Source organism: Canis lupus, chromosome 28, assembly GCF_003254725.2.
Source record: "Canis lupus dingo isolate Sandy chromosome 28, ASM325472v2, whole genome shotgun sequence".
Taxonomy (NCBI): domain Eukaryota; kingdom Metazoa; phylum Chordata; class Mammalia; order Carnivora; family Canidae; genus Canis; species Canis lupus.
The window spans coordinates 40,123,813-40,245,708 of NC_064270.1; the positions used below are offsets into that span (position 1 = coordinate 40,123,813).

General features: G+C 54.4%; 2 protein-coding genes and 1 long non-coding RNA gene across 8 annotated transcripts; 2 read left to right on the forward strand and 1 right to left on the reverse strand.

Annotated features, from left to right (window-relative positions):
* The first annotated feature begins 54,585 nt into the window (after positions 1 to 54,585).
* PPP2R2D (protein phosphatase 2 regulatory subunit Bdelta) lies at positions 54,586 to 102,704 on the forward strand. 4 transcript variants are annotated; one of them, XR_007406732.1, is made up of 11 exons: positions 54,588 to 54,723; positions 54,808 to 54,900; positions 83,228 to 83,325; positions 87,094 to 87,259; positions 87,662 to 87,774; positions 91,037 to 91,214; positions 94,722 to 94,886; positions 95,960 to 96,129; positions 96,200 to 96,291; positions 97,832 to 97,979; positions 98,505 to 98,644. XR_007406732.1 is itself a non-coding variant. In XM_025467670.3 (10 exons), the coding sequence occupies exons 1-10, from the start codon at positions 54,717 to 54,719 to the stop codon at positions 98,782 to 98,784; spliced, it is 1,362 nt and encodes a 453-aa protein (XP_025323455.1). In that variant the 5' UTR covers positions 54,586 to 54,716; the 3' UTR covers positions 98,785 to 99,303. The 4 variants fall into 4 exon arrangements, 3 of the variants coding, with proteins under 3 accessions (XP_025323455.1, XP_025323457.1, XP_025323456.1); XM_025467670.3 differs by lacking the exon at positions 97,832 to 97,979 and having other exon boundaries at positions 54,586 to 54,723; positions 98,505 to 99,303; XM_025467672.3 differs by lacking the exons at positions 97,832 to 97,979; positions 98,505 to 98,644 and adding an exon at positions 102,665 to 102,704.
* A 3,477-nt stretch (positions 102,705 to 106,181) lies between these two features.
* On the reverse strand, positions 106,182 to 119,126 carry BNIP3 (BCL2 interacting protein 3). 3 transcript variants are annotated; one of them, XM_025467674.3, is made up of 6 exons: positions 119,057 to 119,126; positions 110,703 to 110,853; positions 110,158 to 110,242; positions 108,802 to 108,908; positions 108,582 to 108,731; positions 106,182 to 107,206 (listed from the first exon to the last, which is right to left on the reverse strand). In XM_025467674.3, exons 1-6 carry the CDS (start codon positions 119,109 to 119,111, stop codon positions 107,161 to 107,163), a joined length of 594 nt encoding a protein of 197 aa, XP_025323459.1. In that variant the 5' UTR covers positions 119,112 to 119,126; the 3' UTR covers positions 106,182 to 107,160. The 3 variants fall into 3 exon arrangements, with proteins under 3 accessions (XP_025323459.1, XP_025323461.1, XP_035563850.1); XM_025467676.3 differs by lacking the exon at positions 119,057 to 119,126 and adding an exon at positions 117,905 to 118,062; XM_035707957.2 differs by lacking the exon at positions 119,057 to 119,126 and adding an exon at positions 112,009 to 112,135.
* LOC125753911 (uncharacterized) lies at positions 112,254 to 117,836 on the forward strand. The gene is made up of 3 exons (XR_007406737.1): positions 112,254 to 117,300; positions 117,375 to 117,436; positions 117,494 to 117,836. It is a non-coding gene; the product is annotated as an uncharacterized LOC125753911 (long non-coding RNA).
* Positions 119,127 to 121,896: the final 2,770 nt, after the last annotated feature.

The following is a 121,896-nucleotide window of genomic DNA, read 5'->3' on the forward strand; positions in this document are numbered from 1 at the left end:
CCTGGAAGAGAGGAATCGAGGCCCTGCTGGCTCCTGCCCGTGACCCACCACCACCTGCACCCTGACTGCCCCACGCCACGAGTTTCAGCCAAGAAGTGACTCAGATCCATCTGGAAGATTTAAGCGCTTACCTTTGGAAAAGTTTGAATTATATATGATTTGAGAATGGCCATCTTTCCTAAATAAAATATTAATTTGATTCTTCTAAAACAAACAAAATCCAGGCAGGTGGTTGCTGGGAAAGGCCAGCCGTGGTGCAGACAGAGCTCCCAGGACGCGATCGGCCACGGCAGAGCAGCCAGCAACCACGGCCATCGGCGTGGATTTCACGCACACAGACCACGCCTTACGCACCAGCTTCGCGCCATCGGACAGTGGGAGCCATTGGTTCCCTCTTTCTGAGATGGTTCCTTGAGCGTCGAAACCCATCAAAAGTACATGGAGTCAGTCCATGACTCGGAGCTGGACCCCCCGCGAGGACGGGCCCCCGTGCTGACCTCTGGGCCCCCGTGATGGGAGACGGACCCCCGCGAGGACGGGCCCCCGTGCTGGCCCCCTGCCCCATGCAGGAGGTGAATCAGGGGACATGCCCGAGGGAGAAACAGGAAGGGAGGCCGGGAGGCCGGGAGGCCGGGCAGATGGACGGCGGACAGGGCTGGCGCTCAGGAGCCGGACAAGGGGAAGAAGGCGGCGGGGGCAGGAGCATGAGACCTGGGTGCAGAGGAGCCCCGTGCCCACCGCGGCCCCCACGCCCTGGAGGGAGGGGAGGCGCCCCCGTGGGGAGGACGGGGCAGGGAGGGTAGACAGCTCTTTTCCAGGGGCCTGACGGACACCAGCCGCCTCTCGTGCACCGAGCGCACCCCATTTGCACAGTTAACTCCTCAAAGCCCCCTGGGCGGGAGAAAGCACCCGAGGAGCCCGAGTCGCCTGGTCCTCGAGGGCTCTGCAGGCTGCCCCCGACGGGCGGCCAGCAGGGACCTGCCGGGTCACTGCCACGTGGGCGGTGGCTTCAGGGGCCCTTGCGGGGCCAGCTGTGTGGACGCGGCGTGAGGGTCTCCCCGAGGCCCCGGGCGCCCTGTGAGGCCCACCCGCCTCCCCTCCTGCCCACACGGCCCCCGGGGAAGGCTGAGCAGACGGCGCTTCCAGCACCCCGAACGCTTCCTCCCACCTTTTCCAAAGCAGAGTCCCGCCGTCCACGCAGCGGGGTGGGAATCAGAAAGCGGAGAGCAGCAGTGGGGGGGGGGGGCGTGCTGCAGATCTGCCCCCCGCTCCCCGGCACCAGGCGGCCTCTGCATGGGCGCATTCACGAGGCACCTCCAGGGCCTTGGGACAAAGACGGCAGAACCACCGCGGGCCTCCACTGCCTAGAACCCCCCACCCCGGACGCCTCCGCGCCGGGGCACCACGTAGGGATTACGGGCTCCCGGGGCGGGCCTCTCGCTCAGGTGCTTCTGTCCCCCATTCCCAGCCAGCAGCCACCAGGAGACCACAAAGAAATGCGGGAGGAGGGGGCCAAGGCACCGCGTCACCTCCCACGTCACCTCCCACAGGCCGTCTGCCCCACAGCTGACCCCCGCCCCGTGACCCCCACTCTCCTGGACCTGCTCAGCCGGGGTCCCTGTGACCTGGGGCGGGGGCGGGGTCCGGGGTGGCTTCTCGGAGCTCAGAAGGAACCGGGACCAGCGGCCTCCAGCGCGGGCGTCCACGCCTCTCTCAGGCAGCCGCCGACCTCATCGGCCTCGGCCCCCCGCAAGGGTGTGGGCACGGGGGTGCCGTGACCTTGGGCACCCACCCGCACTGCTGAGTCTTGCTCTAGGAGCGCGTGGCTCGCATCGTACCCCACAAACCACTGAGTTCACATTTAACGAGCACATCCATGGCGCATCCGCGTCCGTGCGCCCCCATGAACCCCGAGCAAGCGTCCCCCTCACTCACTACTGCGGGGCCTCCGGGAACGGCCTCCCCGAGAGTGCAGGGCTGGGGCGTGCCGGGCCACCCCCTGAGCCACCTGGAGACTGTGCCCGTGCCCTCCCCGTGCCGGGTGAACACTCGGCTCCCCAGGGGCACCACGGGCCGGCCACGGCCCAACCTGCCCACCCGCGGAGAGGTGACGCCCAGGCATCAGGGCTCCCGCAGGCGCGGGGTGCGGGGATGCCCCACACGTGGACACGCCGTCCACCCCGAGCGCTGCCAGCCCGGGACCGGGGGCGCTAACGGGCAGCTGCACGTTTTCCATGTGGCTCTGGGAGCTCGTCGGCTTCCGTCCTGCTCACTGCTCCCCTCAGAACGGAAGGACCCCCAACACTCAGCAGGTGGAACCCGGCGAACCAGGGGCCACAGCGTCAGCACAAAACACTGAAGAACGTCCTTTCTGGAACTCCCTCGGTGACCTGCGGCTGAAACACAGTAAGTCCGTTGTATTTGGGGCACGATTCTGCAAATTCGACAAACACGTGACAGTACGTCACCGACAGCACAGGATACAGGACGGGTCGACCATCCCCCAGAACGTCACCCCCCGGGGCCTTTGGTCGACCCCATCTGCACACCAGTCCCCGCGTCACTCACCTGCTCTCCGTCCCTACGGTTTTGTCTTTTCTAGAATATGAAATAAATCAAATTTATTATCACAGATTATGTAGCTGCACCTAGAGGGGTGCCTGTGGAGCCGTTCACGCGTGCGCCTCGGCGTTTCTCTCTGTTGCCATCGCGAGGAGGATCCCGCTGTCTGTTGTCCATTTGCCGGCCGCGGGATGGACACCTGTGTTGATCCCCGTTTGGAGCAGGTGTGAACCCGCTGCTACAGACACCCACACAGGTATCTGTGTTCACGTGAGTTCTCCCGCCCTCGGGAAAACGCCCAAGTGGGATCATGGACCGGGTGAGCGTGTTTTGCTGCCCGAGCCCCCCGCCCGCCCCCGCCGGGCTGGTTTCCGGGCGTCCACGCCGCTTGCGCTCCCGCCGGCAGGCCCGTGGGCTTGTCCACTGGAGGTCGCCATCCCGACGGGAGAGGCGAGGTCCCCCTGGGGCTGCACCTCGCGTGGCCCTGCTGCCCATCGGGGCTGAGCGAGGCTTCCGCGCGGGCGAACGCGCCGTGGCGTCTGTTCTAGTTTCTCGCCCGTCTCGTAAACTGGGTTTCCGTGTTCCTTACACATTCCGCCCACGGAGCCTTCGACGCGTGGATATGTGATTTGTATTCTCCTGGCACCCCGTTTGGGAGAGCCGACGCCTCAATTTTGATGAGACTTCGTTTATTAATTCCTGTGCCTCTTCGCTGTAGGATCACATCGAAGACCCCTCGCCTACCCCAACCTCACAAAAATCCTCCCCATCGCCCCCCGCCCGCCATCCCGCTGGAAGCGCTCGCTCGGGCTGCGGCTTCACATCTGGGTCTGTGGGGCCTTCGAGTAGACTCTGGTTGGTGTGTGTAGACCGAGTAAAGCTGCTGCTGTTTTCTTCCTTCTGTGAGTCTGGATATCACTCCTTTCCGCTGTGACGGCCTTTGCCCCTAGAGGCACCGTTATTACCGAGCGACTCATTGTGCGCAAATGTTTGCAGCGCCTGGGACCGGTCAGAGCAAGTGCTCAGTAAAACGCCCACCTCCTCGCGGCCCGGAAGTTTCCACGACCGGCAGGATGTGTCCCATCTCACAAGAGCTCGGGAAGCGTCACGGGTTCGCGGGAGAAGGAGGAAGACCTCGTCCGCCTGGTCTTGACGCAGGGCCGAGGGCCCCGAAGGGCTGCCGGGGGGGTGCAAGGAGAGGTCAGCACGGGGTTTGTGCCTCCAGAGCCCCCTCCCTATGAGCACCCAGGAGGCCCTGCAACCCTCAGACCCCGTGGTTAGGACCGAGACAGCCACGTTTGGAGAATGTTTACTTGGAAAATGTTTATGAATAATTGATGGGGTGATTACTTCTCACTTTGCCCACTCAGGACGTTATTTGCTTGGTGTAGAGCACAATTGGTCTTATAAACAGAGCATATTTAAACATAATGTGACAACCGTGACAGTTTATTTGATGTTATCCTTTAAAATTATATTTATCAAGCCTCTATCTCTGGCGTGTGTAGCAGCCACACCGCACACAGTCACCGCGAGTCAGGCCCCGCGTCGCACCTCCGACGGCGGGGAGTTCAGTACGGGGGACTGTGGGCGGAAGACCGGTCCCGGCGCGCACCCACCCTGTCCCGTCTGGCCCCGGGGTGGACCCTGCACACCCGTGGGGGGATGGCCCGCTGCCCCCAGTCACCCTGAGGCCGCGCGGGGGAGCAGGAGCCAGCAGCCCTGTTCCAGGGAAAGTGCCCGTCCGGATGGATGAGCCAAGCCGCTGTCAGCGGCTCCCGCGTCCCCCGCCCCACCCCCGCCCCGGCTCCGAGGATGGGGCCCCAGGCTTCTCACCGCCTGCCCCGGGCTGCCCCGCACCTCATGCTCCCTGAACCCCCTGGCAGAAAGGCAGGTGCTCTCTCTGGTCCCGGTGGGCGCCCCGGGTACCCCCAGACTCCACACGGAACCCCATCACTGCCCTCAAACCCCCGCCTGGGCCACCAGCACTCAGGCCCCGGCTGCCTCTCCCACCACAGTCCACTCTCCACTGAGCGGCCCAAGCAAGTCTCCAAAAGCACAGCCGGATTGAGTCCTAAATGCGCTCCTCTTGCAACCACTTGCTGCCTGACCTCCACCTGCTCTTTCTCTCGGGCCTTGGCGAGCAGCAGCCTCCGCTGCCTCGGGGCCTTTGCACGAGCCTCCTCCGCCCGAGGATGCGTCCTGCCGTCACTGTGCCCCTGGCGCCTGACTTCAGATCGCGCCTTAAATCTCCCCTCCTGGAAAATTCTTCCCACCGCCTTATCTCATAGAGGAAGACGTTCCCTCTGGTTCCCTCTGGCACTTGCCACATTCTGAAACCACCTCCTGTATTTGTTTACTGGCAGATTTTAAGCTGCACGAGGGCGGGCGCCTGGTGGTGCCAGGTACAGGCTTGTCACCCAGTGGGCTGTCTGCAAACACGCGCTGGGTGAAGCCTGCTGCCCCGGGAGCCACAGCAACGACACTCAGATCCGTGTGTTTGCTTTGAATTCATAAAGCGCTTTCCCTTCCTCTCGCTAACGGATTTCTGCGGCTAAGGGACCTCATCTCCCCAAAAGGGCAGCAGCAGCTGAGCCCGGCTCTTTATGGCAGGACGTCCATCTTCACCCCGCTGGGGCCCTGGGTACAACTGTCCGGTTGCCGAGTGGCCCGTGTCGGGCAGTCCCGGGAGCACAGCTCTGCAGGTGCAGGGAGCGACCCTGGAGTGGTGCCCCAAGCTCGGGCAGCTGAAGAGGCCGTGCCGTGCGGAGCTTCTCAGGGCCCTGACTGCACGCTGCGGTCTCCTGGAGCAGAGCTGGCCCAGGTCCTCGGTGTGGGGCTCCGTGGGCTGTGAAACCCACCATCACGTAACAGCTCGTGGGAAGAGTAGACAATCGCATTGAGCAGGGCTGCAGGCCATCCGGGTGACCCACGGCATTGCCAGGGGGCTGGGACCCCCGAGCTAAAGCCGGGGACCCCCAGAGCCGACCAGCACCCCAGCAGCAGGCCCCATGAGAACGTCGAAGGGCAGGGGGATGGGGGGGGGCAGAGCTGGAATTTGCAGCGTTTCCCAAAGAGGCACCAACCGTTTGAAGAGCACCCACAGGTGCCCACAGCACACTCCTCAGGAACTCAGGACACGCGCTTCGGCCCGTCCTCGGCCTGACCCAGGCCCTGAGGCCCCCGCCCCGCACGACGCTGACAAGCTTCTCCCTGAGCTCATCCCGACCCGAGGCTGCTGGGGCCACACAGACCCTGTCACCTGCCGGGTGAGAGCTTTCCCGTGCTGCGAGCTGAGAAGCCCGGGCCTGGGGGCGGCACACGGGGGCAAGAGGTCGCGCATGCAGCCACACACGGTCCCCTGGCAGGTGCAAGCCTCATGCCCTCAGGACATCTTCGCCGTCATTAACCTTCCTGGGAGCCCAGACCAAGCCCAGCGGTCCCGGTTGAACCATCCCCATTTTATCGAAAACACAAATTGCTGGGAAATCGGTGTGATGAGTCCGTTTAGCCCTCATAAGAGATCAAAACTGGGTCGAGGAGAAAACACTCGCGTGCGTAATATTATGACCCAAGCATGAGGCAAAGTGCGAACATTTGACCCATTTTAATAACCAGAATATTTTAACGACTGAACGATCCTGGAGCTTCCGTGGGAAGAGGCCGTCCCATCGTGTCAGGGGACTGAGCTGAAGGCAGCGGGCGCGGGGGACACAGAGCCCCAGCTGGGGGAAGGCCAGGCCGCTGCCACGGGCGGGGAGACAGATGCCCCAAGGACCTGCGGAGTCTAAAATCTACCGGCGGCAAAGGACCTGACACCCGAAGCAATGCTGGAAATGAAGCACAGAGCTCCAGGCCCGGCACGTTCCGCTTTCGGGACGTGACACCACGCACGACCCAGGTGGGGTCACGCGGGCACAAGGGCGGGCACGTAGATCAACGGAACAGAGCAGACTCCCGAAAGAGCCCCACGCGTGTATGGGCCATTGAGCGTCAAGAGAAAACCAAAGTCATTTAATGAGGGAAATATGACGTTTGCAATAAATGGCCCCGGCACCGTGGGAGAGCCCTGGGCCAAAAACACGGTCCTCGCCCCGTATCGCACGCCACACGCGAAACTCCCCTCTCCACGAGTCTCCATGAACCACAAAGCTCCTAGAAGGAAACACAGGGGATAAAATCCTTGTGCCCTTGGACTGACCAACGATTTCTCAGAAAAAACATAAAAAGCACAAACCATCTAAGAATTGATTAAGAGGATTTCATCCAACCTGAAACCTTCTGCTCTTTGAAAGATTCTGTTAAGGAAATAAACAGACAAGACAGACGGAGGCGAATATTTCCAAGACACACAACTGATGGAGGACTTACACCCGAAACACTTAAAGAACTTTCATCGAAAAAAAAGAAAAACTTTCATCGGCTCAGTGTTAAGAAGATAAACAACGGGGTTTTTCCCGTGGGCAAAACCCTTGAACAGATAATTTATGAAAGAAAGACGTTGGAGGCAAACAGGCCCGTGAAAGATGCTGACACGAATCATAAGGGATACGACTCCGAAGCCACGACATGCTCCCGATAAACACGCGGGAACAGCCGAAGCGAAGCAGACTCCCCGCGCCCGTGGGGTGGAGAAGCACGTGTGGCAGCAGGCACCTGACGCCTGGCCGGGCGTGCGAGGTGGCAGCCACCCTGGGAACGTCGCTAACTGAAGCCCCGGGAGGACAGGGGACCGAGGGCGGCTGCGGTGATACTCACAGCCAAGCGATGAGAACCCTGGAAGCCGTGTAGACGGATGCAGAGTCAAAGCCAAACCGGTTCCAACCCGGATAAGCCTGGCAAAGCTCACACCTAGACACACGGCCGCGAGCAGACAAGGTCCCGAAGCGGAGACAGAGAAGACCATGTGCCTCCGTCGGCGTCGGCTGCAGAAACAAAGCCCGCGTGCTGTCCCGCCCACCGGGGACAAGGCCGAGCCATTCACGAGGCCTCGTCCCCACCGGCCGTGTCCCCTCTGCTCCCGACGCGGGCACCGCCTCTGTACACCCTGGCCTCCCCGGCCCCGGCCCCGTATCTGCCAAGCAGACTCCTCCGCGCCCCTCAAAGCCCTCTGAGGCCACACCCCCCGTGACGGGCGAGTTCGCGCTGCCCCACTGCCTCTGCATCGCCGCGGAGCCCCCGTGCGTCCTCCGTTCCGGGCCGGCTTCGCCACCTTGGGCCTCAACACCGTGGGCGACTTCGGATCGAAGCTTATCTGCTCTCAGACAGGAGGGGCCTTGAGAACGGAGTCCTGTCCCCACAGAGTGGCATCTGCCTAGCAGGCCCCGCGTGTGAATGCACAGCACTGAGCGGCAGGGCTCCACCAGGAAAGGGCCACTCAAGCATGTCCCCCCACCCGACTAAGGGCCAGGTGCTCACCCTCCCGATAGAAAAGGTGGGGCGCATCTCAGTCCTGGGTAGACAGAGGGGCCAGCCCCCCGCAGCCCTGAGGACCCCGGAGGGCGACGATGCACTGGGCAGGCGAGCCCTGCAGGTGCACCCGGGGAAGCCAGCTCCCCCCGGCCTGGGGCCACCTGTGCGATGCCTCCTTGTCGCTCCCAGCAGGTGGGGGCTCCTCATCCCATGAGATCCAAGCTCACTGGGGACATGTGGGGAGTCCCAGCACCAGCGAGGACCACAGCGTGAGCAACTCAGGTGAGACGGGCGAGCATGGGGAGGTGTGCGGCTTGAACAGTCACGTCATGGTGAGAAGACTCGTGCCCGTGGCCAGGAATTGCATCAGTCCCCCGTCACCAGGAAAATCGGGTCTGGGGAATTCAGTGAAACCTGCTTCTAAACGTGCACCTTGCACCGCTGCACGGAGCCTGACCCCAGAGCCCGACACTGCGTGTTGCCCCAGCGGGTGTGACATCTGCCGCCAACGCCACCGTGTGCAGGAGCACTGGGACCCTGTGTCCACCCTCCCGCTGCCTTTGCTGCACCACGGAGCCGGAGCCACGGCCACCACCACCAGTCCCACGGGGGCCCCTCCTCTGTCTGCCCTGGGGGGCCCAGACTTTGCCCCAAAGAGTTTAAAAAGTATGGGGGACCCCACGGAGCTTTTGTGTACAGACTTCGCTCTCTCTGTTGTAAAACACAGTATGGATTAAAGCTCAGAAATATTTCTTTTTTCTTTCTTTTTGTAGACCGAGAGCTCAAGCAGGGGGAGCTGCAAGAAGAGGGAGAAGCAGACACCCCGCTGAGCAGGGAGCCCCATGCAGGACCCGATCCCAGGACCCCGGGATCACGACACGAGCTGAGGGCAGAGCCTCCCAGGTGCCCCAGAGCTGAGGACATTTAAATAGTTAGGGATTGACTGATTTAAAAATAATGATTATAAACCCATTATTTGTTAACATAAGTAATGCATTTTAATGAAAAATGTAGATTTTCCAAATAAAAAAAATTAGTGAAAAGGTCAATGCTTCAGTAGACGTGTGTGCGTGTGATGTCTGGCCAACGGAAGACAGATTCTCATGACTGCCCTGTATTCAATCTTTATGTCTATGATATTTTAAGGAAACGCAGCCTCACCACGAGGATGAGGGGAGGAGAGAGGGGCGCTGCCTCAGAGATCCGCGGCCACTCCTCCTTGGAGCCGCACCAGCGCTCAAGCCGTGGGTGTTCGTGAGGGGCCCAGTTGCAGCAGCTGAGCCCACATCAGTGACCTTCCCGCGTGCACCTGCCCTGAAGGTCGGTGGCTCCTCTGCTCGGGTGTGTGACTTGATAACAACGCGCCCTGGCCGTTCGGAAATACCGGCTCGAGGAGTCGTGTGGACACATTTCTTGTTCGATACCAAAAAGTCACACCTGTTCAAATCACCACTAATCCCACGGGAAACGTCGATAAATACTGAGAAGCTGTCAGACTCACCGTGACAGACAACAGTTCTCCAAAATGCTAAGTTTTGCCTGAAAGCCCAAATTTCATCATTAGCAGCAAATACTGTCCGTCCTCGTGCAAGTGGCCAGCGCACGCGCCGCGCTCATTCTGGAGGACACCCCGCCAGAGGGGGAGCCTGAGTCGCTGGGGCTTGTCAGCAGCCGTTCTTTCAAGTATAAAAGGCATCTCATGGAGAGAAAGGCAAGCCCGTGGCTCAGCCCGGCCCTCGCGGCACCGCACATCCTCGGGCCCTGGTGCCGCGTGTCCCACGCTGCCCACCACGCGGCAGAGCAGCTGCACGGCGGCGTGTCCCCAAGGCACAGACTGCAAGGACTAATCACACTTTCACCGCGTTGTCTCTGCGGAGAAGCTGCTGTGTCCGTCCTGTGGAGCCGAGGACTGCCACCATCCCCAGCACGGCGGCCGCTGCGTGGTCCCCGCTGAGCCGCGCGTCCGCCCATCTGCGCAACAGGAACCCCCCGAGACCGCAGACGGCACCCCAGGGTGGTTAGGAACGGGGTTTTTACGGTGCAGACCCGCCCGGGAGGACCTCAGGGCCCCACGGTCTGTGACCATGACCCCGTCCTCCGGGCGCTGGCCCCCAGCTGGCCGATCGAGGAGGCGGGTGTCCGGGCGGGGGGGAGTCAGGACACACCGCCTGCCGCGCGAAGAGGCCCACCTGCTTCATGACTGCAAAGAAGGATGCTGGCCCCACCGGGCTCTCCGTCCGACCCCAGGGACACGTGCGTCCTGCGGGAAGCCAGAGCCCGTGACCCACAGCTGGACCTGGGTGGGGGTCGGCGCTGGCCTCAGGGGCTTCCAGCCTCCCTCAGCCTGGGGCCGCGGGCGCCTCCTCTAGACGACACCTGCAGCCCAAGCAGCCCGCCTGGCCGGTTCGCCGCCTTCTGTCCCCTGCTCGGCCGTGTGTCCCTTGCTCCAAACGCCCCCTGCGGCTGCGCTGCGAATCCCAGCTTCCCGCGGCCCCCGGGCACAGGTCCCCCGAGGCCCTCGGACGGCCCCCACGCCTGTGCTGCCTCGGAAGCACCCTGGACCCCCGACTGCCCCGCGAGGGGCCCTAGGGTGCCGCGCCGCGAGCTGAGCGCGCAGAAATGCAAGCTCGGGCGCCCCTGCCCGCCCTCGCTCGGGTGGCGCCGGGTCAGGAAGCAGCACGGCTGTCCCCAAAGAACGGCTCCGGGCCGTGGCAGCCGGACGGCAGGAAAGCCCCGCCGGGCGTGGACGCCGTGCCCAAATTTACTCAGACTAACCCTGCATATGTGAAAACAGTAAAGGTCGCGAACGTTACTCTAAGGAAGGATGTGCCTCATTTAAATGTGTCAGCGTAACAAGTCCACGCGTCGGCAAGGTGGGGGCTTTGGAATCCGCGATCCCAGCCCGGGACACTGGACAGGTGTGGGGGAGCGCCTCACGCCCCATCCTTGGCCTGCCCCGAGGTGGGGGGCCCGTCAGAGCCAGCCTCCAGCCGCTTGCTCTGTACCAGCTCAACCCCTTCCCAACTCATGCTGCCCTCAGATGAGAAGTGGGAGAAGTGGTGTGTGATGGCTCGTGGCTCCTGCAGCCCCCGGGGCGTCTCCTGTCCTCCCCTCTCCCTGGGTGCCCTGCACGGACTCAGCCTCCTGCATAGCTGCGGACAGAGAGGCTTTCCTGGGCATTTGAACCACAGTAAAGACTGATTTTCTGAGCAGGATCAGTAAGCCCCTCTCATCCCTGTTTGGGCAAAGTTAGTGACAGAGGAGTAGACAGGTGTGTGAGCCCAGCAGGAGCCTTGCTGGTGGGACAGGAGGAGTCTCACAGGCTGGCCGCTGCCCGGCCACCTCCATCTGCCCGTTCTCCCCCACGGCCCCAGCCCACGAAGATTCCACAGCAGCAGGGGTGACTGGGTGGGGAGGGCCCAGAGGGCGTTCCAGAGCAGGCGGGAGCCCTCAGGCCAGGTGACGTTGTGTAAACACCTGCTTGGTGCAGGAGTGCTCCTTTGACTGACTCAAAAGGGATCACCGTCAATGCGCTTATCATCAGCAAGACCACCGCTGCTGCGAGAGGTTTGTCTGGGAAGACTGGTCATCCGGACACCTTGCACCTCTGGTTTCCCACGCTGGGTGTCCACCCCGCTAAAGAGGAAAGCGTCCATGTGGCAGCTAGTGTGGGGATGGAGCATCCTTCTGCAGCCGCACAGATGCACTGGGATCCAAGATCTGCCCCCTGCTAGTTGGGGATCTCCCTGCACCCCCATCACCTTTTCCGTAAAATAGAGACAATAGCCATGCCGTGGACATTTATGAAGGGCTCAGAGCAGTCCTGGCTCACAGGAGGCACTATTTATCTGCTGCTAAGATAGATGCATGCTATCCTGGTCCAGCCACTGGGCAGCTGAGTGCCAGTCTCCAGCCTGAGTCTGTGCCTGCAATCATCATGACACCGCAGCAGAGGACTCCGTCTACTTCCATACTGAGGGAGCCTGTGTCTGCTACTTTGGGCTCGTTCTCCCTCCACAGTGGTGGAACAAGCCAGGTCCAGAGCAGCAGGTGTATTCTCTACAGCCATGGCAGGTAAATAAGGGGAAGCCAGAGGCCCCCTCCTTTAGGTTATTTCTACTTCACAAGCGCAGAGATAAGCAAGAGGGGAAAGTCTCCAGCTAGAAGGTAAATAAGCCAACTGAGATTATGAGCCAGAAAGCAGAGCCGCCCATAGTACTCTGCTAGACACACATCAGATGCCTGGAGAGACGTGGTCACAGACACAGATGGCCCACATCCATCCCAAAATCCAGGTAGTGCTTCCACTGCCTCATGAATTTCAGTGCAAAATCACCTTCTAGTAAACAGATCTGTGAATGCAAATCAAATGTCTGGCTGCGCCATTGCAAGTCTCTGGATGTATGGGGAGAAACAATGGACTTGTCACCTCCCACTCTGGAACCTTCTGCATCCAGGCCCCCAGCCCATTGTCATACACGGTCCCCAAGCCTGGTCATTAGCTCTGTGATGGGCCGTCCCCAGCAGATGGACAAGGCAGCAGACTGGCCATCTCAGGCGATGGTACGGGGCTTTTAGCCAGGTAGCTTTATTCTTTGCTTCTGTTTGTGCCCATCACACACTCCACCATGTCTTCTCTGCCTCTGCATCTTCTGAGCAGCAGACCCCAAGACAGAGCAGAGAATGTCTTAGGAAAAAATGCCAAGAGAGCAGGGAAGCTGACTAACTGTCAGACTGTGTGGGGCCTGACCCTCAAGAAAGAGGGAGAGGAGGAAAGAAGACCAGTGTTCAGATCTAGGGAGTTTGGACAAAGTCACCACCAGAGGCATCCACATCTCCAGGAATGCCCACCCTGCCTGCCTCGGCATCCCTGCCACACTCTGACACTGTTGTAGGAAGTGGGACCCCATGCAGAGAGATGATGTAAAAATAAATAAGTTAAAATTAAATATAAATGAATGCTCAACCCAAAAGAAGGCAGAAAAATGGAAACAGACAAAATAAAAGCAGTGGAAAGAAACAGAACACAAATAATAAAATAGTAGAGCTAAATCCAATCATGTCAATAATTATAGTAAATGCAAATGGTCAAAAAATACAAATTAAAAGGCAGAGATTGTCAGAGTGGATTTTTTAAAAGATCTGAATATATACTATCTAAAAGCCCCCTTCAAATGTAATGATATGCATGAATCAAAATAGAAGGATGGACCATACACACACACACGGCTAAAACAAATCCAACAAAGGTTAAAGTGTCTACATCAATGACATACAAAAAAGAATTCAGAACAAGAAAAATTACCAAGCAAATAGGGGACATGACATGATCATAAAAGACTCACCAAGAACACATAACATCATAAACATATATGCGCCTGATAACAGTGCTATAAAAGATATGAGGCAAAAAACTGATTGAACTGAGAAGGAAAAAAAAAAAGAGTTAGAGATTTCAACACTTCTCTCTCTGTGACCAATAAAAAATAAGTAAAGTCAGCAAAGATATAGAAAACCTAAGCTCTTCAAACAACTGGACAGAACTGATGTTTATAGAGCACTCCATTCCAAAGCAGCAGAAAGCACATTCTGTTAAAGTGCACAGGTAACATTTGCCAAGGCAAACAAGATCCATATCCTGGGTCATAAAATGAGCCCGCACCCATTTAAAAGAATAGAAAGCATAAAATGTATGTTCATCGACAGGAATGGAATTAAACTAGAAATTGATATTTGGAAAATCTCTTTATAGTTAGAATTCATACAAAATAATTCTCTCTTTTTTAAAGATTTTATTTATTTATTCATGAGAGACACACAGAGAGAGAGAGAGAGAGGCAGAGACACAGGCAGAGGGAGAAGCGGGCTCCCTGTGGGGAGACCAATGCAAGACTCGATCCCAGGACCCCAGGATCATGCCCTGAGGCAAAGGCAGACGCTCAACCGCTGAGCCACCCAGGTGTCCCATATGCAAAATAATCCTAAGTAGCCCATGGGTCAAAGAGGAAGTCTCAAAGAACATTAGAAAGCATTATAAAATTAAATGAAGTGAGGGGATGGGGTGACTGGGTGACAGGCACTGTGGGGGGCATTGGACAGGATGAACACTGGGTGTTATAATATATGTTGGCAAATTGAACTGCAATAAAATAATTTACAAAAATAATAAATGAACATTAAAATAGATTAAAATTTATGGGATGGAGCTGAAGCAATGCTTACAGGAAATTTATGCCATTAAATGCATGTATTTGAAAAGAAGAAAGCACTCAAATCAAGAATCAATGTTTCCACCTTAAGAAACTAGAAAAACAAAGAGCAAAATAAACACAGAGCAAGAAGACATAAGGAAAAAATTCAGATAAGAGCAGAAATCAGTTATCTTGAAAACAGAAAAACAATACCAAAAATAACCCAAGGACACCAAAAGCTGCTCCTTTGAAAAGAGTTCAGTAAAATTGATAAATTTCTAGCCAATATGACCAAGAGGAAAAAAAGACAAAGATACAAAATACCATTATTAGGAAGGATGAGGAAATATTGCTATGGGCCTCACGGATATTATAGAATCATAAGGTAATGCTCAGCACAACTTTAAGCACACAAATCCAACAACTTACACGACATGGACCAATTCCTTCAAACACACAAATTACCAAAACTGACCCAAGGAGAAATAGATCATGTGAGTCCTCCTATTAAAGGAATTTGTTTGTAAGAAAGAGAAAGAGATGGGGAGGGGCTCTCAGAAAAGTAACCTTCAGGACCATTTGACTTCACTGATGAATTGTACCAAACACCCAGAAGAAATAATATTATAATTCACAGTCTTTCCAGAAAACAGAAGGACAGTTAACCCTTCCCACCTTATTTTTATGAGACCAGCATTACCTTGATATCAAAACTAGACAAAACAGTACAAGAAAACTACAGGTCAATATTACTCACGAAGACAAACACAAAATGTGCGACATAATATTGGCAAACTGGATCCAGCAATATATTAAAAGAACAATACATCGCAAGCAACTGGGGTTTGTACCGTGAATGTCAGGTTGATGCAGAACTTGTAAATCAATTAATGGAACCCACTACAGTAACAGACTAAAAAATAAAACCACATAACCCTATAGATTAAAGCAGAAAACACATTTGACAAAATACTCTCAGGAAAGAGAGAAAAGCACTTCCTTATCTTTTTTTTAAGATTTTATTTATTTATTTGAGAGAGGGAGAGAGATCACAGAGGCAGACGGGGAGGGAGAAGCAGATGCTTAACCAACTAAGCCCCCAGGCATCTACCTTATCTTGATAAAGCACGTTGACAAAAAAAAAAAATCTATGCATAGCAGCTTATTTAATGTTGCTATAATATTGGTGACAAGGCATTGATGTCTCCTCTTTCTTTTGCCATCTCTATCAACATTGTACTAGCGATAGCCAATGCAATAACACGAGAAAAAAATAAAAGGGCACACAGATGAAAGAGGAAGAACTAAAACTGTCTCTATACACACATAATATGATTACAGAAAATCCCAAGGAATCTACTCCCCCCAAAAAAGGTCCTAGAACCAATATACAAATTATACTTCTTCTCACAAAATATAAGGTCAACATACGAAAATCAACTATTTTTCTACACACCAGCAATGAATGATTAGAAAAGAAAAATTTAAAAACAATTCCATTTACTTTAGCTCCAAAAAATGAAATACGTAGGCATGAATCTAACAAAGTAAGTGAGAGATCTACAGGCTGAAAACTACAAACTGCTGGTGAGAGGAATCAAAGAAGGAACGATAAGTGGAAAGACAAACCATGTTCATGGATTGAAACATTCAGTCTAGTTAGGATGTCAGTTTTCCCCAAAATGATCTATACATTTAACACATTCCCAAATTCTCAGTAGGATTTTTATAGATATGCAGATGCTTATTCTAGAATTCCTATGGAAAGGCAAAAAGATAAGTATTTTTTAAAATAACAAAGTTGGAAGCCTCATGTCCCCAGGTTTTGACTTACTCTAAAGCCCTGGTGATTACGATAGTATAATATTGGTGAAAGAAGAGGCACATCTATCAATGGAACAGAATCGAGACTCCAGAATAGACCCACTCAAATATGATCGATTGATCTTTGACAAAACTGTGAAAGTAATTCAATGGGGAAAGGGTTATCTTTTCAACAAATATTCCTGGAGCAATTGGACATCCATAGGTTAAAAAAAATGAGCTTAACATATATCATACATATTATACAAAAATTAACACAAAATAGATCATAGGCTCAAATGTAACATGAAAAATTATAATACTCCTGGGTGCCTGGGTGGCTCAGTCGGTTAAGCGACTGCCTTTGTCTTGGGTCGTGATCTCAGGTCCTGGGATCGAGCTCCGTGTCAGGCTCCCTGCTCAGTGTGGGGTCTGCTTCTCCCTCTCCCTTTGCCCTTCCCCCTGCTCATGTTCCCCCCTCAAATAAAGAATCTTTTTTTTTAAGTAAAAAGAAAAATCATAATACTCCTAAAAGTAAACATGGTAGAAAATATAACTCTTTGGATTAGCCAAAGTGTTCTTGAATGGACGCCAAAGCCATGATCCACACAAAACAGTCAATAAATTGGACTTCATCAAAATTAAGAATAGCTACTCCTTGAAAGACACTGTTATGAGAAGAAAAGATAAGTCACAGAGAGGGGGGAAATATTTCCAATCATAATGTTAATCAAGGACTTGTATCTAGAATATATAAATAATTGTCTAACCATAAGAAATCTAAAAACTCAGGTTTTCTAACGGCAAAAGATTTGAACAGATACTTTTCCAAAGAAGATATGTGGATGACAAGCAGATGGGCAATGACGGTTTTCATGCTCTCGCACTGGAAACTGCTGTCCGGAGCCACGTGGCCCGTGGGTACCCGCACCGGTGCAGCGTGTCCGTGCCCTGGGTCCCCCAGCTTCCATCTCTGCACAGCAGTGCTGGTCACGACGCTCCGGGCAGCGGTCATAAGGGGGGAGAACGACAGTCAGTCAAGCGTGTGGCACGCAAGCTAAGCAGACTCACTTAAATGACTGAAATGGCATTTTCTTCCTTGGCCTTTTCTCAGATGACCTGGATTTATGAGCTTTGGGAAAGTGCATCTGCGAGAAGGCCAAGTTTGTAAAACACGGTCCTCCGGTTGAAGGACGCCGGCTGTCCGGACTCCTAGCTCTCCAGACTTCACACTAATGCCTCTTTGCCTGCACACGCTGTAGAGGTCAAGGCACCCCTGGGGAACAGCCCCCCGCGGAGCCCCACACCCCACACTCCGATCCGGGTGCAGCTTCCTCATGCGCCCCACCCCCCCCCATCTCCCGGCCTCCAGCCCACGGCGGCCTGATGGCCCAGGGACAACCTGCAGCAGACAAGAGGCCTAAATCATATTTGCGCCCAACACGGCATCACCCCGGCTCCATGAAAGAAAACATCTACATTAGCAGACAGACTTGAGAACAGAGTCCCCGACAGGCGGGCGAGAACGCATTTCCCAGAAGCCCCTTCCCCCGTGTGGCTCCTGCGTTTGGCCGCAGGAGAAATGCGTGCGAGTTATGGAAGGCACGAGTGGCCCAGGTGACGTCTGTCTTGCCCCCTGGAACTCTCAAGCTTCACCTGGAGCCACCTCAGGCCGCCATCGTAAGCCCGGTCAGCAAGAGCAGCCCCGGTTTCCAGCCCTCCCAGGCCAGGCTCCAAGAGTGGGTGACCACGCCTCTGGATGATTCCAGCGCCCAGCTGTCCCATCACCCCCAGCCTCCGAGCCTTCCCAGCTAAGGTCCCAGATGCTGTGGGTTAGAGACCAGCCATCTCCGCTGTTTCCTGTCCAGTCCGGGAGCATAATAAGATGACAACTAAGTTCCAGGGCAATTTGTTACGCTGCAGTAGCACCTGGGACGCTGCCTGCGACAGCCCGCTTGACGTCGGCACCACGTGCAAGAGACCCGAAGCCCTGTGCAAGGCCGAGAAGTGCGGAGCAGTAATCCTACAAGGCCTGCTTTGCTTTCTTGTGCTCGTCAGGACATGGTTTGCTAGTCTGAGCCAAATGTTCCGTGGCATCTTCTTCCCTTCTGCAAAAGGGAAGCGCCGATGGCACTTGCGGTCCTCGGGTGAGTGGCCATCCTGCTAGCCGAGCAGGCGAGCGGCCCTGCATAACCGTCTCAGGTGAGGGCTGTCAGGACTGTGATTGGTCGCAGGCTGCTGGGCGACCACGAAGCCCTTCTGTGGGTTTCCTCGCATTTCTGTCTCTGCCACCCTTGTGTCCTGCGGGAGCCTCAGCCAGTTGTACGACAGCAGCCCGGGCTGCTCCTGAGCATCACTCGGAGCCGCTTCGTGGCCATACACGCGCCGAGATACGCTTCTTCCAGGGGTTTGACCACCAATCTCTGGAGGCCATCGTCCCACATCATTTTTCTAGCAAAAACATGGTATTTATTCTTTACCCTGGAAGGAGACATACCTGACCTCGGAGGCCTCCTGATCTTGGGGGGCTCCTGCGCGGGAGTCACAGTTGGCGCCCGAAGCACCACCCTTGGGAGGGCGCCTGCTCTGCCGGCTTGAGATTCACCGCAGGGAGGCTTCGGAACATCTGCGAAACTTGAGAGCCGCGTGTTTTTACAGCCTTAAGGCTACCAGCAATCCGATAAGCATAAGATATGGATAATTTAGATGTTTAAGCATTTAATTACTGGCAAATGGGAGATGTTTTGTTTTATGTTCTGTAGCTTATTATTTCATATGTTTTCCTGTAAGCATCCGAGAGCAGGAGCCAACTTTCTGTCGACAAGTGCGCACCACGTGGCCTGGGGAGCCCGGTCCGCAGCAGGTGCGGCCCCCCGCTGCCGGCACCGCACCCCAGACCTGCTTCCCGGGGCCACAAGTGAGCGCCGGAGCAGCCCCGATGCAGCACAGGGGGCGCCGCCAGGGCTCCACGGAGACCCAGGGCGGGGGGAGGACGGGACCCACCATTCCCCGTCCACCGGGACATGACATCCTGACGGCAGGGAGCGCGTGGGGGACCCTGCGCACACGACCGCAGATGCACCCCCAATGCTGCGTGCAAGGCCGCGCTGCTTCCTCCCCACTCCCGCCCCATGAGCATCGGCTCTCCCGCCCCCCAGGAGCCCCGCGTGCTGAGAGCGTCCTAGGAACGCGTTTGCACTTTTCTCCTCGCACGTGCAGCCACTCAGGCAAGGAGGCAGTTTTTCCAGGGGCTTTTGCTTTGTTTGTTCTACAAAAACAAGAACATGATACCCTCTGTGACTCCGCGATCCGCTTTTCTCTCCACACGAACTCGCACAAGGGCTACAGCTGCGCTTCCTTCTTGGTGTCAGCTGGCTCAGTCCTGCGCCCGGGCGTCCTGGGCCGGGGACCCTCGGGGCTCGGCCTCCATGAGCGAGGCTCCAGCTGTGTCCCGGATGGCCAGTCCCTCTGGAATCACGGCTTCCTGGCCTGAGGCTGACTCTCTGAGGTGACGAGTTTCCTAGAGCAGCAGTGAGGGAAGAGCCCACGTGCAAACCCCATCACGGGTGGAGGCCGGAGCCCAGAGCAGGGGCGGCCGCAGAGCCACTGCCCCGCACCCCACCAGCCGAGCACTCAGCCTGACACTGATTCTCCGCGTGGGAGGGGGGACAACGAAGGTCTCACACTCAGCCCTGGCCACAGGGTACGCGCCCTCGGTTACTCCAGAGCCAGCGTAGACCCACTAGCGCCAGCCAAGCCACCACGCAGCTTCCAATTCCAGCTCTTGCAATGTGTGGTCGGCTTCGCTGTCCGCCACGCGCACGCCAGCCACGTGGCTTCCCTCCCCCGCATCGACGCCAAACCGGCTCTCCCAGCCTTGCTGGACGGAGAGGCCCCACGGGGCAGGCTCCCTCCGGCCCTGGTACACCTGGCCTCACCGGTCCCCTGGGGGACGCCCCGCTGCACCAGCCACCTGAGCCAGACGCTGGGCCTCGGGGAGGTCAGACCCAGACACGTCACACTCCAAGAGCGGGAAGGGGCCGACGATAGCCCTCGAAGGGAGGGGGACGGGCTGGGGTCAGGCTTCCCAGCGGAGGGTGAGAAGGGGAGTAGACCATGTCCTGCGACGTCTCCAGGTGTGGGGGGCGACCAGCACGTGAGAGGACTGGACAGAAGCAGCCCCGGGTGACCGAGCTCAGATCAAAGAGGCCGGGGCAGCGAACGTGGGGCCAGACCCAGTGAGACAGGGTCCCCGAGACGGCCAGGTGCCAGCCCTGAAATAGGTGGCAAATCGCGGCATGGCCAGCGCACCGTCACGGCGTAGCCAGGCAGCAGCGGGCGGGCCCCGGGCCAGGGGCCACAGCATCTCCGCGGTCCCACCGGCCTGCGGGCTCGTGCAGCTCACGCTTTATGTGCACGACTTCAAGCGCTGCGCTGACTTTAAATCTGGCCACCTCAGCAGAATGACGGTGGGGAGGGAGCGCGGATGCTGAGCAAGGAGGCCTCGCAGAGGCAGCGCTGGTGGGGCAGCCACGCCCCACATCTGAGTCCCCCTCCCCCCCATCTCTGCGGCTTCATGTCAGAGAGTGGTTTCGGGTTATTTACAGCAACGCATAATCCTCCAAAAAAAAAACCCTGGAGAAGCAGCTAAGCAACAGATGATGGAGCAAATCCTCATGATGTAGGCCACGGGGGGAAAGGCTGGTCTTAATTCAGACCCCAGGTAATTGGCGCAGGACACTAACTAGAGGCCGATTCGCGGCACTTAGTAACACGGCCGGCTAAGCTGCTCATTAGCGGCATGAATAGGAAATGTGAAATCCCGCAGTTGTGCATAAATTCTTTTAAACACTGCAGTTTTGCTGGTACTGAACCACGGGAGGGCCCGGCGACAGCAGCATCCAGAAGGCTCCTCCCAGTATGACCGGGCCCCGGGGGCACCCCTTGCCCGGACCGTGCAGACAGCCCAGGGAGGCCAAGGGGAGCAGCCACCCGCGGCAGTGAGGTCCGGGGTGCAGCCGGCGAGTGCCCCCTCCCCGTGGCACCCCCACGGGGTCCCTGCCACCCACCTCCCAGACACCCAACCGCCTAAGCCACCCTCGCTGCAAGGTGCACACCGGGGCTGCCTGGTTTTTGACTGTTCGGCTTCCGTGCAGCGTAAGGCATCGCCTGATCCCGCCCGAAGGTGCGTTCGGTGACTCTTTGGCAGCTTCATGAAAACAGAGTCTGAATTAAAATCAAGATTGTGAAGGCAGGAAAACCTGAGGGAAATATTTATCCCATCCAGGTGGCTGGTTCCCGCCAAAGCGGGAAAAACACCAAAGGTGGTATTTAGTTTGGATTGGGGATCGTAAGACAAAGTCAACGGCTTCCCCTCATTTTATACCTCATGCTATTCCCACCGTAACAAACCCCGTGCGAGCTGCAATAGTAGCCCTAAATAATTAATGCCCAGGCGAGATGCCCAGGCCCCCGGTGAAGACATTGTGTCTTTAGACGCGGGTGTTGCGTGGATCAACTACAATTCACCAGATCCAGAAACGACTGGGCAGTGGCAGGGGCGGGGGGTGGGGGGGCAGGCCTCTTTCAAAGCCGTCGGCCTCCGCAGGACAGGCAGGAGTGGCCCATTCCCCCCAGGCACCCACCGCAGCGCCAACCACTCTCCCAGACGCGCAGGGAAGCCAGGTGGAGAAAGGGGAACGGGCAGATGGGAGGCTGCTGGGGAGCCCCAACCCCAGAACCAGCCCCGCTGCAGCACGAGCCGGCCCCACAGCTGTCCCCCCGCCCTGCACCCTGACTGGCCAGTACGGGGTCTGCGGACGATCCCATGAGGCTTGTGTGGTCCCCACAGCACAGGCAAGAAGCAGAGCCCCCAAGCCTGCCTGACCCCATCAGGCCCCTCTCTGTTCCCTAAAACACTCCTAAAAACCAAACACCCTAAAACCGCCGTGTGCCCCCTCCCCGGGGGCCTCTCCAGTCCTCTCTACTCCCTGAGTTTCCAGGGCCAAGCCCGCGGGATGCATCTCCCCTAGGCCAACGCTCCCCTGGGTGCAAAAGGATGTAAGTCGTTTGCTTTCAAAGCACATCCTCAGAAGTCCCAGAGGGCTGGGGAATTAGTCCCGCTGCCTCTTCCCCTGCTTTTAGGAGTGGGGTGCACACTGGTACGTGCACGGTCGAGTCCACGTCCCGCCTCAGGTGCAGGGAGGTAACCGTGGACCAAAGCAAGGTTGTCTTGCTGCACCTGGACGGGGTGGGGTTGAGGCGAGGGGGAGAAGGGCTGCCCTCCCTGAGCCTCTGGGGACAGCGCACAGGTCCCCCCGGCCGTGTCCACCCCTCCTGGGGCAGCTGGCACCTTCCTTCCCCAGCTGGTGCCTGAGACGTTTTGGAGGCAGGTCTACTTAAAGCAGAAAATACAAGTCCCAGCGTCAGGAGCACATGCTACACACAAATGCATGCATCCCCCGTTAGGGCAGGATGGATTAGGGACGTGTCTGGTGCTGAGAAGACAAGGCGGGGACAGGGTGTCGGGGAGTGTCGCTCTCGTTTCAGGATGAGTGACGCCAGGGACAGGGAGGAGGCGGGAGGCCGAGCCCAGCCGGCGCCCTGGCTCCCTTGTGGGGTCAGGCTACTCGGCCCCCAGCCCCAGAGGTGGGGCTCAGGGTCAGGGCCCCAGAACTGGGGTGGCAGGTGGGTCCACGGGAAGTCACACGGAGCCAGCTGCCCCTCCGCTGTGCGCCTGACCAGAGGCAGCGACAGGAGGTCCACCCAAGCCAGCTCACTGGTAAGGCCAAGGTCAAGCCCCTCTGCTGGTGGCGACTGCAGATCCCAAGCAGGTGGCTCCGGATGCGGGTGGCCTCGGGGACCCCAGAGCAGGGGCCTGGCACCCTCACCCCCTGAGAGCTGCCCGGCGGCCTCGGTCCCTCGGTCTCATTCCTACTCAGGTCTCTGCCCCCAGAACTCCCGGCTAAGCGGCCAGTGCTCCCCGCTTCTGTCCCGTCGAAGCCGTGAGATGGACAGTCTGGTTGACCAGCTAGCCTGCTGACGCTGGGCCAGAGGCCAGATGGCGCTGGTCAGCCTGAGGCTGGCACCCACGTCCGAGCCCAAGGGACCCAGTGTGGCGGCCGTTCCCAGCAGGACCTGGGGGAGACGAGGGGGGCTGATGGTTTCCTGAGCTCACCTGAGAAGGTGAAAGGAGAGGAAGTCTTCCTGGGGCCCCTGAGCCGGGCGCCGTCTAGTGGGGCTGCACCCTCGCCACTGCCCCCACCCCACAGTCACGGGAACCATCCAGGGGGACCCCGGGGGCCCAGCCGGTGCCACCATCCACCCCTCCTCCTGTGCTGCGCACACCAGAAACACCCACTGAGGACCCAGAAAAAGCCCCAGCCGGCTCCCGAGAGCCCGGCTGTTGCCCCCGAGGCCCCTGGGGTCTGGGGCTGGACTTCAGGACCCTCCAGAGTGGTCCGAGGGCCTTGAGGGTCGCACACGGTTCTGCAAGACCAGAGCAGAGAGGAAGATGAGCCCTTGACTCTACCGGCCCAGCTCTGAGCGCGGCGGCCCCTCTGGAGATTGCGGCTCCGCCAATCCCAGAACAAAGGTAAACCAGAAGAAACGGAGAGGTGCCAAAGTGGAAAAGCTGCACCCCGCTGGGGTTGGGGGCCAGCGGGGCCATGATGGGGAGGTCCCCACACATCAGAACAGGAGCCCCAGGCCCCGAAAGTGGAGGTCCGGGCGGTTTGTGCTGCCGCAGACCCGCAGGGCCCACACGGCCAGCCCAGAGCAGGACGGGGTGTCCTTCCTGGGAGACGTGCGGGCCCCACACCCCATGTGCTGGGACGCAGCAGCCGGGCTTGTGCCCCAGGCAGGAGGCCTGCAGACCCTCCGTGAGGACCCAGCCGTCCACCTGTGCACCGTCAGGGCCCTGCTCCCAGCAAGCCCCGGGCACGTGACTTCCAGTCCCTTGACACCTGCCTCATCCCCTGACCCGTGGGAACGGCCAAAGACCCAAGACAGGTGGGGAGAAGCCTCCGTCCTGAGGAGGGGGCAGGGGCTTGGAGGGGCAGACGATGGTGGGGGGTAGGGGGCGGGGAGCAAAAATGCAGGGCTCGGAAGAAACCTCTTAAAAACTATGGCTAATCACCAAATACTGATAAGAGATTTCCTCTATGGAGAAGAAACAGGTTCCTATTTTTCAAAGTTAGAAAATAACTTAAATGTGAGAGCTGGGTCGGGGGATGAATGAGCAGGAAAGGAAGAAGGTGCCGGTGACAAGCTGTCCTGGACGCAGAGGAAAAGACGGGTACGTGGAGGATGGGAGAAATGGGAACGGGAGCTCGTGGGGAGGTCACGCTTAGGACTAGTGACCGTTCCAGAAATTGGAAGCAGGGAAAGAAAAAAGAAGAGAGAGAGAGAGAGAGAGGAGGAGGAGGAGGAGGAGGAGGAGGAGGAGGAGGAGGAGGAGGAGGTCAGCAAAGAAATACTGCAAGGAGGTTTCCCAGAGGGGGAGGTTCTAAATGGAATCAATCCACCGACAGCCCGGCGTGGACCCGGAAACGGGCTTATTTCGAGAAGAACAGGGAGCGAAACCTTCCGGAAACAGCAGAAGGGGTGCAGGGAGCTGGAACGGCGCCGGGTCCTCAGAGCCAGCCGTGGCCTCGGACGGACAAAGAGCGAGAGCCTCCCAGTTCTGAGGGAAACCACGGCAGCCTGGAGCCCGGACTGCAGGACCCACCCCCCAGCGTGGCCGCACGGCGGCAGGGGTGACCCCACACCTGCCGGGACGCTGCTGGGGACGCGCTCGGTCAAGACCCAGGAGGGCAGCCCGGACCGGGTGGCCACGGACCCCACCCCGACCTGCACCCCGCGTGTGGAGCCTGAGCCTGAGCGGGTCGGGGCTGGGTGGGAGGCGCGGGAGGGAGGCCCACGGACGCCGCCCGACAGCCCCAGGGCACTCGGGGGACGAGGCCGGCCTTGGGGTCAGGGTGTTGGCCGCCACGTGGACCCCCGCGTCTTCGTGCAGCTCTGATTACAACAGAAACGGTGTAGAAACCGCGGGCGGGCGTTCACGGGGCTCGCCACAGGCCAGGGTCGCCGGCAGCTTTCAAACGCGGCCCAAGTGTCCCGCACAGACGCAGCCCCACGGGCGCCCCGCAGCCTGGGGCAGAGGAGGGGCCCCCAGAACCCCCGTGTCTGAAACCTCTATGTTGCCTGTGAGGCGGGTTCAGAGCAGTTCGGTCACGTGGGTGGAGGCCGGTCCTCGGAGGCCAGCAGGAGGCGACCCTTCCTGTCCCTCATCCCCATCAGACCACCTGCTCCCCGCCGCCCCCGGGTGGCTTTCGTCCAGGCTGAGCGGCCGGGCCGGCATGCATGTCCCTGCCCGTGGCCCGCAGGGAGACACCGGGTCGGGAAGATGCTCCCACAGGGGCCGCACACGGCCCGCGTGTCCCAGGCCAGCCCGGGGCCACCTCTGCACACAGGTGCGCCCAAGGCCCCCAGGAGGGAAAATTAGGGTGGCTTTCCTGGAAGGCAGCTCTCCTGGCTTCTGGGGACCTCAGGGCTCTGGGACTGGCTTCCTGGGAACGGGGGAGGGAGCCATGATTAACACTTTTTTTCAATCTTTTTTTTTAAAAATTATTTATTAGAGACACAGAGAGAGAGACAGAGACACAGGCAGAGGGAGAAGCAGGCTCCATGCAGGGACCCCGACGCGGGACTTGATCCTGGGACCCCCGGGGTCACGCCCTGGGCTGGAGGCAGCACTAACCTGCTGAGCCCCCCGGGCTGCCCTTTTTTTCACTATTTAATAAATGTACGTACAGTACAGTTCACCCCGCGCACCGTTCTGCTGCTGCAGCACGGGGCCCTCCCGCCGCCCCAGAGTTCCCTCCCGACCCCTTCACCCCCCTCAGCGCTGGTGGGGGAGGCGCTCGCCGCTCCCCTAATCTCGCCCCTTCGGCAGCGTCATCCTGGCTCCGGCACCTGCAGCCTGGTTCTCAGAGCGCACGGGGCGCCCACGATCTCACGCGCCCGGGCCCGGCCTGCCCCCCAGTCCCCCACCGAAGGCATCGGCCGGTTCCCGCGGGCGCCCCTGCAGACCCGGGGTTACTGCGTCTGTGTGTAAACGCCGTGGGCCGTGTCCTGGGCTCCCGCACGCCCTCCCTGCCCTCCAGCGCTGGCTCTCCTGCCCGGGGCGCGGCCCACGCGGCGCGTCTTCTGGTTCCTCCTCCTGGTTTCTCGGCGGTTCCGACAGTGGGACCTCCTGAGGGGGACCCCACACCCTGCCCGCCACCTGGAGTCTGTCCAGACCTCAGGCCCGCGTGTTAAACGTCGTCCTGTGCTCTCCCCCTCGGAATTTGATTCGTTTATATCTACCCAAGACAAGTCTCTTCAGGAATGTGATTCGCCGGACGCCCAGGTGGCTCAGTGCTTGAGCGTCTGCCTTCAGCTCAGGGCGTGAGCCCGGGGTCTCGGGTTCGAGTCCCACGTCGGGCTCCCTGCATGGAGCCTGCTTCTCCCTCTGCCTGTGTCTCTGCCTCTCTCTGTGTGTCTCTCATGAACAAATAAATAAAATCTTAAAAAAAGGAAAGTGATTTGCCCCGGCCTGTGCGTGGCTTCTCCCTAAACACCGTGTTCCAAGAGCAGCCTTCCGCGTAGGTGAGGTTCGCTTGCTCCGGGGTTGGCGATCTTGGTGTCCTACCTGAGAAGTCTTTACCAGGCCCGACGTCACAAAGATCTTCTCCTGTTTTCAACCAGAAGTTTCTGAAATTATTCCCACAGGCAATTTAATGTTAAATTGGAGAGTTCGTCAGGATGAAGGGAGCTGCGACAGCCAGAACCGGGGAAAACCAACATTCATGTCAGACAGGAAACCACCGCGTCCACAGCGCACCGGCTTTTGCTTTAGGTACCGGGCGGCCGGGGAAGGCGCAAGAGGATCTCTGCCCGCCGGATGCCCACGGAGCCAAGTGGCCATATAGGCCTGCGGAGCACCTGCCATCCACGTCGGGACACTGCCCTCTGCTGCCCACGGAGCGAACGGCGTTGCTGTCCCCACAGCCTGCGGGGGACACGGTTCCCGGAGCTCAGCACCCGCCCCCAGACCGGATCTGCTGCACCCTTGCTCCCTCCCCCGCCCCCGGCTCGGCTCCCACATTGCCCCCCCCTACACGGGAGCCCACGGGCTGCCCCCCCCCATAAGGCCACACGAGCGTGGGATGAATGCACACGTGCACATCTGAGTCTGCGGAGGATGAGAAGCGACGCCCCCGGGGGAGCCCCTCCCCCAGGACCCATCACTGGAGAAGAGTTGAGCTTCACATTCAAACAAGATTTAAGAAACTGGCAACAACAGCCCTTGACCCATTTCTGGCACTTCTCATCATGAAATCTAAAGAAGCAGCGCTGAATATTTGCAACACTTCTGCAGAAAATACTCCCTATACTCCTGTGTGATGGGGGCACCGAGACGCAGCTCCGAGGCCCTCCCATGCTGGGGGGGGTGATTATTAGGCTGTCACTGGAAACAATGATATAGAAGATTTTTAAATAAGGGGAAAGCAGGATACAATGTTGTATCTATGATTTAATCAAAGTCTATGAAAATTACACGTGAGCATAAGCTGACCTGATTATTGTAGCAGGTGGCAAGTGGCATCTTTCCTCTGGTCTCCCCACGGCTGTGGTGACCCATGTGTGCAGGCAAGTAATGGGGCTGCTAAGAAAATGCCTGCAAGACGTATGGGCCCAGGCAGGTCACAGCCTGGACTGAGCCTGGACTGAGCCTGTCACCACAAGCCCAGGGGGCCTCGCTTATTCCAGGGAGGGGCGGAGGGACCATCCTCCGTGTCCCCAAGAGACTGAGCCGCCTCTGAGTCCTGGAGGCTGGTGGTCGCTCAATGCACACACACGGGACAGTCACTGTGACCCTGTGTCCTGAGGCTGGAAAGGACCCGGAGGCCATGCCCTGGCCCCCGTGGGTCAGGACGGTGCATGCAGTCAGCTCTGTGCCGCTGGCAGGACGAAGCTCTGGAGGCTTCCATGCAGCTGGCCCAGGCGCCCTGCCTGGGACCCCGGGTGGACGGAGAGGGGACCATGCCCCGCCAGCCCCTGCAGGCCACGGCTCACCTGCCAGGTGCAGAGGCCAGAGCAGAGGGAAGGCTCCCGGGCTGCAGGAGCTCCAGCCACATCCGGAGGGACTCGCCTGCAAACGGGCCGATGCGGGCGGGGAGGAGGACCGCGGGCTGCATTGGTCTCCCCGACCCCACCCAAAGCACTGATGTGTGCTCATTCCTGCTCAACAGTCACCAGAAGCCGCTGATAAGATCCAGTCTTTTCAAAAATAAACTTCCTGATCGAAGCCGCCCCGTTGGAAAAGCACCCGGAGGTCTGGGCTGCTGTGAGCGCCTTCCATGGGGACCCCCGCCCACCCCGCGGCTGGAACCGCTCCTGGCCACCCGTGACTCGAGGGGGCTCCCTTCACCCTTGCTCTCTGGGAGGAAAAGGCACCTGTTTTATCCTGGTGGAAATAACTCTACAGGCTTGCGGGGCGCGTGTGCAGGGTCGGGAGCCTCCAGCTTGCGTCTTGGAGAGGCGGGCACTTGGTGGGAGGTGTCTGAGATGTTGCCGGAGGGACAGGCAGGAGCAGTGTCCCTCCCTTAATGGCAGCAGGCTCGGGCCCTCCCCGTTGCCTCCTCAGCCACGGGCACCACGATCTGCGACGCAGCGAGGAGGGGCAGCCAGCCAAGGCGCCACTGTGGCACCTGCAAACGGGAACAAGGACTAAAGTTCCCGGCCTTCGATCATCCCCAGGCAACGGATGCAGGGTTTACACGGATGCACCAAGGAGGAGGAAGACAAAGTCGTCTCTACTGACGAGACACTGCTCGTCGTGACCTGCGTCGGCTGCGTGATGGGAGAAGACACTGAGCCCAGCTCTCCTTCCCCGGGACTGACCGCCCCACAGAATCAGAGGGGAAAAGCTACAAAACTCAGAGGGCGTTACTATGGCCATTCAAGGCAAGGAATAATGACCAATCTCTACATCGCAAATTTCTCTCTTTTTTTTAAAGATTTTACTTATTTATTCATGGGAGACAGAGAGGCAGAGACACAGGCAGAGGGAGAAGCAGGCTCCCTGCAGGGAGACCGATGCAAGACTCGATCCCAGGACCCCGGGGTCACGGCCTGAGCTGAAGGCAGACGCTCAACGGCTGAGCCACCCAGGAGTCCCAACATCGCAAATTTCTTAAAACAATGTTTCTGAAGCGCGTGGACTCTGTGCAACCACCCACGAGGGCTTACAGGAGGCACCACAGCTCTAACGCTGCGTCTGACACGCGTGCAGAACCCACAGCTGCTCGGCGGGGCGGCCGTTCCAGGCGGGAGGAGCTGAGCGAGAAATCCAGGCTGCGCGCGCGGAGGGCCTCATGCACCAGCTGACTCCGGGGGCCGGGGGACCCCCTCCGGGGGGAGGCTGCAGCCGGGCACTCCCCGGGAAAGCAGACCAGTGGGCCCTAAGGCGTTGGCTGCCTTCCCGCCTTGAGACAGTGGGCCGTACTGGTCCAGGGTTGTCCAGAGAAGCAGAACCAGAAACAGGGCTCGAGGGACGTACATGTGGGTCATGTGCTCACATATATGTGCAGAGACACACAGATTTTAAGGGATTGACCCGGGCGGGACTGGAGGCCGGCAAATCCAAAATCTACGCAGCGCACGGGCAGGTTACAGACCCAGGAAGAGCCGATGCTGCAGCTGGAGCTCAAAGGCCCCTTCCTCAGAGGACGTCAGTCTTTCTCTCGAGGCCTTCACCTGATTGGACGAGGCCCACCACGCGAGGGAGGGGAATCTGCTTTCCTCAAAATCCGCTGACTTAAACGTTAATCTCACCCAAAAAGCACCTTCACAGCAGCATCTAGAATAATGTGTCACCAAATGCTGGGTGCTGTGGCCCAGCCACACTGACCCACGACAGTGACCGCCGTGAAGGCCTGGAGAGAGATGGGCCCCCCGCAGAGGACAGAGCCACAGGGGAACGCACAGGGGAACAAACTCTTCCACCGGAAACCTGGGTATGTGCGGCTCCCAGGAAGGAGGAGGAAACAGAGGCCCAACTCCCGGCGAAAAAGACCCTCCGGCAGGCGGTGTGCACACGGCGAGCAGGACCTAGGTGGGCGGCACCGCGATCCTTGGGGAATTAGCTCACGTGGCTAAACACACCAGCACTTTGAACCAGAGTCCTAAGGAGGCCTTGTCCGTTCTCCTCCCTGAAATAAGCAAAACGGTGTCTGAATTCACGTGGAGATTAACCGTCTGTGAATAGTCAAGAACGTTCTTTAAACAGTGAGATGGGGGGACACCTGGGGGGGCTCAGTGGTTGAGTATCTGCCTTCAGCCCAGGTTATAACCCCAGGGTCCCAGAATCGAGTCCCCCATTGGGCTCCCCGCAGGGAGCCTGCTTCTCCCTCTGCCTGTGTCTCTGCCTCTCTCTCTCTGTCTCTCATGGATGAATAAATAAAGTCTTTAAAAAAAAATAAAAACAGTGAGATGGGGAGGACACCTGCCACATATGAAAGCCCACATCACCAGCGGGATCCTGACCACGTGGCCCTGGGCCCAGTGAGATGCAGGAAGGTCAAGCACCCGCCAGGGCGCCTGGAGCCGGTCACATCCCGAGGGCACTGTGGGCGCGTCGGTGACAGCGCGACATGGGTGGCGTGGGGTGCTGGTGGGCGTACTTGGCTGTGAAAAGAGAAATCCAGGACGCTGCGTGCATACCCTGCATAAAAATAAACTCCGTGTGCAGTGACGTGCGGATGGGAAGCATTTCAAAAGGTGCGAAAAGCCGTCTGCATCCTTGGGAGGGGAGCGGCTCCTCCGCGGGGTGAGGAGTGCGGAAGCCACAGGGAAGGAGAGCTGCGAGCCTCCCGTCCCCCAGGACGGCGCATGGCCCCATACTGAAGGGTCCCTACCCATTGACAGAGTGTACGACCGACACGGGGATGTGAGGGGCCCGGGGACGGTCCTCTGCCTGCAGGCAGGAGGTGCCCGGGGCATGGAGGCCGCACACGAAGCCAGCCCAGGTGACCGGGAGTTTTGGGGAGGGGAGGCCCTGAGCAGAGACGTGACAGGTGGTCAGAGTCGGGGACCCCTGATGGAAGGGCTCCAGCAGCCCCCCGGACGGCACAGGGCCTGTGGCCACCCTCGGGCTCTGCCCACCGGAGGGGACAGGCTGGGGACCAAAGGGGAAGTGTCCTGGTCCATGAGGTGTTCACTGCAAGGGGCCCGGGCCCAGGAGGGGGCTGTTCCTGGAACCCGTCGCCAAGACAGTCACACCAAGAGAGAAAGAAGTTCCCCTGAAACGCCGGTGCCGAGGAGCCCGGGCCGCCCCGTCAGGCCTGCTGGCGGTGACGGCTGACGGTCGCTCGGTCCTCCCCCACGTGCGATCAGCCGTCCACGGTGGAAACGCTTCTGACCGGCGGTTCCAGCCCAAGAGCCCGGCCCGCTCCCAATATGGGCAGATTTTTTTTTTTTTTAAGCTAAACCAGAGGATGGAGCCAACATCCACACGGTCGGCCCGACAATCTGCGACACATCGTCTTTCCTGCCGGCGGATTCCTCCTCGTGTCCAATAGTCCCCGATCGGAGCAGCAAACTCTCCGTGGCTTCCTTCAAAACAAAGCCGCCTCCGCTTAATTATCAGATATCCTTGTCAGAATCTTGATAAATGACATTTTACCCGATACCACGCTCACGAGGCCCCCGAGGAACACAGCTCCGCGGAAGGAGGGGAAGACAGACGGCGTTTGAGCAGCGATTCCTGAGGACGCTGCCTCCCGGCCGGCCCTCGCCCCCACCTGGCGAGCAGGACACGGGTGGCCCCGGGTGACACCCGGGTTGGGGGCCGTGTCGGGGACCAACACCCACGGGCACCACGAGCCCCGGCGTGAGTTTCCAAGACATTTTCGTCTCTGCCTTAAGCCCTCCTGTTGCCAACCTAAAAACCATTCATAACATGCTGGGTGTTTAATGTCCAATTAACGCATTTTGGAATAAGCAAACTTGAGGTGAAAATGTGATTTCAAGTCCCTCTTGTCACAAAGCGTCACCCTGTTTCATCCTGAGCACGAGCCTCATGAACCGTCTCTATCTGGCCTCGTGTCCTGCCAACCTGAGGCGGATCCAGGCCGAGCCCCGGGCGCCCCCCATCCCAGTGACGCCCCGCGCAGCAACGGCCGTCACTGTGGAACAGGAGGGGGCCCTGCCCGCCGCGGCGCCAGGCGTCCGTCCTCACCACGGCCACACCCGGGGCGGCTCCAGGCGGCGACGAGGAGGGCAGGACCCCTGAACGCAGCTGACGTCCTCTGGAGCCGTGGCCCCGGGGACGGGCTGTTTGCAGCCCAGCGGGGCCTGTGGGAGCCTGCGTCCCCTGCTCTTGTGCCCTGTCTGGAGACTTCCAAGCCTGGTTGTCTTTTTTTTTTTTTTTTTTAAGATTTATTTATTTGAGAGAAAGAGAGAGAGTGCAGGGGGAGGGGCAGAGGGAGAGGGAGAGGAAGAGAGGCAGACTCCTCGCTGAGCAGGGAGCCCGACGCCGGGCTCGATCTCGTGACCCTGAGATCATGACCTGAGCCGAAATCAAGAGTCAGGCGCTTACCCGACTTTTCCACCCAGTGGTCTGCTGGGTGCCTCACTGCGCCTCTGCCTTTGCTGCCGGGGTGGGGACAGTGGCCCTCTCCCCCGTCCCCTGTTGTTAGCGGGGCTCTGCGTTAAGTACCCGGTTAAACCTCAAATGGCAGAGCCGTTCCCATGGTTCTTCAAGCGGCTTCGCTCGGCTGTGATGTGCCCCAGAAGCTGTCATCAGGGCCCCTGGGACACGGGGATGGCTTCGCCCCCACGCTGTGCCCAAGTGAGCGCCAGGCTCAGGTGGGGCGGGGGCAGGCCCGTGAGCCCCGCGTGGCCTCCTCCTGCGCCGGCACCCGGTCCCCCACACCGGGCTGCACCCATTGGCACAGGGGCTGTCAGATGCGGGGTTAACATCCGCAAGTGTACGTCCTTCGGAAGATTTTCTAGAAGGCATTTCTAAGTCCTGTGGCCTGGAGCAGCCTGCAGGTTTCTGGCAGCGCCGTCTCCACGAGACCACATGTCCCCGTGACACGTGCTTTCCTCATCAAGGAGATCTCTGGTGTCTGGGTCTCCTCCTACTTGCCAAGGGCCTCCAGAGGCTGGGGACAGCACAGGAACCCCAAACTGGAGGTCGGGTTCGTGAATAGATGTCTAATATTCCCCAAGTGTGGACAGAGGGAAGCCTGTTTAGGTGAGTCGGAGTGAAACATTGAGTGTCCAGCTTCTTCTTGGGCAACGCGGGGCCGCCATGGGGGTGGGGGCAAAGGGCAGGCAGGTCAAGGCACTCAATGCCCCGTCCAAGCTGGGGGTTGCTCTAGGCAAGAGGCGGGGGCCCCGCAGCAGGGCTGGCGTCAGAGCACCTGGACCCAGGCAGCCGGAGCTCAGTGTCGCCTCCAACTGCCTGAGCTCCTGGCTGTCTGCCTGCTGGGCCGGGACCTTCCAGGCCGGGGCTGTCCCCAGCTATGAGCACGGACCACCTGTGGGGACAGCTCGGGTCGGCACACACTTGCTGGCTGGGGTGAGGTCATGCCCCGTCCTTGGCTGCAGTCGTAGTTGGGAGCTCGGGACACACTCCAGGCCTACCTGCCGGGCCTTGGCCTGAGGCTGAGACATCACTGTCCCCAGGCCCTGAAAGGGGACGACCCACTGTCAGCCCTGGGCCGGAAAGGACATGGCAACGCGGCGGAGTAAGCCCGACCACTCCGTGGCAGGCGACCCGGGGACATGGGTGCCGGGGGAGACCCGAGCAGAGCCCGCAGCCCTGTCCCTCACTCCGGGGGTGGCCCGCGTGTTGCACTGGGTCCCGCAAGGCCTGGGGACCCATACGGGAAGGATCCTGAGGATCCAACAGGGTGCGCCGATGAGGATTTTGTAAAAGGCCAAGAACTAAATAAATGTTGGGGTTATTATTATTATTATTATTATCAAATAATCACCCATATTCCGTGATTGCAAAGTGCTTCTGAGCAGAGCAGATCGGGACACCAGCGCTCATTAAAAATGCCGAGCGACTCCACCTCATTCTGCTGACCTTTGCATTAATTCTTGCCTTTTCTAAATAAATAAAAATTTAAAAAAAAAAAAAAAAAGGGATCCCTGGGTGGCGCAGCGGTTTGGCGCCTGCCTTTGGCCCAGGGCGCGATCCTGGAGACCCGGGATCGAGTCCCATATCAGGCTCCCGGTGCATGGAGCCTGCTTCTCCCTCTGCCTGTGTCTCTGCCTCTCTCTCTCTCTCTGTGACTATCATAAATAAATAAAAATTTAAAAAAAAAAAAAAAAAAAAAAAAAAAAAAAAAAAAAAAAAAAAAAAAAAAAAATTCTTGCCTTTTCTCTCCTCATTAAATCCTATTCCTGGAGCTGTCATTAGCTCCCCGGTCTCTCCCCTGATGAGCTAATGACCCAGGATCACTCACGTCGGTGTTTCCCGTTCCCATTACACCCGCAGCCCGAGGCACCCCCACTTTGGAAGTGTCTGCTTTGCCGCTGGTGCTGACTGATGAGGCCGCTCCGCTAAGTCGCCCCCCTCTGTGTGCACGGAGTGTGCCCCTCACACCAATTATTTGAAAGCTCGCGATTTTCGGGGGGGGGGGGATTTCACTTTTACAAATAATTAGGTTGGGATTTGATCTTCCCTGCAGTGAAAGGACACTAATGACTCCCGTTCTATCAGCCAAATTCTTATCGTGAGGCCTGAGGGCGGACGGGCAGCGACTCTCTGGCCGCAGATGGGAGGCCCCCCTCCCGGTGGCTCCGGTGCCCGGGGAGGCCTCCTCTGAGCCTCTAGCGCAGCCTCTGCCCCGCACGGCGCCCGACCCCACACCGGGGCAGGGACCGCAGCGTAGGCAGAACGAGGCTTTGAAGTCCAAGGTGGGTCAGGAACGAGAACATAAACAAACCGGTTCAACCATGAGCCAAGCCAGGCCTCCAGCAGACATCCCTCCGAGACAGACAGACCAGTGGCCCCTGAGCCCGTGGAAGGATGTTCAGCACCACCGACGTCAGGGAAACGCACACCAAACCCGCTGTGAGAGCCCACCCGACGTCCGCGAGGTGACTGTTACTAAAGCCACACGACAACCAGAAAACCAGTGTTGGTGAGGACGTGGGGACCCTGAAGCCGCGCGCGCTGCTGCAAGGGGACAATGGTCCAGCCACGAGTAGGAGCGTGCCGGTTCCTCCCAACACGAAACACAGTACCGTCCACATGCTCCCATCCCACGGCCGGCCCCCCGGGACAGGGCAGGGCTGCGTCACACGGGCCCAGGCGCCCAGAGGGGGTGGGGACCCGCGTGTCCCACATGGACAGGCAGAGAGACGGAGGAGCACGGTGGCTCCCACACGGAGCGTCTCAGCCGCGAGAGGAGTTGCAGACGCACCCCAAGGGCACGAGGCCGAGGGAGAGAAGCCGGATGCGGAAGGATGCGCCGCGTGATGCCACCTGCACGAGGTCCCCATGGGGTCGCCTTCCCAGAGACGGAGGTGCAGGGCACGGGGGCGGGGATAGAGCCTCAGCCTGGGGTGGGGTTGGGGGTGGGGGGCTGCTCTGCAGGGAACATGCTGGGTGACACGGGGCTGGATGCGTGAAATGGTTAACACGGGGGAGCCTGGGTGGCGCAGTGGGCTAAGTGTCCGTCTCCGAGTTCTGGCTCCGGTGGTGACTTCAGCCCCGGGATCGAGCCCCACGTTGGACTCCACGCTCAGCACCGCGTGTGCTTGAGATCTCTCTCCCCCTGCCCTCTCCCTACTCACGCCCGCACGGTCTCTCCCAAATAAATAAGCAAGTCTTTACAGCGGATAAAAGATACACGCACAATGGAGTCCACTCAGCCATCAGGAAGGGCGAAGTCTTGCCATTCCCCACGGCAGGGGTGGAACTGGAGGGCGCGGTGCCGAGCCAAGTCAGCCAGAGAGAGACAACTCTCGGACGGTTTCCTCACATGTGGAATTGAAGAAACAAAACGGAGGATCATGGGGGGAGGGGAAAGTAAACCAAGATGAAGTCAGAGGGAGACAAACATGAGAGACTCTTGATCACAGGAAACAAACGGGATTGATGGAGGGGAGGGGGGAGGGGAGGGGGGAGGGGGCAGGGGCATGAAGGAGGCGCGTGCTGTCAGGAGCACTGGGTGTGCACACAACTGACGACTCACTGGTCCCTCCCTCTGAAACTAGTGGTTCACTATATGTTAATTAACTGATTTTAAATAAAATAAAATGGTTAACAAAGGTTTTTTTTTTTTTAAGACTTTATTTATTCATGAGAGACACAGAGAGAGAGAGAGGCAGAGACACAGGCAGAGGGAGACGCAGGCTCCATGCAGGAAGCCCGACGCGGGACTCGATCCCAGGACCCCGGGGTCACACCCAAAAAGGCAGGCACTAAACCGCTGAGCCACCCAGGGATCCCCTTATGTATTTTAAATCGAAATATATACAACGAGTAATTAAAAAGTAAAGTACAAATAAAATGTACCGGAAGAAAGGTCTAGGTGGGTTCCTTGGTCGCCCCAGCAGGACTCGTCGGGGGAGGCACCACGGCCCCCGCCGCCCGCAGCGGCGCGCGTGGGCATCGCCCTCCCTGCCCAGCCCTCTGCGCCCCGACAGCACTTTGCAGGCTGACGGCAGAGGAGAAGGAGCCCCGGGAAGCTGTCGGCCTATTCGCCTAAGATCTCCAAATGTGTTGGGATCATAAATATGGGGCCGCTTCAGTTCAATCGACTTAAAATTTTAGTTTATTATTGTCGGAATATAAAGGAACGTTCCTTCTTAGGGGTAAAACTCTGATCCTGGCCTCGGGGCCCCATTCCCCCAGCCTGGGTGCTGAGGTCACTTCAAGGCCAGTGGCTTCACTGGGTGTTACACTATATGCCTGAGGAGGGGCGTGTGCAGGGAGTCCCCGGCGGGCGGCACCGAAAACGCCGTCCCCTTAATGAGCATCGGTCCGTGCAGTCCGTGTGCATGGGGGGCTGAGGGACCCCAGGGTAACCCCTGTGGGGCCCGAGGGTCTCTGGGACATGGTGCACCGGGCTCTTTCCACAGCGTGGCTCATTGTCCGCGATCCTGCTTCCCTCTGTCCCCCACGGGACGGGGGTGACGGGGACACCGTCTTTAAAAGGTGAGAGTGCGCCCTGAGACTAAAATCTAGGTCAGTTCCCCGCACGAAGTTCTTACCCACGCAGACGGCGCGTCCTCGGTAAACACAACTGGGTTTAGATTGGAGGCCTGAGTGGCTCCACTGAGGATGCTCCAGCCTGGGGGGAGGGATGCGGGCGGGAGGGGGCCGGCCTGCCCAGGGCGATCCCACATCCATCTGTGTGTGGGGGGGGGGGAAGCTGAGGCTCCCGGACGCTGAGCTACTCACCCTGAAGACCCCGAAGGCCGCGGCGAGGGGTTGGCACCTAACCCAGGCCCGCTGGAGCCTCCTCGGGGAGGCTCCCCGGAGCCCGGCCAGCAGACTGCACCCTGCCCGCTCTGTGAATCCCAACACCTCGCTCTACCTGCAACGCGCCCATTCGTTCTAACATAGAAAGTGATGTCCAATGAGTCGCCGGGAAGACGCACTGCCTCCCTGCGGACGCGCCTTCTGGGACACGAGGGAGGGAAGCGTCCCCTGAGAGGGGACCCTGCAGCCCAGACCAGCAGGAGGAGCCTGAGCCCCAGAGCCGCCTGCCGTCCACGTACCCGCGCCAGGGCCCGAGCGGGGCGCAGAGCACGGCGCTCACTCAGGCTCCCGCCTTCGGAGGCAGAGGTGCGCGGGCAGGTGGCCGGACGGGCCAGGCCCCAGCCTCGCAGCGTGTCCAGCTAAGGACGACGACGGGGCGCCGTTCCGAGCCAGCGTTCAAGGGCTCCGTATCCTGCAAATGCACCCAAATTACTCGGGTATCGTTACTCGTAGAATTCACGGGGGCTCATTTTTCCAAGTCAATGATTCTCTCCACGACTCCGAGATCCTGGCCTAAAATGACACGCATTCAAATGTTGAGCAGGACGTGAACTTCGAACTAAAGAGACGAGGATCTTCAGGCCTGCGACAGACGTTTCTGGAAACCTACTTGACGTCCACGCATTTGGAAGATCAAACTATCGGGAGACGTTAGAGAACGGAAGCGAAACTGAGGGAGCGATCACTCACGGTCCCTAGGATAGTGTCCTCCCTGGGAGCCCTGGTGACCTGACGTGTTTATGGGCGGGAGGCTCACTCCCTCGGCGACAGGCCAAAACTCCTCACCTGCCACATGCAAACACCGGCAACCAGGTGGACCGGCCGGCGAGCCGGGAGCACGGCTCACGCAGGGACCGCTCCTGTCCCGCACAGGAGCTCCGACAGCTCTGAGTGCTCGTCCTGGGACACGGTGTCTTAGTTGTCCAAATGTCTGTCCTGAAGCTCAGCATCCACCTGGGGGCCTCTGACCCCACACTCAATGACCGCTGGAGAACCTCAGAGGCCATCTGCCCTGGTGGCCTCCCCGGCTGGTGCCCCATGTCACAGTGGGGATAAGTCCCGGAGGCCCTGTCTTGCCCTCTGTGGCCCCGGCGGCCAGAAGCCCAGGGCTCTGCAAGTGCATGGGGTCCCTGGTCCCCACTCTCCGGGGCACTGACTGCCAGCCACTCCTCCAGGGCACCCCGTGCCACCAGTGTGCCCAGAACAGCCATTCCCCTGACAGAGGCCAGGCACCTGCCATCTTCCTGCCTGGTGATGTAATCGGGGACCCTCCCGGTCCATCAGAGAGGCTCCCCAATGCTCAGCGTCACGAGGGAGGGGCTCCAGCCTGACCCCATCCTCCCAACAGGCTCCTGGCCTCTAGGAGCAGGTGGCTGTGCTGCCATGGGACCCAGGGTCAGCTTGCTCAGCCTGGGGGTGCAGGGGGCTACCCCACCCCATACTCCATTTGTGAGGAGGGGGGCTGGTAGTGGGACCCCTCCCAGAGTGTGACGCTGGATGTCATCAACCAGGACGGGGCGAGCGAGCCCCTGGGCTCATGCCACTCCGTGGCGGGAAGCAAGCCAGCCAGCCCACGCAGGACAGACCAAGCAGGTGCAGTCCCGGGCACCTGGCTGCTGGGACGTCTGCTGGGGACTCTGTCCTGAGCAAAGATTGACCCGCACCTGCCCGGAGGGTCCTCTGACCCGGCGACAGAACAATCCTAGAGACTGGCCTTGGACACAGGCGCGTGGCCTCCAGGGGTGCCCATGATGCCCTCAGGCCGGGGCCTCAGCTGCACCCAGAAGAGGCCCAGAGGGTCAGGCCCAACCATCCTCCCCCCTGCCCCTGACCACCTGCCCTCCTGCCCTGACCACCTCCCCATTGCCCCCTGACCACCTGCCCCCTGCCCACCTCCCGGCTATGCCCCTGCACCCTGACCATCCCCCAATACCCCCTGACCACCTGCCCCCTGCTCTCTATCTGCCCAGGCAGGCCCAGAGTGGCAGCAGAGAGATCTCAGAGGCCCTGGCCCCGTCCTCCAGGTGAGGGCAGAGGAGCATGGGGCCCTAACCCCCAGCCATACCCTCTGCAGAGGGGAGCACCTCACCAGCTCCCCATCTTCTTCTGTGTGTGTGCTCTGCCCTAGGAAGTGGCTCTGCTCCCCTCGGGTGCTGGAAATCTAACTAAACTCAACCAAATGCAATTTTCCCTAGAACACGGGGGTCCAGCGGCTGGTCAGGCCGCGGGGTCCACAGCCCCTCCCCGGGGCTCCTAGTTCACGGGGTCGTGCCCGCCCCTCTGACACTGCTGCGAAGCTGGGAGTCCCACGAGGGCGTGGGGGTGGTGCCCGGCCTCCCGGGGCAGCGTCATCGGTGATGTGACAAACCTTCCTGTCCCCGTTTCCCGGGACTGTCCTGCGACACGGAGACGAAGATGTCCCGAAGCTGCTGTCACAGACCTTCGAGGTCACCAAGTGTGTGTCCCCGGAGCTCTGTGGGTAAATCAAGGCAGCGAGGGTGCTTGAGAGCGTGTCCTCCAGAGACCGAGCACTGTGCCCGGTGGCCGCCCCGCAGGAAGAGCACTGCCCACCGCACTCCTGAGATGGGCGCCGTCCTCGTTCTCCTCCCAGGGAGGACGGCGCAGCCCTGAGAAGGCACTGGGCGCTCCCAAGACAACACTGGCAGGTGACGGGACCCCGGGAAACGGAGCCGAGGGTCGGGATGGACTTCAGCACTGCGGCTCCTTCCACGGCTCCTTCCACGCGGTGTCGTTCCTTGGACGGGCTGACAGAAGGCCACAGAGCGGGGTTGCCATGGCCAGGGCCCGAGCCAGCCCCCGACTCGGGACAGGAGCACCGCCCTAGGGCACGTCCCACCCCGGGCGTCCGCACTCACGCCGCACTGATCGTCCCGCGTGGATGACGTGCCCCTTGCATCTTCTGTGTCATCTATTTGAAGGCCCAGGAGGCCCACACCCCCCACCTTTGGGGGGCAGCCCCCGGCCCAACGACAGATGCGAGGCTCTGCGTCCAATCCCGGGCCGTGGACATGACCCGAACCCCAGGCCTCCAGAACTGCATGGTCACCTCCAGGCCCCGCAGCCCCTTCATCCTGTGGGACAGCCTTGGCATGAAGCCTTGAGCAGAAGCTCTGCGTGTGGCTCCTGCGGGGCCTTGGTCCACGACGCTGTCCCTCCCCCCAGCCCCAGGGTCAGCAGTGGGGGACTCCCTCCTGGCTGGCTTTGAGGACCCAGGAAAGGAGGCAGAGCCTTCAGAAAGGGGTTCTGGGTGAAGATCTGAGCCCCAGGCCAGAGGGTGGGGCTGAAGGAGGTGAGAAGCGGGTCCCTGCCAGCAGTGGCAGGCAGGGCACTCCCCAGCCCCCTCTTTCTTCTCTGCTGTCCCAGGGGCTTCGAGAAGGTGCGGTCTGCACACCCGGCCCCACCATCTCTTCCCACTGACCAGTGTCCTCCCCTGGAGGGGCAGAGAGGGAAGGGGTTCAGCTTGGAGGGGAGAGCAGGGTTGCAGGCCTCAGGCTCAGAGTGGGAGGCATCCTGTTCGCCCTGTGACCTGCTGAAGCAAGAAAGAGAGTGTGAGATCTCACGGGTGGACTGCGTGCACAGGTGTCCCCGTCCTGCCAGGAGCCCAGCTCAGCACCCGGGTCAGCACCCTGGGCCCACCCATCCCTGCCTTCTGTGCTTCGGCCATACGAGCCCAGCAGCTCTTCCTTTCTCAGCCCACTGGCAGAGGGGCTCCACTCCAGAGGGTCCTGGCCAGGGCGCACCTGTGTCCTCATTCATTATTTTGCAAGTGGACGTCCAGCTGCTCCAGCACCACCTGCCGAAGAGAGCGTTTTGCTCCTGTCCAACATCCATCGACTGTATTTACGTGGCCTGCTGCTCTGATCCATGGACGTTGGTCTACTTTGTCACCAACACCACACCGTCTGGACGCCGCAGCTCCACAGAGAGTTGGGCAGTGCCTGGCGTCCAACCTTGTCCTTCTTCTTCAGTATTTGTGGGCAATTCTGGGCCTGTGCCTCCTCCCTGTCTGAACTTTGGCATCAGGTTGTCCACACCCACAGAACAACTTGCTGGGATTGGGATGGGGATCGTGCTGACTCTCTAGACCAAGCTGGAAAGGACGGACGTCTTGACGATAGGAGTCTTCCTATCCATGAACATGGGATTCCTCTCCATGCATTTAGGTCTTGTTTGATTTTGCTCGTCACAGTTTGGTTTTTCTCTTATAAATCCTGTACGTATTGTGTTAGGTGTGTACCTAAGTATTTATTTTCTTTTTCTTTTTTGGTGCTAATGTAAATAGTGTTTTTACACTCAAATCCTATTTGTTCTTGGATAAGAACAGCAACTGACCTTTGTACATTAACCTCGTATCCTGCAATGTTGCCAAAATTGCGTATCCGTTCCAGGAGTTTTTGTGTCAATTTTTTGGATTATTTACTTGGACGATCTTGCTGTCTGTGAACAAAGACCATTTTGTTTTCTTCCTTCCTGATCTGTATGCCTTTGTCTCCTTTCCTTGGCTTGTCGCATCCACTAGGCCTCCCAGCACGATGTTGAAAGGTGGTGGTCAGAGGGGACGTCCTTCTAGTTCCTGACTCAGGGAAAGCATCCCGTTTCTCACAATTGAGCATGATGCAGCCACAGGGTCTCTGGAGACCTTCATCAAGTGGGGGAAGTTCCACTCATTAAACATTTACTAATAATAGCTACTATTAAAAATTCCTCTCTTTTAAGTCAATTTAAAAGATATTTTCTAGAGTTAGTGGTGGAGGCGATTTTCAGGGAGCATCTCTCCCCAGTTACTGCCCTGAAGATGTCCCTGTTCTGACCTCTCTTCTCCAAACTCCTCATTCCAGACAGACCCCCCTCAGCTCTGGCCCATAGGACCCTCCCCAAACCCTCCATCCACCCAGACCCTTACCTGCTCCTTCATCACCACCCCCCACCCTCACTGCCCCCTCACCGTTAGTCCCCTCCTCATCCTCTGTCCCCCCTCCCTCTGTCTCCTCTCCCTCTGTCCCCCCCCCACCCTTTCTCATCTCTCCTCTCGTCTGCCTCTTGAGCCTTTCCTTTATTTTTTCTTGATTTTTTGTTTAAATTAATTAACATATACTATTGGTTTCAGAGGTAGAAGTCAGTGATTCATCAATCTTACATAACACCCAGTGCTCACCCCATCACGTGCCCTCCTTCATGCCGGCCCCCAGTGACCCCACCCCCCACTCCCTCCCCTCCAGCAACTCTCAGTTTCCTATGATTAAGAGTCTCTTATAGTTTGACTCTCTCTCTGATTTCACCTTGTTTTATTTTTTCCTCCCTTCCCCTATGATCCTGTTTTCTTTCTCAAATTCCACATATGATTGAAATCATATGATATTTGTCTTTCTCTTACTGACTTACTTCACTTAGTGTAATCCCCTCCAGTTCCATCCACGTCGAAGCACATGGTGGGTATTTGTTGTGTCTAACGGCCGAGGAATATCCCACTGTCCACATAGACCACAGCTTCTTGATCCATCATCTGTCGATGGGCACCGAGCCTCCTCCCACAGTGTAGCTATTGTGGACGTTGCTGCTGTGAACATTGGGGTGCAGGTGTCCCGGCGTTTCACTGCATCTGTATCTTTGGGGTAAATCCCCAACAGTGCAATTGCTGGGTCGTAGGGCAGGTCTATTTTTAACTCTTTGAGGACCCTCCCCCCAGTTTCCCAGCGTGGCTGCCCCAGGTCACGTTCCCACCAGCAGTGCAGGAGGCTCCCCTTTCCCCACATCCTCACCAACATGTGGTTTCCCGTCTTGTTAAATTTTCCCCGTTCTCACTGGGGTGAGGTGGGATCTCAGTGTGGTTTTGATTTGTATTTCCCTGGTGGCCAGGGATGCGGAGCACGTTCACATGTGCTTGGTGGCCGTGTCTGTGTCTTCCTCTGTGAGATTTCTGTTCATGTCTTCTGCCCATTTCATGACTGGATTGTTTGTTTCTTGGCTGTTGAGTTTGATAAGTTCTTTATGGATCTTGGATCCTAGCCTTTATCTGATAGGTCATTTGTAAATCTCTTCTCCCATCCCTAGGTTGCCTTCTGTCCACTGTTTCCTTTGCTGTGCAGAAGCTTTTTAACCCAATGAAGTCCCAATAGTTCATTTTTGCCTTTGTTTCCCTTGCCTTTGGAGACATGTCTAGCAAGAAGTTGCTGTGGACAAGGTCACAGAGGTCGCTGCTTGTGTTCTCCTCTAGGATTTTGATGGACCCCTGTCTCACATTTAGATCTTCCATCTATTTTGAGTTTATCTTTGTGTGTGGTGTAAGAGAGTGGTCCAGGGATGCCCGAGTGACTCCATGATTGAGCAACTGCCTTTGGCTCAGGTCATGATCCCAGGATCCTGGGATGGAGTCCCATGTCGGGTTCCCTGCAGGGAGCCTGCTTCTCCCTCTGCCTGTGTCTCTGCTTCTTTCTTTGTGTCTCTCATGAATAAATAAATATAATCTTTTTGAAAGAAAGAAAGAAAGAAAGAAAGAAAGAAAGAAAGAAAGAAAGAAAGAAAGAAAGGAAAAACGGTCCAGTTTCATCCTCCTGCCCCTGGCTGGCCAGTGTTCCCAGCACCATTTGTTGAAGAGACCGTCCCTTCTTCCAGGGGAGAGTCTTTCCTGCTTTGTTGAAGACGAGTTGACCACAGAGTTGAGGGTCCACGTCTGGGTTCTCTGTTCTGTTCCATTGATCTCTGTGTCTGTTCTTGTGCCAGGACCACACTGTCTTGATGACCACGGCTTCGTAGTACACCCTGAAGTCCGGCTTTGTGATGCCCCCGGCTCTGGCTTTCTTTTTCAACATTCCTTTGTGAGCTTTTCCTTCAATCTGGAAAATTCACCAGGCCATTGTTAAAGCAAGTTGGATTTACTCAAACCATTGTTTTCTAAAGGGAGAATGGGCTTTCTAAGTTACATTTTTATTTTTATTTTTTTTTAATTTTTATTTATTTATGATAGTCACAGAGAGAGAGAGAGAGGCAGAGACACAGGCAGAGGGAGAAGCAGGCTCCATGCACCGGGAGCCCGATGTGGGATTCGATCCCGGGTCTCCAGGATCGCGCCCTGGGCCAAAGGCAGGCGCCAAACCGCTGCGCCACCCAGGGATCCCTCTAAGTTACATTTTTAAAATAAATCCTACAAACAAGGCAGTGCTGTTTGTGGGGCTCCTTTAAGTGCCCCTAAGGACCTGTGTCTGGCCAGGACTCAGGGACACCCCTGCCCCGAGGGAGCCCCATGCCCACCAGGGGTCTTGAGGCCATGCAAGGTGGGCCTCCTGGCTGCCCCTGCAACAACTCTATGGGGTCCTCAGGACACCCCTACTTCAGACTCCCCTGACCTCCTTCCTTCCAGGGAACTTCTGGGGTGGTTAGCACCCACGTGGATGGCAGATTGGCACCAGACTCCATCCTCGGCAGGGGATGTGGTGTTCTCAGGACACTCAACCTCTGTCTTCATTGTTTTATAGGCTCCCTCATACTTTCTCTGTCTTGGATCTGGGGCGTCCTGCTTCCTTCTGGGGGGAGCTGTTATTTGGAACCTAAAATTCAGGCACAGAGATGCTCAAGCCACTCAGGAGTCACTGCTTCTGGGTGGTTCTGTGGACAGTCAGGAAGTGTGTGTGTGTGTGTGTGTGTGTGTGTGTGTGTGTGTGTGTAAGGCCACAGGCATATTGACATGACTTACAGGTTTCCATTCAACTTCTATGGCTTATATTTGTATCTCTTGTGTCAAAAACATTCATTGTTATCAACACCCCCACGTGGCTCATTCTCTTTGTCCCACGAGGAGGTGCGGAGTTCCAGCTGTGCTCCCTGCAGGGTGACCAGGAGTGGCCTGGAGTGTCTTCCCAGAGGGCCACTGGGGAAGGCCCTGCCCCAACCCCCTGGAAGCCAGTAATGCCGGCTGTTCCCTTGCCCAGAAGGCCGTTCCTGGCGCTATGTCCAGGGGTCTCTGGGCAGAGGCTGTATTTCAAGAGCCACACCCTTGAAACCAGTGACCAGAGGACATGCTATGCCTCCCAAAGGCAGCCACGAGCACTGTCCACAGAGACCCGTGATGAAAGAGGTCCTGTGTCTGCTTTGCTACGATGGTTGGGCACAGGGCACAGGGCACAGGGCACAGGGCACAGGGCACAGGGCAGCTGTTAGGGACACACAGAGGAGCTGTTCGCCTCCACGCCAGGCCCGGTCCTCCAAGGCCCGCGGGTTCTAGAGCAACTCTGGCTAACACGTAGGCTGATGGTCATCTCTCCTCCGTTTCAGATGCAGGGACAAAGTGCTCTGAATTTGAATGTGCCCCACGCAGCCTCGTCACCCCAAGGGTCCCGTAAATGACCCCCCACCGGGGCGGGAGCTGGGGGCACTGACCGCAGGGCCTTCCGTCGCGGTGCCCAGCGCGGCCAGCAGAGGGCAGCAGCTGCCAGGGAACGCACCAGGCCCCGCTCCGCAGCCCTGCACCTGCCGCCCCCGATGGGAAGGGCTGGGCCCAGACCCGATTCCCGCCCCTGCAAAGCTCAAGGACTGAAACGAGTCACATGTGTTCAGACTCGCGTGACAGTTTTCCGAGCTGTGTCCCTCTCGTGGCCTCCTAAGCCCTGGTCCAGGCACAGCCGGGACGGCGGTTCCCATCTTTCGGGGAAGAAGAGCCAACCTGGGGCTGGGGACGCCGGGAGGTCCTCAGGCTGGGTGGGCAGCGGGGGCTGGGACCCTGCGATGAGTGCCCCCCGGTGCCCTGGCCGCAGCACCCACGCAGGCTGAGCACGGCCGCCACCAAGTCCCAACGCGGGGGCATCGCCTGGGACACCGTGCGGCCAGCGGTGGGCGCCCAGGAGCTGCCACCACGGGCTGCAGCCGCGCAGGACCCCCGCTGCCACCTGTTCTGATGGCTCAGGCCTGAGTTGCCCTCCCGGGGACTGAGCACCGGCCAACCTGGGGGGGACGGGGAAGGCCCCTTTGTGCACATCGTGCTTCGGCTGATTCTGGAACCGCACTGTGTGACTGTCGCCGTGAGGCCCCCGCATGGCCCCAAAACGGAGCGCTGGTGTAGTGGGTGCTTCGTGCGGGGGTCGCATCTCCGCAGCCGCACTGGTAACACAGGGGCTTGTCAGGACAGACCTGGTCGGCGACACACGACACACACAGAGGTGCGCGGCCTGGGCGAGGCCCGTGGGTCCATCAGGATGACACCCTCTCCCACGAGGAGGCGGGAAGACTCACACTGTCAAGGAGGCTTTGAAGCACAAAGACTTTTTTCAAGATGCAGAATCTCTACGTTGCTGAGACAAATGGGGGAAGATTTAACATTTATTGTGCATAATTTAAATTCAAATTGGCTCCCCGTGAAGGAGAATTAGCAGATATTCTGAACTGTGGGCCTTTTTGGTTCAGATCCTTTCGCTGACAGGAGAGGACCAAACTGCTTCCGAGCTGCCTTGATTTTTATGACTTAGAGGGAGAAAAAAAACATATTGTGGAATATCGTGAAGCTAACATTTTTATTTTTGCAATGAAGTTATGCCCATCTGTGAATTATTTCTTTTAAAAAAAGAACACTTAAATCGGGCGAGTGTTTTCCCACTTTTAAATACCTGACTTAAAAATAAACACCAAGTGGTTGACAGTGATTAAAACCACAGAGAAATACACAGGAGCGGGGGAATGTGGACTTGGAGAGGAAGAGCCCACGGGCATGCGCAGATTTCTTGCCGTCCCCGCTGCTCAGGGCCCCGGAGCCCTCGGCCTCACTCTGCTGCTTCAGGACGCACAGGAGCCCCGAGGATTTCTGCTCAGGGCAGCGGTGGGAGGTCCCTCTGCCAACCCTGAGCCGGGACGTGGACGTGGAGGGGCCACGCAGGCCTGTGGGGAGTGCCAGGCACAGCCCGCTTCCCGCTCTGCCGCCCCCTCCCGCAGCAGGAACAGGAGAGGGAAGCGAGATCCTCCCCAGGTTCACCGGAGCTCAGGAGGACGTGGTGGGCGGCAAATCCTACCCCAGCTGATCCTACCCCAGGGCTCATCCTACCCCAGGGCTCATCCTACCCCAGAGCTCATCCTACCCCAGTGCTGATTCTACCTCAGGGCTGATCCTATCCAGGTGACCTACCCAGGTGATCCTACCCAGACTGATCCTACCCAGGTGATCCTACCCAGGCTGATCCTACCCCAGAGCTTATCTGACCCAGTTCCCTGCCTCTGCTCATTGGAGTGCCCCAAACCCACCTGACATGAGAGGCACCGAGGCCATGAGAGTTAGTGACCACACAGGGAGGCAGGTGGGGTTGGGGAGCCAAAGATTCCAGATGAGCTGCTCAGATGCCCCCAGGAAGGGCCCATAGTTGGTAGCTCCCTCTGGTCAGCCGAGTTTCCAGAAGAGAGGCACTGACTGAGGTGGGCGGGCAGGGCCCCACAGGTCATCCCAACGAGGACTCCTCCACCCCTGGGCCCAACCAGGGCTGGACACACACCCGTCCAGCTTCCCACCGTCTCTCCCCAAGGGCCACAGCTCCAGAAACTCCTGCACTCCACCTCAGGGCCTCGGCCTTGGCTTTGCAGGGACCACGACCAGGCCCATCGGTTTCCTGTTGCTCATCATATTCAAGTCCAAACGTCTCAGCCTCACAGCAAAAGGGGTGGGTGTAAGCAGCACAGGCTCTCAGTGCAGCTGGAAGGGAGAAATGAGCAGACTGCTCACAGAGACGTGTCTCCTGGAGCACGAGAGGACAGCCAGGGAGTCACCAGAGACTGCTCCGGCTCTGCTGTCCACCCTCAGCCCCCATTAGAGCTTAGGGCCTGGAGGGGGCCCCTGGGACTGGGGTGCCTTTCACAGTGACCCATGGCCCTAGTTTGGTGACAGGGACCATGTGCCTACGGCTCTGTCACAGCCTGAGACCACTCAGAAGCAGGGGACTTGGCCGTGAGCCCTCGGGAGGACGCTCCTGACCTCTGACAGCCCTCCCCGCTCACAACACTCACAGCCAGAGAGAAGTGGAGAGAAGTTTCCTTTGGCTACCATAACAAATTGCCACGAACGTGATCGCTTAGAACCTCACCGACGGGGCGCCTGGGGGGCTCAGTCGTGAAGCATCTGCCTTCAGCTCAGGTCGTGACCCGGGGTCCTGGGATCGAGTCCCGCATCGGGCTCCCTGCTCAGCGGCGAACCGGCTTCTCCCTCCCCTTCTGCTCCTGCTGTCTCTTGCTATCTCTGTGCTGTCTCTCTCAAATAAATAAACAAAACCCTTAAAATAAAAAATAAAAGCCACACCCATGAGATCTCCCACCTCTGGAGGCCGAAAGTCAGCCCTGGGCGGGTCAGCGGGCTCTGGGCTGAGGCCCTTGTGGCTGAGCGGCGCTGCCTGCCGGAGTGTCTGGGGAGGCAACGACTTCCAAGCCCCTTCAAGCAGCTGGCTGAATTCAGTTCCCGGGGCTTGCGGTAGCACCAGGGTCCCACCTGCCTGTGGGCTCTCAGCCGGGACTGCTCTTTGCTCTGGCAGGCTGCTTGCACTCCTTCTAGCATCTTCCATGTGGCCCCTGCCGGCAAGGGCCAATCACGTCCCTCACACGCTCTGTCCCTGACTCCAGCTGGAGAACGCTCCCCACTCTTTTAAGGGCTCCTGTGATTAGATTGAGCTCGCACAGATAATTTCGGGTAATCTCCCCACGGTGAAGTCTGGAACATCAACTACTCCTGCAGAGGCCTTTTCACCCTGTAATGTATGCGTCCTTTGTTTATTCCTCCCTTCCCTTCATCATTTGGAGAAAAATTCTGGGAAGAGTAGAGGAAAAGAATGGGATGTAGTTTAATGCCTGGCCGAGCTCCAGCAGGAAGGAAGCAGCAGGTTATGGAGGCAGGGATGTTTATAGCAGCTTTATTCATAGTTTCCAAAACTTGGAAGTGACCAAAACGTCTTTCAGTAGGTGAATGGATAAATACACTGAGGTCCTTCCAGACCATGGAATATTATTAATGATAGGAAGAAGTGGAAAACCCTAAGTGCATGCTACTAAGTGAAAAAAACATTCTGGAAAGGATAAAATTATGTAGACAGTAAACAGATCGATGTTTGCAGGGGTGAGAGGGGGAGAGGCCGAGGCCGAGCACAGGGGATGTTTAGGGCAGAGAAACTACTCCGTGTGATACCATCATGATAGACACATATCATACATTTGTCCAAACCCATGGAATGTACATGAAGAGTGAACCCTTACGGGCTTCGGGTATTAATGATGCGCCAACGCAGGTTCATTGTTGGTAAAACACACACCATTCTGACAAGTGCCGTCGACAGTGGGGGCGCTGCGCAGGTGCTGGGGCAAGGGGCATGTGGAAATCTCTGTACCTTCCTTCCCATTTTAGTGGTAAAACTGAAAAACCTAGGGGTGCCTGGGTGGCTCAGTCGGTTAAGGGTCTGCCTGGGTCCCGTACCAGGCCCGTCAGCTGGTGGGGAGGGCTCCCGCTCAGTGGGGAGCCTGCTTCTCCCTCTCCCTCTGACCCTCCTCTCTGCTCATGTTCTCTCTCTCTCTCAAATACATAATAAAATCTTTTTTTTTTACATAAATAACATCTTAAAAAAAAATCGAAGCTACTTTAGGTTAAAAAAAAAAAAAAGGAGGAAAAGCCTGCCCTAAAAAAGGTAGATCTTTTTAAAAAAAAGAATCAGAGATGCAATTGCAGCCCTTGCACTGTCAACAACACAGCTGGGCATCGAATGAGGAGGGTGAGCGGCTGTGGGACATACTCACTGTGGCTTCCTCTGGCCACTCCCTCCAGCTCACTGGCCACCCCAGCAGCCCAGAGGGTGTGGACCGGGACTCCCTGCACTGAACAAGTCTCTAAATTCAGGTCTCTAAATCCAGCGCGTTGTAGAACAGAAGACTGTCCGCTCTGCTACTAGGGCACATCTGCGAGGACTCTGAGCTACCTACTGAATCTGAACTGGGAAACAATCCATTCAGTACCCGAAATGGTAGGTAGTCACTGAAATCCAAATAAATCAAAGACATTTTAACAAATAAAGATATTCAGGGGACACCTGGGTGGCTCAGTGGTTGAGCATCTGCCTTCAGCTCAGGGCGTGACCCCGGGGCCTGGGATCGAGTCCCGCATCGGGCTCCCCGCAGGAAGCCTGCTTCTCCCTCTGCCTGTGTCTCTGCCTCTCTGTCTCTCATGAATAAATAAATAAAATCTTTAAAAAAAAATAAATGAAGGTATTCAGGAAAGAACAATGAACAGGGTACCTTCCTCTGTGATTTCTTTCAAACTATTAAGATATATAGTCCTCATTAGGCTTGGTGGAGAATTAGGGATATGTTAAGTTAGATTTAAACATCAATTTATTGAGACATAACTCCGTAAAATAAAACATATCAACTTTCAGAGTAAAGTTCGACGGCTCGTCCAGCAGCCATATACACCTGTGTAGCCAGCCATCCCTCTAACGAGATATGGAACATTTCCATCACCCCAGAAAGCTCCCTGGCTTTCTCCCACTTGATTCCTTCCCTATCCCACAGCCACGCTTGCCCCCACCACTGCAGAGCCAGCTGGCCTCTCCTAGAACTTCGGAGTTCCCCAGAGAAATCAGACTCAATTGAATACATGAGGATATATTAGGAGACTCATTTTGAGGAATGGGCTCACGTGATCGTGGGTGCTGGCAAGTGTGATATCTGCGTGGGAGGCCGAACGTTCAGGCAACAGTTGATGTCGCAGCCTTGAGGCAGGATTTCTTCCCCAGGAAACCTCAGTTATGTGTCTGTGCTGCCTTCAACTGACTGGACAAGGCCCACCCGTACTATGAAGGGTAATCTCTTAACCAAAGTCAACGGACTGTAGGTGTTAACCGCGTCTACAAAGTATTTTCATGGCAACATCTAGACTCACATTTCATTACATAACCGGGTACTCTACCCCGGTCAAGCTGACGTAAGACTATCGACCATGATAATAAAAGCAGAATTACACATCACGCATGACGTTGTCTGGCTCCTTTCATTCGGCGTGACATTTCTGAGGGTCACCCCTGTTTGGATCAGTACCTCATTCCTTTACTGAATCGTGTCTCTTGCATGAATACTAGAGTCTGATACGCACCAGGCATTTCACAACGTGGCCATGAGATCTAAAAATAATAAAACAAGAAAGTTGCCGGATGCCAAGTAGAATCCAGAGTAACTCACTGAGATATTTAAACTTCTTCAGATCACAGAAAGGCGTAGCTGCAAACCCCCGGCCGCTCAGCTGACGCATAGTGGGACACAAGGCAGCGCGCCACTGGTGGGACTATGGTACCGCTGCGTGGCTTCGGAGGCCTTTTTAATTCTAATCTAACGCAAACTAGTTAATCAAAGAACACAGCCTGACCTGCAGCCAATCGTCGTGCTGTCACTTGGAAGACCCGTCCGTCACACACATTAGAGCACCCGCACGTGAGGGAGCCCGATGGTTAACGGGCCTTCCGACGGCTCAGAGGCAGACGGGCTAAATCTGTAGGAAGGGAGACGACGGCCCCGTGTCTCCGCTCCTCGTCACAGCAGTGTCGTCACTGCCTGCAACCGTTCTCCTCTCACTGTCTCCGAAACTCTCCCACGACAGGCTGGCACCGTGCGCTCCACAGCAGCTGCTCTTGCGCAGCTGTCCAGGGCCACTGTGACGCGGCAATGCCACGACCACGTGGCCCACGCTCAGTTCACCACGCAGCGTTTGGGAGCCAGCTGCTCCCGTCCTGGCTTCCCCAGGCTTGGGACTCCGTGTGCTTCCGAGCTCATGGTTACTCCTCCCCAGCCTCCCTCCGGGGTCTGCCCGGGTCCTCTTCTCCACCCGCCCTCCCTTCCGGGCTGAGCTGGCCCAGTCTCTCCAAATGCTCTCATCCTCTGTACCTCCAGGCCCCAACTTCCCTGTATGTGCCAGACTTTTCTACGCAACTGCCTTTGCAACCGCTCTGCAAGTTCACAACCAACCTCTGCCCTTGCTCAGCTGCTCCTCCTGCAGCCCTTCCCACCTCTGTGCCCGGAACCTCTCCTACCAGGTGCTCAGCCCTCCGGGGCACAGCCACCCCCGATTCCCTCCTTTCTCTCCCACGGCAGCTACCTCGTCTGTAAATCCCAGGGGCTCTGCTCTCCAGATGCTCATCTCCGAAATCTGACCTGGTCTCACCCCCACCAGCACCTCCATAAGCACCCGACTCTCATCGCTTTGCCTGGATGACCCAACGACCTCTCAGCAGGCTCCCTGACCTCAACCTTGGGCCCCTACTGAGCCTAATCTCAGCAAAGCAGCCACAGTGGCCCTAAGGCCTGAGTCAGCGCCAGGGTCCTCCACCCACAGCCCCTTGGCCTCCTGTTCTGCAGGGAGCCCAGCCTTCTGCACATGCCCCTCGGCTTGCTCCCTCATCTCCGCCGTCTTCTCCCACCACCTACGGCTACGCTCCATTCCCTCCTTCCTGCTTCATTTTTCTATCCAGCCCCTTCTGACTTACTACATATTTGGGGGCTTTCCTCCATTATCGTCAGTACCCGAGGTGTACACTTTGTTCGCTCTGCGTGCCGACAGACCCTGCAGACGGGAGCTGACCAGTGAGAGGTGTTTGCGGATTGGCAACGACCATCTAGCGGTGTGACACGGTCACGGCCGGATTCACCGTCACTGAACCAGTTATGAGCTCAGGTCCATGAGCCCACGAATAATAGCCCCTCCAGATGCCGCAGAAAAGATATGAACGAAAAGAGGGTGGGTCACAGCTGCACGGAGTCACCGGACGTCCCCCCAGGGCTGTACCTGGGGCTCAAGGCGCCTCTGAACTGACCACTCCGTAGAGCACGTGAGCTCTGGGCGGGGCTGCCCGGTGTGGGGGGGCACGGGATTCCCGGGGTCTCGGCGCTGCAGGATTTACAGTCCCGCCCGCAGCGGGAGCGCCCGGGAGACGCGCCCAGGTGCGGCGGGGGGGCCAGATGCGGCGGGAGCCCAGGTGCGGCGGGGGGGGCCAGGTGTGGCGGGGGCGCCAGGTGCGGCGGGGGCGCCAGATGCGGCGGGGAGCCCAGGTGCGGCGGGGGGGGGCAGGTGCGGCGGGGGCGCCAGGTGCGGCGGGGGACTCAGCTGCGGCAGGGGGTGCCAGGTGCGGCGGGGTGGCCAGGTGCGGCGGGGGCGCCAGGTGCGGCGGGGGACTCAGCTGCGGCGGGGGGGGGCCAGGTGCGGCGGGGTGGCCAGGTGCGGCGGGGGCGCCCAGGTGCGGCGGGGACCGCCAGGTGCGGCGGGGGCGGCCAGGTGAGGCGGGGGCGCCCAGGTGCGGCGGGGGACCCAGGTGCGGCGGGGAGGCCAGATGCGGCGGGGGGGGGCAGGTTCGGCGGGGGGGGGGGCCAGGTGCGGCGGGGGCGCCCAGGTCGGCGGGGGTGCCCAGGTGCGGCGGGGGTGCCCAGGTGCGGCGAGGGCGCCCAGGTGCGGCGGGGTGGCCAGGTGCGGCGGGGGCGCCCAGGTGAGGCGGGGGGACCAGATGCGGAGGGGCGGGGCCAGGTGCGGCGGGGTGGCCAGGTGCGGCGGGGGCGCCCAGGCCGGAGCCGACGAGCGCCCGCATTGGCTGCCCTGCCCGTGGACCGCGCTGCCATTGGCCGCGGCCGTCTGGGGGCGGGCCCGGCTCGCGCGGGGGACCGCGGCCGCCTCGAGCCCTCCCGGGACCCGGAGGGAGGCGGGCTGCGAGCCGCAGCTTCGCCGCGGGGGGCCAAGGGCGCGCCCACCCGGGGCCCCGCAGCCGCGCGCCCTGGACGCCCCCTTCCGGCTCGGGCCCGGGGGGCTGGGCTCGGGCCGGGGGGCGGGGCTCGGGCCCGGGGGGCGGGGCCCGGCGGCAGGAGGCTCGCGCAGGCGCGGTCGGCGCTCCCCAGCCCCCGGCAGCCCCCGCGGCCGCGCCCCGCCCCGCCCACGCAGGGGAGCCTCCCGGCGGCCCCGCCCCGTCCGGGCCTGCGGAGGAGGCGGAGGGGGATGACGTCATCGAGCGGGGCGACGGGCATTGGGCGCCATTTTGAAAAGGGAAAAAAAAAATCCCTCCCCGGCAGCCGCGGCGGCGGCGGCGGCGGCGCGGCGGCGGCCGGGCTGAGGTGCTCGGGCGGCAGCAGCGCGGCGGCCGCCTCCTTCGTGCGCCGCCGCCTCGGCGCCCGTCCGTCCGCCCGCCCGCCCGCCGGCCATGGCAGGTGAGGGGCCCGCGCGGGGCGGGGCGGGGCGGGGGTCCCGGGCGGGGGCGGCGCGGGGCCCTGACGCGCCCGGTGTGTCCGCAGGAGCCGGAGGCGGCGGCTGCCCCGCGGGCGGCAACGACTTGCAGTGGTGCTTCTCGCAGGTCAAGGGGGCCATCGACGAGGACGTGGCCGAAGGTGAGGCCGCGCACCTGGCGGGGGGCGGGGCGGGGCGGGGCGGGGCTCCCGGGGGGCGGGGCGGGGTCACGGCCTCCCGGGGCGGGGTCACGACCTCCCGGGTCCCCCTGCCCGGCGGGCGCGGGGGGGGCGCGGGGCTCGGGCCCTGGGCGGGCGGCGGCGCCGCGCTGGTGTTCGGGCGCCAAGGTCACGGGGGTCCTCGGGCGGCTGCGGTCCCGGGGGCGGGGCCCTTGGGCGGGCTCGGGGCGCCGGGCCTGCGGGGGGCGGGGGGCGGGGGGCCGGGCCCGGGACGCAGGGACCGCCCTGCCCGCGCGCACCTGCCGCCGCTCCCGCCTCCCGCCTCCCGCCTGCCCCCTCCCGGGCCGGGCTCTGCGGGCGGACGGCGCCCGGAGCAGGAACAGGCCGGGCTGCACCTCCGGGAGGGCGTAAAGATGTATATACGGTTTGAGCTGGGAAAGTAGGTGGTTTTATGTAACTGGAAAAAAAAAAACTTATACCCATTTTAAGCACATTACTTTTTTGTGTCTTCCCCGTGCCAGAGGGGTGACGCTTCAACTGTAGCTCAACATTGTTTTTTTTTACCAGGAGTAAAGCGACCCTCGTTCGCTCGTTTCCGGCCCAAGGCCCATCTCCGTGGCCGATTTCCCTTTTCCTAAAAAAACTGGTTGACAAACTGAATGAATCAACAGTGAAATGTAACCGACGTGGCGTGTCTTCCGCGCGATGTTGCACTTTGAAAATGGTCTTAGAAAATCTTCACTGAGCTAAGCCGAGCGGAACTTTGTGCCAGTGTTGAACCCGAGCTTCCAGGACAGTCAGGAGTGGCTCTAGAGGTTTGCGGTTGCAGCTTAGCCTTTTACTGTAAGATTTCTTTGTGGCAATTCCGCGGGTGTCCTTTGCTCCATGTGTTCTGAGTTTCCCTTGTCACCCACGTCGGCCTCGGTCATCAGTCAGGGGAACACATCCAGGGCGTCGTTCTGAGAGTCGTGGCGGCGTCTGTTGTATGGTTGCTGCGAAAGTCAGTGTCCACGCAGACAAGGCTGTGGACCGGGAGAGTGAAGGAGCTGGGGCGCACTCAGCAGCGACGGAGAAACGTTGACAGGAGACGAGGAAGGTTGTTGGGTCATTGCAAGGAGGTTGCGGTTGCCCCAATACCTGGCTGCAGGACCCTGTAGTACCCTGTATTTGTTGAGATTCACAGCATGTGCCGTGTTTGTCCTGGCCTGAGCTCTACTCGGAAGAGCCCCTGTTACCCAGCGCTTCCCATGACAACAGCTGGGGCCAGGCTGCATCAGGCAGTTCAGGGCTCAGGGCTGGAGGGGTGCAGTGCACAGAGACATCTCGTCTCCTTGTTGTTTCTGGGGACTCGAATCATAACTCCTGAAGGAAGTATGTACTGTGTACAATTTGATGGCTTTTTTTTTTTTTTTTAAGATTTTACTCATATATTCATGAGAGAGGCAGAGACACAGGCAGAGGGAGAAGCAGGCTCCATGCAGGGAGCCCAACATGGGACTCGATCCCGGGTCTCCAGGATCACGCCCTGGGCCGAAGGTGGCACTAAACCGCTGAGCCACCCCAGGGATCTCCAATTTGATGGCTTTCATTTAAAACAGCAGGGTTTTGTTTCAGCATGGGCCAGGTCAGCGGAGCGCCGTCAGGGATTTCTCACCTGCTGCCAGTAGGAGTAGAGCTGGGCTCAGCGGGAAACTGGTGCTTTTCCTGCTGATGGCAGGATGCGGGAGTGACAGTCACTACTTCCCCTGCAGTTAGCTGCCTGTGTGTGTAGTCATTCCACCCAGCAGGTGGAATAGGTGAGTACAAACCACGGGGAGGCTTCCAAAAGGAAGTGAGAAGAGAAGTGGTTTGTTAGCGTGTGTCTCCGGACCTTGTGCTCTAGGCAGTGAGCGTTGTGCAGAAGCGGTTAGGTGTTTGTGCAGATTTCCAGGTGTGGTACCGGGCCCCAGGCCCTACAACCTTCTTGGGCCACGTCCACTGGACAGACGCCTTTTGCAGATGTCACACGATGCTGCAGTCCTCTGCCAGTCTGTCCCCACGCATACCTTGTAGAGGACCTGGCCAGTGAACATTGAATGCTCCACACACGGCTCCCAGGTACAGCCCCAGGAGTGGGGGGGGGGACTGTTCTTCCCAGTTCTGGAAGCAGAAGCCAAGGCACAGAGGGCAGTTAACTTGGTCAGCAGCCTCTGTCCCAGCAGAGCCACGGTTTGAAGCCAGGCCAGCTGGCCCTAAAGCCCGTGCATGCTGGACTGCTTCATGACCGGCTGTGGCCGGTGCTGCTGCAGCCCTCACTGGGACGTGGATGGCCGCCTTGGGACGGCTCTCTCAAAAGCTCAGAAGAGCACTCACCAGCTGGAATTGTAGGAAATGGCTTCTGAAAGCAAATGAAAATGAGATGCCTTGAGAGGAAGTGCCTGTCCTAGTGTTGGAAGGTGAGAATGAGGGTTAAAACCTGGCCGCCAGAGAGCAGGTGTCTTGGAGACGATCTGATGGGAAGAGCCGGAAACCCCTGTGTACTCGGCAGACGATGCAGTAGTTTTTCCTTCGAGTTACTTTAGCACGATTGTAGACACCTTCTTGCAGGGAGCTCTGGGTCCTGCTGCCTTTGCACATTGATTGCTTTTCCAGAGAAGCAGTGGGGAAGGCTGGAGGAGGGCTTTGTAACCAGCCATGACCTGGTTTTCTATAGCTTTTTGTATAGCTTGATGGCAGCTGGTTCATCTTTGGTAATTGTACCTGTCTTGACTTTTTACTTGATGGTTTTGTTTTAATCCATTTCTTAATCCATGATTTGGTCTATGGTCTTGAATTGGATGTTAATCTTTTTCTAAAGAAATAGTACTAAACACCAAAGGTTCGTCTGTAACTGAAGCTTAGGTCTGGAGAGTTGTATAAATCCTGTGGGTATCTCCATGATGTGATATGGCCTTTCTAAAGGGGATTATGTAGATATATTATGAGAGGAAAACATTTAAGTTGGGGAAGGGAAACAAAAATTAAGGGCACTTGGATATCAATACCAGGACGGTGCTGTGTTTCATGGAATGTGAGCTACATATGATTTCACGATATTAACACGTGGGAACCTGTGCTCCCGAGAATCCATGAAATCCAGTATTTATGAATGTAAAACTTTTCAGTCATAGTTATTATTTTAGAATATTGTGATTTTTTTCTGAATATAGAAAATGAGCATTCAGTATTTATCGTTTGTTTTTTTTAAGTTGTGATGGGACATGGTGTCTGGTTATTTGAAGAATTCCTAACCTGATAAGTTGTCTGCATTCCATGGTAGGATTCCCATTTAATATTTATATTTATGCCATTGAAAAAGTCCTTCAGGAAAGCATCTCATGGGGGGAAGCCATCAAACAAGAAAATGATCTAGTAACGTTCTTGCTATTTAACTTAAGGGAGAGCTTCATGGGGGGATTGTGCCAGTAGGAAATCAGATGTGTGTGGTTCTCTTAAGATTAAGGCATTTAACACACTTAGGAGCCCGGCTACATTGTGATGCTTCTGAAATCAGGCTGCATGTTCAAGAAGCTGGACTGATCTTAGTTATGTCATCAGATGTAAGTGTAAGATACATGGTGATACTAAGTCATACTCCTCAATTTTTTTTTATTCCTTGATTTTAAGAGTCTTGTTTTGATGGGAAGTTCTGGTTTTAGGTCCTGTCTGCCATCTATTGGGTGTGAAGGCCCGTTCTAAACCTCAGCTCACTTATCTAGAAATTAACATCAAAAGATTTTCGTCAAGATTAAACAGTCTGCAGTGCTTTTGTTACTTGTAAAGTGTTGTTTGAGCGTTAGGTACAACTGTTAATTAATTCTTATGTGTTTTAAGGTGTTTGGGTTTGATTGTAACTATATTATAGACCTAAAAAAAAAGCAGCTTCTTGGTTTTTCCTGATTTCTCCCCAGTCTCTTCACTCCCGGTCCCTTCGATTAGGCCTGACCTCTTGGCTTTTCCATTATTACTCAGTGCTCCTTTCTTGCTCGTGTTTATTGTCCATATTCCTTGATCTTTGCTCATATTTCTTTCCCAACTGAGAACATCCTTTGTGTTTCCTGCCTGCCTTCCCCACCTTACCAGTCCTTCTCACGGTCCACTTTCTTTATGATTCACTGCTCAGCCACTCTTAACACCTTAGGTTCTTAGCGTGTGACCTTTCCCTTTACATAGCTATCCTGATGTTTAGCCCTAGGCCCTATCATTGTTTCTCAGGTTCAGACACGGGTTACACTTGTCTCAGCTTGGTACTCAGATACGGAAAGGCATTTGGTGCAGATCCCATTTCAACCCTCTTACTAGCTTTGTGGTAACCTGACAGGTTACTTATCTTCTGGATTTTCATCTGTATGGCCAGCGTACTAGGCCCTGTGGCCATTACGGGTTCTTGGAAGATTGCACAGAAATGCAGGGAAAGCTCTGGCAAACAGGCACACAGTAACTGATAACTGTGGAAATGTTATCCTGAGAGTCCACAAAGAACTTACCCTGTGTTGTCGCTCCCAGGAGCCAAGTTAAGAAAATGAAGGGTGTTACAGGGGCCAGCTCTCAGCTTAGTTCATCTGAAAATTCACAACAGTGTCCTGCAGGGCCACTGGTGTGGATGTTAGAAGAGAGAAACCTGGTTCCTGCCTCAAGAAGCCCTTTGTTGAGGCAGACAGGTCATTGCACCATCCTGAGAGCAGAGCAAGTAGAGGGAACATGCCTGAAGTACCCAGTACACACACTTGGGTGGAGAGTGAAGGGGAGGGGATCAGGATGTGGGAAGGGAAGAAAGGGAAGAGGAAAAGAATGTTCCAGATGGAGAAGGCTCAGAGAGAGGAGATTGGAGAGAATGTTGTACATCCTGGGAAACTAGAGTGCTGGTCAGGTCTGTGCAGAGAGGGGAGTGGCCATGCAGAGGGGCAGAAACGAGGGCCTGGCCTAGGAGTGCTGAGTAACAACCTTGAGCACCCTGCTGAGGACTTGCAGTTGTATCTGGAAGTGATGGTGATCGCAGCCTGTAAGCTAACAGAAGCGTGACATCAGCTTTACCTTCTTTCGGGAGGTCACTCTGGCTGTGGGAGAATGGTTGGTAATGGGGTAAGAATGGAGGCCAGTGAGAAGTTCCTGCAGTAATAAAAGCTAGAAATGTGAGCTTACTCTAAATTAGAGTCTGCAGAATTTTTTTTTTTTTTTTTTGGAAAGGGCTAAATAGTAAATATTTTAGACTGCAGGCCAGGCTGTTTCTGTTGCAACTACTGAGTTTGCCTGTGTAGCAGGAAAGCAGCCACAGACCCCACAGAATGAAGGGAAATGGCAGTGGGCCCATGTTGCTGGTAAAACAGCAGAGGCAGGATTTCACCCTCAAGTCGTCCTTTGCCAGCCTCTGTGCTGAACCAGTGGTTCTCCAAGCCTTTGGTTCCAGGAGAATCAGAGTTTGTGTGGGTTCTGACAATATTTGCTACATTTGAATTGAGTTCAGAAGAACTGAAAATATTTATTTCACTTTAAAATAATAATGGGTCGGGACGCCTGAGTGGCTCAGCGGTTGAGCGTCTGCCTTCTGCTCAAGGCGTGATCTTGGGATCTGGGATCAAGGATCCCACGTCTGGCTCCTTGTAGGGAGCCTGCTTCTCCCTCTGCCTGTGTCCTCTCTCTGTGTCTCTCATGAATAAAGACATAAAATCTTTAAAAAATAATAATAATGGGTCTATTATATGTGACTGTAACATCTTTAATGAAAAACAACTTTCCCAAAACAAAAGATTTCGTGAGAAGGCATTGTTTTATACTTTGTAAACCCTAAGTATAGGATTTAATAGAAGACATAGGAAGTATACAGGATTTTTAGATTCTCTGCTTCTGTGTTCAGTCTGTTGAAATTGTTTTAATCGTAATATAAATGTGATCTCAAATTTTCTTCATGTATGTAGTTAGAAAATGGAAGAATGAATTAATAGCCTTTTCACGTAATTCTGGATATTCCTTAATACTACAACAGAACTATGCACATCATGGTTTCTTCAAGTTCACTTATGCTTTAGAACCTATCATTGAACTTTTTATTCCCTGTTATATTAAAATCCATTATTTCTACCTTGTACTTTTTTTTTTAAGATTTTATTTATTTATTTATGAGAGACACAGAGAGAGGCAGAGACACGAGCAGAAGGAGAAGCAGGCTCCCTGCGGGGAGCCTGAGGTGGGACTGGATCCCGGGACCCCAGGATCACGTCCTGAGCTGCAGGCGGTGCTAAACCGCTGAGCAACCCCCCCCCCCCCCCCCCCGGGGCTGCCCTCTACCTTGTACTTTGAATGGATCTCTTGCTCATGTGCATAATTTGGTCATTTGGAGGAAGTATGCCAAATATTGGTACACAAGGTTGTTTAGATCTTTGAAATGTTGGTACATTTCATTATAGAAAATAAAATCATATTTGTCAATGTCACAACTGATCTCAGAAAAGTCATCAAGCAGAGAAGCTGTCAAAGTACCGGAAATAGATACAAGTTACAAGTTTTCTGAAATTTAAATTTCCTCTTGAAAGTGTGGATATTAACATTGGCAACAAATGTCTCATTTTTTGTGAAGTGAGAGGCTCCCTTTGTTCATTTTCAGGAAACTTCCCTACCAGATACCCAGGTCTAAATAACCATAGTTGGTGAGTTGTTCTTTCAAGTGAAAATGGCATTCTGTGAGAAGCACAACTAGTTCAGCTTGTGGCACAGAAAATCATGCATGTGCTTTTCCTTGAGACACCGCTCCCTATATTGGAACTGGAGCAGATTGATTTATGCAAAGTTCCATTTGTGGTCCATTTCACCACAAAGAATATTAAAAAACTCCTACCAAAGGGTTGGGATTGAGTAAAATTAAGGAGTTCGACTGTGTATCAAGGCCATTCGTAGGTAAGACTGGCTTGCTCGCTTTCGCTCCCCTGCATGTGTGCGCAGTCCGCCTCCCACCGAAGCAAGCGCAGGCGCCAGCAGCTTCCGTCGCCCTTGTTTTTGGTCATCTGTGCAGATGGCAACACATTTTATTTTGATCTCAGGGACCTCTGGAAGGTTCCTGGGGATGTCCCCCCTCCAGGGATCCACAGAGCAACATTTTGAAAACTGCTGCTTTAAAGCGAGCTATAAGCATTAGGAATATCAGGGCAGATTTCAAGATTAACTGTCCTCTCTCATCTTTACTGGATTTTATTGTTTTTGCATCAGTATAAAAGCAGAGCGTTCAATATTTAAAGAAAATCTAATGATGTGGATGTGTAAAGAGTAAAAGTGGAATTTCCTCTTCACTGCTGTCCAGGAATCCTCCCCAGAGGTAACTACTCTTAATGGTGTGTGTGTATTTTTAGACCATTTCCTACACATTTATTTGTTTCTATTTTAAAACTCAGTTTGTACATAAGCAGTTTTTAAAATTTTTCACAAAATGTGAATTCTGATAAAAATATTGTTTTTGTGACTTCTTTGCATTCCTAGTATGTACTTTAAGATCTTACAGCGATCCAGGCTTTCTGCTGAAATGTATATACTTCATTTGTTGCAGCAACCCCTTGAGATATAAGTGCTACTGTTGCCTTTGTTTTATAAATGAGAAAACTGACTCTTGGGAATATTAAGTCCCTTTGCCCACTTTGCTCACAGAGCTAGTGGGTGCTAGAGTCAGGATCCATCCAGTCCAGGTGTTCTGTGTCCAAAACCCATACTTAAATATTTTTAACCATGCTGTCCTGTTGCATAGCTCTATTTGGTCCCTTTTGATGGCTGCATATTGTTTCCTTGTACAGATTATCTCATCTGTTTAACTATTCTCAGTGGTTTCCAGTTTTTGCTGTTACTAAAGATGCCGCAGTAAATAGTCTGGCTCCTCATGTGCCCATGCAGGCATTTTCTGTGGTTAGATTCCTAGGAATGGACACATTGGCAAAGCCCATCGTTTATGTCTTGATGCTGCCAAATTGCCCTCCCAAAGACGATGCCAACTTATACTTTCCCCAGAACTTCTTACCCCATTCACTGACTTAGGGATGTCATTCTTTTTCATGTTAGCTGCCTTCATTGCAAATCTAATGCTGCAGTAATTCATGTTTCTTTATAAGTTAGCAATGAAGATTTTTTTAGATTTGTTTCTTCTGTGAATTGTTAGATCATATTGTTTATCCCTTTTTCTGCTGAGCCTTTTAAAAATCAATTTTTAAAAGCTCTTTATACATTATAAATATTAATCTATAAATATTTTTATTATAAACCTTGAATTTTAATTCTTTTGACCCTCCCCCCACCCCCCCATTCATATACTCTCCTACCCAGAGTTCAGTTATGGCTGCTAAACATGTGTCTTTTACATGGGGATTTTTTGTTGCTATTGCTGCTGTTGGAAATTAATGGAAGTCAGATCCATGTGTGGGTCAGTGATGGTTTAGAAGGGGAACGATAGGTGGGGCAGGAAGGGTGGAGTTCAGAGCTCCACGGCAGGGACCAACCCTGAAAACAGAAATCCTGGTCAGGGCTTTGGGCTCAGTGTGGAATGAACTGTGGCCTGTGTGATCTCCATCAGAAAACTATACCTAAAATAGAGATGCAGTTGTATGAATGTACATTTATCTTTTTCTATACTTTGCACAATACCATGTACAACTTTGTCCCCTTGGACGTGTTTTAATGAATTGTGAGTTCTCAGTGAGTCCTCATACTTGCCCCAAAGGTAGCAAGTTCCAGACAAGAATTAGGAAATTTGGGGTGAAAAAAGCAGATGAAAGCTCTTCATCTTTAATCTTACCTATAGGCGTGTAATTCATTTTTTTAAAACGGATAAGTAAAAGTTAATATAAATCACCAAAGAAATGTCATTAATCAGCGAGGAAATTTTAATTAAGGTAGTAACGAAGTTTTACTTTTGTTTCACATTTCTGGAAGGAGTATCTCTATGCTCCTTTTCTGGAGGGCAGTTTAGCGTGTATCTGTTAAACGGAAAGCCAGGCTGCAACCCCATGATTCCACTTGCACAAGTGTCTGAACACTGCAGGAGCGTGTGTTTACAGAGCTGTGCACTGCAGCGATCAAACATCTGGAAAAACTTCAATGCCTGAAGTAGTAAAGTGATTAAAAGCATTATGGTACACCCATGTTGTGCATTAAAGGGGTCGGAAAACAGCATGTGACGCAGGGAGTTAAAAACAGCAGCCTCTGGCAGAGCAGCACTCGGTGTAAAACGGATTGTCGTGAATGCGTAGGTGTGGAGGTGACCTACCCAGCGGTACTTGGTGGGTGCCTGTGGAGAGCAAGGGCTCCCATGTACACCCACAAACGGCGTCAGCCTTTACACCGTACACTTCCGTATTGTGACACCTTTCACACCAGCGGTGCATCGTGTTCCGTGATGGTAAGGAGAAAAGGGCCATTAAGAAAAGGAAAAGACTAGCTTTCTAAGAACTGAATGTGGGAGAGTTCCCTCACTGCTGCTCCGGAGCACCTGCCGTCCCGGCGGCCTGTCACTCCCTAAACACAGTCACTGGCTTCTCATAGTTCTGCTCCTGGCATCTCCCATGACAAAACAGGTATCTGTAAAAGCTTACCCACTCAAAAGCACTAGTATCATTAACTAGATTTCAAACAGAGCAAAACAATAACCCAGCTAATAATTATTGGAAGGTGGGGGGGGTGGGGGCTTCAGTGCCTCTTGTGCGTCACTGCGCTCTTCAGCACACCTGACTTCATAAAACGGCCGGGGCTGCGTCTAGCTTTGCTTCTGCCCTTTGCAGTAAACCGTCTGCCTGCATGTTTTTCTTTGTTTTGTTTTGTTTTGTTTTAAGATTTTGTTTATTCATGAGAGACACACAGAGAGAGACCTCGGCAGAGGGAGAAGCAGGCTCCCTGCAAGGAGCCCGATATGGGACTCGATCCTGGGATCACGCCCTGAGCCGGAGGCAGGCGCTCAACTGCTGAGCCACCCACGCATCCATGCCTGCATGTTCTAAAGAAATGTCATGATAGCATTGTTTTAAGGATACACCTTACATGTAGAGAAAGGTTTTTTTTTTAAGATTTTATTTATTCATGAGAGACAGAGAGAGAGGCAGAGACACAGGCAGAGGAAGAGGCAGGCTCTGTGCAGGCTCGACGCAGGACTCGATCCCCAGACCGGATCATGCTCTGAGCTGAAAGCAGATGCTCAACTGCTGAGCCACTCGGGTGTCCCTGTAGGAGAAATATATCAAATCTTCGGACTAAACTGTTTGCCACTTCATGTTTTGATAAACTCTAAGTTTCCTTTAAACAAAGTAATAATCTGCATATTACTGACATGATACGATAATAATAAACAGTCATGTTCTCAATATCTGGTCTTATTTGCTTCAGATTTTTTTAAGAAGTAAAAGTTAGAGTTCACGTTGAAGTTCTTTTCATTAATCCCCAGTTCCAGTGCTAGCACCTCTCTGTTGCCCGATGAGCTGGGGAGACCCCAGGCCGTGGGACCTCATCCCAGCCTGCCCCAAAGGACTTGCCAGAGGTTCCTGGTCTTGTCCTGAGAAGTTTAAGGATGGACGCAGCAGGGCAGCCAAGCGGGAGAGCCACCCGGGCAGGAAAGTCCGCTAAAGGGAGAGCCCGCTCTGGAGATGGGGGCTCCCTGCGAGAGACCGGAGCTCTAGGGAGACAGGGTGCTGTGTGACTTGACGGTTGGCTTTCTGTCTTTTATGGACAGTTGTTACCTAGGGGGAGAAGTGTTCGTCACTTGGGGGCGCGGATTCCTTGGAAGGGGGTTTGTACCTTTTCTTCCTAGTTTGGTCAGGGGTCCCGTCCTGACACCCACCGTCTTGGGCCCGTCTGGCTTGATCCAGCTTGGAGAAGTGCGGTCTCCCAGGACAGAGTACCCCGTTAGAACCTGACGGCCTGCCTGCGTCCCCTTCCCTCACCAGCTGCAGCTCGGCCATGAAATGGCATCTGGACTACCCCGACCTGGGAACTGGTACCAGAGCGGACGCACCGTTCCCCTTTCACAGCTTTTCTTCAGGCGAAGGCTGCCCGCCTCCACCCCACTGCTCCTGCTGCTCGTCCAGCTCTCCTCAGACCTCAGGGATCCGATGGAGCGTTAGAGGGCGCGTTTCTTAGGTTTTGACTTTATGGTACCGGAAAGGATGTGTGTGTCCCGTATTGAAGGCATTGGAAATGTCTGAGAGCCCTGGGAGGAGTGGGGGTTACCAAGTATTCTTGCCCTGCTTTGCCGCAGAGCCGGGGGAAGTTGAGGTGTGCAGCCGTGATCACAACTGGGAATTTGTGAGGCCGAGAGAGTTGAACCATTCTCAGTTAATGTTCACTGAGGAATAGTGGAATTCAGTAGTCAAAGGAAGGATTGACTTTGATTTATGAAATTAACCGCTTAGGGACTTTCGGTGTACTCTTTAAAATAGCTTCAGGGAAAAGTATGCATCAATAGGTAAAATAGTAATGTAAATTGTTGCTTTAGAAATCCCTATTAGCTGTGGGGTTGCTGGCCATGAGGGCCTGTGGTGTCCTGGTGGAGGGCCGGCTGGCTTGCCACTGCCTCGAGACTGGCTTCTGGGGTAGCATCTTTTCATTTCATTTGACCTAGAGAAAAATACAGAACGCTCAGGCTAATGTGGCTTTGGACTTTGCTTTTGTGGACTGGGATTTTTTTTTTTTTTTTTTTTTTAAGATTTTATCTGAGAGCGTGAGCATGAACAGGGGAGGGGGAGAGACAGAAGGAGAGGAAGAAGTAGACTCCCTGGTGACCAGGGAGCCGGATTACAGGGCTGGATTCCAGGAGCAGAAGGCAGACACTTCACCAACCGAGCCCCCCAGGCACCCCGAGGACTGGGACTTTGTTTTTCAATGAAAGCTCTATCTGATTGCTATGTTAATATTTTAAGCTTATTTTATTTATTTATTTATTTATTTATTTATTTATTTATTTATTTAGTAGTTGAGGGTTAGGGGCAGAGGGAGAGGGAATCTTAAGCAGGCTCCATGCCCAGTGCAGAGCCCAACTCGGAGTTTAATCTCACCCACCCTGACACCATGACCCAAGTGGAAATCAAGAGTCAGACACTTAACCAACTGAGCTACCCAGGCTCCCCCTGAGTTTATTTTTTTTAATCCCCATCACCTGTTTTCACTCTTTTCCCCCCATCTACCCACCTCCCCTCTGGTAACCATCAATTCTCTCTAGTTAAGAGTCTGTTTCTTTGGTTTGCCTCTATTTTTCCTTTGCTGGCTTGTTTTGTTTCTTAAATTCTATATATGAATGAGATTATATGATAGTATTTGTCTTTCTCTGACTGACTTATTTTGCTTAGCATAATACTCTAGCTCCATCCATGTTATTGTCAATGGCAAGATTTCATTCTTTTTGATGGCTGAGTAACACTCCATTGTATATATACCATATCTTCTTTATCCATTCATTTATCTGTGGACACTTTGGCTATTGTAGATAATACTGATATAAACATCAGGGTGCATGTATCCCTTCGAATTGGTGTTTTTGTATTTTGGGTATAAATACCCAGTAGTGCGATTACTGGATAATAGGGTAGTCTATTTTTAACTTGTTGAGGATCCTCCATACTGCTATCCACTGTTACTGCACCAGTTTGCATTCCTACCAACAGTGCATAAGGGTTCCTTTTTCTCCACATCCTTCTTGATGTTGTTTCTCATGTTTTATATTCTAGCCATTCAGACAGGTGTGAGGTGATGTCTCATTGTGGTTTTGATTTGTGTTTGCTTGATGAGGAGGATGTAGAGCATCTACATCTTTTCATGTCAGTTGGCATCTGGATGTCTTGTTTAGAGAAATACCTGCTCATGTCTTATGCCCATTTTTTAACTAGATTGTTTTTTGGGTGTTGTGTAAGTTCTCTCTCTTTAAAAAAAAAAAAAAAAGATTTTATTTATTTATTCATGAGAGACACAGAGAGAGAGAGAGGCAGACACAGGCAGAGGGAGAAGCAGGCTCCATGCAGGGAGCCCGATGTGAGACTCGATCCCAGGACCCCCCCCAGGATCACATCCCAGGCTGAAGACAGGCACTCAGCCGCTGAGCCACCCTGGTGTCCCTGTAAGTTCTTTATAGATTTTGAATATTAAACCTTTATCAGATATATCATTTGCAGATATCTTCTCCAGTTCCATAGAATGACTTTTATTTTTGTTGGTTGTTTCCTTTGCTGTGCAGAAGTGGTTGTTTTGTTTTATTTTGATGAAGTTCTAAATAAATAGTTCATTTTGCTTTTGTTTCCCTTGCCTCAGGAGACATGTCTAGGAGGAAGTTGCTGTGGCCGAGGTCAGAGACATCACTGCCTGTGCTCTCTTCCAGGATTTTTACGGTTTCCAATCTCACATTTAGGCCTTTAATCCTTTTTGAGTTTATTTCTGTGGGTGGTATAAGGAGGTGGTCCAGGTTCATTCTTCAGGATGTGACCAGCTTTCCCAACACTATCTGTTGAAGAGACTGTCTTTTCCATTGGCTATTTTTACCTGCTTTGTTGAAGATCAATTGGCCAGGTAGTTGTGGGTTTATTTCTGGGTTTTCTATTCTGTTCATTGATCCCTGTGTCGGCTTTTTTTTTTTTTTTCCCTGTGTCGGCTTTTATGCTAGTACCATGCTGTCTTGATGACTGCCTCTCTGTGATTTAACTTGAAGTCTGGGATTGTGATACCTCCAGTTTTGTTTTTCAAGATTGTTTTGGCTATTCAAGGTCTTTCATGGCCCCGTACAAATTTTAGGATTGTTTGTTCCAGCTCTGTGAAAAATGCTGGTGTTATTTTGATAGAGATTACATTAAATGTGTAGATTGCCTTGGGCTATATAGACATTTTGCCAATATTCTTTCAACCCATGAGCATGGAATGTCTTTTCATTTCTTTGCGTCATCTCATTTCTTTCATCAGTGTTTAATAGTTTTCAGAGGACAGGTTATTCACCTCTTTGTCAGTTTATTCCTGATATTTTATTGGTTTTGGTACAGTTGTAAATGGGATTGTTTTCTTAATTTCACTTTCTGCCACTTCGTTGTTAGTATATAGGAATGCCACAGATTTCTTCTGTTGATTTTGTACCCTGTGATTTTACTGAACTCATTTATCAGGTCTAGTATTTTTTTTTAGTGGATTCTTTAGGACTTTCTATATATAGTATCATGTCATCTCCATCACTTCTTACCATTTGGATGCCGCCTTTTTCTTTATGTTGTCTAATTGCTGTGGCTAAGACTTCCAGTACTGTGTTGAATAAAAGTGGTGAGAGTGGACATTCTTGTGAGGTCTGGGAATTTTTTTTAATTGTAGTAAACTATTCAGAGTTTAATATTGGTCATTTTAACCAATATTTGTAAGCATGTAATTCAGTGATATTAATTACAGTCACAATGTTGTGTGAACATCAGCACTCCGTGTACCTAAAACTTCGTCTGAAGAAAAACTCTGTCCCCATTAAATAACAGCTCCCCATTTTCCCCTTCCTTAGGCCCCAATAATCTCTATTCTGCTTTCCGTTTCTATGGAAATCCCTGTCTATAGTAGGGGCCTCATATAAGTAGAGTTATACAACATTTGTCCATTTGTATTTAGCTTATCTCACTGTGCATAATGTTTTTAAGGTCTGTCTGTGTTGTAGTATATAGCAAAATTTAAAATTTTATTAGAGCAGTTTTAGGTTCACTATAAACTTAAGAGGAAACGACAAAGATTTGCCTCATACCCCCGTCCTCCCCCTCAGCCTCCTCCGCTATCAGCATCCCCCACCAGATGGTACATTTGGTACAACCAGAGAGCCAACACTGATACATCATTATTGCCCAGAGTCGTTATCAACCTGTTTACAGTATGGTTCACTCTGGGTGGTAAACATTCCCTGGGCTGGGCAAATGTCTAATGGCTCGTGTCCATCTTATAATATCCTGCAGAGCAGTTTCTCTGCCCTGAAAGTCCTCCCTGCTCTGACTGTTCCTCTCCTCCACTCACCCCTACAACCACCCATGTATTCACGGTCTGCAAAGTTTTACCTTTGCCAGGGTGTCATGTTGTCAGGGTCACACAGCCTTTTCATTCTGGTTTCTTTCGCTTCATTATATGCATTTAAGGTTCTTTCATATTTTTTCATGGCTTGATGGCTCATTTCTTTTTAGTTCTGAATAATAATATTCCAATGTCTGGATGGACCCACAGTTCACATTCTGAAGAATGACCATCTTGGTTGCTTCCAAATTTTAAAAATTATTATGGATAAAATTGCTATAGACATTTGTGCGCAGGTTTTCATATAGACATAAATTTTCAGCTCCTTTGGGTAAATGCCAAGGAGCACAATTGCTGAATCGTATGGCAAGAGAATGTTTAGTTTCAGAAATGACCAAACTTTCTTGCAAAGTTCCTGCACCACTTTGCATTCCCACCAGCAGTGAATGAGAGTTTCTGTTGCTCCACATCTTTACCAGCATTTGGTGGTGTCAGTGATTTGGATTTTTGCCATTCTAATAAGCGTATAGTGGTATCTTGTTTTCATTTGCATCTCCCGAGGATGTAATGTGGAGCATCTTTTCTTTCATATGCTGATTTGTCTTTTGTATATCTTGTTTGATGAAAGGTCTGTTAAGGTTTTTGCCCATTGTGTAATTGGGCTGTTTTCTTATTGTTGATTTTTTTTTTTTTAAGATTTTATTTATTCATGAGAGACTCAGAGAGGCAGAGACACAGGCAGAGGGAGAAGCAGGCTCCACGCAGGGAGCCTGATGCAGGACTTGATCCCGGGACTCTGGGATCACACCCTGAGCCGAAGGCAGATGCTCAACCGCCAAGCCACCCAGGCGTCCCTCTATTGTTGATTTTAAGAGTTCTTAGTATATTTTGGATAACAGTCCTTTATCAGCTGTATCTTTTGCAAATATTCTCTCCTGGTATGTAGTTTATCCTTTCATTCTCTTGAATGGATCAGGATTTCATTCCATTTTATGGCAGAATTAAATGTGGGTTTGTTGAAGTAGGAAATTGTACATTTCTAATTTTTTTTTATTTTTAGTCATTGAACTTTTAAATATTTTATTCTCAGAGAATATATTCTTCAAAAGCTATTTGGAAATGGAATTATTTATATGCACTGAATGAACTTACTGGTCAGAAATAACTTGCTACAATTTTTCTAAAATTACAATGGTAAGTAACCATTGTTTGCTTAAAATGTGGTAAAACTTTGACTTCTTGTATCATTTACCTCGTAAATATATCACTTACTTGATAATCTTACCTATTTTAACGTTTCTTTAATTTAGAAATATTTGTGAGTTCTTCCACATGTGTTGAAATATACAGAAATGTTGATTTAGTTTTATAAGGAAGCATCTCAGGGCTATGCCTGCGCCTAACAGATACTAATAAAAGATGGCACATAAGGGGGCATCTGGTTGGCTCCATGGGTGGAACATTGGCTTTTGATCTTAGAGTTGTGAGTTCAGGCCCCATGTGGGACGCATAGAGCTTACTAAAAATTAAAAAAAAAAAAAAAAAAAAAAGAAGGCTGATAAGGAGAGAAATGATAGCAGCCTTGTTTTTCTAATATGATAGGCTAGGTTTAAAGATCATTTCCCAAACTCAGGGATTCTTCCCCTTTTGGTACCAATTTCTCAAAATAATGGCCTTTTTTTACATAAACGACAAAAATGCTAGTCATTGTCTTCTTGCTAGTTTGAGTGTGAAATACCAAGGAATGGTTTTGTGGTACCTGGCTGGGTTTGCAACGGGAGGAGTTCTGCTGACAGCCGGTGAGCAAGCAGGGTTAACAAATGAACTCCAAGCTCCTCGTTCTTTTGTTATTGGTGCGTCCAGTTCTGCGGGTGTGCGACCATGTGTGCGTCCATGCTACTAGCATACCATGAGCAGAAGCACCAAGACACACATGGTCCAGAGACATAAGCAACTAAGTTGCCATTGTGATGAGGGTTCCAGAAAGAGTCAGCAGGCTTCCCTAGACAGTGGAACCTTGGGCTCCGGTGTGAAGGACGGACAAATATGGACAAATATGGACAGGGCTGAGGGGTAGGAGGAGCTGTCCTGGCAGAGTATAGACCATGGAGGGAGGGCTTGAAACAGGACCAGTTTGAGGAATTAAGGCCTGGGTGATCAGACTATAGAAAGCAAAGAGGAGAATAGAGTGAGGATTTTGATCTTTTGATCTAAGGCCAGTTGGGAGTTCACCTGATGCATGTTAAGAAGGGAAATCACACAATCACAATTGTGCATAAAAAATTAAAGTTACCCTAGCTGCAATGTATGGAGGTGGGCTGGAATCATTTTGCGGGCAAGATGTTCATTTGGAAAGTGCGTATTTTTAATTTTCTTCGAAAGAATCCAGTAAGTACTTTGATGATTGTGTTACTGTGTTACAAAGACACTGGCCTGTCTTTGGTAGTTCTGGAGTGCTTTGACTTGCCTTGGCTCAGACTTGTGCAGGGTCCCTGGGGTGGCTGTTTCCTGAAGGAGTCTGAGAGTAAGCAGTCTCCTCCTGATGGCCCTTCCCGGTACTCAGCTTTATCTGCAGGAGAGGGGAGCATGTTCTGTGATGGCCTTTAGGGACAAGAACTTCACATTTTCTAGGGTAGGGTAGGGAAGAGAGCATGGAATATTCTGTATGAATCAGATTTTCCTTGAAGAGTGGTTAAATCTCTGATGGGCTTTAACAACAGAAGTGAAACATGGTTTCCTAAGTTTTGAAGTCCACCGATGTTGGTCTGAGAAAGACTTGTAGTTGGAGAATGGTGCAAACACTGATTTTCCTGGTCCTCTGTGGTCTTCCCTACCTTATGCGCATATGCTTAAGAGAAGTAGGCAAGAGAAATAAAGGCTCTTTTGCTTTAAGTGAAATGGGATTAAAAATAGTGTTTTGTTGAACAATTCTTAGGTTTTTGTGTGCATAGGAAAAAAACCTGAAAATAGTCTGGTCTACTTTCAGAATACAGTTGAGAAATGTTACAAGTTGAGGGCCCTTCCGGTGACTTGGTCCAAGTCTGCCTTTGGCTCAGGGCATGAACCCAGAGCCCCGGGATCGAGTCCCATATCGGGCTCCTTGCATGGAGCCTGCTTCTCCTGTCTCTGCCTCTCTCTCTCTCTCTCTGCCTCTCTGTGTCTCTCATGAATAAGTAAATAAAATCTTTAGAAAAAAAAAAAAGATCCCACCAGCAAAGTATGAGGTTCCAGGTTCTCTATGACCTTGCAAGCAGTTGTGGGTTTTGTTTTGTTTTAGCCATTGTAATACAGACACGCAGTGCTATCCCATTGTGCTTTTGATTTGCATTTCCCTAGAGACTAATGATATCTCATCTTTACCTGTGCTCATTCAACATTCCAACATTCGTATAATCTCTTTGGAAGAAATGTCTATTTAAGTCCTTTGCCCATTTTTTAGTTGGCCCTTTTTAAAAAAAAATTATTGAGTTCTTTATATATTCTGGATGCTAGACCCTTACTTGGTACACGATTTGCAAATATTTCTTCTCACTCTGCATTGTTTTTTCACTCTCAGTGAGTGTCCTTAGATGCACAAGAATTTTCAGTTTAGATGATATCCAGTTTATCTGTTTTTTTCTTCTGTCTGCAGTGCTTTTGGGTGTCTTATCTAAGAAACCATTGCCTAATCCAAGATCATAAAGATTTGCTCCTGTGTTCTTCTGAGAGTCTTATAGATTTAACTCTTATATATAGGTCTTAGACCCATTTTGAGTTAATTTGGTGTGTGGCATTAGGTAAGGGTCCAGTGACTTTCTTTTGCATGTGGATATTTAGTTGTCTTAAGCACCATTTGTTTAAAATGCTGTTTTCCCCCCTTGAGTTGTCTTGGCACTATTGTTGAAAATGAATTGGCCATAGATGCAAAGATATCTGTGTGGACTCTGAATTCCTTCCCCTTCGTCTGTATGTCTGTCTTTATGCCAGTACCACACTGTCTTAATTATTGTAGCTTTGCAGTAAATTTTGAGATCAAGAAGTGTGGGTCTTCCAACTTTGTGGTACTTTTTTTTTTTTTTCTTGAAGGAGAAGCTTTTTTTTTTATTTTTTAAGATTTTATTTGTTTGACAGAGCACATAAGCAGGGGGAGTGGCAAGCACAGGGAGAGAGAAGCAGGCTCCCCGCTGAGCAGGGACGCCCCAGTGTCCATCCCAGGACCCTGATATCATGACCTGAACTGAAGGCAGACACTTAACCCTAGGTGAGCTACCTAGGTGCCCCAATTTTGCTCTTTTTAAAAATTCTTTTGGCTATTCTGGGTCCTTTATAATCCCACATGCATTTTAAGATTTAGTTTGTCAGTCTGCTGGGAGGTGGGAGAGTAGGGAATACTGCTGGAGTTTTCTAGGGGTGTTGCCTATACTCTGTAAGTCAGGTACTTCCATCTTCACATGAAGTCTTCTAGTCCATGAATGTAGTGTCTTTCCATTTATTTAGGTTTTCTTTAATTTCTTTAAACAATGTTTTTGCGATTCTTCATTTATAAATCTTGCAATCCTTTGGTTAAACTTACTTCTAAGCACTTTAGGAGGATACTGTAAATGGAATCATTTTCTTAATTTCATTTCTGGATTATTCATTGCTGGTGTATAGAAATACAGTTGATCTTTGTGTTTGTTCTTGTGTCCTGTGTCCTCACAACACTTGTTTATTAGCTCTGATAGTTGTATGTAGGACTTTCTACATATAAAATCATGCCATCTGCAAACAGAGAAAGTTTTGCTTATTCCTTTTCAATCTGGATGCCATTCGTTTTCCTTGCCTAATTACTCTGGCTGGAACCTTCAGGAGAAAGCTTCCCAGAAATGTTCAGGGTAAACATCCTTGTCTTCCTGATCTTATGGGGAAAGCATCCACATTTTCACCATTAAGTGTGATGTTAGGGGATCCCTGGATGGCTCAGCGGTTTAGCGGGCGTGATCAGCCCAGGGCGTGATCCTGGGGTCCCAGGATCGAGTCCTGCATCAGGCTCCCTGCATGGAGCCTGCTTATCCCTCTGACTGTCTCTGCCTCTCTCTCTCTCCCTCAAAGTGTGATGTTAGCTGTGGATTTTTTTTTTTTGTAGGTGCTCTTTATCAAGTTGAAGAAGGTCCCTTCTGTTCTTAGTGTATGAGCGCTTTTATCATGATCGGGTGCTAGATTTTGTCAAGTGCTTTGTCTACAGATGAGATAACCATGTGATTTTTTTTTTTTTTTGTCTTTTAATTCTATTAACATGGTATATTATTGTGTTGGTTTATCCTGAGATGTTAAACCATCCTTGTATTCATTCCTAAGATACAGTTATTCTTCCTTTTACTAAAATACTGTTTATTCTGGTAGCAGAAAAAATGACTTTCAGTTGTCCTTTCTGATTTTTCCATTTTATTTAGATAATCTGCCACAAACTGTTTTTTTAGTGATTGACTAGAAAATGATATTCAGATCCTTCTGTTGTGCCATTTTATCCAGTCTACTCATAATTTGGAGAAACTGTTTTAGTTGCTTTTGAGATTATAGTGTGTCTGGTTTAGAACCCTACTATATCTCTTACAGGTTTTCCATTTTTTATGTTTGGTGAAGGCTTAATTCACTTCTGTTAGTTCATGTCTGGTTTCTGAAAGAGAAGTCTTGCCTTTGGTGATCTGCTTTGAACAGATAGTTAAAAATGCAATATCTGTGTGTGTTTATATATGTAAATATATACATTCATATATATACATGCACATTTATTTGTGTCTGCTAGTAGAAAATTTTTTATGTAAATGTGTAATTTACATTTCAGAGTGCTCTATCATTGTATTCACCATAATAAGTAGAAATTCTCTATTTATCTGACATTCTCAGTAGACTTTTTGTCCTTGGAGAGTAGATAGTACTCATAAATCTGAATATAGTCAGTAATTTTTTAGTGTGATTTTCCCAAAGCCTTGTGTCACTGGATTAATTATCTGTGTTATAGTTCGGAGTTCCTATAATATATACGCATGCCACTCTAACAGGTACTATGGAGCATAAGGTAAATAGTGTGGTCAGTGCCCTTGATACACCTCTTACAGAGTTCAGAGATAGAGGAGAGAATGGATTTGGTGACAGTAAGAAAGGACCTGGGTGGGTTGAAGCAGGTGATCTTGCTGAATGGTGGAGGCAGACACGCCTTAGAGTGAGCTCCAGAAAGGGTGGGAAGAAAGGAGGTGGAGACTGTGAGACCATAGCACTGTCCAGCTTTGTTTTAAGAGGATGAAGTGGAGGTCAGCTTTTTTTTTTCTTTAAGATGAGAGATTACAGCATGTCTATGTGAAATTAGGACTAATCTATCTGTTAGAGGGCGAAAATGGATGGTGTCATAGCATGAAGGTTGTCTTCCGAGCCGAATCCTCGAAGAGCCCAGGTGGGGCAGGACCCTCCTGGTGGCACAACTATGTGAAGGATCTGTTCTGGGTGCTTCTGTTTTTGAGTGAAATAGGCAGAATCACTAACGGTGAGGCAGGGGACTGGTGCGCAGGAAGTGTAGGCAAGGACGAGGGGTGAAGAGGTGGTTGCCAGGTGGTCTGGGAGCACCTGTGGAGGGCCATGGAGGCGGGAGAGCGAGAGCAGACCCCTCTTCTAGGGAAGGCTGCTGGACAGCTCCGTGATTGGAGGCCCAGGCGGGGGAGGGCCGGCTTTTGAGTCAGCTCCTGGGAAGCCCAGGATGAGAGCCTGGGAGAAGGTGGACACCAGTAAACAGGATGTAGGGGAGGTACGATGAGGTTGGCTGCCGATGAAAACACACAAGCATGGAGTGCACAGTCCCGGGTGCCTGGGAGCCAGATCGGAAAAGCACCCACCTACCCTTGGCCATACTTGCACTGTGGATTCAGTTCCCCTGCTTTTGGACTTGATATAAATGGGATCACACCGTAAGTGCTCTGTAGTATTTTCTTTGTGAGACTAATCTCTTTTGCTTGGTGTGGCCAAAATCTGCCTGCTTTCATTGCTGTGTGGTGTCACCCTATGAATGCTCCACCATGTGTGCCTCTTTCTACTGGACATTCTGGTTGGTTGTTGTGTGAATGTGCCTCTGTAGGTGCTGTAGCACTAAGCGCCTGTGTTGCTGGCGGCTGTGTGTCTGGTGTGGGGTTTCTGGGTCCTTGATGTGTGGTTGCTGAGCCTTGGCAGACGCTGCCAAACAGTCTTCCAAGGGCTTGTGCAGTTTTTCTGCCACAAGCAGTGTGTGAGTTCCTGTTGTTCCCCATCCTGTGACACTTGGAACAGCAATTTGGGCGGGTGTGTGGTGGTTTTCACTTGCCTTGGCTGACAGCTGAAGAGGATGAGCACTGTTCGAGATCCTTACTAGCCTGGGATGGGGTGTTGATGAGACCTTAAGGGGGAAAAGAAGATTGGCTTTCATCGTGACCATTTTCTGGGACTTTTTCACGCAGTGCCGGCAGTGAGGTGAGAAGGTCAGGAAGGGGCCGGTGGTCTCAGGAGGAGCGTGCACAGGTCTGGGTCTCCCCGACGTCCTGCTGCTGCTGTTGGGGTCAGCAGAGCTGCATTCCTTACCAAGGACAGACAGGTCTCTGGCCAGGAGGTTGCATTTAAGTAATCCTCCACAACTTGAACTACCTGAAGAGAGGAGAGAAAAAATGAAATAGCTGGAAACTGTATCTTCCCTGTCATTGTTGTGGTTTCATTTTGTTTTGACAATGACTCAACAATTTGGGTAGTAAGTTCTGATTCTGTGTACTATTTGGTAAACGGAGGAGTGCTGACACTTGTGTATTGCTAGGCCATTAAGCAGGGTGATGGTCCGATTCATGCCTTTGAGAAGGTTCCTTCTCTGCCTTGGGCAGCTGGAGCTCCCACGGGCGTGGGAGGGAGTGGAGCAAGCTAGGCGGGAGGCTGCCCGGTAATTCAGCCTGAGATGACGGTCACTTTGGACACAGGGCAGTGGCAGTACAGATCGACGGACGTGGAGGAAATGAAATGTTCACACTTGCATGTTTTGTTTTGAAAAGCTTAGAGGTTTGGGAAAGTGCAAGACTAATCCAGCAAGCACCTGTGTACTCAGACACACACCCGGACCCGCGGCTACTGCTGGCCGCCTCCCCCGGCCCCGAGGCCTGACTCCGTGCCACCCCTTGCTCAGTCTGTGTCTCGGCCCCCGTCGTCCTGCTCCTGGCAGGACCCAAACCTTGTCTCCCCATCTGCCTGCCCGAGCGTTCCAGAAGCTCTGCTCAAGGGGTTCATTCATAGTGACTCCACTCACTGAGATGTCCGCCCGGGCGCCAGGACTCCGTGCTCTGTTCCCCAGGGTCCCGGGCAGCCGCCCGCTTACAGCGGTCACTGAGTACGTCGCTGCACGTTGAGAATCAGCTGCTGCCCTCGGATCTCACCCGGGCACCGATACTGTGGCAGTCCTGCGTTTCCTTGATGAAATGAAGAGCTGCCATCTGATGAGACCACTTGTGAACCTGGGTGCTCACCCGCCTCTCGTGCGCCCCACCCTCCCCGACTGCCCACGCCGCCCCCCGCCACGCACCTTCCCAGGGTGGGGGCCCTGCTCCCCCATGTCGCCAGCCCCCCTAGGCCCCGCCAGGCTGCGGGCACGTGAACGTGGCTTCATGGTCTCCGGCTTGTTGACGACAGTCTCCCTCTGGGCCCCTTCCCCTCCACATGTCCTGTTCCTGCTCCTTCTGCCCTCCCGCGCCTCTCCCCACCTGCCCACCCAGCCCAGAAGCTTCCTCGGGGCCCCTGACTGGGCCCTCTCCTGCTAACGGCTCTTTCCTGGGTTTATTTTGAACAGTAAGTACTGACTTCCTGTTATGGCAACTGATGATTTAGCTTTTTTGCTCACATCACCTTCTACCCACGTGCACCCCTGCCTTTCCTGCAAAAAAAAAAAAAAAAAAAAAAAAGGAAAGAGAGTTGAGAGCATCCTGTGGGGCGTCTCCTGCTGACTGTGCGGATAGTGTCGGTTACTAACTGAAGAGGACGTTTTCTTTTCCACGCGGGCTTCATTTCCCGGAGCTAATGATTGCCTCGCGGGTCCACAGCTCGGTTCTGTGTCCAGTGCGGTGTCCCCGCCTGTGAGTCCCTCTAGCCCTCCTCTCCCCCAGTGACGACGTCTCCCCGCGGGGCCTGCGGCTCTGCGGGGCTCCTGGCTCCAGTCCTGGGACTGTCCTCGCCAGTGTTGGGCTGTCACGTCCCCCATCTTCCTTTGCCTTGGTTTATTCTCATTTGCCAACTTGCATCTTCCAGTGGTTTCCTGAGAAGGGGGCTTTGGTTGTGGTTTTTGCATGTTCCAGAACATCTTTACTCCTCTCTTAAACGCAATTGAAAATTTGGCTTTGTGTAGAATCATAGATTGAAAATTATTTTTTCTCAGAATTATCTTTTTTAAGATTGTATTTATGCATGACACAGAGAGAGGCAGAGACACAGGCAGAGGGAGAAGCGGGCTGGACGCAAAGAGCCTGACATGGGACCCGGAGCTGGAGCCGGACGGACGGACGCTCAGCCGCTGAGCCACCCGGGGGCCCCTTTTCCTCAGAATCTCGAGGATGGCTGCATTCCAGCCGCCCTTTTCCTGCATCCCGTCTGATGCGCTCCGAGCCCTTTGGTGTGGGACCTGTTGGCTCTCCGTGGAGGACTTGAGAGCCTCCTCTTGTCCTTGTGTCACGGTTGTCCCGGAGGCCGCCGGGGCAGGTCCGGCGCTCAGCGGCCCGCATCGGCCGGGGCTCCCGGGCTTCTTTGATGTTTGCGTCATTTCCTTGTCTCTCGCCTTTCTGGAGCTTGTGACCTGGATGACGCGCCACCTAACCTGACCCTCTGATTATCTTCTCTTTCCTCTCGTCCACCTCTTTGTGTTTTTGCTCTAAGAGGTGCTGAGTTTTAAATTTATTTCCACCATTTGAATTTCAAAGCACACTTGCCTGTTTTCCCTTTCTCGGTAGTGGGTAGAGGGCAGTGGGTAGTGGGTAGAGGGTAGTGGGTAGTGGGTAGAGGGCAGTGGGTAGTGGGTAGAGGGTAGTGGGTAGAGGGCAGTGGGTAGTGGGTTGAGGGTAGTGGGTAGAGGGCAGTGGGTAGTGGGTAGAGGGTGGTGGGTAGAGGGCAGTGGGTAGTGGGTAGAGGGTAGTAGGTAGTGGGTAGAGGGTAGTGGGTAGTGGGTAGAGGGCAGTGGGTAGTGGGTAGAGGGTAGTGGGTAGAGGGTAGAGGTAGTGGGTAGAGGGCAGTGGGTAGAAGAGGGTAGTGGGTAGTGGGTAGAGGGTAGAGGGCAGTGGGTAGAGGGTAGTGGGTAGACGGTAGTGGGTAGAGGGCAGTGGGTAGTGGGTAGAGGGTAGTAGGTAGTGGGTAGAGGGTAGTGGGTAGAGGGCAGTGGGTAGTGGGGTAGAGGGTAGTAGGTAGTGGGTAGAGGGTAGTGGGTAGAGGGCAGTGGGTAGAGGGTAGTGGGTAGTGGGTAGAGGGTAGTGGGTAGAGGGCAGTGGGTAGTGGCATGCCGCTCCCCCCAAAGCCCGCTGCACGTGACGGCACCCTGCGCCCTAGCACGGGCCTGGGCTGCCGGGAGGCTCACCAGCTTCACGCAGGGCCGTGCTCACTTAGAACAATATTAGCTCCCTGAGGACATGAACTGTCGTGTCTTTGATGTTTTGGCGATGCGCTGTGCCTCTTCCCTCCAGCTTCCTTGTTCTGGTATTTTCTTTTCACCATCTGCAGAGCCTGAGCTGCTGGTTCATGTCTAAGATGCAGCCACCTTGGTGCCAACAGGCAGTTCCGTGAGCAGGTGGGCTTTTCACCTGGAGGGCTTCCCTGTGCTTGGTCATTTCTTTAGGGACCCCAAGGGTTTGAACCTTGAAGCCTTTTCTACCCAGATTTATCATTTTGGAGAGGAGGCCTGGAGGTGATGGGAACTCGTCCCTCCTGGCAGCTGGCATTTGGGTGGGCAGCAGGAAGGGGAGGAGCCGCATGCTCTCACTTCACAGGATGGGGACAAGCTTAGGGACTCAGCAGTTCAGTAAATGGCCTCCTGCCATCTCTCCATGCCCAGCACCTGGTGTGGAGCGTGGCTGAGGCCCCCAGCAGATTTGAGACTTCGGCCCCCCGTGTGCACTGAGACTGTCACCTGCCATGCCTCCCGCCCCTTGCCGTCTTCTGCGTGTCGAAGCCTGCCCACCATTGTCGCTTTGTAAATGGACACCTTTCCGGTTCTCTCCGGCACCTTTGTGGTGGTGGGAGGGAAAGGCCCGTGCCCACAGTGGGCCACACCGGACAGAAAGTCAGAGCTGGGTTCTTAGGGCTGCCACATGTGCATCATGGTTTCTGAGTCCGACCTGAACGTTTCCTGAGTAAGTTCTGCATCAGCCAGACGATGCCCTCCCAGCAGAGTGCCTCGGCGCCCGGGAGCCTCGCTGCCCCTGTGCGGAGACGCAGTGCCGTCACCTGTGGCCAGCGGCACCGAGCGGGCCCTGCGCAGGGGCCTCTAGCTGCCAGAGCCACCATGCGGTGTGCGGCAGGTGTCAAGCCCCCTCGGCGCCCTCAGCACCATATTTACACTTTAAGCATCACACTAGTTTTGTAAAGTAATGGCCATCATATTAAATTTATGTTGATAATATACATTCTGTTTTGTAATGTTGTTAGTATTTAGTTTGTATATTTATTTTGACTTTAGAGCTCTTCTAAACTCTGCGGACAGCATTTTCTAATTTTAGATTCATACATATTTACATAGCTTAATGAAAATAATTTCTCACCAGTGGCAGTCATGGAAGTTTCTCTTTTAAAAGATTTAGTCCATTTTAATTAAGTTTAAAAATCACTGACAGAGCTAGAATGCCATTAATTATATAATATCGTACACCCCCTGGGTATGAATGACAGATTTAGTCCCATTTAGTCCAATACAGAATGTTTTAATTTCATTTAAGCAAATTGGGTTATTTTGAGGAAATTAATTTTAAAAGTGGCACTTCTAACAAGAAGCCTAGTCTCCTAGTCCTGTTTTTTGTTTCTTTAAAAAAAAGGAAGGAAAGACATCCCAGGCAAAAGAATTCAGTGTGTGTGTAAAGGTCATGCACAGCGCAGGTGAGGTGAGAGCTTGTTTCTCCGGAAGTTCTGTATGAACCATTTGGCGAAAATGTTAGTGCACACCTTTAAGATTTGTAGGACTTATGGCAGCTTTGGGGCGGGTTGGGGGGAGTTCTTCAAGCACTTTCAGTTGTGGGGTCTGTTTCTTAGTATTGGACACACTGGTCACAGTAGCTGTGCAGCAGTGTTGATCTCTGAACACTCCCGCTGCCTCCGTGGGGCCCTGCTTGTGCAGAGCACTCACAGCTGGCCGGGCCCTTTGCACTGGTGTCCCAGCAGCAGGGGTGGGTTGGTGCTGACCCAGCTCATCCTCGTCCTCTCAGCAGCCAGAGAGGAGATTGTCCAGGGCAGCTGATGAAGGTGACAGGTCCCTGGGGTGGAGGAGCCTGCCGACAGCAGCCTAGACAGCAGCCTGTGCGGGACCAAGCCCAGGTCCTTGTCCTGAATCAGTCCACGCGCAGCGCCCCCGTGTGGGAGGAAACTGTCTTTTTTATTTTTCTTGATCCAGGAGTGCATTTCATGAATTCATGAAATTCATGAAGTTGAATCTATCCCTCTAGGCCTTAGCCTTAGGACACCTAAGAACTTTTCTTTCCCCCTTGCCTGTCTGTACCCTGTGGCCTTTACCCTTAATGAGCTGATGGCCAGGATCTTTGTGTGGATAATGTCAGAAATGTCAGGTGTCCAACCAGCAGTGTGACTAGGTGATGGTGTCATTCTCAATGGTAATGACTGTATCCAGTCAATGAAGGAGGTTTGTACTGTGTATAATGTTATTTTGTACAGAATCTAGCAAAAGTTATTGCAAAGAGTATTAAAACATCGGTTAATGTCATGTAAGAATCAGATTTATAAGTTAATATTAGGCATGCCTGCATGCATCATAAAATGAGACAGCAGTCTTCTAGGACCAATATTTTTGGTTTATTTTTTCCATTGACTTCCTAAATTTTATTCTGTATTCTTATATAAAAATAGTGCTGTCTAGATAAATCCTGGGGTCCTAGTGACCAAGCATTCAATCCACTCAGCAAAACCCATAAGCCCATATGTGCTCCTGGGCTCTGGGTGCCAGAACCACAATGGGCTGCTTGGGAATTACACATTTCCCATGAAAATGTTGCTTTATCCAGGGAGAAAGTTTTATATGTGTCTTTCTTTTGAATCTTTTTTATTGACCTTTGATATTATTATTCCTTTCAAAATCCTAATCTGGTGAATTATTTCTGTATTTTATTGACAGCTGACATCATCTCAACTGTTGAATTTAATTACTCTGGAGACCTTCTTGCAACAGGAGACAAGGGCGGCAGAGTTGTTATTTTTCAGCGGGAACAAGAGGTCAGTGATTCACAGTCCACAAGCCAAATGAAATCCAGCCTTTCTCGTGTCACTTGGAAGGAAGGAAAGGAGCACAAGCACTTTATCTCAGTCTCTGACTTCACTTAGATTCAGTTACATCACATTAACTGTTGAGAAGCTTATCGCGGGGGTGAGCAAGGTTGTGTTTCAGCTCCCTGACATCCAACCACTGGGCCCCAACTGAGTCCCTTGTGCCCGTGTCTTCGGGGGGCAGCGAGCAGGGAGTCCTTGCCCTACCCACAGGCTGTCGTGAGGACCAAATGCAGGATGTGGCGTGATGGAGTTCTGCCTCTATTTGCTTTCATCCTGTAAGTAATTAAAGTGGCTGTTGGTGAAAATCACTTCAGCCTGTGAAGGTGCTGGCTCCCAGTCCTTGTCCAGCTGTGCAGTGTGCTCCGAATGGCTCCTGCCGCACTAGCTGCAGGCAAGATTCTGTGTGTCCTGAGGGGCCATGAAATCTCTCTCCCTCCTCAGTCAGAGGTGAGCGACCCTGCTGCTGCCCTGCCCCCTGAGGGCCCCACCGTCCTTGCTGGGAGAAAGGGAGGACCCCAAAGATGAATTGCCCTCATGAGCAGTTTTTTTAGGTCACTCCCCCTTTTGGGGGGGAAAGGGCAGAGAAGCCCTCTTTTTCAGAATGGGGCGGAGAACCAGGTCTTGCCAGCACCGCCTCCCCTTTCTGGGGATCCTCATCAGAGTTCGTGATGACTGCTGATGAAGGAAGCAAGATCACTTGCTGTTTCGCTGGGCTGCTGTGCACATGTTTCCAGGCGAGGACCACGGTGCAGCCAGGCCTGGGTTTCTGTCAAGATCTGTCTCTTTCCCTCACAGCTTCACACATGAGTCCCTTGTCTGTGTCCAGGCAGGTCATGGGCAGTTACTTTCTCATCTCCAGATTCTAGTCTCTTATTTTTGTGGTAAAACTGATATGGCAGCTGGTGGGCCTCTGCTTCCTTCCAGTAGATGTGCAAGGCAGCGAATGCCGGCCCTGCCACCAGAGAGGGGGTGCCTAGGGGCATCTACGGGAGAGTGAGCCCTGGGCGCCCCCACAGTAGGAGTGGAGGGTTGCTCTGGTAAATGGGAAGAGATTTATGGGATGCCAGCATCGTTATTAAAATAGACCTGTTGCAGCTCTAATTTGGATACATCCATGTAGATTTTAAAACCTTTTTAATCCTATTTTTTCTGGTTTGTGATGGTGGAATTCTTTTATGGAGATAGTCTCTCTAGATCTTCATAGATGGTTTGATAAGTTTATAATTTTGCATTCTTTCCCCAGAGGTAGATTATTAGATGGTGCTGTTTTAAAAGAACTATGTATTTTATCCCTTTCAGCATCAGTGGAGTTTATTACTTTTAGCAGAAGGATTATTTAACAGATTACTGAGTCATAGCTGTTGTAAATTTAAGAGTTCACTTTTAGCTCCTTAAAGTTCACCGTTTTAATGGTATCCTTATAGAAAAAGAAATTTTTCTCATTTTTGTGAGTCACTAAACCTAAAAGATACTACCTTCAAATGTGAAATAGATTATAATTAAACTTAAGCATCTTGTTACAAAAAATGTTGGGCATTACAATTTTGAGAACCTGTAGCATGACGTGTTTTGTTCAGATGTATTAAATCATGATTAATAATGTGAGAGAGCACAATTATACAGCAGGGGGTTGTTAACATTGTTTAAATTTGATAATCCTGGCCATCTGCAACTTCATAAACCCTGGGCAACTGTTTTCCCCCATGTTTTTCTTCATGTTTTGGTTAACACAGAGCCTTCATGTTCCATCTATTTTGAAACTATTCCGGTAGTTGTCATATGTAACCCTCACTGTGACTTGGATTTTTCCAGTGCCGTCAGGTATGCGGCCACCGCCCTCCCTGCAGAGCGCTGGGGCACCGGCCTGCACGAGGCACACAGGGTGAGGATGCCGCAGGGCTGCACTTGACGGCCGACGGGGGCCTAGGTGTCAATGTCAAGCCTGGGGGTTGGGGCCAGAGGGAGCTGTCGGGAGTTCAGTATGTGCACCAACGTGCCGTAGGGAACAAAGGCAGCGGGGTGATTTTTGAGTTTTTTTTCTTTTTAGAGCAGCGCCATCCATTTCAAGAAGCCCAACGTGTCAGTGTAAGGTGAGCAGTTTAGGGAGGGGGCTCAGCTCTGCAGCTCACTCTGCAAACTATTCTGTTTGAGTAGTTCCTCTAGTGACACCAGCACTCCATGTGTCTGAAAACCAGATGCACCTTCCATCATCTTCCTGTCCTGCTTGTCAATCCTGTTCCCAGCTACTTAGGCTGGCAGCCTCATGGCTCTGGCTCTGCCCTCCCCAGGACCCACCTGCCGCAGGCAGGCACGTCTGTCTTGAGGCCCCTCCTCTCGCCTTTTCTGTACCTAACTCCTCCCTGGACAGAGCATGGACACCAGTCCCTGCCGGTGGGTCCTCGAAGCCTGATGTGGGGTCTCACCTATTAGACAGAGGCTTTAGGTGTGGGGGTTGGTGTGGCTCCTAACAGGAAGATGGGCCTGCAGTGCAAGAAGCGTCTGCCCTGGGCTCCCGTTCCTGGAGAGCGTGCCTGGGAGGATGGGCAGCACGTGCATGTGGGCACCTCGTAGAGCTGTTCCTATTCTGTTTTCTCAGAGTTCATTATAGTCTTGAGGTGTGGAACTAAGTGATTCCACAGATTTTTTTTTTTTTTTAAGATTTCCATTTCCTTTTTCTCATTGGAAAATTAGAAGCATCTGCTGGTGTTCTCCTTACTTGTAGAGAGGGGTGCGGGCCGGAAGAGTTTATGCACCTCACACACCTGCTCATGGAAACCATGTCCTAGATCCTGGAGTCCATGCATGGTTTCCAGGAGAGTCCAGCACACAAAAAAGCCATGCAGATTCATAATATGCGATCCTAATTCAGAAATATAAAGAAATCTAGACATAAGGGTTCCTCCGTTTCACTTGATTTCTTTGACACACAGCCTAAAGTGTTAAAATATGTGATTTTAGGTGCTGACTATATACCAAGAATTAAAATCTTGGTATCCTTGGTTTTTAATTATGTAGTATTTTTATTATTTCATAGAAAATGTCATTCTGGATACAGATGATTTCAAATTAATACAATTACATTTATGAACCCACCACCCAGGTATTATTCTTTCCTAAAAGAAAAGCAAGCCCTCAGCTCCTGTTGTGCTCTCCCCATCTTGTCCAGCTTTGTTCCCAGATCTTACCTCCTCCTTACTCTGCCTTCCCAGAGTGGGTTATTATTGAAGACAATATGCATCTCCCCAAGGGTGTTCTACTTTTACTGTAATGTGTAGAAAAGTTTTATGTGTGTGAAAAAGTGCCATCACAGATGTCCTCTGCTGGGCTGGTCACCGCATGGGTGACTGTACCCCGGGGCGGGGGTGGCGGGTGGGGGTGGGTACAAGTGTGTTGGCTGGCTGTTCCCCAGTTGTGCGCCACACTGCACAGTGCTGCCCCCTGTGGGCCCACCAGCCTCTCCAGAAAAAATGTAAACGTGCAGGAGCCTCAACTGGCTCCTGCGCAGGCCCTGCTCCGGAGCGCGTGCAGGGGAGCAGGACAGAAGGTCTGGGAAAGCCTCTGTTACGGAGTGTCGGAGTGTCGCCTGTCAGTTCTTGACCAGGGTTTTCTTGAACTTTAAAAACTGTGTGTGATCATTTTATATTCAGATTGATGGGACTGAACTTTTCTCCGCACTGTGCTTTGTTCATTAACACAGCTCATGTTTCCTTGCAGAATAAAGGCCGCCCTCACTCTAGGGGAGAATATAATGTTTACAGTACCTTTCAAAGTCATGAACCAGAGTTTGACTATTTGAAAAGTCTAGAAATTGAGGAAAAAATTAATAAAATTAGGTGGTTACCACAACAGAATGCTGCTCATTTTCTACTCTCTACAAATGGTAAGAGCTTTTATTTTTAAGTGGTTGTTTGACTTAGGATTTTATTTTTAATTTGCCGAGTGTAGCAAATTTTTACATTACTTTTTATTTTCTGCTTTAAACTCTGGGGAGAAAGTAAATTATTAGCTAGATAGCAGGTGATAGGCTAAAAACTTAAAGTATATAGAAGTGAGCACGTGCATACACTCCCCGTGTGGCATTGCTCTATGGCGCATGCTTCCACATCTTTACTTAATACGCTGACAAAATCCAGGTTTATCTCTAACTAGAAATTAATGTTCAAAGTCTCATAGCTTATAAATCAACATAGAACCACGTAGTTTTTCTGCTGTAATACTGGACTAATAGTGGTGCATGAATCAGTTTTTCTTTTAATATGGAAACTAAGGTTTTTATTTTCAGATAAAACTATTAAATTATGGAAAATAAGTGAACGGGACAAAAGAGCAGAAGGTTATAACTTGAAAGATGAAGATGGACGGCTTCGAGACCCATTTCGAATTACAGCACTGCGGGTACACACTGCCTTTCCTCAAACTACCCAGTTCTCTTCCTAGTGTGTCGGGGACAGCACCTAATCAGCTGGTAGAGAAGGCGGCCAGTAGGACTGCTGCAACACCTGCCTTCTCATTCGTGGAAGCTGCTTGTAATCCTAGTCGTCAGTTTATATGTGTGTTAAAATTGGGATTCCTCGTATTTCATTCACATAAGCTGGAAGTCACACGGTATCTTCAGAAAATCTAGTGATCCTAAAGACTCCTATCTAATCCTACAGAAGAAATCTCTCTCAGTGTGTGAGCTGCCTCACACTGCAGAGGTTGTAAGTAGCACATAGGTGGCGGTGCAGTGCACATGGGACTCAGAGCGGTGTCCTGAAGGAAGCCTTGTGGGCTTTGGATGCAAGACGAGGCGTGCACGGCCAGGGTTCCCATTAGCTGGTGTCCTGTTAGCTGAGGCACACACTGAGCTTTCAGAATTCTTTGCCTGACCATAGTATCATCACTTCTTATTCTAACTGTTAAATTTTTTTAATGCTTTTTTTTTAAGGTTTTTATTTATTTATTTGAGAGGGAGCACGAGTGGGGGGAGGGAGATCAAGATAGAAGAGCACAAGCAGGGAGGAAAGGGAGAAGCAGACTCCCTGCTTAGCTGGGAGCCCAGCGCGGGGCTCGATCCCAGGACCCTGGATTCACCACCCAAGCCAAAGGCAGCCACTTAACCAGCAGAGCCACTTAGGTGCCCCTGATTGTTAAATTTTTAAGTATCCTTCATTGCCTTTTTGGTATCGCTGGGCACCCTTCGAAATGACCATTTTCATAAGTTCTGATACCTAGATTTTGTCCACATTTTAACATCTGTGAAATTGAGTAAAAGGAATTGAGTCAGGTCCATTGTCTTGTGATTGGCCCAGTGGTGCGCACCCTGGAGGGTGTGTGACATTGGATGGGCTCTGGGGAAAGAGGTGGGGCACCAGGACGCACCGTGCGCACAGGCAGTAGCGGGGGGACCAACGCTGGAAGTCGTTCGACATGGTCCCTAAAACCATCACCTGCTACATTTGAAGTCTGTTGGTTGGCCTATTTGTTTTTTAACAAAGTTTACATTGTTGAATATTGTTTATCAAGTGAAGACCTACATAGCGAACACATTGCAGATTAGTGGTGAGGTGCCACAGGGAGGGACACCACATTGCAGGGACGCTTCCCTGCTCCACACCCCACCGTAGCGACACTGGGGGCAGAGTGCATGTGGCCTGTCTCAGGTCTGTCCCTCATGCTCTCGGTGCTCGGTGCACCACGGTGCTGGGTGGTAGGTGCAGAGGACAGAGCCACAGCCCAGCAGTGGAGGCAGTGCTACCCATGGTTGGGAAGACAGCAGCGTGGCCAAGAAGAGCAGGATGGCTCATAGACTTAGGTCCAGAGTGTTGCCATTCGTCCAGAGAGTTGACACAGAGAAGCAATGTAATTGACTCAGGTCGAGTTTATAAAACCCTGATGTGAACCAAGATGTTTTGATGTAATCGTGGGCAGGTTTTGTGCCCCCGTGCCCCTGCTTTCACATCCATGTGGCTGTAATAAAGCCCTGTGAGTGACGGCACTGGGGTGACAGCTGCCAACATGTGAAACTCTGAGTGTGACAGAACAGAAAAGGCACTGGGTGCCCTGGGGGCTGTCCTTGCTCTGCCCTGGTCTCCTGTCTGTCACAGCCTTCCGCCGAGCACCCTCTCCCTGAGCTCAGCCCACTTTGCCACACCAGACGCTTGCATGCCTCTGCTAGAAGAACCAGGGGTCTTACTGGGCCCAGTGCTGGTTTTCTTCAGAAGCACTTTTATACATTCACCCAGACACACTTGGTCTAACTGGCCAAAGTGTCATTTCATCAGAAATGGCTGTTATTAACACATTGTGGTTTCAGAGTCACAGGCTGTAAATTGACCTTTGTGACTTTAGGCCCGTATTTGATTTAATTGCCTCTCTGAAAGCTAAAAAAAGGACTGCTTATCTAAACTTAGTTCGGTAGGAGTCAACTATTGCTCTTTTGAAATTTTCCTCTTAAATTTTTAGTGCCAGAAAAGGGACTTGGTTAGAAGGAGCAGCCTTTCTGTCCCAGCATGAGAGTTGCCATGTGCTTTGATCACTTAGGGACTCGTCAGAGGGCGGTGGTGGCCTGCCCTGTGCCTGCAGAACAGACCTGTCCTGCTCCAGAAAATGCTACTATGGTGTCAGCACCTAGCTGGTTGAAAATGAAGGAAATATTAATGCAGATTTCCCCAAGCTCATTTTTGCAGACTTTTGGGCAGAGCAGATGATGTGAGAGCTTTCCTCTAGACTTCCCAGGTGCTCCCTTTGGCTTTTAATTAGAAAAATAAGTTATTACTGTTAATTTTTTTATTTTGCTTTTAAACTTCTGCCTTCTTTCCCACTAGATGTCAGTGACATTGGGACTTTTTTCCTATCCTCACATGTGGGCACGATCACCCATAATGGCGCCCTGCCTCTTGTGTTGGCATTTGTGTGCTCACACCAACCCCTTCCTCTCATCTGTTGCCTGGCTAACTCCACTCTTTACCCGTTGGTGTAGGTGTCCTATTCCCTGACCACAGCACACAGCACAGAGATGGGTTTTTGTGCCCCTTAAAAAAAAAAAAAAGAAAGAAAGAAACTTTTATTAGAGTATGTTATACATACGAGAAACTGTATCTGCCATAGAGGCAAACTGCTCCATGAGTGTTCACAGGCTGACCTGCCCAGGTAGCCAGCACCAGATCGAGCATGGCACCTCCCCAGCTCTCTGAAGGCCCTTCTATGCGCTCTCCCATCCCTGCACCCCTCCCCAGCACAGGGTGTGTGCGCCGAGCAGCAGGGCACCAGGGCAGTGAAGAGGCCCAGGCACCTGGCTGTCACTCTTCAGGGCAGCAAGTGCAAGGACGGAGGGGTTGGTCCTTGACTGGGTCTCTCCACGGACACTTTATTGCCGGACAGCTCACTGTGGCTCCAGGGACGGGCAGGCAAGCGAAGCCACGCCGTTAGGCACCCATGCCCTGCAGGCAGTTTGTTTGGGAGCCAGTTTAATCTGCCGTGGTGCTGGCCGCAGGAGGGACAAGACCCTGCCCACAGCCTGTCTCCATAGCTCTGTCCGCTGGTCACTTAGGGTGACCTACAAAACTCTCAGCTCGCAGGGAAAATAGATGCGTTCCTTTTTGTTTCCTACTGTAAGTATTGTAATATTATGCTGCGGTGATCTTTGTTTTGAATTCCTATTTCCTTCCATTTCTAGGTCCCAATATTGAAGCCTATGGATCTTATGGTAGAAGCAAGTCCACGACGAATTTTTGCAAATGCTCACACATATCATATAAATTCCATTTCAGTAAATAGTGATCATGAAACATATCTTTCTGCAGATGACCTGAGAATTAATCTATGGCATTTAGAAATCACAGATAGAAGTTTTAGTATCCTTCCTCAGATGGCCGTCTTGGCATTTGTCATAGGTTTGTTTTTCAGGGAAGTTCTCTGTGCGTGTCTGCTCCTGCATTACAGTCTGCTCTCATAAATGTGGCCTGCTGCCTGTGGTGTAAGGTCTCTGATTTAACGTGTCCCTAAAAATGGGAACTGCTTTCTACCCTTCGGGAAGGTTCTCTACAGAATGAGAATGACCTCAAGTCCATTGCCCTCCTGGGCTCCTGAAAGGTGATTTAAATAGTGTGTATGGAGGTTCCGTTAGCCTGGTCCCTCCCGCCCCACCCCGATCTGCTAGTGGAGAATAGAAGACACTGGCTTTGGGTAGACTGGTGGCTAGTCATCCAGTCCGAGGAGTGACCGACCGCGTAAGCATTCTGTTTCAGAAGACAAGCTGTTGAAGGAATAGACATTCAGGTCTTTTGGGAAGGCTGCAGTGATGCTGTTACTGTTCCAGTGAAAATCTACATACTACTGGTAGTCACCCATCTTAAAAGTTGTGGATTTCTCCAGAAATGAGAGTCCTGTCATTTGTGCACATCAAGGGGCCTCATCAGAATTTCTCATGCTTGGGAGCATTGTCAGGCTGTCCAGAGGCGCTGCAGTCGAGATGGGGTTTGGCATGTGTGTGCTCCCTTGCACTTGAGGAAATCCATGAAAGTTCTACGTTTCACACTTGATTTTTATTATCTGTTGTCCTTTTACTTGATTTGGTTATTAATTTCATTAGTTTGCGAAGAAAGCGCACAACAGTACAGTCATTTGTGTGGTGCCGGCAGCTAGCGGAAGCCGGACCCCCGCACGCTGGTGGCCAAGGTGCTGGGGAGCTGACGCCTGCTGTGTCTCTTCTTTCTGCAACTTTGCAGGACTTCTCGTCTTTCAGGGTTCATGCGTGTGGGCCCTGCTTTCTCTTTATTCTCCTTAAATTCTTATATTTTAAATCCTTCTCTTAATACATGACCGTTTTGAACAGAATTCAGATAATTCAAGGGAAGTTCTTCCCCCTTAATCCCCCCCTTCAAAGGTTTAACTGTTGTAGGCGGTTGATGTGTACCTTTCCAACATTTTTATGTCTGTGAAAGGAAGTTTTTGTTTAAGAATGACAGGGCTCATCCTCTACTCAGTGGTAATGAAGTTCCAAGCGCTCGGGAGTGTCAGAGGCCCCCGAGTTCAGCTTGATTGTTGTGCCCAAGATTGCGAATCCGAGAAACCACCGAGGAGCCGACACCGATGCAAGCGCACGAGGGTTTTATTAGCAAGCTCGAGCTTGCGTCCAAGTGTGCCCGACACAGCGGAGCAGGGACTTGGACCTCGAAGTGGGTTACAGCTGGGTTTTTTATAGGCTGGTCTAGGGGATTTTCAGAAGGGGTGGAAGAATTTCTCCAAGTTCTGTTTTCATTCTGATGTGGGGCTTTCAAGGGCATTGAATGAGACTTTCTACCATGGGCCTGGGCTCTGTTGTCTTTCTGATAAGGGATTACCTGCCGAGGACATTCTGCAGTTTTTCCCATAAAGTTCAGCTCTTATTCACAGGGGCCTAAGATGGCTGTACTTGTGCTAATGCTAAACTTTAGGTGGGATGGTCTTAATTTTTCTTGGCCTCCACGTGATGACCTTAATTAGCATTAGGTCACTCTGTCTGCCCAGGCCTTTCTCCTCCTCTGTTAACCCACGCTCCTGGGGTGCTGCCTGCGGGTGTGTGGAACCCGAGAGCCCATGGGTGCAGAGCTGTCAGCACAGGGCCCGTGCATGGCAGGAAGCCCCTGCCGTCAGCCTCATCTTTGTCGTGATGCATCAGAGCTCTCTTTCCCTGTCGGTGATGCAGGTTTGCGCTGCGGGATGTGTTGTACACGCTGCGAGCTGTAGACCGTTTCCGGTTCCTCAGCGTTGTGGCAAGTGGCTCTGCTCCCACGCCTGTGCACTCACACCTGTGAGCCTCGGTCCGTAGGACAGGAGCTGCCTAGCAGAGCTGCGAGTTGGATACTTTGTGTGGGCTTGGAGACAGGGCTGCTCCACCACCCCTGAGTGTTTGTTTTAGGTCCAGAACACTGGGTCTTTTGAAAACAACTTTGCACATCAGTAAAGCCAAAATAAGACCATTTTTAATTTCTTTGATAATAGGTAAGTCAGAGTATCTTCTGTTAATTTACTGCCCATTAATGTGAATTTTTTTCCTGTCCTTTGTGATTTTTCTCCTGTGGAAGCTCATCTTTTTCCCTTCATGATTTGTGAGGACTCTAATTCATAAGTGATTTGTGTACGCAGTCCTATTTTTCATTGCTTTTATAAAAGTTTGCCCCACGATGTTTCAGATGACCTTCCTTGTGACCTAGGTTATGAAACACATATACTTTCATATACTTAGATCCATTCATGCTATTACTTTAAAAATCCTTCTGATCTGCTCACATGAGAGCCCTGGTCCTGCCGTGCCCCATACCTCTGCACCTGTCTGCATACCGACAGCCATCTCCTCAGTGCACTTGGGGCTTCTTGCCTCCTGGTTACCCTTGCACATCATGCCCTGTGTGAGCAGGGCACTCTCGGGCTATCGAGGTGTGTCCCCAGCAGCCTGTGTGGCTTCTCCACAGGGCTGGTGCTGACCGCTCCTCCCTGAACCTGCTGGGAGCGCTGCTCTGGCGCTGAAGGTCCCATGAGCTTCTCCGGACTCCAGCAGCCCCCCAGGGCCACTGCCTGTGCTCCAATGTCCAGAGACGAGCTGTGGTGTCAGCTTTCTTACCTGTGTCAGTTGGTTCCATCATGGCCCAAAGCCAAACTCTATCCTTTCCTTGTTTTTTTTTTTTAGTTGAGCAATTTCTATATTTGGGAAGCTACAACGTTAACACTGTTCTTTCTTTTTTTTTTTTTTTTTTTTCTTTTTAAAGATTTTATTTATTCATTCATGGGAGACACAGAGATAGAAACAGAGATACAGGCAGAGAGGCAGGCAGGTTCCTGCAGGGAGCCCGATATGGGACTTGATCCTGGGTCTCCAGGATCATGCCCCGGGCCAAACTGCTGAGCCACCCAGGGATCCCCCGTTAACACTGTTCTAACTGCTTAGAATGAACTCTTGATGGCAGATCCAGAAAAGATTCTTGAAAAAGCAGCATCTTGGAATTTGGCAGTTCTCTTCTGTGTAATTTATGGATAGAAGTATGGAATTTTTGTGCAAATGTGGATGCTTGCTTCTTTTTCTTATTCACATCATTAAGCATGTCTGATCTTGCTGTGAACGTCTTCCCATGGAAGGTTAGTGCTAGCAGCAGGAGGCAGGCAGTGCTGGTGTGTGCGTGGGTCCGGGCCCGGTGAGGCACATGGCAGGAGTTGGAGTGGTGACCCGGGTGCTCTGACTGGCATGCTCCTCTGCATACGGTCTGGAGGATCACCTCCTGTACGTGTCTGCCCTTCACCCTCACTGTGGGCTGTTTCTCACCCACTGTTTGCTTGAATGTGGACCAACGCCCTCCCAGCGCTCTGCCTTAACTGTGCGTCTCCAGACATCGTAGACATCAAGCCTGTGAACATGGAGGAGCTGACGGAGGTGATCACGGCGGCCGAATTCCACCCGCACCAGTGCAACGTGTTTGTCTACAGCAGCAGCAAAGGGACCATCAGACTGTGTGACATGCGCTCCTCGGCCCTGTGTGACAGACACGCGAAGTGTAAGTGCCCGGAAGGTTCAGAATATCGGTGTTAATCCTCGTTTTCCAGGCACAAGACCATTTCCCAAGACTTACCGTGTCCTTTGGTCTCCTTAGCCCTGTGCAAGCGTAGGACCTGCTTTTGATCATAAGTCCCAGGGTGGGCCTTGGTGGCACCACGCGGACTCCCCGGTAGGTGTCCCGTGGCGGGGCAGCCCGTAGTGTTACTCTGCCCAGAATCTCAGTGCTTCGTCAGAGGGCTCCCCGGCGGCGTCCGGCCGAGAACCATCTGTTGCCTCTACCTCTGTGCATTAGGACCTCGGCTGAGGCTGCCAGGACGCATCTCACTCGTGACGGTTCTCAGCTGTCGGGATGGGCTCTGTTCACAGTGAGCTTTTGCTGGACTTGAAGCCAGTTCCCTCAGGCGAAGCTCTAGCGCTTTAATCCTCTGAGCCTTGAAGTTTCTTCTAGGTGAGGAAAGTTTTGTTTTTATGTTTAGCCATAAAGAGTAGGCCCAGCCTTCTAGGAAACCGGAAGTGTGTGTGTCGTGCATTAGGTCCTGTGCTGAGGACTATTGTGTACTGGAGACTGCTCGTGTCCCCAGGGCACGGACAGGTGAAACCGTCCTGTCAGGAATGTGCGTGGGATTTTCCCGTCCTGTGACACTTTCTCCCTTGGCGCAGGCCACTCACTGATCGTCGGGTGTGTCTGGAGTGTCTCCCCCTATGAAGTGCAGGGACGCCAGCAGTGCCCGACCTTAGGCGTGCTTGCTCTAACTGGCTCTCAATAACCTTCTTGCCTTATTCTCATTTTTCTATGGCTAAATGTGTTTTAAAGAACTCCTTCTATAGGGCTCCTGCAATGAAGAGTGAGCCTCCTACAACGTGGGCCTATGTCTTTCACGAGCGGGGGAGGGGCAGGGAGAGAGAATCTCAGTCAGACTCGGTGCTGAGCCCAGAGCCCGATGGAGGCTTGAGCCCATGACCCCGAGATTACAACCTAGGCCAAAAACGAGACTTGGTCACGTACCTGACTGCACCCCCACCACACACGTCTGGTTTTTAAACAGAAGCTGAAAACTTTGTGTTTTTCAGTTTTTGAAGAACCCGAAGATCCCAGCAGTAGGTCCTTCTTCTCAGAAATAATCTCCTCCATCTCCGATGTGAAATTCAGTCACAGTGGTCGGTACATGATGACCCGAGACTACCTGTCGGTGAAGGTGTGGGACCTCAACATGGAGAGCCGGCCCGTGGAGACCCACCAGGTGAGGCTGCCACACAGGGATGGCGCCAAACGCGCTCAACACTGTCTAACCTGCCTGTGGTTTCATTAAGGTCCACGAGTACCTGCGAAGCAAGCTTTGTTCTCTGTACGAAAACGACTGCATCTTTGACAAGTTCGAGTGCTGCTGGAGCGGTTCGGACAGGTAGGGCCTGCAGCGACACGGGCCTCCTCGGGGGCACAGGGGCCGCCCAGCCAGCTCCCCCGCACTTGTGGTCCCGTCCGTATTCACACAGTACACGTGCTAATGAGGTTCCTTTCAACAAAGTTTAAAATGCGTTTTAAATATCTTAAAAGTAACTGATTTTGTATCATTTCCAAGATGAGCGAGAAGGCCAAGCATGGTGATGGCCACATTCTAGTTTGCCTTTTCTTCTGGCGGGGAGAAGAAAGTGCCCTCCGAGTTCACTGGTGGTTGTGCTTGAGCAGCAAGAGGGGTGGGTGGCTGACGGGAAGTCCTGGCGGACTTTACAGGGGGGCAGCTGTGGTGTCTCGGTGGGTGGTTTTGTGCACATTCTTGGAAGACAGTAACGGCGGGCGGGCAGGCCTGCTAGGGGTTGCGTCTTCGGTGTCAGACAACTCCGCGCATTTCTGGGTCTGGAAAGACACTGTCCTGCGTCGTCTCTAGTAGAATTGTGTGTCATGTGGGGCCTCCCCGGATGCTGTGACAGAAGGCCTGTGCTGCTGGCCATAAGGGACCAAGTGGACATTCTGAAAACCCTTTGGCCTCCACACCTGGCCCTGCTGCCTGTGAAATACTGAAAAATGCCTTTCAATTACCCATCCGCAGGACCATTCAGAGGCTTTCCAGCAACGCTTAGCTGTTCTTTCACCCTTGCAAACTCTGCCCTGCCTTCTTGCCCAGAAGCACCTGTTGAGGGACAGCATGACCTGGGAGGTGACCTGCACTCTGCCCCCAGGGAATGGGATGGCTCCTGGCCGGCCGCTCGGGAAGCTGGCCCGTGATGTGGTTTGGGGCCCTGGGCAAGTGTGCAGGAGCACCCCCCACCCCTAGCCCCACCCCCAGGCCCACATAGGCGCGTTGGTCAGGAGAGCCGAAGAGAGAGTCTGTATTGGAGCTGTTTCATCTCTGCCAGGCACCAGCAGTTCTGATGCGTGCCACTGATGAGATAGCTTCCTCCTGAAAGAATCTCTTAGCAGTCTGTTCCGAGGGGCTGTGGCCGACGCAGTGGAGTGTGAGGAGCGTGGACATAAGCCGCACGTGGGCGTGCTCCCTGCTCGGCCTTCCATGTCCGTGGCCTCGCACATGAGGCTGAGCCGGGGAGGGCCCCAGTCTGAGTGGTGCTGTGCGCTCTGGAGCTTCAGGAGTGGAACGAGGATGGTTAGCAGTAGACTTTTCTGAGTTTATCCTGTTTTCTGGGTGCAGTTTTAGGTGCACTCAGACCCTGAGGGATTTGCTCAGGTGGTCAGGGTCCACCACGAGCTGGGCCGCCGTGAGACGGGAGGCCCGGGGCTTCTCAGGGGAGATGACAGGGAGCCACAGGGACGGGGCTGTGCTGCCAGCAGGGTCTGTGGGGCGAGGTCTGAACCGCTTCCTCATCTGCAGTGAGGCTCACTCTAAAGCCACGGGCCAAATCATGGCAACACTGTGAGCGAGGATCCTCCTGGTTTTATTGAAAAAGACCAGAAGTTTGTACCAATGTAACAGACGTTTTCGACTGCAGACATCGTGGAAGCCGTTAGAATTAATCCTGGACCAGTAAGGTCGTGGGCAGCAGGGCAGCGGCTGAGTCCACCTAAGGTCTAGGACGTCACTTAATGCTCCTGTAGCTTCCTGTGAAAGAACTGACGTCAGAATACACTAGGACAAGTGTGAGTAATGTTCACTGAACACAAACCAGCTTTGAGTCATTGACAGAGTTGCAGGTGTTCAAGACCCGAAAATAAATCACACTGTACTCATGGCTGGGACAGATGACTGCGTCCTTTTTTCTTTTTAAAAATGCACTAATGGGCACTGGGCTGGCTCACTCAGGAGAACACCCGACTCTTGATCTCAAGGTCATGAGTTCGAGCCCCACTTTGGGTGTAGGGATCACTAAAAAAAAAAAAAAAAAAATGCTTGTAATTAAAAGTATGACTGTGCCTTTTTTCCTCTTTTATTCTGTACTATTTAATTTTTGCCGATGTGATTGCATAGATGCAGTTCAGTAGAAAATTTTCACTGCATTTCTCTCCTGACCATTCTTACTGTCCTTTCTTAATTCTACAAATGGTCTTGTTGAGTGAGGGTGGGGGGACCCGCGCTGGGCGTCCAGGGCGCTAGGCCCACCTGCGGCGGGGGTGTTGAGCGCCTCGTCCTTGACGAGCGTTACTCTGTCTTCTTGTCTTGAGCAGTGCAATCATGACCGGGTCCTACAACAACTTCTTCAGGATGTTTGACCGGAACACACGGAGGGACGTCACGCTGGAAGCCTCCCGGGAGAACAGCAAGCCTCGGGCCAGCTTAAAGCCTCGGAAAGTGTGTACAGGCGGTAAGAGAAAGAAGGACGAGATTAGTGTGGACAGTCTGGACTTCAATAAGAAGATCCTGCACACGGCCTGGCACCCGGCGGAGAACATTATCGCCGTGGCTGCCACCAACAACCTGTACATATTCCAGGACAAACTCAACTAAGGAAGCCAGCGCAGGGACTGAGCCCGGCCGTCTTCTCAGCGGAGGGGCGTCATCCTCCCTGTGAGAAGTCACGGGCCGCTGCCCCCTCCCCTGGATGGCTGGGGGGCCTGGCCTTCCCCCTGCGGCGAGGCGGCCCGGGCCGCTGCCCGCAGAACACCGTTCAGCGCGGATGTGGTGGACAGTGCCCAGTAAAGGCCATCACTCAAAATAAATGTATTTATTTCAGTCTGAGCCTTCCTTTCCAATTTGTAGACCAAAAAGTTCCCACCCAGGAGAAAAGCCGTCTGATGGAACGTGTCTCTCTCTGCAGCCTCCCCCGCCCCATCACACTCGCGCCTTCCGCCGCGGCCGCCGTGCCCCCCGCTCCGCCTCCCTCCGAGCCCGGGCGGCCCCGTGGAGGGCACGGGGTCCCCAGCAGGCTCAGGCAGCTTTACTCCCCCTACACCTGTATCTGCCATCACACCTTCTGGTGTGACCACTGAATAAAAGCAACACACTATAAAGTGTTTTTAAATCCAAGTTAAGTATCCGCTTTTTATTTGCCTTCGTTGCACATCATGAAGTCATGCAGAATCGTGCTTTGGAACAATCTGAAAACCTCTTGTCCTCGGTCTGCAGAATGGTAGCTCTGAACCCGCCCATCCCAGGCTCTGCGGCTGTTTGCTTCTGCGGCGTTAGCGCAGGTTACGTGCCAGGTGGGGTCTGCATGGAGCCTCACCTGGGACCACCTGTGAGGAGACTTGGAGCCGCAGAGCTGCTGCTGCCCGAGCCAGTGTGTGTCCTGTACACCTCCAGGTCACAGGAACGCACGTGCTTGCTTTTCAAACTGCTTTGAAGAGTACTTGTGGGAGGGATATTCTTTTTAAAAACTGCTGAAATTCCATGCATGCTGAATTTCATAGCGTGTTTCAAGGCAGCACAGTTAACCTGTCGTAATTCCTGCGTGACGCCACCACTGCCTGGGGTGTATTGTAACGCAGGGTCTTTGATATCAGAAATCAGGTTTTCCCAAGACAAAATCCAGAGGCTGACGATGCTCTGTGACTAGAAGTCACTGGGATTTCACACACCACGTCCTCCAGGGGACTGGAGGGCCGCGCACACACCCTGCTCTTGAAATCGAGGTGTGTTTTGATTATTCACGATACCCACCTGTTCATTACCCTGAATAATGTTAATGGGAGCCGCTTTAACTCACATTAAGGTAGAATTGGAGGATTTAAAAGTACAGTTAATTTATTTTTTTTTTAATTTTTTATTTATTTATGATAGTCACACACACAGAGAGAGAAGCAGAGACACAGGCAGAGGGAGAAGCAGGCTCCATGCACCGGGAGCCCGACGTGGGATTCGATCCCCGGTCTCCAGGATCACGCCCTGGGCCAAAGGCAGGCGCTAAACCACTGCGCCACCCAGGGATCCCTAAAAGTACAGTTAATTTAAAGCTGATTGTCACGGGGCTCCATCGTGGCACAATCTCTGAATCTGGCGCGGAGTTCTCCAAGTACTAGGCCTCCTTGGCCCCGTCGAAAAGTTCTAATGGGATCATACATGCGTGTTCAACTGTTTTGACAAAAGGGTTAATAAATTTTAAATGTTTAACAGGATCCGCACTGTGCTGGGACAGCTTTTCCTGAGTAGCACGTGAGCTCCAGGGAGGGGACCCAGCGGAAGGGCCGCTGTCCCCGTGGCTGCCCCGTGGTCCGGGTGCGGGCCCCTGGGCACAGCTGCAGCTCCTGCGGGACACGCGCTCCCGGGATGCGGCCGGCCCCCTCCTCTGCCTGCAACGCTTCCAACTTGTTACGCCTTGTGTCCTGCTAGTGAGGTGACCGTCCTGTGGTTTGCAGACTTTATTTATATTTCTTTCTTGTTTATATCCTTTGTGAAATACCTATTTTCTTATTCTAAAACTTCCCTCTTTTGTTTACAATTACAGACATTGTCTCTGTTCCGGAAAGTTAGTTGTGTGAATTGTTTGCATTCTTAGAATTCTGTTTCCTTGAAGCTCTCGTGGCCGGTGACCTGGATTGGGATGAACACGCTTTATTCATGTGTGGGTTTAGACACTCTTTTTTTAAAGAAAAATCGAGCGTCTGAAGCCCGCTGAGACTCCAGAGTCGGTCAGCTGTCCACAGGGCGGCGGCGGCGTGACAGCAGCACATGCCACATCTCGCCCACGCTCCTCCGGGGAGGGGGGGCGGCCCTGTGTTCGCAGCCAGGGGACGGTCCCTGCAGGCCGGGCGGCCCGGGGCTGTGTGGCCTCATTGCTTCCTTAGGAGGAACTGTGTGCAGCCCTTCCTTGAGGGTATGAGAAGAAGGTCACAACTGGCGCTTTGACTTTCTGTCCAGCACACGCTGTGTGCCGGGCCTGGCGACGGTCTGTCCTCGGCGCTGTGATGAAGGCACAGCAGGTGCCTGTTGTCCGGAGGACGTGGCGCTGTGCACAGAGCCCCGGCCTGGGGGGCTTGCCCTGGGACCCCGGCGGGGTGCCAGGGGAGGAGCCCTCTCTTCCTTAGGACCCAGCTCAGGACCCAGCTTGGGTGCTCAGGCGGGTGCAGGAGGTGGAGGACGGTCTGCCTCTGGCCGGTGAGGTGACTGAGCAGATGCAGGCCCGGGGCTTCACGGAGACGGGCGCCCTGCTGCCCTGGCTCCCCCGCTCGGCGCCCAGGGGCTCCTGCACGCCCACCGCTGGGCGCCCCCTGGAAGCTGGGCGTGTTGCCCCACGAGGGTCTCCGCACAGGCTGGAGGCGGAGGCCGGGACCCTGTGGGTAAAGGTGGCCCACACACAGGGCTGTCTGGGAGGGTGGGGGACCGCTGGCCTGGGCACTCATCCTGACGGTGACGACCCCCCTTCCTGGGGGCTGCGCAGGCCCTGCACAGGCCAGCGCCGTGAGTCCCAGGCCCCACGCTGTGCCCCCGTGGAGCGGGTGAGGGGCGAGCGTGTGGGACGAGGGAGCACTTGCCCGAGGGGCTGCGGCCCCGAAGCCCTGCGCACAGTCGCCCACTGAGGAGCAGGGTCGTGGGTGCTGCACCCACCAGTGCGACCTCTACCTGGGGCGTGAGACAGGTCCCGGTGCCCTGTGTTCACCTCCAGCCCGTGCAGTAGCAGACGGGGTGGCCCAGTGACACCTGCGGCTCCTCCAGTGAGCGCGGTACCGGGAAGTCTGCGGAGGAGACTGGCTCCCGCGGTGGCCTGCAGCCGTGTTGGGACGAGAGGCGCCGCACGTCTCTAGCAGGAGGGCTGGATGCTGGGTGCTCGCAGGCTGGCACGGGACGGAGGCCGGAATGGGGCCCTGTGCCCGGGGTCTCCCTGGCACCCATCTGTCACCAGGCCGTGCTGTTCCCTTGGGGTGCAGCATAGCTCCCAACGCGGCTGCACCCCGACCCTGTCCCTGCGTGCCCCCAGGCCCGTTCATGTCCTCAGAGATATCAAGACGACTCTGAAAAGGCGTGTCCCGTGAGCATAAGGAGCGTTGATCTGTTCCAAGAACGGACTTGCAGAGGGCACTCTGGTCCCAGAGACCAGCATCGTCCCGCGGTGCCATTGCGCGCTTCTCGCTGGGGCTGCTGTCCTCCCGTAGGCAACCCAGACGGGCAGGACTCGGGGTTTGCACACGTTGGGGGGAGCCCTGCACCTCTTGTCGCATCCATCTCCACATAGGACACCGGGTGGGCTTTCCTGTGCTGAGAACTTTTAAGATCTCCCCCAGCCACTGGGTCCCCTGCTATGGTCCCCACGCTGGCCTTTACTACTAGACACCTGTGATTCCGACCCCTTCCTCCCGTCCCGTGTCCCCCCCCCGCCCCCCGCAACCACCGTCTACTCCGGGAGCGCAGGAGCTGCAGTTCTGGCTTTTGCTTTGTGCTGGTTTGTTTTTAGATTCCACGTTGAAGCAGGATCATGATTTGACTTGGGCCCCTCAGCATCACGGCTTCACGGTCCATCGTGCTGGAAATGAAGGAAATGGTAAGATTTTCTTTTCTTTTTCTTTTTTTCCTTTTTTCTTTCTTTTTTTTTTTTTTTTTTTTTTTTTGTTGAATACTGTTGCTGTGAGGGACCGAGAGACGCAGCACACTTCACCAAGGGACACCTTGGTGCTTCCGAACCGTGGCCGCGTCAGTAGCCCTGTATGTGCTGCAGCGCGAGGATCTTCAGGCGAGTGTTTTCGTGTCTTCAGATGTGTACCTGGCAGTGCAGTTCTGGGTCTTAGGAGGTTCTGTTCTTAACTTTTTAAAAGATTTTGAGCGAGCAAGTGAGAGGGCACGGGGGAGGGGCAGGAGACGCAGCCATGCCCCCCCGCCCCCCAGCAGGGAGCCGCGGCGGGGCTCCACCCCAGGACCCTGGGGTCATGACCTGAGCCATAGGCAGACACTTCTCCCACGGCGCCCCCAGGCGCCTCCACACGGCCGTGCACTGTGGCCGCACCCGTTTGCGTGCCCACCAGCAGGGCACGAGGTGCCTTTTTCTCCACATCGTCACCCACCCCTGTTGTTTCTCAGGATCCTGAGTAGCCGTCCTGGCAGGCGTGAGGGGACATCTCATTGCAGGTTGGATTTGCATTTGCCTGGGGAGGGTGTGGAGCGTCTCCTCGTGTGCCGGCTGTTGGCATCTGGACGTCGTCTATGGAGAAATGTCCGCTCGTGTCTCCTGCCCACTTTTAATCCAATTCCAGTTGGAGGAATTATGTTGAATATCAGCCTCTAATCAGATAAATGATTTACAGATGTTTTCTCCTATTTAGTAGTTTCCGTTTCATCACGTTCCTTTGGCGAGCTTGAGATTTTTAGCGCGGCCCAGGCCCCCTGGTTTATTTCTGCTTGTGTTGCTTTTGCGTGTGGGGTCAAATCCACAAAACTGTCACCAGGAAGTGTCCGGGAGCTCACTGCCTATTTCTCTCTGGTTTATGGTTTCAGGTCCATTGTTGTTTAACAATTTTTGGGAGCGGGGGGCACCCAGGTGGCTCCGTGGTTTAGCACCGCGTTCGGCACAGCGCCTGATCCTGGGGGCCCGGGATCGAGTCCCACGTCGGGCTCCCTGCATGGAGCCTGCTTCTCCCTCTGCCTGTGTCTCTGCCTCCCTCTCTGCATCTCTCATGAATAAATAAGAATCTTAAAAAAAAAAAAAAATTAAGATTTTGGGGAACATGCGAGCAGAGGCAGCGGGAGCAGGAGAGAACGTCGAGTACGCTCCCTGTGGAGCACAGGGCCTGACGCGGGGCTCCATCTCGTGGCCCTGAGATCACGACCTGAGCTGAAGTCAGGAGGCAGCTGCTTGACCCCAGGCCAGGCGGGTGCCCCACAGGGGCTTCGGCTCACACCCTGAGACAGGACCGCATGCTCCGCCCTCGGGGCCAGCCAGGCACCTGCGTCGCTGTGGAGCCAAAGCACAGGGGCCCGGGTCCCCCAGCGCCTCCACTGGGGACGTGGGCTGCCCCCCACACGCCCGGGCCAGTTCTCGTGGGGCCACGACCGTGCGCGTGGTCTCCGCGCCGTCAAGCTTGGAGTTTCTGTTCTGATCCCTCCGTGGGCAGGCTGAGCCCCCTTTGTACCTGTACCGCGTCACCAGAGCTCCTGGGGACTCAGCGGCCGTGTGGCCAGAGGCTGTCGCGCCATCAGCCCTCCCGTGTTTACGGGGAACTCTGAGGGAGAGCCGTGCCTCCCCACTTGCTACCCACCCACGTGGGCCCAGGGGCAGCGCCATCGCCGCGGTGGCACCCTGGCGTCTGCGCCCTTCTGGACTCCGCAGCACCCAGGCCGGGCCCTTGGCCCTGGAACCAACTGAAGGGCGGCAGGAGCAGCCAGATCCGGAACCCGCCAGCTCGCTGCAGTCGTTGCTCATCCGGCCCCGGGGACCAAGCTGGGGGCCTGCCCATCCTGGGGTGCACGCACATGATCACCACGGTTCTGAGAGCTCAGCACCCCCAACGGACAGACACCCCCAGGTAGTAGCCACCTGCCCCCCCCCCCCCATGCTGTACCGTTGGGCAGGATTCGGGATTTCAGCTCGGTGAGGTACTGCTGGGGGAGTCACAAGAAAGGCACAGGCCCTCCTTCGGCCGCTCCCGCTACCTGACCCTCCTCGCTCCCCCGGAGGCAGCCAGCCTCCTCCATTTCTATATATTCTTGGGATCTTTTTCCAGAAGCGAGTAGTTCTGCGTTCTTAAGCCTCTTGTACAAATGATGGCACACCACATACATTTTTTTCAAAGACTTTATTTTGTTCATCGGCCTGCAATGTGGGCTCAGCGGGTTCAGCTCGGCTCAATGGTACCCATGGGGGCAGCTCCCCTGGTGCCCGAAGGCCCACGTCCAGGCTGGCCCGCCCCCTCCACGTCCTGCCCCACTGCCCAGCTCCAGTTCCCGTTCGTCAGGAAACCATACGTCCCAGGAATCCCCATCAGTTTGTTGACCCCCCGCGGTCATCCTGAGAAGCCACACTGGGCTCCAGCCAGGAAGCCCCGTGGCCCGCTCCCCCCTTGCCTGCACGCAGGGCCTGTGCTTCCTTCAGGCGTCTCCTACTGGACACGGACCCGTAGATCTCCAGGCCTGGAGGGTTTAGTTTCAGGGCAGATGCCTACGCTGGGTCACGGGGAACGGGCAGGTGGCTGCCCATCCCCCTCCAGAGCCGTACCCACTGTGCTCCGGGCGTCCCAGGGCCCCATCGAGTCTGCAGACTCGGACTCTGCGACAGCAGGTGCCAGGACCAGGAAGCTGCATTCAGAAGTGGCAGCTACGTGTTTCATCTGGTTAAGATCCACAACTGTTTGAATTATTTAACATAATCCAAACACGTAAACTTGCTATTCGGTGAATACAGTGAAGAGCACACGGGCTATTTGCAGAAGCTCCAGGACTAAGTGCATCCTGCCCCAAAGGAAGAACCAAATACAGATCCATGCAAATACAGCACTGTCAGGAGTAAAATGTCCAGCCCCAGGCTGAGTGTGACGAGGGGCCCTGGTCTCGACCCCGTGTCACTAACAGCCCTTGGGCACTTGCAGCCAGTTCTGCTCAGTGCTCAGCTAATGCCACCCAGAGGGGGACAGAAGTGACTGCCTGGAGGGCCCCCCCGTCACCCGAGCGATGGCTCAGGAAGCCACAGGGGGGTCCCTGTGCACGAGGGGATTAATTCTGAAGACGCTGGGCCTCGCTCGGCCCCGACACTCCAGGCACAAGTAGCAGAGGAATGAGCCCCTTCGGTTCTGACGGAAGGCAAATACAACATCTGCTGTGAGTCACAAGGGCATTTCGCTTGGCCAGAGCGTCCACGGGACTTGAATCTTTCTCTTTTCTAGAGAAGTTACATGAAGAACTCCGACGCCATTCATCCAGCTTTCTCCCAATGAGGTGGCTGTCAGCTGCTAGGTCCAAGGTAATCATTTAAATATGAACAGAAATTTTAAAAACTTAAAATGTTATTTATTTTAACACAACTGAATTGAGTGTGGAAATGAACAAATACACAACAGGATACACAGTACGCCCAAGAGGCAGCCTTTAAGAGGTCATGCTGGCAGAAAGGTAACGGTGACAACGGGGCGGATGCCTGGTTTAATCAAAAAGCTTTTTGACATTTCATTTAAGCCATGTGACTACAGTCATCTCTGAAGGATTTGGCAAAGATTTATTTTTTTCTATTTCCAGTCTTTTGAAGTAGACACAGGTTTGCTTAGAATGAAGCTGATTCTAAGAGCACACAAAAACCAAACACAAAGAGTAGACTAAATTCAGCAATCCAGAGTGATGAGTTAGGATCCTCAGCAGGCGCCCGGGACAGGAGACGGACTGCCCAGGACGGCTGCTAAGTGTCCGAACCGTACAGTGGGGTCTGTATCTGCTCCTCGGATTCCGCTGCGTAACCAGGAACAGCAGAGTTCAGTGTTGTCTTTAGTAAAGACAACCTGCACCCACTTAAATGTAGTGTTTCCTATAACTGTGTGAATATAAGGCCACAATATTCATTTGGGATAAACCCCTTATGTAGTCATTTTAATAAACATTATTCATTCTTTTCAAATATAAAGTATTTTAACTGAATAACTGGTGACACGTAATTTCTGTTAAAATACTACATGTGTTGTATCTAGTGTTAAAATTATTTATACTTCGATATTTATAATAGCCAAACAAAATTTACTACCAAATTATTAGATGTTAATCAGTATGACATGCTTAGTAATTGATCCCATTGTATGATTACAGGTTAGCGTGGTTTTTGTCTTTTCTTTCTACTAAATTAGCAACGCAGCATTTAAGAACAAACAGACCAAACAAGTGGCGCAGCTACCCACGGACCGAGACCGCTCTCCGTTGGTGCTGCCGCAGCCTCCAACTGAAATCCCCGCTATAGGAAAAAAGCCAGGTTCCGACTCTTCATCAGAAGGTGCTGGTGGAAGTTGTTAGACGCCTTCCAATGTAGATCCTTCACAGAGAAAGCAATCAGCAGTTAGCAGGGCACTCATGCTGGTTACGGCGACCGCGGTCGGGACCCGCCACCTTCTACCTGTTTTTAAAACCTCTGGTACGGTGTCCGCAGTCTTGTATCACGTGCCTCATAATCTGGCACTGTGTATTTCATGATCTAATTTAGAAAAAATCCAACTGCTCTGACACGCGGCGTGCTCAGGACCAGTAGAGGCGGCCACTAACCAACCGGACGTGCCCTCAGGACAGAGCGGTGCTGCCGGTCCCCTTACTTGTAAACTGACCCAACAGACACTCGTGAGGCATCGCTGTAAGCTCACCGCCACCCACCCCTCAGGCATCTACCCCAGCCAGAGAGGGACCCAGAAGGTAAGGGGCGCAAGTGCCAGGCTCCCAGGAAGGAGGGGGTGGAAACGGGAGCAGGCCGGCTGGGAGCGCGCAGGAACCAGCCCACGATCCTGCCAGGGGGCCTGCTGGGGAGCCGCCGCCCATGAGCGAGGGGGCGGCCGTGACAGGTGCGGGGCAGCAGCAAGCTCTGCAGCCGGGCAGCAACGGGGAGAGGCAGGGACGCCAGCTGGGGGGGCTGCCCAGGCCCGGCTCCCACAGAACCTGACTTGCCGGTTCTAGAGGCAACGCGGACCCGCTCGGAGGGGCACGGGCAGAATGAAGCTGCGAGTGGGCAGCGAGGGGGTCATGGGGCTGGCCTAGGCCCCTGGAGGGCTCTCCCTCTGGCCACTACTGTCAGGAGGCCCTGGCCCGTGGCAAGCTGTCCCGGGCAGTTCCCAGGACAAGGGTCTGAGGCCCAGAAGGGGGGTAGGCGAGGCAGCCCAGCCCCGTGCTCCCTTCCCACGGGGCTGGTGGGTGAGGCAGCCCCTGGCAGGACCGGTGAGCCCTGGAACAGCCCGGGCCTCATCTGCCCCATTCGCGGGATCTGGGAGATGGGGGCGACCGTGCTTCAGGGGCTTCCTCCTCCTGCTTCCCTCTGGGCCCCAGACGCCTGCCTCCATCAGGTGCCCATTGTGACAACCCGGTCGGCCCAGCCAGCTCCTCGGATTCGGTGCAACACCATGCGCACTGGGGCTTGCAGGCCACCGCCCGCCTCGCCAGGCCGGGCTGAGCCGACGCCGGGGACAAGGGGGTCTGCATCCTGGTACTGCCAAGCATGACCAGAGCTGGGCTGCGCTGGGGGACATGTGGCAGGTCAGTGGGGCCGGGGACTGGGAGGGGGTCCTCCAGGGTCTGGGCTCAGCACCTGGGCCTTGTTCGCCTGCCTGCGTTACATAACCGACAAACAGTCTGTACTTGAGCAAGAGGCCTACGGAACTCCCTGGACCCAGACTTATCAGGACACAGGCCCGCCCGGCCTCACTCACCCCAACCCGATGGCCAGCAGGTGAGACAGCAACAGGGACGGGAGGAAGACCTTCAGGAACTCCGCCGAGAAGATGCCCCCCTTCTTCATCACGCTTGTGTTCCGCATGCTGAGCGTGGCCGTGCGCTTCGGGTGCTTGAACAGGAGCTCCCTGGGGAGAAGGAGGCCAGTGAGCTGCCGCGCGGAGTCCACGCACACCCCACGCCACTGGAGACACTCACTTGGGGGGGATGTTTTCCGGCCGACTTGACCAATCCCAAATCCAGTCTGAGTTCTTCTTCAAGATGCTCTCAACTTCTTTCCTTCTCTCGATATAATCTTCCTCAGACTACGACAGAAGCAAGGTGAACAGTGCTCAGCGCGCAGTGGGTCCCGCAGGGCAGGGCGGGCAGGTGGGGCCTGGCTCCCCTCCCCCCCGGCCGCACAGACACCCAGCCTGCAAACATGGTCTGGAGGAAGCTGTGCAAGGTGAGGGCAAAGGCGTCCCCACAGAGACGCTGACCACAGGGCCGGGGAGGAGGAGAAAGTGAAAGCCATCTGCAGGCCCGGCGCGGCCGTGGACACGATGGCAGCGAGTGCCGCCAGCTCTGAAGGGCCGATGTTGTGTTTGGTGGGAGGGACAGAACCAAAAGCACATTTACACATACCTGCCGTCTCAAGCTACATCTAAAATATGTTAAGACAAGACACCAATGATAAGGGACTTTAGAAAGGAGGAGCACAGGTGCTTTTCTCCCTTTTTGCATTTAAAAAACTGAACCTGAGTACAATTCCTCTTGAAAATCAGAAAAAGCACTGCTTCCGTTTTTGGAAATACTCTGGAATGCAGCAGGCAAACCAAGCAGCGGCCCTGGGGGCACCCCGAGGGCACCCAGGGGACCAGGGAGGGTGCTAGGAGGGCCCAGGTGAGCGGGAGGCCCAGAGGAGAGACCCCAGGGATCAAGGGTCTCAGTGGTACCAACTGCAAGACCCTGCTTCCTCAGAAATTTTGAAATAAATATGGAAAAAGACATCAACTATTCATGTTCTCATCATCACTGAAAACAGCCAAAGGAAACATTTCCTTCGCAGGTGCAGCAGTCCTGGGGGCCAGGGCCCGGGGGGGCGCAGTCGCAGCCCAGCACTGGGGGCCCCGTTCTCAGGGGCCGCGGCCTCCACTCCTAGCACGGAGCTGCGCCAGCCCCAGTCAGCACGGCCAGAGGCGGGGTCTGAGCAACGACGGCGTCCCAGCGCATCAGCAGAGCCCGAGTGTGCAGGTCACGCCAGGCTCCCCCGAGCAGCCGACACACGAAAGCCCACCCCCCACCAGGACAGACACCCACCGAGGGGCACCCAGGTGCCCTTCCCACTGGCCGCGTGGCCCTGTCTGGGCTGCAGAAGCCACCCACCGTCCCCGGGCGTCCCCGGGCGGCAGGGCAGGGCAGCAGAGGCCGGCCCTTCCTCTGGTCAGCTCGGGTGTCGGGAGGCCCCCACCTCATGGCTTTAAAAAAGGCAAGAGCCTTTGCCTACAGCACACGCTGGTCTCCTCAGTCACTGGAAACCCGCAGCGTGCTGCGAGCACGAGCACCCCGGCCCACCTGGGAGCTGTTTTTCTCTCCGATGCTGTGGGTGTCTACTTCCGAAGCTCGGGTCGTATCCTGCGGGGTCTGTGAGCGCGGAGGGCTGCGCAGAGACAGGAGAACGGGAGAAGGCGCAGAACGTGAACATTGTCCTTCGTGACCGGCAAAGCCTCCGAGAGGAGGAGCACCGGCACCAGGCCCCAGCCCCCGCCCTCCTCAGCTGGGCTAGGCCGGCATCGGGCAGCCAGAGTGGGGGGTGGGGGCTCCCCACGGCCGCCTTCCCGCACTGGCTCTGTGCCCCGCTGCACAGCCGAGAGCAGCTGACCTTTGATTTCTGACTCAGCCCTGCCACCGGGAGTCACTGGCAGCACTGACGCACGGCAGCTCGCGGTGGCCAGGGGGCCAGGCAGGACACGCAGGGGCAGGGGCAGGGGCAGGGGCAGGGGCCCTCAGCTCTGCCGCGGTCCGCCCACAGACCAGGAGGGCGGAGGCCACTCCTGGACCCGGCCCTGCTCGTCCCCCGTGATGTCAGCACCGGAACAGACGCGCGTGTGTATGCCCACCTGTCACAGTGAGAACTCTTGGAGCTACTCCGTCCAGATTCATGCTGGGCATCCAGCAGTATTTTTTCCAGGTCACCGTTATAAATAGAAGCGGAGGCTGGAACGCTGCTCCCGTTCCCATTGTTGCTGAAGTGCAGCTCTACCCAGGAGCCTGAGGGGACAGGAAGGCCATGCTGGGGGTTTTCCGCCCACCGCGGAGCCTCCGCTGGCACAGGAGCAGCCCACCTGCCACCCGGGGTGTGGGGACGCACGCCCAGCCAGCCCCGGCGCCGGGTCCCCAGCCGGTGGCCAGAAGCGCTAACCCGGGAAGCCACGGGCCGCTGCAGGCCGGCTGACCGCGGTGCAGTCTTGCCCTCACGTCCACAAGAGCCGAAGAGACTGACGTCTGTAAGGTTCACATCATCTCTTTCCCATCTCTTTCCCCACCAGAAACACGCTGATCCCGAGGCCCCACAGAACTCCACCCCGACTGGATTCTGGGTCCCCTCCACCAAAAGCCGGACACGCGAGCTCCGCAGAGCCAGGGGGGCTGCTCACCGACCGTCCCCCAGCGAGTCCAGCCGGAGCCAGAGCCCCCCGAGCTGCTGCTGCCCACGTTTTGCAGATTCCGATCACCCACTTACCGAGACAGAGGCTCACACCCACCACCCCCGACCCACCACCCCCGCGAGTGAGGCTGTCGCCTTCAGCAGCCTGGGTCCTCACGAGCGCACCTGGACGTCATGCTGACATAAACACGGCCCAGGGCACCCTCACCGCTGCAGGGCCCTGGGACAGGGCGGGGCGGGGAGGGCAGCCTGCATGGGTGCCTTGCTGGGGGGCGCAGGAGCGGGCCCCTGGCCACCCCCCGGGAGGCTCAGATGACCCCGACCGCCAGGAGCCCAGCAGAGCCCAGGACCTCGGGGCCGGCAGCACTTGTGGGGACCTGAGAACAGACACACCCTCTGGCTCCGCCACGACCGTCCACGCAGGACGGGGCCTGCTCCGCGACTGCTAGGGTTTAAGATTTGAGAGAGACGCACAGCGCGCGTGCGCAGGAGGAGCGGGGCTGGGGGAGAATGCCAGGCAGATGCCCCGGACTTGGGGCGCGACCTCACGACCTGAGCAGAATCCAGGAGTCGGACCCTCACTGCCAGAGCCCCCGGGGGCCCCGTAACTGCTGGTGTTTCCCGGCGTCCACGCGCCCATGTCAGCCCAGGAGCGGGGCGCTGGGCTCAAGGAGCACGTGCACACCCGTGTTACCGGGAAACGCCCGCCCTGCCCACTGAACCCAGGTGAGCCCCCTCAACGACACCAGACATCAGACCTGCAGCCTCACACTCGGCACAACCAGTCTCTGTGACCGTGTCCTGTGTGCTTCCTTTTACATCTCTCTGATCTCCCATGAAACCGGCCACCGTGTCATGTTTACGGGCCATTTGCACAGCAGCTTTTACATCAGCTGTTCAGGGGGCTCCCGGGCGGCTCGGCTGGCCAAGCATCCGACTCCTGGTTCCGGCTCCGATCATGCTCTCGGGGCCCTTGGGTGGAGCCCTGCATCGGGCTCCCTCTCAGAGGGAGGCGCACGCTCGCGCCCTCTGCCCCTCTGCCCTTCCACACTCTCTCTCTCTCTGAAAAGAAGAAAAAGACATACAGAAGCTGTTCAAAAATCCCGCGGTCTGTAGAAGCTCAACGTGCATGACACAAGCCGCTCTTCATCTGCACAGGCCGCAGGTGACTTCCCTGGGCCTTGCCTTTACAGAGCTAATGCCGTGTTCTGAGCAACAACAGTCTTTGATTTTAATCCGAAGTTTCAGTCTCTTCCTGCTGAGGCCACGGAGATCGGTGCTGCGGGGACCCCCCCCCCCCCCAAGGCCTGGGTTCACCAAGCCCGGCTTCCCGCTGGGCGTGTGGCCCTCCAGGAGGCTGCTCCCGCGCCCCGAGCCGCCTGCCCCTGCACCCTCTGCTGTGCTGCTTCCTGGCAACGTGCACACGTCTGTCTCGGAGCCCGACCGTCTGTCTGTGGCTCCAGTCTGTGGGTCTCCGGCGCCGTGTACCTGTCAGACGAAGGCGGGCCGCGGAGACGGCAGCCGGTACCCGAGAGCCCAGGAGCCGCGTCCCTAGTCACTCTGTCCCGCGACGGTCACGCCGAGCTGCCTCACTCCCAAGCAACACGGAAGCACACGGCCCTCCGCGGCACGGCGGCGCCCAGCCCGAGCCCCACGCAGGGCCGCCCCCTCCACCCCGGGAACCTCCCGGCTCGCCGACTGCACGTCTCTGCAGAGCATCCTCACCTGCCCTCTGTACCTTATTCTCACGTCGCGTTAATCAGAAAAAAAGCAAAGCACAGGCCCCACCAGCCAGCTTACGTCGGCCTCCCAGTCAGCCAACAAAATGTCACGCAGGCTTCCCAGCCGCACGGCTTGCCCCTTCAACTTCCCAAGCGCTTCACGCGGGCCCGGGCGCACAAGCTCGTCACCAGCGCACAGGCCAGGGCCTCCGCGGAGCTGCGGGGACTCCGGGGCCACCCGCCCCGGCACCCCGAGACCGCGCGTCTGACGGCTTTCCTCCAGGCTGCTGCCCCCTAACCCCGAGCCCTCATTATGAAAGCTCCAGAGTGGGAGTCCTTCCCCGGGGACGCCCAGGCAGCTAGGAAACCAGCTCCCGGCACACTCCCAACCCGGCTCCGTGGCTTCTCCCGCCGCCCGGCCTGCCTCCACGCACTCGACGCTGAGGTGCGCCGCCGACTCCGCGGGCTGCCTGCCATCAGTGGAACCTGACGTGGCATGGGGGTGGCTCTCCCACTGGCTGTCCAAAGACTCGATCCCACTGCCACACAAGACGGCGCCTCCAGCAGACAGCAGCTGTGCACGGATGGCCGGGCTCCTCCAACACCCACCCAGGCCCAGTCGTTCCCAGGAACACCTCACAGATCTCAGGAAAACGTTCTCCTTACATTTACCCATTTATTAGGAAGCACAGAACCCGAGGCACCTGGGGCTCCGTCGGTGAAGCCTCTGCCTTCAGCTCAGGTCCCGGGCCCGGGCCCTGGGATCCAGCCCCGCACCAGGCTCCGGGCTCCGAGGGGGGTCTGCTTCTCCCTCTCCCGCTGCCTCTCCCCCAAACCCCCAAGTCGTACTCTCCCTCGCTTGCTCTCTCAAATGTTTTTTTAAAAAGATACAACTCGGAAAGAGCCAACTCTTGAAAAGACACACGGGGCAGGTATGAGGAAGGGAGGCCAAGCTCCAAGCACGCCGGCACGTTCACCAACGCAAGTCTCCGCACCTTCTCCTGTGAAGTGTTGCCAACCAATCTCCCGCCCCTCCCGTCCCTGGAGGGGGTGTCCTCCCTCTGCTCCCACCCACGTGGGGTGGCCCCAGGGCCCCACCAAGTCACCTCACTAGCAGACTCCATGTGTTCCAAAGGGGCTCTTTATCAATAAGCCACTAGTATTACTCAAGAAATTCCAAGGATTTTTGGAGCTCTGTGCCAGGAAGCAGGGAACAGACCACATACGTTTTTTTAAGCAGATATATTTGGAGTGCCCAGCTGGCTCAGTCAGGAGCGTGCAACTCCTGATCTCCGGGTTGTGAGTTCACATTTCATGTTCGGGTGTAGAGGTTACTTACAAATAAAATCTTTAAAAAAAAGAAGAAATACACCGAGATATAACTGCCATGTAACACTATCAGGTACAGACATGTATGTATTTTTTTGTTATGTGACAAGGGCCAACTCAAGACTCAAATAAGACAAACTCGTGTTTTAAAGAATCACGTCCTAATAAACCCCAAGCATCCTAGGATAACAAAAAATCCCATTCTAGACTACAGTCTATAGCAAAGGCTTTGGGTCCAAAAGCTGTATTCCAAGAATGATTTACTAGGATGAGAGTTTTATTATTAACCTGCAACAACGGGGCAGGAAGCACACTTCCTGGTGAGGGGACACCGGGCTCGCTGTTAGTCTGCCCACATCACGCCACTGTTAGGATCACTCATCTTTTTAAGCAAGAAAGAGAATTAAGGTTGCTTCGACACCTCAGAAAGCTCCCTCAGAATCACAAATAACTATTAAGGAACTCGGTATAATCAAAACAACAGGCAGCGGTTCAAGGAAGCCCCTCCTGCCTTCAGCCCCCCCCATCCGCCTCCCAGCGCTAACGAGACGCACGGCAGCCACAGTGAGCCCACGTCACACCTCTGAACAAGCTAGAGATGAGGTGCCCACCGGCCTCTACCACGACAGACCCCAGGGCACCCTGGCCCCGGCCCGCTCCACCTCCCGGGGCAGCGTCTGCCCGGCTGTGCAGAGTCCCTGCCGGCTCTCCCGCTGCTCCGAAGCCGGGCCCAGCACTCCGAATTCTGGTTTGGAACGCTGGAGCGGGGGTTGTGAAAAAGTCGTAACGGCGATGTTGGGCAGCCAGGGTTGGAAAGCACAGGGCACGGGGGTGGCAGGCATCCCAATAACCTACAGGGCAGTGGGATGAAGAAAGAACACGGGGCCGTGGGTGAAGCTGGGGCATCCCGGGGGGAACGCCCTGCGAAGCCCTGGCACCCTATTCTGAGGGCCTCTTCTCTGGGAGGGGGGGCTTGATTTACCAAACGGCAGGTTCTAAAACCTTTCTGTAAATACAACCATTATTTACAAGTGAGTGAATAAAACTTTTAGAAAATATATAGTAAATAAAAGCTTCTCAAGTGGGGGCACCTGGGTGGCTCCGCGGTCCAGCGCCGCCTTCAGCCCAGGTGTGATCCTGGAGACCCGGGATCGAGTTCCGCGTCGGGCTCCCTGCATGGAGCCTGGGTCTCTGCCTCTCTCATGGATGAATAAAGTCTTTTAAAATTTTTTAAAAAGCTCCTCAAGTTAAGTGGGAGAAGAACAAGAGACTCGTGACCTCCAACTCTGAACTCAAGAGTCCACAGGGTGACTCAGGATCCTGGTTGCGAACAAGGCCTGGTTAAGCCTGCGTCTCCTCTGGCCAGGTGGTGGCCGAGGAGCCTGGTGACAGGATGTGGACCCAGGCTCCCAGCATCCCACTGGCCCTTCGTGGCGAGCCCGACGCGTCCTTTACTTGCGGTCGCTCGCCTGCCCTATTTCCCACTTAGCCTCTGGGCCTCACAGAGGCCATCTGTGAGATGTGGGTGTTGGGCTAGGATCTAAGTGTGTAGAACACCTTCAGTGGTACACTCCACAACACCATCATTTCCCTTGAAAAGAAACTCACTTTTTCTCTTCAGACCCCTCTGCCCACGGTGGGCTGCCTGTGACAACCGAACCGCGGGACTGTGCAGGCAAGGAGCAACTCGGGACGTGTGCTCAGGAGCACATGGGCTTGGTGTTCCGGGGTCCCGTGGGCGTCAGTGATGCAACCCCTCCCCTCGATTCGGTCTCCCGGCAGCACCGTGGCAGCCGCAGGCCTAAGGGGAAAGGCACTTGCGTTATCTTGCCAGACGACAGCTTAGACCGGAACGGACGGGGGTAGGAAGGAACAATTTTGCCCTTAACTCCGCAGGGAAGGTCTGCTGTAGTCTGCAGGCTCACCAGGGCTCGCTCAGGACCTGGTTCAAACATCAACAAGAGGTGATCAAATCAGAGCAGAGGGGACAGGCGCTGCCTCAGCCAGGAACCAGGCCTGGACTCACATTTCTTAGGGCAGCTGTGCGGTGGCCCCACGTGATGTGACGCAAGTGACTCCACCCACCCGGGGGTGATGCGGAGCCAGTGCCCTGCAGCACGTACACTCGAGAGACCGGCCCAAGAAGCCTTAAACGTGAATTTCCACTCAGTGTGTAACCATCTTTTTATAGAATAAGCAAAACAGAAAAACAAATCTTTTTAACTCATAAGCTGGCAGTTTTGCATTGCCAATGACTCAGCAGCTTGGGGTCAGTCAAGGAAAGGAGATCTGGGCCCCCCCCAGGGACGCTCAACATTCCAGACACCAAATCCCAGCCTGCGAGCAAAATATACAATGTTGGGAAATAAGGAGCTTGATACCTAGAAAGAGGATGATCCTAAGGCAGAGTCTACACAACACCCTTGGATCTTACAGGGGACGGAGAAAATTTAAACCCTTAATCCAAGTATTTGTTTCAAAAAAGAGAAGAGTCAATGTTGAATTTTATGGATTGTGGAACTTGTAAAAAGTGGTCGCAGTTTTTAAAGACACGTTACGCACTGCGCGAGACAACATCGTGCTCGGTAAAACTATGTTAAGGAACAAGAAAAGTAATTGGCAGCTCGCTAGGTCTACCTGAAATCGGGATTTTAACAGCCCTGAAACACTCACTCAGCGGTCCGTGCGGCCCTCTCCATGCTTATTTACACGCTCATTTTGTTTAGTTTACTCTTGCTTCAGAGAATACAAAGGTCATGGGCCACCGGGCTCCTCCCGGGGCCCTGGGGACTCCAAGGGGCCAGGTGGCGGCCCTACGGGGACAAGACCAGGGAGGCAGGGCTGCCACCGTGCTGGTGGTGCCAGGAGCCAGCAGGGCCTGTGCCCTGGGCCCCAGATACCCAGACAGGGCAGCGCAGGTGTCCGAGGGCAGGTGTCGGAGGTGCAGGTGTCGGAGGTGCAGGTGTCGGGGTGCAGGTGTCAGGAGGGCAGGTGTCGGGGGTGCAGGTGTCGGGGGTGCAGGTGTCGGGGGTGCAGGTGTCGGGGTGCAGGTGTCAGGAGGGCAGGTGTTGGAGTGCAGGTGTCGGGGTGCAGGTGTCGGAGGTGCAGGTGTCGGAGGGCGGGTGTCAGGGTGCAGGTGTGGGGGGGCGGGTGTTGGAGGTGCAGTGCCAGGGTGCAGGTGTGGGGGGTGCAGGTGTGGGGGGGCGGGTGTCGCGGGTTCTGCGCGGCCCGCAGCCCGGACCCTCTGCTTGTGTCTTTCCACCCACAGATGGATCTCAAGCTCCGTTTTGGAACGACCGCCCGGCCCAAGCGGAGCCCGGAGCCCCGTTGCCCGCGACGCCCCTTTGCCCCGTCTGTCTCGGCGCGCAGGGCGGCGGCGGACCGGGCGGCGGGGACCCCTGCGCCCCCCAGGCCGTCCCCACAGCCGCCACCCCGGAGCCAGCGGCGGCTTCGTCGGACCCGCACGACTCGGCAGGAGCCTCCGGCCTCGCCCCCGAGCCAGCACCAGGTACGGCGGGGCACGGCGGCCGCGGCTCGGTCTCAGCTGCGCCCCGGGACCCCCCCGCCCCCGAGCTCCCCCCGAGCCCCCCGGGCCCCCCCGTACCCTGCAAGTTCTCCTCCTGCAGCCCGGGGGTCCCGCTGTGCGACATGGCGTCCGAGGGACGGCGCTGCGGCGGGCCGGGGCGGGCCGGGCCGGGGCGGGCGCCGAGGACGGGGCCGGGGGCGCGGGGCAGCTCAGCCCGAGGCCGGACCGACTGACACGCGCCGCCGGACGCGCGACGGATAAACAGCGGAGCAGCCGCGGCGGCGCCTATTGGCCGCGGGGCGGGGCCTGCGCGTGCGCGACGACGAGGGGCGCGCGGGGCGCGTGCGGCGCGTGCGACGCGTGCGCGGGCCGAGGCCAGGGCTCGCCTAAGGAGCGCAGCGCGCGTGCGCGGAACGGGCGCTGACGGGCGAGGCGCGCGTGCGCAGAACGGGATCTGAGGCCCAGGTCGCGCGTGCGTGAGGCGGGGCCCTGAGGAGCGAGGCGCGCGTGCGCAGGCGCGGCGAAGGGCGGGGACGGGGCGGGGCCGCGGGCGGGGAGCGTCGGGGGCAGCGCGGCCCCGGCGCGCAGGGCGGACCAGGCGCATGCGCAGCCCGGGTGCCCGCCCCCCCCCGCCGGGTGCCCGCCCCCCCCACCGCCCGGTGCCCGCCCTGCTCCCCCCCGTGCCCGCCCACAAATGCGGACCCCCCTGAGCCCGCTCCCCACCCGGACGGCCCCGGGGTCTGCGCACCCACGGTCCCCGGCTCGGAGCTGCGTCCTCGGACCGAGCCCGCCCCGCCCCGAGGCCCTCCGCGGGCTCCAGGCCGGGCTCTGTTTGCAGCGCGCCGAGACCCTAATATTCATGGGTTTGATGCTATTATAATTGTCTTAGATTTCATTTGATTGCTTATTTTCGTGGACGGCACATCCTGCAGCCTTAGCAAAACCTACACATGTTTTAAATAAGCCTCCTCGGGCGGCCCGGGGGCTCCGCTTCTGCACCGCGTCCGGCCCAGGGCGACCTCGGGCCCCCGGGATCCAGGCCCGCGTCGGGCCCCCTGCACGGAGCCCGCTTCCCCCCTGCCTGGGTCTCGGCCTCTCTCTGTGTCTCTCATGAATAAATAGAATCTTTAAAAAAAAATAATAAATAAATAAATAAATAAGCCTTCTGAACTCTCTATGGACAATTACCGGGAATGTTTAAGGTTCCCGCAAGCGGGCTTCGTCTCTCACCTGGGGCCCTCCTGCAAGTGCCATCCGGGGCTTGTTGGACCCCGACCCAGGGCATCCCGGGGAGGTGCCCGCATCCCGGGGAGCAGCCTGCAAGTGCGTTGGGGGTCCAGGGAAAGCACAGTGGGAGGGGAAAGAGCTGGTGGTGGTGACAGTGATGCTGACGGGGAGACCTGCACAACTGACCCTGTGCAGACGCTCACCTTCCCCGCCCCGGAACAGGCCTGTTTTGTTTTTGTTTTTGCTTTCTAAGATTTTATTTATCTATTCATGAGAGACACAGAGAGAGGCAGAGACACAGGCAGAGGGAGAAGCGGGCTCCCCGCGGGGAAAGCAGGGCTGTTTTCAGGCCAGTGGTCATCAGACTTTTCTGAAGCTCCTGCGTTCCCTGAAGGAATTTTGAAAAATTCACCATCCACACTTAGAGCAGCTTACCCTGTACATCCTACATGCAAAGAGCAGCAAAGGGTGTTATTTGGGGCATGCCGGGATCAGCACTGCTTTAACCCGAGGGGCTCGCCCTCGGTTGGCGGGGCTCCCGGGGAAAGAGCTGTGCTTAATCTGCAATGACCCAAAGTGGGAAAGGTGAGGGAACAGCATTCGGCTGCAGAACTGCAGCCACACAGCAGCCGCGAGGCATCGACGCAGTCCTGTTTAGAAGCAAATGTCCACAGTCTACAGTCACCCTCATTTTTACCAGAGATATTCCCATTAACGTTAATTTGTAGACCAAGTCTGTCTAATTGTCAGAAAACCTGGCCTGATTATTGATTAATGCAGCAAAAATAGTGATTCCCACCCATGTCCTGTGTACAGGGAACAGATTCTTGTGGCGCCCGTGCACATAAATTCACTCGCCAATTCATGCACCCCGGGAGATGCACGTACAGACGTACAGACGGAAGATAAATGTTTCCATTTGTTCACAAAGGAAGATGTTGTCAATTTGCTGCGAGCCCGCTGAAGATAAAGAGTGGTCTTTTTTTTTTTTTTTTTTAATTTTTATTTATGATAGTCACACAGAGAGAGAGAGAGAGAGAGAGAGAGGCAGAGACATAGGCAGAAGGAGAAGCAGGCTCCATGCACCGGGAGCCCGACGTGGGATTCGATCCCGGGTCTCCAGGATCGCGCCCTGGGCCAAAGGCAGGCGCCAAACCGCTGCGCCACCCAGGGATCCCAAGAGTGGTCTTAAAATCTGCAAAAACAAAACACTTTTTTAAAAGTCAACAGAAAGTCATAAAAATTAAAATAGTCCTCCTTAGTTCATTTATTCCCATGTAACCAACCGATTCTTGTTCTGCTTGCATACAGCTTTTTCACTAGTTCTGGACATTTTTACCCAGCCCCGTCTTATGATCCTAACATTATTAGAAACCTGGCCTCAGATCATTTTTCCCCATAGTATCACAGAAGGCGAGCCACAGTTGCAGAGCTCCCCGCGGTGTCTCTGCCTCTCTCTCTGTGTCTCTCATGAATAAATAAACAAAATCTTTAAAATAAAAATAAATAAAGCATCTGAGTAGAGTAGGACTGTCTGTACAAACCTCATTCTAGATCTGAGGAGAGCTCACTTCAAGGCAATGAAGGAAATTTGGTCATTTCTGTGACACACAACGTCTCAAGGTAATAGCATCATCCCAGGACATCGCATTTCTGGGAGTTTCATATGATCTTGAAAACTCTTGTTTTAAGGGCGCCTGGGGAGCTCAGTGGGTGAGCATCTGCCTTCGGCTCAGGACGTGATCCCTGGTGCGGGGGCGGGGGGGGGGGATCCTGCTTCTCCCTCTGCCTGTGTCTGCCTCTCTCTGTCTCACATGAATAAATACATAAAATCTTTAAAAATAAATAAATAAAAATAAAACCCTTGTCTTTTTTTTCTTTCTTTTAAAGATTTTATTCATTTATTCATGAGAGACACAGAGAGAGAGTGAGAAAAGCACAGACACAGGCAGAGGGAGAAACAGGCTCCATGCAGGGAGCCTGATGTGGGACTCGATCCCAGGACCCTAGGATCACACCCTGAGCGGAAGGCAGATGCTCAACCGCTGAGCCACCCAGGTGTCCCTGCCATGTGTTTTATATATCAATACGCCTAATTAGTTTAATTCCTAAAAAAAAAAAAAAAAAGTTCTAGGAGTTTTCTGGTAGATTTCCATTAGGTTTATAAAGAAATAGTTTATTTTCTTTTTTAAAGAAACTATATTGGGTTGTGACTTTATTTACATTTTTAAAGATTTTTATTTATTTATTTATTTATTTATTTGAGAGAAAGAGCGAGCACAAGCAGGGGGAGTGGCAGACAGAGGGTGGGGGAGAAGCAGGCTCCTCACTGAGCAGGGAGCCACACCTGGGGCTGGATCATGACCTGGCCCCAAGGCAGACGCTCAATGGATTGAGCCACCCAGACGCCCCCATATAGATCTTTTAGGTTCTGCTTTGCTGGAACTTTTATAAGGAATCCCTACGTTGAACTTTTAGTAGCCTCTCCAGGCCAGGAGCCAAACCAAGTACTTGCCATCGGACGTGCCTGCAATACCCGTAGTTGTGAATGGATTTGTCTTCACAAGGTCCCCAAGGTATCCTGAGGTTCCTGCACCTGCCAGGGAGCCACATTCTCTACTCACCTGGTGAGGCTGCTGGGACTCCGTAACCAGGCATCAGGCCAATAGTTCCAAGGGGATTTATGGTTCCAAGTTTCATAAAGTCAACCTTAGTTCCTGTAAGCTGTTTGATGCCATCTGAGTCTATGCGTGTCTCCCTCAGCTATGACATTCCAGTCAAAGCCTTGGTAAATAAACAATGTTTGCAATGATGTCCCGTTACAAGGAGAACAAGTTCTTAGA

Bases quoted from the DNA above. Each gene is read 5' to 3' on its own strand.
- PPP2R2D (XM_025467670.3), top strand. The intron at 54,901-83,227 runs GTGAGGCCGCGC...TTTTATTGACAG, and splicing joins CGACGAGGACGTGGCCGAAG to CTGACATCATCTCAACTGTT. The intron at 83,326-87,093 runs GTCAGTGATTCA...GTTTCCTTGCAG, and splicing joins TTTTTCAGCGGGAACAAGAG to AATAAAGGCCGCCCTCACTC.
- BNIP3 (XM_035707957.2), bottom strand. From the start codon at position 112,120: ATGGCCCGTAAACATGACACGGTGGCCGGTTTCATGGGAGATCAGAGA. The intron at 108,732-108,801 runs GTGAGTGTCTCC...CCTTCTCCCCAG, and splicing joins CCGGAAAACATCCCCCCCAA to GGAGCTCCTGTTCAAGCACC. The intron at 107,207-108,581 runs GTGAGTGAGGCC...TTCTCTGTGAAG, and splicing joins CTGCTGGCCATCGGGTTGGG to GATCTACATTGGAAGGCGTC.